The sequence below is a fragment of the Cryptomeria japonica genome, chromosome 11 (assembly GCF_030272615.1).
Source record: "Cryptomeria japonica chromosome 11, Sugi_1.0, whole genome shotgun sequence".
Classification (NCBI taxonomy): domain Eukaryota; kingdom Viridiplantae; phylum Streptophyta; class Pinopsida; order Cupressales; family Cupressaceae; genus Cryptomeria; species Cryptomeria japonica.
The window spans coordinates 290,807,776-290,951,954 of record NC_081415.1 but is presented as its reverse complement, the minus strand read 5'-3'; the positions used below and the strand labels follow the sequence as shown (position 1 = coordinate 290,951,954).

Sequence of the window (144,179 nt, the reverse complement as noted above, 5' to 3'; positions counted from 1 at the left end):
TTAGGAAAAACAAAACCTCTCTTTTGAAGGTTATCCAAGGTTAAAACCTTATTTTGGATAAAAATCTAGAAGAAGATATTAACCTTAGGAACTAACTTCTTGTTCCAAACTTTAGCCCAAATAGGATTTTCTTCCATAGGATCATTATGAATAGCCACAGCTGAGGAAACAAAATATTTCCCATTCGGGGTTTCCCTCCATATCAATCTGCCATCTTTGTTGTCTATAGGGATTTTAGCAAAAAGAGCAATCTGCAGGAACTTGAGCCTCAGGCACTGCTGGCTAAAATCAATCCATTTCCTATTTCTCCAGTAATCTCTGACCAACTCACCAAACTTGATTTTGAACTAGTCTTTCCAATCTTTAAGGATTGGAACTTCTTCTAGGGGTTTGTCCAAAATCCATCTATCTTCCCAAAATCTTATTCTCTTCCCATCCCCAATGTTCCAAGTTCGACCAACAACAGCCTAGCTTTTAGCAGATTGAATAGCATTCCATATAGTCGAACCTTCAACAATGAAAGAATTATCAAGGAATTCTTCCTCAGAAGATTGCATATAGAGATATTTGTTTTTTCAGATTGAGTTCCATTCTCTTTCCTCTCCTTTCAATCTCCATATTTGTTTGGCTAATAAAGCTTTATTCATAGTACCGATATTCCTTAAGCCCAACCCACCAGAGGCCTTAGGGGAACAAATTTTATTTTAGGCAATAAGGGGAATTCTATTTTTGACTTCCACTCCCAACCAAAGAAACTTTTTTTGGATTCTTTCAATGGCTTCTGCAAACTTAGTGGGGATTTTGAACAAGCTGAGAGCATAAACAAGAAGATTTTGGAGAGTGGCTTTAAGCAAAGTAATTTTGTCCGCTTGACTAAGGACAACCCCTTTCCAACTAGCAAGTTTTGAGTTAAGTCTGTCTATCAACTTATTCCAAAAGGAGTCCTTAGGCTTGAGACATAGAGGAAGCCCCAGATAAGTGGAGGGAAGCATAGAAATAGTGTAGCCAAGAATTCTTCCAATCCTTAGTTGCCTTTGGACTGGGGTAATGATGAAGAGCAGAGAACTTTTATCCCAGTTGATTTTTTGACCAGAGGCAGATTCATAAGTATTCAGGATATTCTTCATATTTTTATCTTCCAAGATGGTAGCTTCCCCCATGGTAATAGAATCGTCAATGAATTGTTCATGAGAACAAACAACATTGGAAGAATAAGGTTTTAGGCCCCTAAGATTGCCATCTTCCACATTTTTAAGAATAAATCTACCTAGGCATTCTACAAGAATAGTAAATAGGATAGGGGATATGGGGTTCCCTTGTGTAAGACCTCTAGAGGTTTTGAAGAAACTGGACAGGGAACCATTGACTATAAATGCAGAAGAGGAAGTTTCCATAAGTTGAGAACAAAGCTGAATAACTTTGCCACCAAAACCAAATGCTTTCATAATCCTAAGGAGAAACTGCTAGTTCACTCTATCAAAAGCTTTAGCCATGTCTAACTTCAGGAAGAAGCCCTGGTTATTCGCCACTTTTAGGGAGTGGATATTTTTATGAATGGATATAATGGAATCCAGAATCTGTCTACCAGGGACAAAGCCATTATGTTGGACAGAGATTATTCTTGGAAGAATATCCAACAACCTGGAAGTCAGAACCTTGGATAAAATCTTGTACACAGAGTTACATAGGCTAATGGGTCTAAACTTGTTGAGAGAATCAGCACCTGGGATTTTCAGGATAAGGACAATGAAGGTAGCATTCAATTCCTTAAGGAGCCTTCTAGAGCCAAATAATTCTTTAACACCATTGCAGATTTCAGCCTCCACAATGTGCCAAAAATTTTGGAAGAAAAACATTGGAAAACCATCCTGTCCAGGGGATTTATCACCCTGAAAAGAGAACTGCCTTTTTGATTTCCTAATTAGAGGGAATATGGGATAAAAGGTTGTTATCAACTTCAATGAGGATAGAAGGAATAGCTTGTAAAAGGGTGTTTTGATTGTTGATATCCAAGTTATCCACTTCTCCCAGCAAGGTGCTAAAATGCTCAAGAGCTTCCTTCCTAATATCATTATCCTCTGTTAGGATGCCTTTATTACAGGATAGTCTGGATATTCTATTAGCCGCCCTATGCTTGAGAGCAGTTAAGTGAAAAAATTGGGTATTTTAATCACCTTCCTTCAAGAACAAGGCTCTAGATCTTTGTCTCCAGAACGTCTCTTCATTGGAGATAATGGTGTGGTATTTAGACAAGAGAACATTTTCGGCCATCCTAAGATATTCAAATAGCCTAGCCTCTTGGATTCTATCCTGAACATCCTTTATTTTAGTTTTGACTTGAATTTTGCTCTTGAATATATCCCCAAAAATCTCTTTGTTCCAGATTTTAATTTTGGCCTTAAGGATATTGAGCTTTTTAGCTATTCTAAAAAGAGCCTTACCCTCCACTTTAGAATTCCACCATTCAACAATATGAGCTTCCAAAGAAGGATGGGAAAGCCACACTTTTTCAAATCTAAAAGGGAAGTTTCTCTTGGCTGAAAGAGAGTTGGCAGAAAAGGAGATGGGATAATGGTCTAGCCCAATTTTGATAACAGAAGCAAGGGAACAACTAAACTTGGTTAACCAATCAGGAGAAATTAAAGTTCTATCTAACTTTACTTGAATCAGGTCAGCTCTGATTCTTCTTTTGGTCCAGGTGTAATTAATGCCCTAGAGATCCATGTCAATGAGAGCTTGATCATTTATGAAATCCATAAGGTCTTGTTTCCCATCAAGTTGTAAAGGGAGACCTCCCATTTTCTCTTCCTCTTTGAGCAGAGTATTGAAATCTCCCATAATAATCTAGCTTTGGTCAACAAACTTGAGTCTGTCAACTGCAAGGCTTCTCCAATATTTAACTCTCCTGGTTTTAGTGTTAGGTGCGTAGACATTAGATAACACCCAGACAAAGTTGTCCTTAATATGCTCAAGCTGAATTGAGTTCCTATTTAAAGCAAAGATGATTTTCCTACCTTTTATGGTTTTTAGGTTCCAAAAAATCACAGTTCCTCCAGAAGCTCCCTCCGAGTTAGAATCTATAGCACCATTTTCCTTGAAAATTCTAATCTTTTCAACTTTTTCCTTAGACATCTTGGTTTCCTGAACGAGGACCACATCTAGTTTATGATCTCTAATGATGTTTTGTAACACATCCTGCTTATGAGGGGTGTTCAGCCCTCTGATATTCCAGGATATTATCTTCATACTTTAACTACGGATAGGGCTGACTCAATGGAACACTGTGTTCCATCAGCATGGTTCTTCCAGCTTTTCTGTTCCCTTTGATGTTTTAGGGATGGCCTTCATTGCTTTTTGTTCTTACTTCCAACATCTACCTTTTTTTAATTCCTGCTTCTAGTTGAGATCCCTCCATTGATTTCCTCCTTGTTCATTTTTCCTTCGCTCGGACCAAGAATCTGGAGATTCCCTTCCAGAATATCCATTACCACACTTTGAGAAGGGGTTTTACAGAGATGAGGCTTTGGGCTTCCATTGGTTAAAAGCAATAAGGGCTCGATGTCAGAAGGGTCTTGAGCTTCATTGAAGTTTTCCTCGTCCGATTTTGAGAATGAAGAGGCTAGAACGAATTCTTCCTTCTCCTGACTAATAGATCCAACCTCCTGGTCCTCTGGGTTATTTTTGTTTTTCAACTTGGTTCCTTGCTCTACTTCTATAGAATTCTCTGGTTGATTATTAGAGCACACACAATCTTGTTTTTCATTATTGTTATTCCCAACCTTCTTGACTTCATTAACTAATTCCGTAACATCCTTATTTTGGTCACACTCATCTGATGGGTCTCCTTTTTTATCAATCATTTGCCAAATCTTTTTGTTCTTAGTATTGTTATCAGTCTTGCTTTGCTTGCTCTTCTTGAGCGGACATGATTTTGCCCAATGCCCCAATTTTTTGCAATGGAAATAGGCAAACAGAAGTGATTCATATTCAATAGCTTGGGACCATTTTCCAAGTTTGGATATGATTTCTATGGATTGAGGCATATCTGTCATTTGATTAACATTAATATAGATGCAAGCAAAGACTAACCTTGATTTAGCCACCGTCATCGGATCAATTGTCAGAAGTTCTCCAAATGATTTCGCAATACCCTTGAATACTTCCTCGTTCCAATATTCTAGTGAGAGACTCGGGAGGCAAGTCCAAACTGGCACAGAAATGAAGAAGGACTCATCAAGGGTGAGGTTCGGGGCCCATTTCTAAAGAGCCAAGGATGACTTGCCAAGCATCCATGGGCCTTCATAGAGACCCTTATTCATGTCTTCTTCAGAGTTAAAAGCAAAGGGAAAAAACCCCCTAGGCAGCGCTGCCACATCCACTTGACCTTTAACAAGCCATTTTCTCCTTATGAAGCCTAAAGCCAGAAAATCATCCCACTAATGTCATGGATAAACCTGCTACAGTCATATCTACCACTTTATCTGTAACAGAGATAGCAACCAATCCAAAAATTGGATCTGAGATATTTGTAACTTCCGGGAGCCCAGTTTTAGCCAGTGGTTTCACTCAAAAGAGAGAAGACCATTTTTTACCTTTACCTCTATCGTGTGGGTCCCCAGATTTTGAATCTTTATCCTCCCCTAGATTGACTGTTTCCTTGTCCTCTTCTGACCCTTGAGATGCATGTCCTCCTACCTGTTTGCTAGTTCTGATCCCAAAGAAACTACCTTCCCCAGGAAATCCGCCTTCCCCAGGAATTCTGCCATTCCCCAATTTGAAATTTGGGGTTCCCACTCCTTTTCGCTCCACCATTGATAATAATGTTGTAGGTTGTAACCCAGTTGCTACCGGTTGGTTGTAATCAATTTTCATGATATAATTCAATCTATTCTGCATTACCTTCATTGTATCCTTGTGTTTCCATCATGTTTACTCTTTCTGACTGGTTAGGACTGATCTCTTTGAGGTCCTTCCTAACCAGTGATAGCACCACATTGGTGGCCCTCATCTTCATCATAATCAACGTGCAACGTGAGTGTAAACGCAATCAATAGGCCATGGCTCAAGATAGTGATGCCACTTTGTAGGTTGTTGTTGCATCTGCAACACCCAGCTCTATCACATCATCTCCTTCTTTGTTCGATGTTCCTATTTTTGCATCTTCTTCAGTTTTGCTTCCATCTACTTTAGGGCCTCTTGATGAACCTCCCTCTAAATGAGTGTAGGTTTTCATTGCTCCGTCATTGGAGCCACCCCTTATCACCTCTTTGTCAAACATGCCTCCATTATCTTGACCCATTAATATGTTGCATACACAAGTGGTGTCTAATGTGGCTCTTTCTGATCCCCCTATTTCATGACCACTCCAGCATCAAAGCTTTCGTGGAGTCCTTTATCCTGCTATGGTTGATAGAAGACTTGTTTCTCCTGTCTGCCCCAAATGCAATCTTGAACAAGGTCTCATTCTAGAGTTTTGATGATGTAAATCCTCGTAGGTATGTTCCTCACCCTCTTCTATGCTTGTTTCAATGTCTGTTAGTTTTCCTATTTATGTGTGTGTGATGGAGAAGGCCTTACCTTCTCCTAAGTTTGTCACTGCCCCTCTTTCGAAGGCCGACAATCTTGTTCTTATTTCATCTTCTCCAAGTGAGTCACATGCTTCTTCTATGAAGGCTTACATGTTTGACTCCTTGGAGGATATTCTAACCTTTTCCACGATCTCTTCATAATCATTGACCCTTACCTCCTCTGAACCTGTGGACACAAATGTTGTTGCTACTTTATCCATTGCTCTCGTTGCTAGTGAGGTGTCCAGTGAAGCTCTTGTTTTTTTCCCTCCTAGATTGTCCTCCTTCTCCCTATGATCTAGATTGGAAGGATGATGATCTCCTATGGGATGACCTTTACAATGTTTATCTCTTCCCACCATCTTTTTGTGTGTGTGTGATGACTATGTTCCCTCGCACTTGCTTTACATGTTTGTTCCCTCCAGAAGGACCCAGGTTACTCTGTAGGTACTTGGATATGGGAGGTTGATTGTCTTTATCTGTTGTTCTCTCCTGGAGGACCTGAGTTACTCTGTAGGTGTTCGTATATGGGAGATTTTCTATCATATATCTTCTTCTATTTGTCTCTCTACTTCCTCTATTTGTCGTATCTTGCTATTATGATATTTAGGGACGATGCAAAGTGTTGGGGGGCATCTTTATCCTTCTTCCATGTTGACTCAAATATTTATTGTTTTTAGTGTCTTCATGTGCTCTTCTTCAAATCCGATAACTTAGGCGCTATGATGATATACCCATCTCACAGTTGTATTGCATATCTCTTCTCACTGTTGTGGGTTTTGATGCCAAACTATTAGATCCCCATGTCTTCTTGCATTCATCATTGATGTTGTGGACATTTATGTGTCACAACCTAAAGGTGGAATTCCATGGAAACATCTCATTATCTTGATGTGCCACAATTGTTCTTCTCCTTAGAATGACATGCCTTTCATGCATATCATTTTAAGGGAGGGGCATCATATTTTCACTTCTACATAATCTTCTTTTGTCATTTAGTCTTTTGAATTAGTATTTCTTGTTGATCAATTTTCCATGTTTTCCTAGGTGGGGGCGAAACCACTTGATCTTTTGCTTTATCTTTTCTTCCTAGATGGAGGTCACCCCATTTGATCTATCTCTTTTATTTGCCTTGGAAGGGGCCAATCTACTACTTACCAAATCTATCTTTGATCGCCCAATCACATGGATATCTAGCGTATCACTACCCATGCCAACAAAACCTATCCATCTTATTTCCCTATCATATGGCCATTCATACAGGCATATATTTTGTCTTATCGTATGGTTATCCATACTGGCATATCCCATTGCCCTATTGTATGGCTATCTAACATAATGCACTTTTCTATCCATATCGGTGTATCTCATATCATGGTGGCCATTTATCTTGTAGCTTTTCATAACTAGGGGCTTTCCTCCAAAGTGAGGCTCGTTTCTATTACGCTATCTTATCTATCATTTATCTCTATCTTTAATCTTATCATCTGACATGTTAGTTTGCAGCTAGCATATTTGTGATGTATCAATTAGAAATATCTATTCCAAATCTCATATGTATCTCATTGGGGGAAAGCTCGTTTGATCAACAAAAATTTGCCTCCCTATCATGACTCTCTACCCTCCTCTACTTTAGCTTCACATCTCTCAACAAAGACATGCTCACTAAAGTGGGGGCAAATTGTAATATCAAAAATATTTCCCTTTGTGATTCAATGCAACAAATGGCACCTTCCTCCATGTCATTGGAGGTCTGTCATCACCACCTTTGTCCTTCTGTCCACTTGGATCACCCAATCAACTCCAAGCAATTATTTCACCAACACAGTCATCCTGTCACCTTCAAGGACTAGGATGCAACATGGAGACATCCGTGCGGTGTGCTAGCATCCCATGAATCTGATAGTTCACAAGTGACCATTTGAGTGTTACGCCTGTACCCAGAAGGAATCGTAACACCTATGCATGTGACCACCAACATCAGGTTTCCTTCCAGGGCCTTTATCTATCTTGTTTGAAGGCATTTTGGTGGATTCTTTTGGCAAGTTTATTACTTCTTGTAGGTTGGATCTCTTAGCAATCTCTTTGGATAACATTCATAGTCTCTCTTACGAAGATCACCATTGTTATAGCTCTCGGGATAGCTCATGAAACTATTTTCATAAGCATCTCAAAAAGGGGAGCTCACTCATTCCCTTCTCCTTTTTTTTCATATTACCTTTTTTCTATCTTGCATTGTCTTTCAATTATCTTTATCATTTATTTCACTGTGGCTTTATTCGGGTTGTCCGTGGAGGTGGAAACACCAAAACGGGGGTCTGACTTACAAAGACTCCAAAACAAAACCCCCAACATTTTATCTCTCGCATGTGTGTAGGTGAATAATCGTGGGAGTATAGTAACCTTGTGGGAGGCTTCAATCATGGATCGACTGTGAGTCTCTTTCTCACCTTCTCTCCTTCTACTCTATCCAGTTATTTCGCATTCCACATTTATTAGCATAGTTTCATCATTTTGTGTTTATCATATTGTAATTGCACTTGGAACTTTTTGTACGACTTTTATATATCGTCTGTATAGGGCGATGACACATCGTGCTAGTTCCATTGGCCTACGCGCTCATCCCGGGGACAGAGACTCAACAAAGTCGTATGAGATTCCTCTTTGTATCCTATTAGCTTAACTTGTTATTTTCATCTCCTGGTTCATCTTAGCACCAGTTCAAGTGAGGTATTGAAGGGTGGATTTGTTCTCAAGGATTCATCATCCCTGAGGTAGCAAATTTCCTCCATTACAAAAAAGTGTTAGCAATAAAGTGTCTCAATTTTTTATTTCCTAGCATTAATTATTTGATTATTAATGTTGATATTATGTTGCTAGTTTTCCCAAATTTAATTAATATAATGTGCATCTAATGATGTTATTTTTTGAAGTGGTGCTTTGAGTTAACATCTTACATGTGAAGTGGTGTGGATGAAATGGTTCCTATTTTTAGGAGATAGGTGTTCAACTTTGTATGAGTTGACTAAAGTCAATATTGTTAGTTAACTCATGTTATATTGTCAATTACTAGTGACAAATTCTATTTCAAAGAGTCAATTTTCAAAATTTCTAATAAAGTTGAAGTTCTATATGTAGGTGATTTTCTTGTGATGTTTGATTTTGCATGCATTTATATGCCTTGCATATTAAGTGTACACCTTGAATGTGTTTTTATAATTAACAGGTTGTAATTTTGCATGTGTGGGTTGAGATAGGCACCTTGCATGTCCATCTTTAGTGTTGCATGTATGCAGTTAAGAGGATGATGATAGGTGGCATTCTTGTATGTACCATTTTGTAAATATCTAATGTATGCATTGTAAACTTGTTAGAAATTGGGATCTTAGGATACTAATCATTATAAACAAGATATAAAATAAATACATTAAGAATCATATTGTAGTATCATAAATTTTACACCTTATTAGTATGTCCAATTTCACTCTTCTAGCACCTATTTTAGTATTTCCTTTTCCTCTGTGAATTATGGGACCTTTATTGATATTTAAATTAATATTATTATTTTTATTCTACTTTATTACATCATCACTCTTATTTGGGCCCTTAATTCTAGATGTGCCCTTTATCATTTTATCATGATTCATCCTTTATCATATCCCAATTTCAACTTCTAAGAAACATTATGCATATCTATACATTATGGTTTGAGCCACCGAGCTGCAATTGACTTTAGAACCTCATTATCTTACACTCCTAAAAAGTTAAAATTTTTTTGGCAAGACCAAGCTTGGTCCCACACTTTTTTTCTGAATTTCGAGATGATGATTTGGTAGTCCTAACTAGTTCAAATCCCGCTCCATGTGATTATATCACATCGAATTCATCCTAAAGGTGATTTAAATTATTAAATACCTATATATATTATCCCTCTCAATTCATTTTTATCATCTTACATTATGCTAACATGATCATGCAATTCAAGAGCAATTTTTCCTCAAGAGTAGATCCGGTGCAAGGAGTAGCAAACTACATCAAGGAATCTTCATATTATGTTTCAATTATGATTTTATGATGGATTTTATGTGATTTATCATGTTATTACATCAACACATGGAGAAATTATTCTAGGAGCATTGCATCACCTATTGAAGGTATAATCATCTATATTCAACCATTTTAGTTCCAGATCTATCCTTGCCCTCAAAAGTTAAGTTTTCCAATTCAATTCAAGCTCAATTTCAATTCAATTATAGGGTTAATATCAAACCTGGGGTTTGACCTAAGGTAAACCCCTATCCACAACCTCTCTCTCTCTCTCTCTCTCTCTCTCTCTCTCTCTCTCTCTCTCTCTATGCAGGAAATGGATTTTGGTGTTGTGATCAAAGATTCTGACACTATAGACAATGACAAATAGGTTCAACTTTTACAGGTACAAAAGTGGAGGACTATGGTGAAATTTTTCCTTGGAAGGAAATTTATTTTGGTGTTGTGATCAAAGATTCCGACATTAGAGACAATGATAGATAGGTTCAACTTTTACAAGTACAAAAGTGGAGGACTAGGGTGAAATTTTTCCCTGGTCTTGAGAAATTTTCCTGATCTTTCGATAGTGGATATTGTGCATCTCCTTGACGCGAAAAACATATCGCTTGCCCTTCCAAGATTTGTAGGACCAAGGTGAAATTTCACCCAGGTCTTGACAATTCGGCTCAGATTTTCAGCTACAAGTTCTAATTCACTTCCTCTTATCGGATCTTTATCTATGGCTCTTTTTGAAATAAAGAACGCTTTGTTATCATTGTTTTGGTACAATTATTCATTGAATATTTAACATTCAATTTGCATCCTTTCAATGCATTAGAATTTAATTTGCATTCAACCCTCTTCCTAATAGAATTGAGGTTGGATCTATTGATTTCATCCTCCTTTTAATGTAATTATATGTGAGATAGGTCATTTTCTTAGTTTACATAGCTAATCTTGTGAAACCCTATTTCCATCTATTGCACATACACCATAAATTAACATTACACAAGATATACATGGGGAAAACCCTTTCAGGTAAAAAACCCCATAAAGCATCATTTTATTAAAACACTTACAAATGTTTTCTATCATAAAATAGACTAGAAATTGGGCACACTCCTCCAATACTTCTGTATGGCCAATAATATCTCTTATGCATTGTGATTCAACTCCCCATAAAGCTTGAAATTCACTCACCTCTCAAATGGGAAAGAACCTCCTTAAATATATGAGGAAGGGTGGCTTCACTAGTCACACCTTTTCAATAACCCCCACTCACAAATATTTAATAATATAATAATTATTTCAAATGGGATATTCTTATAAAGCATACAATATATAAGGTTTCATAACCTTATATTAGAACAATATATATGAACGTTAAAGGATGTGTCTCCTACTAATATTATGGTCTAACAAAACTCCTATATATTGTACTATTGTATTTTGTCATTGCATGATGATTTATTTATAGGTAGATATGTTGTTGAAATTACTCCAAAATCTTGAACCTTTGTGAAGTCTCCTAAAATAGCATAGCTCTACCATTGTATTGTAATCTCAAAAGATTTTTTCCCATGTATATATGGTGTTATATATTTGTGCATGTTTATTTAGTTATCTGTATGTGCATTCAAATTTGTAATTGTAGAACGTTTTAGAAAATTTTGCACCATCTCCCTCCACTTAAATTAGTGTAGGAAGGTGCTTATGCAGACTTAATTTTCTTTCAAAAGGAAGAGATGGAAAAATCTATTAAGACACTCCTTGAAATGGGACACATTCATCCTATCAAAAGTCCATTTACATCTTCTGTAGTTCTAGTGAAGAAGAAGGATGAAACTATGTGCATGTACATATATTATCATGCTCTAAAGAAGACCATCAATAATCGACATTCTTCTTAGGATTGATGAACTCATCAATTAATTGCATCGTGCACTTTATTTTTTTCAAAAGAGACTTAAGATCTAGATATCACCAAATAATATTTAAAGAAGAAGGCATCCAAAAAGTTGCATTCTGGTGTCACTTTGGGCATTATGAGTTCTTAGTCATGAATTCGACTTGACTAACAAACATGCACGAACCAAGTCTTTAATCAACAACTTAGAAAAATAAAATACTATTCTTTGATGAAATCTTAATGTATAGTAAAACATGGGAAGAGCACATGAGCCACTTAATTGAATTTTTGGGAAATCTTGGAGCCCTAATCCTTGTTTGCCAAATACTCTAAGTGCAAACTTTCTATGAATTTTTTTTAATTTGGGACATGATCAACTCTAAGTGTTTGACAGTCGATCAATAGAAGAATTAGACCATCTTAGATTTTCCATTGCCAAAGACATTCTTATTTGAAGGTTTCTTTAGTTTATGCAGCTTCTATATAAGGTTTGTGAGAGGGGTTTGCACAGTTGGTTGTTCCTTTTATCGGTCTATTTAAAAGGAGGTTGTAATGGTGGAAATATTAGGGTTTCCACCATTAGATGTATGAAAACCACTAATATTTAGGTTTAGGGACCATTATATTAAAGAGGGAGGGTAAACCCAATGGATCAAGTCACAAACCAGCAAGGATAAGGGTCGACAATTCTATTGGATTTGCATGCCCTCTTTTAAGTTGAATTGTGAAAATGTTGAAATTAGGGTAAATGTGATAGAATTGATGTAAAAACACATAAACGGTAAGCTACAATTGTCAAATCGAGCCACAAACCTGGATTTGAGAAATGTAAATATATTTGGATATGTTCTTAGAAGGAGCTCCTGATTTGTTGGGACCAGGATGGTGGTCGCTCTAGTCCTCTACACTTTTTGCACTCCAATGGGGGATCAATTTGTCACTGTAAATAAAGCTTATTCTGAAGATCTCACCTCTGTACCTATTCCTACACATAATAGATAAGGGAAATAGGTTACAAATAGGGGTTTGCCTAAGTCAAACCCCATTTTATGAATTAACCTTGAAATAGAAATGAGATTTAATTGAATTGCAGTAATAAAAATGTTCTCCTTTTGAGGGAGATGCTGAATAATGACTGAAACATAAATATTATACCTCCTTGTGAAGTTTTGTTTGTCTCCACTTGGAATTAGGGTTTCATAAAGTATTCAATAACATAGAACATTAAAGTCAACACCAATGCTTGAATCTTGACTTTATCTCTACTCCAATGCTTGAAAGAAGATTGATTGCTTGCTCACTTGAACTTGAATTATTTATTTCTTGATGTCGAATTGAATTTCATGTGTGTGGCTATCAAAATGAGAGGGGTAGACATCCTTTTATACTTTCTCATTGAAAAACAACTTTTTTTTTTTACATGATCTGACATGAGGTCAAGATTCCCGCCCACATCACATGACCGTTAAGGGGCCCAAAATTGGGTCTTTATTGGGATTACCAAGGCATTGGGCACTTTGGTCTTTAGGGGACCAAGGAGCCAGCCTTGGTCATGGCTAATTAGAGACCAAAAATTAAGGGTAGGATGAAGTGTGAGGTGAAAATAGTGACAAATTGCATAGTATGAGAAAAATTGGGTCCCAGTCGGGCCTTGAGGCACAAACACCGAGGTAAGGGCCCAAATGCGAACAAAATTGTAAGGGAGTACAATTAAGGATGCTAAATTTAGCCCCTACAGTGGGAGTATGAGACTAATCATACTCTTGGTAAAGTACAAAGGTTCACATTGAAAGACTTTTTATCAAGATGCTAAGGAGGCAAGACACACCAAGCCCCCAATGGACTTTAGGTATCTTGCAACTTCAAGATCAACATAAAAGGGACATCATAAGAAAGAGAAACAAAAGAGAACCATGACTAAAATTCTAGTAAGGTTCACTAACTATGAGTCATGAAAATAAAAATACCAAAATTACCAAGCAAAAGGCTAAGTTTGCAAAGTAACTTGAGTATTGAGATATGCAAGAGAGAGAAACATCGATCGAAGTGTATGGCCCCATGTTAAATCGATTGTGTATGCCTTATTGGGAGTAATTTCTTTAAGGTGGTATGCATTCATCCAAAAGACAACGATGTTATCACGATGATATGCCCCCAAGAAATTGCAAGTCAAAGATAATGATCACAAAATAGAAAACGCATAAGGGTTCTACTTAACTCTAGGGTCAGTATGCTCTTATGATAAATAATGTATATCATTTACTTTATTTGCGTTGAATTGTCCTCATCTCCCAAAGAAAGTGGAACTACCATGGAAGAAGAGCACATGTGTGTTTTGAGTCAACATGGGAGAGACCAAAAGAGATCTCAATGCTTTGCATCATCCTCAAGTAGACAACACTAAGGAAAACAAATAGAAGAAATGAGAAACAAATAGAAGAAGGTTACAAACAAGCAAGAGAGGAGAGAGAATCTACGACACGAATGAAGCTAATCAAGAAAATCATCTGCCTCCCAATCTTTCTCAACATTGTCTTGGGAAGTTGGACAACATGCAAGAGGAGCAACTTCAAGCATGGTAGATGGAGCTACCACAAGTTTCAAACAAGGACCATGCTCTAATGATGGATCACTTTGTTTGTTACTAGAAGCTAGGATTAATGCTTGTGAAAATTATTTAGATAAATGATTGTCAACATTAACATATTCATATTCATCATCATTATCATCAACATTGTTAGTATAAACATCATTTTCATCCATCTCTTCATCAAGATGAATAAAAATAGGATCTTTAATAGGAATAGAACATGAACCATCATTTTCCTTAAGCATTTTACATCTTCGAGATTTAGGTTGAGCTTCCTCCCTAGGGTTAGGCAGAGGCTAGACAAATGGGATCATATCAGTATTTGGTGTATTCGGGGAGGAAATGGGTTGAGAATCAAGTTCGCGAGCCTTAGCACGATGTCTTTGTCAGAATTCTATAGCACAACGGTTTCTTTTAGTTTTAACTGAGGGTTGTGAAGGTTTAGGATCAACAGACATAGGCTTCTTTTCTTCCTTTCAAGAAGGATGCACAGGGGAAGGTGTTTTAGGCTGAAAGATAGGAGATGTTGGGCACTTCCCTTTGTAATATGTAGGAGGCGGAACCGCAACATATAAAGGAGGAATAGAGGGTGTAGGAAGGAGACTAGGTCCATCATTAAGAGGAGGAATAGGTCTATCACAAAAAAGAGGAATGGGGTTAGGATCTCTGGGATTTTACTCAAGGATAGAATCATATCATTCTTCCACCTTTGATAAGATTGAAAAAGAACATCACTTTGAAGCTTAAGAGGTTCAAATTGTTTACACCAAAAGTAATCAAGATTAACATCTCCACACCTACTCGTGGGTTGGTATATGTTATGATTAATTGTTATGATTTTATCATTAAGAGGAAATTTCAAACACTTATGGATAGAAAAAGCGATTGCTTTCATGGAAGAGGGCCAAGGATGTCCCAACTTCACACAAAATTGATCTGATGTATGAATGATAGAAAAAATGACATCTAAGAACTTAGGGTTAACTCATAATACTAGTTCCCACTTTTTAGCAACTTTGACACTTGATGAATATTTTGAAAAAATCCTTCACTTTCCGACACTTATAACTTTTAAACCATTAAGAATTTGAAGATGAAGTAAACTAATGATTTGTAATATCTTGTTTGCAAATTCTAAATATATTTTTTTCAAATTTTTTTGAAGAAAATTGTATTGATTTTTCCATCTCCCTTGAAAAGTAGTTTTTTACAGCAAACAACATTTTTTAAGAGTGATGTGCATCCCGAAATGCATAACTTTTTTTCTATAAATGATAAAAACTCAATTCTTTCAAATTTTGATTTGTAACATCAATATCCAATGCATGAAATTGGTTTGATAGTGATATGTTGAATATTTTTTATTTTATTAAGTTTTGAAGTTAGACTAATTATAATTTAGACATAGGTGTACATTTGAACACATAACTTGTTCTATATATATCAAAATTTATTTTTTATTTTTTTGTTAGAAAGAAGACATCAATACCTAGTGCATAAATTTTTTTATATTTTTTTTGAATTAGATTACTATTTTTACCAATGCGTTGAACAGAAGAAGTTCATGTTCAGCAAAAAACCTATGTTCGGTAAAATTAAAAAAAAAAGTTCATAATAAACTCAATATGTAATAAAATGATACTCATTGGAAAGCTTGCTTCGAGGACTACCATACTACGATTTGGGTTGTCAAGGTCATTCTATTTGAGACTTCAACCAGTGGTTTGAAGGCCAAAAATCTATAGAAATTTATAGAAAGTTTCAAAGAAGTGTAAAAAGGGGGGTTCGAATGAACCCCCCTAAATACATTCGAACAAAGGGGAGTTCGAATGAAGGGGGGTTTGAATGAATCCCCCCCCCCCCCCCCCGATATAATTAAAAATTGTCAAAAATAACCGTTAAAGGGGGTTTTCTCGAAAGAGGGGGTTTGAGCAAAGTGGGGGGTTCAAGAGAACCCCAACGAATAGTTCATTTGAACACCCCTAGTACGAACAAACACCCTCCAAAAAAAAATTCCCACCATCGCATTTTTCCTTCGTGGGTGAAAGTGGGAACCATTATTGTGAACTCACCCAGTACCAACCTCAATGGGAAGAGTAATAGAGTGTAGTACCCCTGCCCTAATCAGATTTGTAAAATCGGTTTGACCTTGGTTAACTTTTTATGTGGCATTCTTGGATGGTTGATTTACCATGATGAAATGTTATAGTCAAATATAAGGATTATTGTGCATACCTATAAATGTGCTTTCACATCGATTCTTATGTAAGTTTATTTGTTCTCTCGATTCATGTTATTAATCTCAGGCTAACATTTTAATTAAATATATATATATATATATATATATATATATATATATATATATATATATATATATATATATATATGCATGTGTGACTCATGGTTGCAAGAGATTGCAGGTACAATACCGCATAGGTACGAGGTTCGTCTCCACCTGGATTCGCAGGTTTGAGTGTACCTCTTTGGTCCTTAGAGATTGGATTAGGTGGTCGTAAGACCCTCATTCTACCCTAGTCGTTCTCAAGTGAGCGTCGTCAGTCGTCTGTCAGCTTCCCTTTGTTTGGATTTGTGAGTCGTGTATCTGATTGGCTTTCTTCGGTTGCATGTTTTGTGTGTGGTAAAATTGAGTATTTAATCCTAAGTATTTAATTTGATTAAATGTGTTTTTACACATTAGTAATTAAGGGACTAAATTAAATAGGACCCCTTTTTGTGTGATTAATCATTAATTAGAATTGCTCTATTCATGTTTGTAGCAAGTTCGATTAAATAGTTAATTTTAACTAATGAATTTATTCAGTTTATGCTTTTTAGAAAGGAAAGATTAAATTTTATTCGAAAATAGAAGTAGTTTACCCTCCTTGGCATTTTTGGAAATAGAAATGTTAGTTTCAATTAATTGAGAAAATCATTTTTTAGAAGAAAAGCAACTTGTTGCATATTTGATTTGTTTGGAAAGAATGATTTTCATTTTTATTTGGGAAAAAGTATTTTAAATTCAAAAAAATGAATTTTGGTCAAAACATTTTCCATTTAACCTAGGTTTGGAAAATATTTTTTGGAAGATGATTTTTGGGAATGAAAATTTTGGGATTTTGGAGGAGAAAGATTTTCTTGAGCTTGCAGGTTGGGCTATTCATCAAATCTTTCCAGGATTGTTGAATAAGGTAGGATTCACGTTTATCTCTTTGGTTTCTTTGCTAAATAGAGATTATATTGATTTTGAAAGTTTCTAGTTGTGTATGTTGAAAATCCCATATATTTGGGGGAAAATGGAAGAGATATAATTAAATCTCCAATTCAAACCCTCCTTGCCTTCTTTCCCAACCTCGAGATTAGATTTTGGTTGCTCAAATTGTTTTTAAAACCAAATATTGGGGTTGGCTATTCATGATGAATTTTTGATTAAAACTCCATTGAATGTTCCCAAATTTAAGTTTTAATTTGAGAAATTAGTTTGTTTTGGGCAAGATTGGTTGGATTAGTTGGATAAATGTGTGAGAAATGATTCTTTTTCCCAAATATGATATTGTTGGGAAAATTTGCCTATTTTAGTTTTAGTTCTGGTTATTCTAATTTTTTTATACATGTGAAAACCATGAATTCTGGAAATTCATTTTTATTGTTGCAGTCTCAGTCTGAGATTATGATTTTAAAACTAGGGTTTTATCCTTTTTAAAAGTTAAAAACAAAAATATTAAAATAAATAAAATAAAAAATTTGTTGGGGCGAGGGAGCCCAGGCTTGACCCACGCCCCCTTCCTTGGTTCACAGCCATTGGCGGTTTGCGACCACAGTGTGGTCGCAGAGGCCTACGACCACATTGTGGCCACAGAGGTCCGCGCCCACATTGTGGACACAGCTGCGTCCACTGTGTGGATGTCGCAGTCTGCATCCACATTGTGGTCGCAACCTCCGCGGAGAGGGCAACCTCCACTCCCGTGAATGGGATGTGGGCCCCCGTAGTTTGGTTTGTTTTTTTATTTAAAAAAAAAAGGTTTATCAAAGTTTATTAATTTTATTTTATTAAAAAGTTTTTAATAGTATTTTTAATTATTAATTATTAATTAGTATATATTTTATTAATTGTAGATTAATATATATATATATATTAATTAATATTTAATTTGTAATTTTATTATTAAGTATTAATTAGTATATATTTTATTAATTGTGGATATATATATATATATTAATATATATTAATTAATATTTAATTTGTATTTTTTTATATATATGTATGTAAGGAAGTATCATTTTATTTGGAAAATGATCATCAATTTTAATTTCCTTTTAATTGTATATTTCCATTTTTGGAAAGTATATATTTGTGTTGCAAGAGATGAGATTAGATTAATATTTTCGAACCAGTATGGAATGATATTTTATTTTGAAAAATGAATGTCATATTTTTAGTTGATTAATGAATAATTGATTTTATATCATTGTGTGTTCTGCATATATTATAATTATTTTAATGTGATTTTGGTTTGGAAACTCATGATGAAGTAGTTATATTATTTTATGATGCAAAATGAACTATAGTGAGTTAGTAAACCAAGAGCGACATGTACCTAGACAAGGTAGACAAATTGTAATCAAACTTAGATCCATTAGAAAACTGGATCGATTTTAATGTTTAAACAATATGGAAAAAGATTGTCTTTTCCGATTTATGCCTATGCATGTTTAATTTTCTATATTCACATTTGCTTAAGAAATGACAAGTCCTTGATTGTGATTGTTGGATATTGTCGTATGTTGATTTGGGTACCTGCTTATGTCCTTGATCTCGATTTTTGACTATTTTCTTGTGATGGTTTCGTATCCGGTCATGTCCTTTATGCGAGTGTTGAATGTTGGTATTGGTTGAGCATAGTTGGTCTTGTCTCTAGTTAGAGTACCATCAGTCAGTGCACCTCGTTTGAAGACTTGTTTGACCAAGTGGGTATTCCTACCATATTGAACTCTGTAATATTGTCCTGGTGTATTCCTTGGTTTAGGAGTTCATTTGATTATAGTATAGTGTCATATGGGAAAGTGGCTTTTGAGTGGGTGTCGTGCCCAAAGTCATTGTAGGGTAACCCATCGAAAGTGTGTCTAAATAAGTGATAACCTAATAGCATATTAGAGATTTTAGTTAATAAAAACACTAAGATAATTGTGCCTTGCGCACGGGATGAGTGCTAGTACAGACCCAACATGCAGTGAGAAGGCCTGAAATGGCAAATCAACAACCTTGTCTTCACGAAAGGATGTGTTGGGTCCACATGAGACTTGGATGGGTCGGAGGTTCGGGATAGGTTTCTAGGGTAACCCAGTAGATGGGGCCAGAACCTATGGAGACCTGGCATGGTAACCATACCAATTTATGTGATGACACTTGTCCCTTATGTTTGCTAGTGTGCAGTTTGTGTTGAAATTGATAGGAGCACTATTGTGGAGTCATATTTCATTGTTTATGCCCTTGTGAGAACTTGATATTCATGTTAGACCATGGGTTGCTTATGATGGGTTGCGAAGACCTAGTCTCATGGGTGCTCCAGTTGATCTTTTGTAATTGCTTCTTATCATGTTCAGTTGGATCCTTTTCCTATTCAAGGATCATTCATGTATCTATTGGACCAATGTGGTCATATGTATAATTGGTTTATGTGTGCCTTGATGGCAAGATGTAAATGATGTGACCTTATATATTCTTCACCCTATTATTTTATCACAAGGGTCTTGCAATTGAGCAGACCCAATGATGTAGCCCACTAGGGGTGAACTTCGATATCATTTCGGTGTTATGTGGTGTTTATGTTCTTTTGTTTCCTTTTTATTTAGCATGTATGGATGAAATTATGGTTAAAATGTATAATGAGAATTAGATGATGTTAATCTTAAATGCATGTATGTAGTCATCTTATTAAATGCAGTTTTTTGAATCATGAAGCATGTAGGTTTGAATAATGGAATGTATTCATTACTTTCTAATGCAATTAAAGTATGCATGGAAATTAGATGCATGAAATATGTTTTATTGTAAGTTTGAACGAAATGTATGGTTAAATTGTAATGGATGAACTTAATCATGTTATCTATGTTTTTAACCTACCGAATGAATTTATCTTTGTGTAAAGTATTATCATGTCTTTAAGTTAATCAACTTAATTGGATTAATTAGTGTGAGTTGATTTAAGTGTTGAATCAAGTAAACACGTTGGGAAACTCTTTAGGTGTTGTTTAAGTATTCCGTTGTGTAATCTGAACTTAATGATAACTCATTGTATCATTATGTTGTGTTTAGTTTTAATATATATATATATATATATATATATATATATATATATATATATATATATATATATATATATATATATATATATATATATATATATATATATATATATATATATATATATATTTGCACTCTATTCTTGTGTTTTAGCTTTATCCCTTTGGGGTTTCCTAGCGGGGCATTACATAGAGCCAATAGTGGGACAAGAGAAACCATCAAAGATCTTAATCATCACATCAAATTATCATATGTCAATTGATGCAATTGTAAGTTATAAAGATATTATTTAGTTATCACATTCACCATATGTTGGCAACTTGGAGGAATTGATTATGTGTTGCATTGATGTTTTGTCATTGATGGCAACACCGACTATTTTGGTTGTTTACCAGTTTTTGGTAGAGCGGTTGGATTGTGATATTGATCCGGTGTGGTTTGTTATGCTTCAGTTTGTGGAATTTGTTTAAATCTATCATTCATGCTATTCAGATGTGTATCACAATCAGTTGGTTCGGGATTTGATGACTCAGGAACTATCATTTATTCTAGTAAGCCTTTTGGTCACCGATAAGGGTTTTACTAGCAGAGCTTTGTTGAAGGTCTTTTGATGCACTTGATAAGTGGTGTTGATGCGGCTTCTAGATGGCTTTTGAGATGTTGTTGGTTTATCTTGTTCGTGTTCCTATTGATCGGTGGTGTTGCATTTCAGACCGGACCTAATGCTATATTATTCTGCTAGGTTATGGACCAACTTATGTAACGTGTTGGTGGATGATCTCGATGCGTTTCCGATTGGATCTATTGATTGGATTATGTTGTTTCAATCTTAGGCTGACTTGGTTGATCATTGGATTGCAGGTTTATGTTATAAATTTATTATATTATCTTTTAGGTGGCCAACCTAATTGTTTAGGTCTCGGGTTGGTATAAATATGATGTAAGATCTCTTTGTAGATCGTGGGTTTTTGGGATATAGGATTATCTATGTGTGAATAAGGTTGTAATCATATGCAGAGGTTTTGGTCGATCAAAGGTGATCGAATTGGGTTGGTGAAAGAGGTTTAAGACCTTTGGTACTGAGCTTAACTGGAACTGTAATGCCTCTACCCTAGTCGGACTTGTAAAAACCCGTTTGACCTTGATTGACTTCCTATGTGGCATTCTTGAATGGTAGGTTAACCATGATGCAATGTGTAGTTTAGATAATATAAATAATTGTGCATACTTATTATTGTGCTCTTGCATCGATTCTTGTGTAAATGTAATTGTTTCCTAACTCTTGTGATAAATCTCGAGCTAACGCCCTCATTGGATATGTATATGTATATGTATGCTTGCATGAATTCATGGGTGTAGGAGATTGCAGGTACAACACCGCCTAGGGCGAGGTTCATCTTCCTTGGGATTTGCAGGGTTGAGTATACCTCCTCCATCCTCAGAATTTGGATTTGGGGGTCATAAAACTCTCGTCTTGCCATAGCCATTGTCAGGTGAGCGTCGTGTGTGGTTTGTGGGCTTTCTTTTCGTTGGGTTGCATGATGTGTGATTTGGTGGACTTCCTCGATTTGTGTGCCATGCGCGAGGTAAGTGGAGTTTGTTATCCCAAATATTCAATTCAATTTAATGTGTGGATGTGCGCATTTGTAATTTAGAAATTTAAAATAGGTAGTTTTCTTTTATACAATTAATCGTTAATTTAAAGAGATTGCTTTAATTATTATTGTAGCAAGCTTAAGGTATTTAACTTGGATTAATGTACTCATTTACGCATTTGTGGTTGAGAAAATTAGAATAAATAGATCTCCTTCATGAGATTAGTCATTTATTTAAAAAGGTTGCTTTATTATGTTATAGCGAGTTAGTTTAATAGTTAATTTTAATAATAACGAAATTCAATTAGTTATGCGTTTTTAGAAAGGAAAGATTTAAAGTCATTTGGGAAATAGAAATAAATTTATCATTTTTGCATTTTGGAATAGAAAGGGTAGATTTTATTATTTAAAAGGAAATTATTCTTTTTACTTGCAAAATTGATATAGTATAAAGGATTGATTTTTGAAATTTAAATTAATTTAAATACCTCACCCTTGTTAACAGTTCAAAATATAAATGTAGGCCTAAATTGATAGTGAGAGATTAAAATTAGAATTAAATAAGAAATAGAAGCATGTTAATTTTAATTGGAATAAAACAAGTTAGATTTATTGAGTAGTGGAAAATAATGATTTCCATTTTCATGTTTCTTTTATTTTTTATTTTTTTTAAAATGCTTAAATTCGAAATTGAAAATTAGGGCAAAAAAGAGGTTTCTCATTTAACCTAGTTTTTGAATATTTTTTGGGGGGGTTCTTTCTTGAGAGTTTTTTTTGGGAAAAAAATGGAGATGGGGAAATTTTGGAAAAATGGGAGATTTGCTTTGAGTTGCAGGTGGAGCTCTTCATCAAAACTCTTACCAGGATGCGTTTGGAGGTAGGATTCCAAGCCACCCTTTTATTTATTGTTGAATAAAAAATAAATAAAAAAATACAAATTTGTGTTGAATGTTCTCCATGAAATGCTGGGAAAAAAAAAAAAGCAATGATAATGCCCATGGATGTCTTTAAGATTTAGCTTCAATTTTTGAATAGCTTGGTTGTTCTTGGATTCAAGGATTGTCATGGTTTCTTGGACATTTTGAAAGGAGAAAATCTTCCCCATTCTTGGTTTAAACATTCTAGAAAAAAAAAAAATAAAAGGGCAAAAATGGTTGTGCCTGTCATAAATGGATTAATGGAGGATTTATGTGAGTTTAGTTCTTTTTTCATTTTGTGATTTAAAAAAAAAATAAAAAAATAAAAAAATAAAGTTTTGTTTGGGGCGAGACTAGACTGTATAACAAAAAAATTTATACAAAAAAAAATGTATTTTGGGGTTAGGGTTTGGCGGGTGGAGGAGCTGAAGCTCGGCTCGCACCACCGCCCCCTCCCCCATTTCTCCCCTACTCCTGTGGCTCCGCAGGGAATCCCCTACGTCCACGGTGGCCGCAGGGAATCCCTACGTCCACTGTGGCCGCAGGGTAAAACCTGCGACCACAGTGTCCGCAAGGAAAACCCTGCATCCACGGCGGTCCGCAGGGAAATCCCTATGCGCAGCAAGGCAGCGAGGGACTGTGGGGTTTTCCGCCTCTTTTGGGTTGGAAGTTGGGCCCCGCAGTGCCCCTTCCTTTTTTTTTAAATTTTAGTTTTTTTTTTTAAGTTTTATTTGTTTTTCTTAGTTTTCTTTTAAAAAAAATAATAATAAAATAAAATAAAACACAATAATACTATACAATAAGAATATTAAAAAAAATGATATTTATGACAGTGATCTATTTCAATATAGTTTTTAGTTAATCAGTTAATTTGTTTTTATTAATGCATATATTTAATGTGAAGGTTCATATATGTGTTAATAAATATTGAAATTTGGGATTTGAACGTTATTAAACAACATGTTTAATACATATGATTTTTAAGGAAATTTATATAAATATATCGAATAGTAATTAATAACCGATGATCTTTAATTTAATATTGTATTTTAGAAAACACATAGTGATTTTATCTGAGCATTTTGAGAACTTAGAAATAGGAATCGAAAACGTTAAAGTATTTTAAGTTCGTCATGGAAATTTTGAAAACTCAACTGATATGCTAACAAGATAATCAGAAACTTAATAATGTGTCGATTTGAAGTTCAGAAGAAAATGATACCTCCTTTTAGTAAAACAAATAGTTTAGCTATTTCTTCCCCGATGATGTGAAATAGATAATGGAAAAGATGGCAAGATTATTTTATGTTTTCGCTTGTGTTAAGTACTGGTAAGACTTTGCTAGGTTTGTTTGGACTCTGTCATCTGTTTACTTGTGTTGGTTATGGCCAGTTACGTCCCTAGATAGAGTAGCGTCCATCATTTGAACCTGTAAATTGCTCGAAGTGTTCAGTTGGATCCACTTTCAAAAGGGATCATTATGTAAATTCCGACCGAGGTGTCTATTGTATATTGGTTGTGTTCACCTAAGAGGCAAAGATGTAAAAGACTTATAGTTTATGTATTCCTAACGATATAATACCAAAGGGGTCTTGCAGTTGAGCAAACCCGGAGATGTAGCCCTTTAGGGGTGAACTCCAAGATCATATCTGTGTTATGCGATGTTTTAGCTTCCTTTGTTTCATGCTTTAAGTTATCATGTATGGTTGTTATCTTGTAAATTGTACGATGGGAAATTAACGAATTTAAATCTAAGTGCATAAAATTATTCATCTTGGCAAATGTAGTAATCAGGTTCATAAAAGATTGTAATTAAGATTATGGAAAAGTATTTTGATAATGTTAATTAAAAGTAGTAATAGTGGAAAGAATCTTATTGGGTTACATCATTGGAATTAACTTGTTATTAAGCATGTAAATTGAATGAATGTGAATGGAAAACAAAGTTAGAATTAATGTTATAATTCCTAGATTGAAAATCTAAAGGATGAACATCATAAAGGTATTTACTTTATCATCTCAAATGAGTATCGTCATGATAATTATATTTCGCTTTATCAGATGAATGTACTTAGTCATTTATGTTTTAACCCTAACAAATAAACTTTATTAGATTAATTTTATAAATGGGTGAACTCAACTAGCCTTCCATAATTATAACCCAAATAAATGAATTTCTTTATGATTGCAAAAAAGAAAAAAAATGAACTGAAAAGGGAAGGATTCAATTAGTTGTTTATATCTTAATCTTAGTAAATGTATCTTTTCATATTAACTTCATTTAACTAAAAGGAGCGGCATGCAATAAGATAGTTATATTTTAATCCCAATGAAAGAACATCACTATGTACTTATATTTTAAATCTTGAAATGGTGAATATCATCTATCTAACTATATTCTAATTTAAAGGATGAACTCATGTGTCCTAATACATTTCCACCTTAATAAGTTGAGCTCCTTCTATTAGCATTATTAAAACTTCAATGAATGAATCCTAAGGCTACTCACATTTTATTCTCCATAAAAGAGCTATGACTCATTAGATGGTTATGCTTGGATTCAAAAGAAGGAACCTCACTCTAATTATGGAAGTTTAATTCCTTAATGAACGAATCTCATCTTATTAACCAAACCTTTAATATGTAAGAAAGATATCAAATGTGGGTGGTTATCTTAAAACCAAATGAATGAACTTCGGTATATTAATTGCATTGAACCTTAAGGGAGGCCTCTTAAATTAAATAGGTGTTAATGTGCATTGAGGAAATAATCTCACGTTGGCCTCCTAACCACCCAAAGTAAATGAGAGCTTTCTAAAATTATAAAATGTCAAATCATTGAACATATATATATAATCAAGTTTTATGCATTATCTCGTAATTAAGATATCCAGTTTAATGGATCAAATGATGCAAGTTGAGTTAGGTGTAAGGTTATGTAATCGCGTTGGGAAACTCCTTAGGATCGTTTATCCTTCCGCTGTGCTATCTAAGTTTATGTTAACTCTAGTTTATCTTGAGGTTGTAACTTATCAGTAATACTCTTAACTATTATTATAAAAAAAAAATATTTACACTCTATTGAGTGTTTTTAACTTAAACCCTTTAGGGGTTTCCTAGCGGGGCATTACAGGAACTGTATTCAAGCATAGGAGATGCTATTCTTGCAGTTCACTCTTCTTTCCGGATTGTAGTCTGGATTTATTTTGTAGTTAGTGAGGCTCCTTTTGTGATGAGCAGTGCATTGTAGGTTGTTGGCCTTCCTGCATGTGCACGCCCCTTTTTTTGTAATCACATACTTACTACAAAAGTATTATTTGACTATGGGTAGGCTTTCCACTGTGGTTTTTCCCTTTACCAGGTTTTCCACATACAAATATTGGAGTTATCTTTTGTGGATGGTTGGTAAATGTTTTGTGGTTTATATTTGTGCTTAACTATTATATCTTCTATTCCGGCAGTAATTTTTTAATGCTTAAAGTTCTATAATTTGTTAACAACTAATTCACCCCCCCCCCCCCTCTCAATTGTTCACCAGTTATCTGAGTTGTCTAACACCATACATGTTGGATCAATCAGCACCCCTCGTGAGATTGTCTTTGATCTTCGCAATGATATATAGTGGGCCATCAGGTGCTTCAATAGTCTCACTAGGATCAAAGGTAATACATAGGTCCTTAGGAGATGTAGATTTATCAATAAGATTTGCCACATTATTAGACTCAAGGCCAAGATCATTAGGAGAAAATGCAAGATACTCAGACTCAATCACATTAGTAGAATGAGAAGGCAAAGGATTAGTAAATATTTGGAGGTTTTGATTTCGAGGAGCTACGGATTTGTTTCCTTTGTCATTCACACCAACTAAAAATATGTTATTGTTATCAATAAGGTCTTGAATCTTACTCCTTAAAGAATAACACTTTTCAAAGTCATGAATGGGTTGACGATGATATTGGCAAAAAGATTTGGAATCATGATAAGGTGGAAAAGCTCTGGTTGTGTCAATTGGTTTGATGGGAGGAAGTTTCAACACATTCTTGTTCAACAATTGTGTCATAATGCTATGCAAAGATTCAAAAAGAGGAGTAAATTCTTTTATAAAGTACTTCGATAAAGGAGGCACACTTGTTGTCGCAACTTCTACCTGAGTATTGTTGTTGTCATTGAACTTGATGAACCCCTTGTTTGGTTTAAACTTCACAAAAGGTTATTGAGCACTTTCATTCTTATCAGTTGGAGCCATTGAAGGATATATTCAAATTGACTCATTTAAAAGTTGATAGATATGGAGTACTGCACACAATTGTGTAAAGGATGTAAACTCAAAAAAGAGAAGCTTATCCCTTATGTCTTTTTGCAAATCAGAAATGAAAATTCTTTGAACATCTTGATCAGGCATAGGATGAGAAATTTGAGAATACAAATGCTTCTATCTACCAATAAAATCAATCACTTTTTCTTTAACACCTTGCTTACAATGAATCAAATCAATCAAAGTAATCTTAAGACCAATATTATTATGAAATTGTTGAATGAAAGAATTATCCAAATGATGTAATAGAATAAGGAGGCAAGAACAATACCATTGCAAAGCCTTATCCCTACATGTTCTAGTAAACAGTTTAGCCAAAAGTCTTTGATCATGGGCAAAATCACTACACAAAGTTTGAAATGTTTTCACATGAGTCAAGGGATCACCTTTTCCATTATAAAGGTCCAATTGAGGGACTTCTACACATTTAGGAGGGGATGACACAGACAATTTCATTGGATAATGGGCTCGCTACATCAAATGTGGGCACATTAAACTTTGATTGGTTCATGGAAGCTATTTTTTGTTGCAAGGATGACACGGTTTGAGCTAGGCTATTAATGGTTGCTTTGATTGATGGGTTAAAATTAGACATGTTTGATTGGGATGGAGGAGTAACGTTGTTGAAGGAAGGAGGTGGTCGAAAATAAGGAGGTGGAACACTATGATAGGTAGGTATGGGAGATGATTGGCTGACAAATTGAAGACTCACAGAAGGAGGGATAAAAAAAAATATTAGCAATATTCCCCCCTTGACTAACATGTGTAGAAATAATGTTTTGTGTGGAAGTAGCCATGATGTTGGATGTGAAAGTAGGCACACTAGTGATAGAAGTGGTCATAGGAATAGAGTGATTAACTTGACTAGGAACTTGCGTATAACCAAGGACTTCGGCACAACTTTTCATAGACATAATATTAGTGTCAACAATATGAGCAAGTCCACACAACAAATCAACACCAACTTTATCACTTGGAACCATACTTTTTAATCCTTCAATCAATGGGATAGCCTCACTTTCCGAGTATTGTTGACTAATATATTGTTGAATATTTTCAAATCCATTGTCAATCTTCTCCAATTGGTTAACGAAAACCATAATTAGTGATTCACCCTCATCATGAGAATTATGTATAGAATGAGGATAAATGACATCAATTGTTGGAATAGAAGAACCACCCACATTCTCATGAAACAAGTTATCCAAATTAGGCTCCATATCCTTAGTAATTAAACCTTGGGAAACCTTAATTCTACATCTTCTCATAGGAATATTATAGGCAGGACTAATGGTAGTAAAACACATACACAAAGGAGGGAAATTTAAATTTGAATTTGAAATTTATAATTAAAAAATACAAAATTTTGTGAAAAATGATTGATTAACCAATTAATTAAGCAATAACATTCATAAAGAATAGATTTAAAAATTAGGGTTTATGTAAATTCAACTACTAAATTTATGTAATTCAATTTGAAAATGAGATCTAGGAGGGAAATTTTGAATTTTAAATTAAATGAATAATCAGATCTCAAATGATAAATCCAAATTAGACAACCCACAAGCTCAATTTTAGAATTAAAAATTAGGCTTTTTTTGTGAATTCAACCTCTAAATTTTTAAAATTCAATGAAAAATTGAATTTGAAATGCATAAACACTAAGATCTAAGAATAAATCAAAATTGCAAGTGTAAGGAGTCAGGTTCACCAAAATGTAATGGTGAAAATATTAGGGTTTCCACCATTAGATGTATGAAAACCGCTAATATTTAGGCTTAGGGACCATTGCATTAAAGAGGGAGGGTGAACCCAATAGATCTAGCCACAAACCAACAAGGATAAGGGCTGAGAATTCAATTGGATTTACTAGAGTTGAGATTGATCTACCCTCTTTTAAGTAAAATTGTGAAAATGCTAAAATTAGGGTAAATGTGTCGGAATTGATGTAAAAACGCATGAACAATAAGCTACAGTCATTGGATCGAGCCACAAACTTGGATCTGAGAAACATAAATGTATTTGGATTTGTTCTTGAAAGGAGCTCCTGATTTGTCCAGATCATGATGGTGGTTGCTCTGGTTCTCCGCACTTTTTGCACTCCAATGGGGGATTGATCTGTCATTGTAAATAAAGCTTTTTCTAAAGATCGCAACTTCGTACCTATTCCTACACACACTAGAGAAGGGAAATAGGTAAGGAATAAGGGTTTGCCTAAGTCAAACCCAAGCTTAAGAATTAACCATGAAATAGAAATGAGATATAATTGAATTGCAGTAATGGAAATTTTCTCCTTTTGAGGGAGATGTTGAATAATGACTGAAACACAAACTCCAATGCTTGAATCTTGACTTTGTATGTGCTCCAATGCTTGAAAGAAGACTGATTGCTTCTTCACTTGAACTCGAATGCTTCATTGCTTGATGTCGAATTGAATTTCATGTGTGTGGATGTCAAAATGAGAGGTGTAGACCTCCTTTTATACTTTCTTGTTGAAAAACAACTTAATTTTCTAACATGAGCCAACATGGGTTCAAGATTCCTACCCACATCTCATGACCATTAAGGGACCCAAAATTGGGTCCTAATTGGGAGGACCAAGGTGTTGGGAACTTTGGTCCTGAGGGGACTAGGGCGCCATCCCTTGGTCCTGCCCAATTAGAGACCAAAAATTAAGGGCGAGATGAGGTGTGAGGTGAAAATAGTGACAAAATTGCATACTATGAGCAAAATCGGGTCCTCGTCAGACCTCGGGGCACGAACACCAAGGTGAGAACCCAAATGTGGACAAAATTGTAAGGGAGTACAATTAGGACGCTACAAAGGCATTTTCTTGATCCACTTAAGAAGGTGATCTGAGTTTTTGTCTTGTTTTGGATATACCAAAATTCACAAAGCCTCTTGAGCTTGAATGTGATGCTTCGGGGGAAGGAATTGGTGTTGTATTGATGCAAAATAAGAATCCAAGTGCCTTTGAGATTAAGCAGTTGACAGGGGTAGAAAGAAGCTACTTCATTCATAAAAAAGAAAGGCTAGGCATTATGCATGCTTTGGCAAAGTTTAGACATACTTGATTAGAGGAAAATTTGTTATCAAAACTAATCATAATAGCCTAAAGTATTTTCTTAGCCAATAATATATAAATAGGAGGCAACAAAAATGGGTCTATAAGTTGCAAGATTATAATTTTGGCATAGAATATGTCAAGGGTAAGAACATAAGATTGATGCATTGTCAAGATGACCATATTTGACTTCCATGATAGAAATTACAATAGAATGAAAGGAACAAATTCTGGCAAAATAAACTAAAAATCAGTTTGCTACTAATATTTTGAATGGTACCTTACAAGATGATAAGTATGAAGTGGTGAATGAGTTGATATTATATAAGGGAAGAATCTTTTTGATACCCCAATCTAAGTTAAAAGAGAAAGTTTTGTGAGCTTTTCATGATGCTCCTGTGGCTGATCGCCAAGGATATTTCAAAACATACAGATAGATTTGAGAGAGGTTTTAATAGAAAGGGCTTAAGGATGATCTCCTTAAGAATATTAAAGTATGCGAAGTATGTCAACAAAACAAAAATAAACACACTTTTCCATCTAGTTTGTTGTAACCCCTACCTATTCCCAATCTAAAATGGGAATATATTTCTATGGATTTTCTCATTGTGTTGCCTAAGATAGGTAAAAATTGCATATATGTTGTTGATAGATTAACTAAGTTTGCACACTTCTTTGCTATTTCTTCATATTTCAAACATTCACAAGTTGCTAATTTATTTTGCCAAAAAATGTTTAATAGGGACAAGTAGTTTCTAAGTTTGCTTTGGTAGGAGTTGTTCAAATTGACTAGAACAAAAATCACTCCTAATATTATTTATTGCCCACAACATATGGACAAACTGAAATTGTCAACAAGCGGGTGGAAAGATATCTAAGGAATTGCATTTCAAGTAGCAGAAGGCTTAAATAAAATGACTTAATATTGGAGAGTATTGTTATAATACTTCTTATAATATCTCTATCAAAATGTCACCATTTATGGCATATGGATATGAAGTTGCTAGCTTCATTGACCTTTTGCTTTGTGAAAATAGAGTATCAAAAGCCAAATATTTTTTGCAATAGAAACAAGATTTCCTGAACTCTCTAAAAGACAACCTCTAGCATGCACAAAATTGCCAAAAAATGTATGATGATCAACATGGAGTTGAGTGCTCATTTAATATAAATGTAGTGCTCATTTGATATAAATGTTATGGTACATTTGAGGCTACACCCCTACAAGGAGTCTACTCTTAAAAAGAGTAGTGTTGAGAAGCTTGAGCCACGTTTTTATGGTCCATTCAAGGTCATAAGGAGAGTTGGAGAAGTGGCTTATGAATTTGAGCTACTAGAAAGCAGTAAGGTGCATAATGTATTTCATGTTTTCTCACCTTACGAAGGCACTAGGTCGCAATGTGGTTGCTTCCTTTGAGTTGTCTCATGTGGATGAAGAATGGAAGCTTGTTTTGATTCCTTAAACAGTGATTGAATTCAAAGAATGCAAGTTGAGGAATCTGAGCATTAAAGAATATTTGGTGAAATTGAGAAATCTTTTAGTTGAGGATGATGAATGGGAAGAAGAGCAAATTTTGGAGCATCCCTCTTTGCAACTACTTGGGGACAAGCAATTTTGGGGAGGGAGTATTATAATGTCCCCTTCTCACACACAAGCAATTATATAACCATTTCCTTGTTTTCCATAGTATCTCATTATCTAATTAACATTAAAATAATAATAATAATAATAAAGCTAACAAAAGATACTTTTTATATTTTATATTGACAACTTATATTAAGTATTTAAAAAGTGATTTTTAGTTGTGTTGAAAAGGAGATGTTAGGCTCAAGGGAAAAAAGGTAACTTTTTTGCACACTTCAAAATGTTTTAAAAATATAGTCTTCGGACATGTAGTGTCGCGGTTAGAAAACTTCGTTGGTGAAGCGGCCACCAAGGTTCAAATCTTTTGAGCCATTGAACTCGCGGATTTGAACAAGTGAAGTGTGGGGATGAGGTCCCCTGTTTGTGGCCTCACTAGTTCATAGCTCCAGGTCAAAAGTGTTTCTTGTGGAGCTAGAGGGCGTGTCATGCTAGTGTCACCGATCACATTAAAAAGTTTACCAGGAATAATTTAAAAAAAAAAAATGTTTTAAAAATATTAAATTGAATATAGAGAAAAAAGGAGATATTAATATCATTTACCCAAAAAAAAACTATAAGCAGAGAGAGTTGTGGATGGAAAAAAGGTTATCATCTTCTTATTTACTAGTTATTCTATGTGGGACTTGAGTTTCTCTAATTTCTTGACCCTCTAGAAGTTCCAGTTTGAGGGAAGTAAAAACCATCCTAGTTGGTAAGAATGATTTCACTTTGAAATCACCATTAAAGTGAAGTTATCCCAGTTTGCTGCTAAATATGAAGATTTTTGTTGTGTTTTGATTAGTTTGTTTTTCTAAGTTGTTGGTGTTAATAGAATAAGTTTTCAGAGGTTTTTTTGAAGGGTTTGTGAGTGTTGAAGAGGTCATACCATCTCCTTTGTGGTAGGTGGCAACATTCCAAGTTGGTTGCACTTCCTTTCGTAGGGAGTTCTACTTGCAAGAACATGTTTTATATCATTTTGAAAGATAAAAGCTACTCATTTCTTATTTGTATTATTTGTCGTTGACTATATAGATTCGTAAAGGCTATTGCAAGAGTTGTACCTCCTATGTTGCTAGAACATTCCTAAAAAGGGGCATGTGAACAAGTAACGTAAAGCAATTCATTTTCTAAGCCTTTATCACCTTGTTTGTGGGTGCCATAAGGTTTTTTGTTGATCCCAAGTCATTGCAAGGTGAACAAATGATGATTTAATGAGTTTTACTCATATACTTGTACCAATTCTACCAACAACAAATAAACTTTGCTCAATCCTACAATTGATCTGATATCTATTTCAATTTGAAAATAATTCATTCTAGTGTGCATTTGACTGAAGCAATTTAGAGTGCCTTATCATTTTTTGTTTCAGTTTTAGGTGTGTTTACTTGATTTTGGGGTGTTGGCATTTTAATAAAGATATTGAGAAGGTTGTTAATGATTATGAAAATGACTGATTAAGGATGTTTACTGTCTTAACAATATTATTTTGTCATTGATGTCAAGAAATTGATTTTCTGATTTAGTATGATGTTGTCATATCTTGAGAAATATGTTTTGAAGAGAATTAAGATGTCAGTAAAAGACACAGAAAGATTGTGATGAATAAGGGGAGGAATAAGTTATTCAATGGGCAACTATTACCGAGTTAGACAATGATGAGATCATGATGTTTAGATTGTTTTGATATCCTACATATGCTATTGTTTGTAAGGTTAATACTATACTATATTACCGAGCAAGGAACCTAGTCGGTAAACCCTAAGGTTATCACTATCGATTAATGAAGGCGGAATGTCTACCGAATGAAGTTTAGTATTTACTGAGTTGCAACCGAGTAATAACAGAATGCATTGGATGAATACATGCGTTATTTAATGAAGGAAGTTGATGAGCTGGATATGATTAAATGATTGATACAACATGTATGAAGTTTGTTAAGGATCTATGGCAATGAAAGATCTGCAGGAAGATCTACAGCTCAAATTGAACCGCAATACCCTAGCACAAGTTCCACGAAATGTATGCAAGTTCCAAGGCGAGGTAAAACATTTTCAGATCGAAGGATACATTGAACCTAGTCAAGATTGAAGATCTGATGGCTATGATTGATCATGGGAAATGTGATCAAAGAGATTACGCGGTTAGCAAATTGTTTATAAATAAGGAACTATTGATAAACAATGTATGCGGGCAAGTGTAAGCACAGGGATGCTACATAGTGATTACCAAGCACAAAAGCTTGAAGACCTGTTTGAATAACAGAGTAAGGAGCCCAACAAAGGGACAAGATAAGTCCTATGACTAGATTGTATTGAGAAAATAAGATAAAGCATTTTAGATGCAAAGATGCAGACATACTCATTACTATTGTTTATTTGTAAGTGACAGAAAATCTCTTAACCAAGTGGACTTAACAGTCTTATTTGTAAATCCTCTAGCAAGGTGACATTCTGATTGAGTGTTTGAAACCCTTTAACAAGGTCACCTCTAACAAGGTGAAGATCCTAACAAATCTGAGGGAAATCCCTTAACCGGGTCACATCTAGCAATGTGTTTGTAATCTTTAACAGGATTTTCTGTTAACCGAGCATACTCTAGAAGAGTATATTTCTTAGTGGGTCCGAAATCCCATAGTGGTTTTTCCCTATTTGCGTTTCCACATTAAATCTGGTGTTATATGTTTTGTGATGTTATCTGTTTATGAGTTTGCATGTTTTATAAGGTTACCGAGGTTGAATCTGTTGAATATATTGAAGATTAAGTTTGTATGATTCAACCCCCCCCCCCACCCTCTCATCTTATTAACAATTGGTATCAAAGCTTTGGACTCTGGAAGTAAAGTTTAAAAGCACTTGAGGAAAAGATCCAAATATGTATAAGAGGGATGCACCGAAGCTGAACAAGTCAAGTTTCTCCACATGGTAGAAAAGGATGAAGCTGCACCTATTAGGAATTGGAGAATATGTTGTATATTATCTGGAGAATGATTTCATTACACCTAGCACCTATACATTGCCAATGGAAGAGATAAAGGCAAAGCAAGAACATATTCAAGCAATGATTGAAATAACATCTCCATTGACCGACTCAAAGTTTAATGATTTAGAAGGCTGTAATGATGCAAAAGCAATGTGGACTAAGCTCATATCTGTGTATGGTGGTGATGAACATGTTCACAGAGCAAAAGTGGATAGTCTAAGAGGACAACTTGAATCTATGAGAATGAATGAAGGTGAGAACATAACCTAGTACAGTACAAGGTTAAAGGAGATTGTCAATCAAATCAAAGGAGCAGGAGGAACCATTGAAGAGAAGGATGTCACAAGTAAGTTATTAAGAACCCTTCTACCTGCTTATGCAATTCGAGTCTCTGCAATCAATGAATTGAGGTTTGTACCCAATATGTCAGTTTCTTTGGATGCTACTATTGGTAAGCTCCATGCATTTGAGTTAAGTAACTTTGATAGCAGTGGGTCTTCGGTAAATAAAGTTGAGTCTGCATTTAGTTATCTTCATCTTGATGAATCTGATGATTACAATGATAGAAAGTATAAGTTTTCTGAAGGGAATCATAGTGGAGCAAGTGAAAGATTTCGTAAAAACATGGAAGAGGTACACAAACTTTATGAAGAAATCAGAAAGCAAGAAGAGTTTGAAGCACTATTAGCTAGAAGGCTACCGAGAGGAAAAGGTAAGTACAAAGGAAAGTTGCGTTTGAAATGTTTTAATTGTGATAGAATATGACATATGACTTCTAACTATCCTGACAAAGAATCCAGTGAAAAGAGAGTTTACCGAGATGATAGACAGAAAGATAATCATTACAGAGGACACTGAGACTTCAGAGGAAGAGATAAAAATACATGCCTAATAGCTGATGAGGAATCTAATGATGATAAATCAAAAGAAACTAATACAGAGGAAGTTGTTTATGTGGCTATCAAAGATGGATCAGATGAAGAAAGGTATGAAGAAAAAACTTGAATATCTCACATAAATACTAATGATTCTTGGATCATAGATAGTGGATGCTCACATCACATGACAGGTGATAAACACAAGTTTGTTAGATTAGAAGATTATGATGGAGGTTATGTAAGATTTGGTAATGATGCACCATGTCCAGTAAGAGGGAAAGGATCTATAACACTTCTTGACAATGCTAAATGTAATGATGTTTATTGGGTTGAAGGTTTGAAATACAATTTGTTGAGTGTAGCACAGCTAAACAATATAGGATACTGAATAGAGTTTCAGAAAGGAATTGTCAAAGTTCATGACAAGCATGGAAAGTTAGCAGCTACCAGGACACAAACAAAAGGTAACACATTTCACCTTGACTCAACTTGGAATAAGTGTCTGTATGCAAAGATAGATGATACCTAGTTATGGCATAAAAGGTTTTGTCATGTAAATTTTGATAATCTGATCAAAATAAGCAAGAATCACCAAGTAAGAGGTCTACCAAGTCTTGAGAGACCTGAGAATGCTATGTGTCGAGGATGCCAGATGGGTAAGATGACAAGATCAAACTTTACAAGAAGACAACTGAAATGTCTTAGATCTAATAGAGGAGGAGAGATCACTTCTGATGAGTTCAATTTATTCTGCAACAATCATAGTATTAAAAGACAAGTCTCTGCACCGAGAACTCCACAACAAAATTGAATTGCTGAGAGAAGAAACAGATCTATTGTGGATTGTGCTAGAACCCAAATGATTGAAAAGAAAGTACCACAAAAATTTTGGAGAGAAGCAATAAGCACTGTTGTTTACACCCTGAACTAAGTACAACTGAAGAAAGGAACTTTGAAGACAACATATGAAATTTGGTATGACAAGAAACCTAATGTAAGTTATTTTAAAATCTTTGGAAGTAGATGCTATGTACACAAAGATGATAGAAATGGAAAGTTTGATCAGAAAAGTGAAGAAGGAACATTTCTTGGTTATTCTTCTAGAAGCAAATCATTTAAATGTCTGATCAAATCATCTAACAAAATAGTAGAAAGTGCAAATGTGAAAATTGATGAATTTGCAGAAAGAAATGATGAAGAAGACTCCAAAGAACCAAAAGATTATGAAGGACTTATATATGTTCAACCGAGAAGTCTTACCGAGAAAACTGCTGAAGGAAATGAAGAGAATATCCAGGTACCGAGTGATGAAGAAGATCATATAGAATCTATCGAGCCTATATTAGCCAAGTATGTCAGAAAGAATCATGCATCAAGTCAAATTATAGGAGATAAGAATGATCCAGTGATGACAAGGAACAAACTGAGACATAACACATGTCTAATATCTGAATTTGAACCGAGAATAGTGAAAGAGGCATTTAACAGTGAAGATTGGGTAAATGCTATGACAGAAGAGATTGATCAAATCAAGAAAAATGACACATGGACACTGGTCCCAAGACCGAAGGACAAAATGTAATTGGTACAAAGTGGATTTTCAGAAACAAGTTGAATGAAAAAGATGAGGTCATTCGAAATAAAGCAAGACTAGTTTGCAAAGGTTATGTTCAAGAAGAAGGAATAGATTATGGTGAGACTTTTGCACCTGTAGCAAGACTTGAAGGAGTAAGAACATTGTTGGCATACGCTGCTTTCAAAAATTTCAAGGTATATCAAATGGATGTCAAATCTGCACTTTTGAATGGTATATTAGAAGAACAAGTTTTTATTGAACAACCTGAAGGATTTGTTGAAGGAGAGAATAAAGATCAGGTATGTAAACTGAACAAAGCTTTATATGGTCTAAAGCAAGCACCAAGAGCATGGTATGAAAGATTGCATTCTTATTTAATCAAGATTGGTTTTATAAGAACTAGTGAAAACAATAATATGTACATGAAGAATGATGAAGACAATGGAATACTAATCTCAGCCATATTTGTTGATGATATTATCTTTTGTGGAAATAACTCCTTATGCAAGAATTTTGGAAATGAAATGTGCAAAAAATTTGAGATGTCATTAATCGGTGAAATAAAGTATTTTATAGGTCTACAGATACTCCAAATGAAAGATGGGATTTTCATTACTCAATCCAAGAACATAAAGGAAATCTTGAAGAAATTTGGAATGGAGGATTCAAAACCAATAAGTACTCCTATGACTACCAACTGTAAACTATCAAAGAATGATGAATCTGCATCTGTTGATGAGACACTTTACCGATCTATGATTGGAAAGTTGCAATATGTTGTTCACAGCAGGCCAGATATAGCACATGCAGTAGGTATAGTTGCAAGATTTTTTGCAAGTCCCAAGGAAACACATATGACAGCAATCAAGAGAACTTTCAGATACTTGAAAGACACCGAGGATTATGGCTTAGTATATCAGAAAGGAAATGTTTTTGATTTAAAAGTTTATATTGATGCTGATTGGGTAGGCAACATTGATGACAGGAAAAACACAAGCGGAGGAGCTTTCTTTTTAGGAGAAAGACTAGTGAGTTGGCTTAGCAAGAAACAAGGATGTATTTCACAGTCAACAGCAGAAGCTGAATATGTTGCTGCAGCATTGAATTGTACCAATATAGCATGGATCAAGCAACTGTTGGAAGGCATAAATGAGAAAGTTACTGAGCCAGTAACTATATTCTGTGACAATACTAGTGCCATAAACATTTCAAAGAATCTTGTTATGCACTCTAGGACAAAGCACATCTCTATCAAGTATCATTATCTTAGAGAAGAAGTCCAAGAGAAGAAAGTGGCGTTGAAATATGTTAGCTCAAAAGAACAAATAGCAGATATCTTCACCAAGCCACTGCCAAGGGACACTTTTGAGTATCTCAAAAGTAAGTTAGAGGTCCTACCCCTATCTTCTACTCACTGACCAAGTTCGGTGAAAACATCAATTCGATGACTCTAAATAATACCTTTTAGGAGTTGATGTTGATTTACACACTTTAGGAGGTTTCTCTAAAGGTGTGTAGGAAACAAAAACAAGGAACAGGAATTGAAGACAAAATGCTCTGACTAAGACTGAGTTGATATCGAACAGCAAAGGAATTACTTCACACAGGAAGAAATTATGTATTAGTTTTCTTTTGGCATTGTTGTCAATGGGGGAGAAGACTAATGTATGGGGGAGAAGACTAATGACAGGGGAGAGCATTTTAACATCTCACAACAATTTGAATTCGAATCATTTAGGTCAAATCAATTGAGATTGTTGGCATTATAACAGACAAGGGGAGATTGTTGGCATTTCAATAAGGATATTGAGAAGGTTGTTGATGATTATGGAAATAATTGATTAAGGATGTTTACTATCTTAACAATATTATTTTGTCATTGATGTCAAGAAATTGATTTTATGATTTAGTATGATGTTTCCATATCTTGAGAAGTATGTTTTGAAGAGAATTAAGATGTCGATAAAAGATACAGAAATATTGTGATGAATAAGAGGAGGAATAAGTTATTCAATAGGCAACTATTACCGAGTAAGACAATGATGAGATCATGATGTTTAGATTGTTTTGATATCCTACATATGCTATTGTTTGTAAGGTTAATACTATACTATATTACCAAGCAAGGAACCTAGTCGGTAAACCCTAAGGTTATTGCTATCGGTTAATGAAGGCGGAATGTCTACCGAGTGAAGTTTAGTATTTACCGAGTTGCAACCGAGTAATAACAAAATGCATTGGATGAATACATGCGTTATTTAATGAAGGAAGCTGATGAGCTGGATATGATTAAATGATTGATACGTGTATGAAGTTTGTTAAGGAACTATGGCAATGGAAGATCGATATGAAGATCTACAGCTCAGATTGAACCGCAATACCCTAGCACAAGTTCCAAGAAATGTATGCAAGTTCCAAGGCGCGGTAAAACGTTTTCAGATCGAAGGATACATTGAACTTGGTCAAGATTGAAGATCTAATGGCTATGATTGATCATGGGAAATGTGATCAAAGAGATTAAGTGGTTAGCAAATTGTTTATAAATAAGGAACTGTTGATAAACAATGTATGCGGGCAAGTGTAAGCACAGGGATGCTACATAGTGATTACCGAGCACAAAAGCTTGAAGACGTGTTTGAATAACAGAGTAAGGAGCCCAGCAGAGGGACAAGATAAATCCTATGACTAGATTGTATTGAGCAAATAAGAATCTGCTTTAGCATTTTAGATGCAAAGTTGCAGACATACTCATTACTGTTGTTTATTCGTAAGTGACAGAAAATCTCTTAACCGAGTGGACTTAACAGTCTTATTTGTAAATCCTCTAGCAAGGTGACATTCTGATTGAGTGTTTGAAACCCTTTAACAAGGTCACCTCTAACAAGGTGAAGATCCTAACAGATCTAAGGGAAATCCCTTTGTAGCGTCGTAAATTGTACGCACTTGCTAGGGTGGTACAATTTCACACCTAGTTTAGCACCCGCCTTGGCGCATTTTGCATTTTGCATTACATTTTCCCTTTAGCACTTAATTAATTAAATTAATTAGGTCTAAGGTTCTATTTTATCATCTCCCATATCATAAAGTTGGGCCCTTTTCATTAAAGTGTGCCCCTTTCATTTTATTCCTCTAATACATCATTTAATCAAAAACCCTAATTAGGTCCTATTTTGAACTTGGGGGCTTGATTTCGAGGGTCAAAACATCTCGAAATCAGCTGTAACTTCAGGATTCTCTCTAAAATCATCATATCTAACGGCCCTGAAAATTTGGTGAAAAGTTGTCGGGACCATGGCGCCCGGTGTGCACATGGTCCCGGACATTTTTCTCAAAATTTTAGGAGCGCGATCCAATCATAAAATAAAGCTTAACCCCAAGAAATTGGCAGGAGATTCAATCTCTAGGTCGGCCTAAAGTTGAAATTAAGACCTAGGGTTTCATACATAAGAGCTCTCTTTCTTCATTGGAAAGGATCCGAATTTTGATTTGAAGGACCTCATATGCAGCGAAAGAGCAGATCTTTAAAGACTTCAACAACACTCAACATCCATCTATCAAGCATCCATCAATTTCATTCATCCATTTTAGGGCTTTGAAGGCATTGAAGAGCAATAAGGGATCATCGACTGAAGATTGGCTTGTACCCCTCCCTTGGGGTTGGGTATGATTTCATGTTGTTTTCATGTCTTTACATAAGCTTCATTATATCATTTGTATTCATGCTTTAGATCACTTTGCATCTTGATTTGGAGCATTTACATTATCATTTACAAGCAATTAGGGTTTACTTTCTAGGTTGCTCTAGTTTGCTTACTTGCATTTTAGGATCTTGCACACACACAAGGTCTGCACACACAATACTTTTACAATACAACTTGGCTATTCGTGGAGGTGGAAATCACCAAAGCGGGGGTTTGACTAAGGCAAAACCCTATATAGCCGCCCAAAACACCTTTTCAGATATAAGTGCAGATTTTGGGATTCGGACGACGCCGCAAGTTGCAGATCCAGGAAAAGCAAGCCAAGACAGAACTTCACACCAAGTTTCAGAGCAAAAGACCAGGACAGGGGCGTGGGGCGCCCTGGTCCTGCCAGGTCCCTGGGACAGGGGCACTGGGCGCGCTGGTCCTTCTGTCAGACAGCAATTTTCAGCATTTTTGACAACTTTTCAGGTTGCAAAAGAGCAGTTTCAGGAGCAGAATCAGGACAGTGGCGCCCGCGCCCCCATCCCGAACATTTCCACTCAGATTTTAACCCCAGGTACACATCTGCATTCTCCTTTTATCCTTGTGTTTACAGCTTTTCATCACTTAATCTCAATCTTGCAATCTTGTTACTAGTTCATACTTACACTTTAGGGTTAATAGTTGAACTTGCATCATTTTATCTATCATTTACAACAAAGGAATAGAAATCCTAATAGGTAGCCCGTGGCTCTCTCTTCCACAGAAAGAAGTAGCCAATTGTGTGATACCTCTAGGCTCTTTCGTATTCCACAAATGTGTGATTGAAAGTGAGATTAGGGCATGTTTTCTTAGTGTCACTTTTTCCCCCACACATTTTGGTGAACCCGACGTGAACTCCAATCTTCTCTAATTCTGATCTATGTGAGGATCCTTTTGTGCAAGAAGATGACATGATCCCTACATTCCCTAGTGATGGCATTTCCTTTTCCAATGAAATTCCCACTAGAGATGATGAATTAATGATAAATGCTTACCCTTCTCCTAAAGTTTGTCTTACCCATAAGCATCCCTTAGAGAAAGAAGATGAAATAATAAGCAATTTCCTTAATTCTCTCTCCCCTAAAGATCATATTGAACATATTTTGAGGAAAGAGGATGAGTTTAACACATCTATTGATGCTCTCCCTCCTAAGGATGAGGAATTAATAAATAATGTTATCTCCTCTCCCGAAATTGACAATACTTCAAGCATTCCTTTCAACCACTTCACTATTTGGGATGAACCATTAGAAGAAGGTATAGATTATTCTCTACCCCTAGCCAAAGGGGATGAAATCAAGATTGAAAACTCCCTTGATAGTTTCTCACCTTCCTTGAATCTCAATCATTCTCCCTCTAAAAATAAAGCATCTCCCTCTCCTCAACTTGGTTCTACTCATAAGGAAACCCTAGTTCAAAGCAAGATGGTTAACATCTCTTTCAAAGATCTCCCTCTCAAAAGTGAGACTTTAGAGAGTAATGTTGATCCTTCTCCTAGAGAGTTTATTCCCCATGTAGATCCTTTGATGATAGAGGATGATATGACCTTTCCTAGTATTACTCTTCCTATTGGAACATCAATGCCTACCCCTTGTCTCTCTCCTAAAATTGATTTAATCCGTGATAAGATTTTAGTGCAAGAGAAGACTATCAATAATTCTTCCAACACTTTTGTTCATTCCTCTAAACCATCCTCAATTAATTTGATACATGTGAATGAAACACCTAACAAACCTCTCTTCACTATCCAAGGTGCCTGTCCTTCTCAAAATTCTCAACCTTTAAATAAGCCTATCTTAGTGGTCCAAGGTGGTTATGCTGATGATTCTTTTTGCACTCCTAAGAAACCTATTATTACTGTGCAAGGAGGTTATTCTACTAAGAGCCCTTATGAGTATGCTAAGCAACTGACTAGAGAGAGTTATCATGCGGTTGCTCATACCTATAACACAAGAAATAATAGGCAACCTAATCCTCCTCCAGTTATCCCAACTTCACTTCCTCCTTCCCAACCTATTCTTCCTCATTCCCAACCTATTCTTCCTCAAGCTCCTCGTATTTCACAAATGCTTAGTAAGGACTATGATCTCATAGAACAACTTAAAGCTACCCCTGCTAAGATATCCCTTTGGGATTTGATCCAAACTTCTTCCGCTCATCATGGAATGTTACAAGATGCCTTGAAAGATTTGAATGTTCCTCCACCTAATACATCTAGTAATATAGTGTCTTTGGTTAACTCTGTGATGAATCCTAAAGCTCAAATTGTGTTTACTCAAGATGAGTTGCCTACTAGTGAAATTCAACATCAATATGATCCCTTGATGATTGTGGTTATCATAAATGACACTGCTATAAGACGAACACTGGTAGATAATGGTTCTGGCCTTAATGTGTGTAGCATTAATCTATTGCATAAGATGAATGTGGATACATCCCTTATTGAGCCTGACTCTCGTCCCATTCGAGGCTTTGATAATGTGGCTAAGTCTTCATTAGGTATTATCACCTTACCCATCACAGTGGGACCTGTTACTTTGCCTACTCCTATCCATGTTATGTCGGGAAATCTAACTTACAACTTGTTATTAGGGAGACCTTGGATTCACAGTATGCAAGCTGTCCCCTCTACATTGCATAGACAAGTTAAATTTATTTATAATAATAAGACATATACCTTGATAGGTGATACTAATCTTCAGGCTTGTTTGCAAACATCTACTTCCAAGGGGAGTTCTTCTAAGCCTTCCTCTTCTAGTGATGACTCGTTAAACAAGATACCTTTGGATGAATCATCACCCTCTGATAATCAAAATTCTTTAGATGAGTCTGAAGTTCCTGAAGAAGATTCTTCTCAACTTGAATCTACACATGAAAAGGCTTTTTATCCTGAGAAGGTTCTCGCAGAAGACGATTGGGGATCCCTTGATTTCAATCCCACCTTTGTAGGTGAGTATAGGGTTCCTCCTAGAGAGCTTAAAGTTAAAAAGAAGGAAGAAACTAGAGATCAATCAGTCTTACTTGAACCTATGAGCAATAATTTTGTGGCCGCTTCTCAAACTTCTTCTCCTCACACCTCTAATTCTGAAAAATTTGATTCTTTGTCTTATGAAAAACCACCTTTTCTTTCTGAAATGGCTAATCGTTATGGTCGTGGTTTTCACATTTTGGCTAAGAGTGGCTATAGTGGAAATGGTTGTGGCGCAAATGAACAAGGAATTAAAGTTCCTTTAGAACATAACATGCATGAATATTCATTTGGACTTGGATATAATCTTTCTAAGCCCACCAAAGCATCTAAAAGACCATCTCTCAATGTGAATGCTATATTTAGTAGTGATGATGATCTCACTTCAACTAAATCATCTTCTACTTCTATCAACTCTCATTCCCCTCATAAGGAAATCTTGGCGATGAGCAAATCTCTTTATGACTCCCCTCAAATTTCTAAATCCACTTATGAATCTTTATCTCCTATTCATCATAAAGTCCTTTCCTCCAAGGATAAGGCTCTAATAAATTACACTCATCCTTCTTCTAAGATTTCTTGTGACTTTTCTTCCTCAATTTTTATCATTTTATACATGTTTTTGATCTCACTTATAGTTGAGCATTTAGCATGTCATATTCAAATACCTCATTCAATCTATCATGTCTTTAAATAACATTAATGGCTATTATGTTGCTCATCATTATGTGACATTGGTAGCTCATTTACTGGGGGCTCATTGTCATTCATGATGGTACAATTTCAAGTGCAATCATATTTTTGAAGCAACATAATAGCCTAATTTTTCTATGTTATCTCTTGTTCCTATGGGGTAATAATGTGGAAATATTGATCATCTTTTCTTTAGAATCCTCTTTTCCTAGATATGGGAGAAGATGTGTATTCTCTTTCTTATCCTACCCACTTCTTGTGAGGAGCATTTTACATACACTAATGTCTTGCTTGCATGAACTCATGTGAGTATGTAGTACATTTCGCTTATGTCTAAATCTCTCCCTAGAAGATTGTGTAAGTCCTTCTCAGGCAATGATCTTTCCTTATTTTTATCTAAGGATCCACTTTTTCCTATTTCATTTATGGTGTGAACTTTATTACTTGATGTTATTCCTTGTATGCATTTGTTGTTGTTTGTTCAAGGATTCTCTCTTACAAGAGGTGTAAGTCCTTGACTACAACCTCTTTTGCACTTGGTAAAATACATCCACAATGAATTCACTCTCCCAATTGGGTTAAAAAGAGCGTCATCCTTCATTAAGAATCACTTTCACCTCGCAAAAGAAGGAAGTATTGCATTCTTATTCTCTTCTTTGTATTATTCTAGAAGATGTTATATTTGTCTAAGACAATTCCTCTCGGGGATAGGTGTCTTTTGTACAAAGATCTCTTCTCCTCTAAGGATCTCCTTTACACATAATACAAGATATCCCTTTTCAACTATCTTATCCTTGCTTAAAGAGTGCAAAAACTCCCTTGCTTGGATCTATGACATTGTTGCACTTTTGGGGTATCTTCTTTTGTGATGAAGGTAGGTATCCTTGTTCTACTTTACTTATGACATAAACATTACACTTTTTGAGCAATGGGTCATTCTCGGAACCAGAGCACAGACTCTTAGAGCAAGATGTCACGCTTTTCTTACTATACATATACAGGTTGTAGCATACTCGGGCATAGACTCCTATGAGGTGCTTCTAACCTCACTTACACACACATGCACGAGGTTGAGTGGAACTAGCGGCATAAGGCTAGACTTTCTCACTCTCCTCCCTTACATGGATCACCTAGACAGACTCTAGGGGCTAGTTTTCCATGTCTTTTTTTCCATGGATCACCTAGACAAGGTCTAGGGGCGAGAAGTCTATGTTTTCTCTCTCACTATTCTTTTCATGGATCACCAATGTGTGTATTCATGCTTTTTTCCTTTCTTTTCTTCTCTTTGCATTTTGTTTCCATTTACATCCTTTATCTTGTGTTAGAGAACTCTCAAATCCTCACACTCTTTGTTGTATTGGAATTGAGATTTAGTGCTCTTTCTTACCAAATGATTCTCCATTAGTTTTTGATCTCATATCAAATCTTCTTGTGAGCATTTGTCATCAATATTCTTTAACAATTCGAAGTGGTAAACATGATACCCTGTTTCAACTCACTAAAATTAGCAAGCCGAAACAGGGGGGGGATATAGCTACCCTCGAATTTTCATCACCTTCCTTAGTAAGCATTAAGTGATTTTGTGATCTAACGTGTGTTTTGTAGGGTGCGGTTCCTAACTGTGTACTGCAGATACCGCTGGGGGCTTCGTTCGACAGACTTATGGATATATCATTTTTCAAATAATGTTTACTTTTCTGTACTTTAGCTTGCATATGCACGTAGTGTTCATATGACCGCTAAAGTGGGGGCTAAATGTAGCGTCGTAAATTGTACGCACTTGCTAGGGTGGTACAATTTCACACCTAGTTTAGCACCCGCCTTGGCTCATTTTGCATTTTGCATTGTATTTTCCCTTTAGCACTTAATTAATTAAATTAATTAGGTCTAAGGTTCTATTTTATCATCTCCCATATCATAAAGTTGGGCCCTTTTCATTAAAGTGTGCCCCTTTCATTTTATTCCTCTAATACATCATTTAATCAAAAACCCTAATTAGGTCCTATTTTGAACTTGGGGGCTTGATTTCGGGGGTCAAAACATCTCGAAATCAGCTGTAACTTCGGGATTCTCTCTAAAATCATCATATCTGACGGCCCTGAAAATTTGGTGAAAAGTTGTCGGGACCATGGCGCCCGGCGTGCACATGGTCCCGGACATTTTTCTCGAAATTTTAGGAGCACGATCCAATCATAAAATAAAGCTTAACCCCAAGAAATTGGCGGGAGATTCAATCTCTAGGTTGGCCTAAAGTTGAAATTAAGACCTAGGGTTTCATACATAAGAGCTCTCTTTCTTCATTGGAAAGGATCCGAATTTTGATTTGAATGACCTCATATGCAGCGAAAGAGCAGATCTTTGAAGACTTCAACAACACTCAACATCCATCTATCAAGCATCCATCAATTTCATTCATCCATTTTAGGGCTTTGAAGACATTGAAGAGCAATAAGGGATCACCGACTGAAGATTGGCTTGTACCCCTCCCTTGGGGTTGGGTATGATTTTATGTTGTTTTCATGTCTTTACATAAGCTTCATTATATCATTTGTATTCATGCTTTAGATCACTTTGCATCTTGATTTGGAGCATTTACATTATCATTTACAAGCAATTAGGGTTTACTTTCTAGGTTGCTCTAGTTTGCTTACTTGCATTTTAGGATCTTGCACACACACAAGGTCTGCACACACAATACTTTTACAATACAACTTGGCTATTCGTGGAGGTGGAAATCACCAAAGCGAGGGTTTGACTAAGGCAAAACCCTATATAGCCGCCCAAAACACCTTTTCAGATATAAGTGCAGATTTCGGGATTCAGACGACACCGCAAGTTGCAGATCCGGGAAAAGCAGGCCGAGACAAAACTTCACACCAAGTTTCAGAGCAAAAGACCAGGACAGGGGCGTGGGGCGCCCTGGTCCTGCCAGGATAGGGGTGCTGGGCGCTGGGCGCCTTGGTCCTTCTGTCAGACAGCAATTTTCAGCATTTTTGACAGCTTTTCAGGTTGCAAAACAGCAGTTTCAGGAGCAAAATCAGGACAGTGGCACCCGCGCCCCCGTCCCGAACATTTCCACTCAGATTTTAACCCCAGGTACACATCTACATTCTCCTTTTATCCTTGTGTTTACAGCTTTTCATCACTTAATCTCAATCTTGCAATCTTGTTACTAGTTCATACTTACACTTTATGGTTAATAGTTGAACTTGCATCATTTTATCTATCATTTACAACAAAGGAATAGAAATCCTAATAGGTAGCCCGTGGCTCTCTCTTCCACAAAAAGAAGTAGCCAATTGTGTGATACCTCTAGGCTCTTTCGTATTCCACAAATGTGTGATTGAAAGTGAGATTAGGGCATGTTTGCTTAGTGTCACTTTTTCCCCCACACACCCTTAACCAGGTCACATCTAGCAATGTGTTTGTAATCTTTAATAGGATTTGCTTTTAACCAAGCATACTCTAGAAGAGTATATTTCTTAGTGGGTCCGAAATCCCACAGTGGTTTTTCCCTATTTGGGTTTCCACATTAAATCTGGTGTTATATGTTTTGTGATATCTGTTTAGGAGTTTGCATGTTTGATAAGGTTACCGAGGTTGAATCTGTTGAATATATTGAAGATTAAGTTTGTATGATTCACCCCCCCACCCCCCACGCTCATCTTATTAACATGGGGTTGTTGTATAAGCAATTAGTGGTGTTTGCAATGTGTTCCAATTTGTATCAATTTTTATTTGATAATTTTATCGAAAATCCAATTTGTAACCAGATTTAAATTAGCTTCAAACATCATTTCTAAGGTATACTTCAGTTGGTTATGTGCTTGACTATTGTGGGAGTGTGATTCTATGCTTAATTTGCATTTTTTGAGCTAATTTGTGTTGTTATAGTAATATGTTCTTATAATCTGAATATTATATCAAGTTGCTTCAACAATGTATCTCATGTCATGTTAATTTCTAATGCACTCACATCTATCTTGTAAACCCCAAATGGTATTACTATCGGATGATCAATTTCTTGTATGTATTTCATATTGTAAGATTGGACAGTTTACCACCAATCACTATAACATATCATTCAGCCTGTTTTGGCATTGAACAAGCTAACATTATCCATCGTTTTGATCTGAGTCAAACTTGCACATTCTACTAGTGGCTTGTATTGCATTTATGCAATATGCCAAAGAAGTGTTGATAAATCCGGTTCTGCCACCTACATGTCATTTTATGGTTTGTCAAAGAGGATTTGATTAAGCCAACTCAATCATCTACATATTCTAGTCAGCTTGCTGCCATATCATTCTATAATTGCATTCATTTAGGTATGTTGTGTGGTTCAAAGTGCCATTTGCTTTCACCTTGCTCACTTCTAAATCTTGGTGATCAAAGTGTTGAAGACATTGCATATACATTTTCTATATAGCAAGAAAATAAAATAAAATAAAAAGTGGGGTGGTTTGTCACAGTTTTTCTTAAGCCTACTATATTATAACCAAGCTTATTATTTGATTTAACTCGTAACATTTTATCTACCATTAGAGCAGCTAAGTTAGGAAAAAAAGTTGCACAAACATACTTGAAAATATTTTGACCAATAATATCCATATTCTTTGCAAGTCCACATTATTCTCATCCATGACAACTTAACTAAGTCAAACTATGGGTTTCCCTCCAAAAAGCAAGGAGTACATATTATATTTATTGTTTGTCCACTCATATATCAACACCTCAAATGAATTGAGGAAGACCTATTGATTGGGAAGATGCAATCAAATCAATCCATAATTCTATAGATATCAATAAGCTTGAATCACATGGAAATCAAAAGTTTACCAAGGCCATCCTAAACTATATGACTTTTCATAATTAGATGAGCCCAACTCCCTAATGCATTGGGATATTTAATATGTTCGTTTCATGTTATTAATTAAAATCTCTTGCATGAGATCAAGTGAAACAAACATCTCAAAATGACAAACACCAACGTCCACATGGTACCACATCATTTGCTTCTATTGACCCAATCTTAACTTGGGCCTCATTTCTCCAATCTATAGATTCATTGAAGTGAATCACATTATCCTAGGTGTCTTTTGTGGACCATACCATCACTTCAAACCACATTGACAATTAAATGTATCTATAAGGATAGAAGTAAAATATATAATCAAACAAGCCACTCCAAACAACTTGGAATCATAGATTTTCCCCCAAAGAACCTTAGTGAAATAATATGCAATTATCATTACCCTGTTTTTCATTTGCTGGAGAGTCATAAGTGAGCTATTCAAGATACAAGTCCACTCCAAAGAACATGGAGCAAACAATAAAAGGTTACTTGTGCGAACTTGAGCATGCCCACAGTATTGAAACCTTTTCCTAATGAGAAAACTCCATGGTGCCATTCACTTGCAAAGGAACGATGGTTCATCTGGTCCACTGGTACAACTCCATCGGGAAAACCCATCTTTTCATATAAACTTCGGAAGATGGATGAAGATCAGACGCACTAGCATATGGATCATCTGAAATGATGAATAAGCCAAAATGACCTCAATATAACATGTAATCACTCAATTGAATTTGGATCCAAGCACTTAAAGAAAGACATAGGGGCAAAATAAAAAGGGGAATAACATCAAGGGCACAAGATCAATAAGAAATTGCTACGCCTAAACCCAAATCCCAACTGCAAGGATGAAACCGAAAAAAATGTATAATTAACTCTTGCAACAGGGAACATTAGCCAATGCAACGTTTGCAACTTGGGGATGTAAGACAATGCAATAACACCCAAAACAAAGAAACAGCACAAAATTTCAACAGGGCAGAAGCCATGCCAACAAGTCCTATCGTAGCTTCTCTTATGGAACATCCATTTGTTTGTTTCTTGTTAACCATCCTGCTCAGTTTTAAATTCAATTTTTTTTAAAATTCAAGTTCTATGTATTTCCAATCTCTATATTCATCAAATAAAACTGTGCATCTTAGATTGAACTATATTGGACCTTTCCATTCAGTTTACCAAGGTAGTCACTGAATTATATATTTGTTAGTCATAGGCAGTCGATGCAGGTTAAATGCTTTGCATCTCACATTCCCCAATTTGAATTTTTCTGAATTTTCACATTAGTGTTGTAGTCAACATCTTGGCAGTTTATAACCCTTCCTCTTCAACCAAGCACTTGCTTTTAGAGGCCAGACTGCTTAAATAAGTCATCTTCGAACAAATGAGATAAATCTCCACACATAAATTCAGTATGTCACAGAAAATTCCTTAAAATATCTCACGAATCATCCAACAAAACAAGTTCCTTAAAGTCTTCTCATCACACAAAATGATGAAAGAATGCAGAAGGCAATAAATAAATACATACACCAACAAAATTAATAAATAGCTTATGTATTTACCAAAAGAAAGTGAAAGCTTAGAACTGTACAATGGAAATTATATAAACAATCCCCTTTATGTTGTTTAGTTAACAGTAACGTGGCATATGTTGCGATGAAAATATTATATTAGTGAAGAGCTTGTACGATTTAGAAATGGAGACCATGAATGTGTTTACCTCACTGGGTAAACAGGAAGAATACAGAAATTGAACAGCAATGTACAATGCAAATATAAAAGTACCAGAATAAGCTTTCCATTAATGTCAAAGGATGTTCATATTATATCCGTCGTTAACAATACATGTCCTCAAACACCCGGAGGTGATACAATATATGACTACCGAAGGGGTGCGACACAACAGTCGCGACTCCAACTACCTACCCGTCGGCTAACTAACTGACCGCCGTAACTCATTATTACCGACGACAACATAAACATAACAACATAACATAATGATTATTCCCGACAACATCATCCCCCCCAAGAAAAGAAGTCGACTCCGACGACTTAATACAAAATAGAGATGAATGGCAGGAACTACTGACGCTAGTCGGGCCCAGATCTTATACACTTGCTGCGTCCTCGCCTGAAAACCCCTTTCTACCATCCGATGCTCAAGTGCGGATTTCACCAAGATGGCTTCCTTAGCCATCACAGTCCTCCTGTGCCTAGCCCAAACTTGTCTGCAAAACACGTTTTTCAGTCTCAGCTTCCACCAACTGCTACTCAAATGATACTGTCTCCCTAGCCAATTTGTCCTTGACAGCCACCCATGCCGCTCTCTTGGGTACGCTGAACTAAGTCTCACGCGACTATTGCCTCCAACCTGGTGGTCAGCTCCTCCCGAGCCCTCTGTGCATCCACCACGGCAATCTCACGTCCAACCGAGACATCCTCCGAGTTCCTCAAAGCGTACCAGTCATGCCTGGAGGTGGCCACAATCCACTGGCACAAATGCTAGGAGACACCTCAAATCCTCCATCACACTCCCCAAAGGCTAAAAACTGAACTGAATAACTCCCTGGTGTCATACAACTGTGCGGACCTGCAATGCCTTCCCTCAAACTCTGTTTGTTCCCAACCTCCAAATCCGTCTCCCTCTACGGCTTATGGCATTCCCGCCAATGCTTAGCTGCAGGCTTCCTTCTCACAGTACGGACAAGCACAACACTTCCCGTGGTATTCTGTAGCTCCAAAATAAACTGGGGGTCTGGGGGCAACGCCCCCAGCGGGGTCGAGGGGCAGCGCCCCCGCGGGGTCTGGGGCAGCGCCCCAGCGGGGTCGAGGGGCAGCGCCCCCGCGGGGTCGAGGGGCAGCGCCCCTCGCGGGGTCCTGGGGCAGCGCCCCCGCCGCCAACACCAATTTACAACCTTCAGAACCCCATGAAAGTCCATGGCGCACTGCATTTCTATGATATTTTATGATGTCAAAAACCCTTCTTCTACACTCCAATATTTTCAGTGTCCAGACTCCAGATGTCATCGAATCATTTTTCAATCCGTCGTCGTTTTTTTTTTTTTTTTTTAGGCACTGTAATGTCCCGCCATACCACCTCCAATCGTGCGGTGACTTCCCTACTTCGTGCGGTGTAATTGGTTCTTTCTGCATTTGTGCGGTGATTGTCTTCCCTTCGGCTTCTTTTCTTCCTTCGGCATGTGCGGCTTTCCCTTCGGTAGCTTTTTATCTCCTTCGGCATGTGCAGCTTTCCCTTCGGTAGCTTTTTATCTCCTTCGGCGGTTTTCCCTTCGGTAGGCGGCTTTATGCCCACGCGGCCCTTCGCGGCTTCCACCGCACGGTGGGCTCCACCTTCGGTGGTGCCACCGCACGGTGGCTTCCACCTTCGGTGGCTTCCACCTTCGGTGGTGTCCACTGTTGGTGGTGCCACCGTACGGTGGTCTCTTTTCCTTCGTTTTTCTTTCTTTCTTTCTTTTTTTTTTTTTTTTTTTTAAATTATTTTTTTGACCGTACGGTCGCCTGTCATACGACCGTACGGTTTTTTTTTTTTTTTTTTCCCTCTCCTAATTTAGATGTCTTAGAAAGTCGTCTGTTCGGGTCCCGTGTCTCTGGGATTGCCCTTCATCCTTCTCGGTTTTCCTCGCTCGACAGTCTCCTGTTTTGGTCCTATACCTGGCAAGTCGCCTGCCCGGCCTCTCGAGTCTCCTTCCATCCTCTCGGGTCCCCCTCCGGACTCTCGAGTGTCTGTCTGGCCTCTCGGGTCCCCTGCGCGCTTCGCGTGGTAAGGTTTCAATTTGTACCCATTGGTGGCCAATCTATTTTCATTGGTCATTGAAAGACCTGGAACCACAAATTCTACAGGGACCACGACCTCCTTCCCGTACATAAGAAGAAGAAGGATAATAAAGATTTTGAAGGCTGCGGCCTTCCACACAGGGTTCCAATCGGTGCCGACACTCTTCGGATTATTTACGTCGCCAGGGTTTGGAGCGTCTCCCTTCCAATATTCTTTGTATTCCGGCAGGTACACCTCTGTTGGTTGCTCTGGTTCCTCTACTTCGAGCCTGTAGCTTTGGAACATTTCGTAATCTTCCATCTGCCAATGGAAGAGCCCGTTAAGTGAGCATCTCTCATCTTCAGAACATCCCTCCAATTCTAGCACCCCTTCACTGTTCGGCTCCATCGCGTTCTTGCCCTTACTTTCATCGGGACCCCCTTCCCCTTTATTAGAGTCCTCCGAGTCGGAAGAGGCGAGCTCTTCGCCGACATTTTGGGTGTGTAGGTCAATGGTATATTTTCGCCCTCCCTTCTCCATGGAAAGTGTATTTTTCTTCCAGTTGTGGTTTACCCTTGCGTTGATCAACCACACTCTCCCCAGGATGGCGTCATAGCCTTTCTTCTTCGAGGGAATGACCACGAAATCTAACAAGAATGGTTGCGTACCAATTGTCACTTGTTGGGCCATCAACAGGCCGAGTGGCTTAATGCCGTGTTGGTCCGCTCCCACCAGGTTGAATGTGGGTGGCCACAGGGTGGGCTTCCCCAGCCGCTTCCATGTTTCTTCTGGTAGTACATTCACCCCAGATCCACCGTCCACAATGGTGTCCTTCAGAATGGTCCCACAGATACCCATTTCTACCACAGCTGGGTGTCTACCACTGCTCAAGGCTAGTAACATCGGGTCAGTCGAAGGGCTGACGGAAACCTCCACCTGTGGTGTACTCTTCGTAGCAGTGGCGAGAACCCCTACCTGTGGTGCACTCGACAATGCGGTGCTTTGCACATTGGTGAGGATGGCAGTCCTCAATTGTGGCATAGAGTCTAGAAGGTCTTTTACCTTTATCGGCACCTCCATCTGCAATATTTGCCCAATGATGTTTTTTTCCACTTCCGTACGGAATGATGTACTCGCCACCTCGTTGTCCCGTCGTTCAGTTGTCATCTCACGTTCAATATTGGCCTTTGCCTCCCGTAATCTCTCCTTCTCCGTACGGGGGTCGGGATAAGTGGCTTTTTTCGTCTGGGCGCGGGTGATCGCCAATACTTCTTTCTCACCAGTCTTCTCAGCCTTCTCAATGTTGAGGAGATTCACCCCTGCCTGCGGGCAATTTGCGTCCTCATGGTCACCTGGCCCACACCAACGGCAGAGGTGCTGAGGGGTGGCTTCCTTCGTGCAATCACGGGCGAAGTGCCCCCACTGATTACAGGCCCTACATTGGATAATTGGCCGGCCCTTGACGTCATACTGGATACGGCTTCCGTTATTGGTATTGTTGCTATTCCTTCCACCGCCGCGTCTGTTGTCCCGGTATCCTCCAGATGATGCATTATTGTTTGCCTCCGATGTGGATGGCTGCTCCTGCGCAAAGAGCACTTGCTGGTTACGTGCCTTCAGATTGTATGGGCATTCCTTCGTAGAATGACCCATAATCTGGCAGATGTCGCAAAATGCCTTCTTGGGACAGGCACCTTTCGTGTGGCCGCTCTCCTTACACTCCGTGCACCATAGTTCATCGTCCTTACTTGTAGTCCCCTTCATTGTCTTAAATTCTTTTAACATCCTTTCCATATCTTTTTGAAGGGCTGTGACTTTCTTCCTCGGCTTCTCGTCACTACTACTCTCTTCTTCCGATGTGTCATCATCTTCAGATGATGATGAAGATCTATTCTTCTTCTTTTTGGCCGTCTTATTTTCACTTTCCAGGTCCATGGCCCGGTTGTATGCGTCGTCGTAAGATGTTGGAGGCACAATTTTCATCTTCCGTCGTAGCTTAGGGTTCAAACCCTCGACAAACCACCTCTTCTTCAAGCCATCGGCCGGTTGGCTTTCCATTTTCCCGACTAACTCTTTTAGTCGGCGCCCGTACGCCCGTACAGTCTCCTTCTTTCCTTGCTTTGTTCCGTAGATTTCGGAAACTATCTCGTTATCATCCCGGAGAAGCCGGAATTCCTTTTCGAATGCCTTCTTCAATTCATCCCACGTAGTTACACTGGTTTTATCCAAGTCTGCGTACCAGTCAATAGCCACTCCTCTCAGTGTGGCGGGGAACTGCTTCATCCATTCATCCTGGTCAGTCACCCCGTTGGCTGTCCAGATGGTTTCGCATGTACGGCAATGCCGTGCGGGATCATCTTTGCTATCCCCGTTGAATTTGGGTAACTTCTGTTTGGTCGCCATTGATGGAAATCGTCTACTTGGAGGTGGTTGTGGCTGTGTCTGCCCTCCGGTGCTGCTCCCTCCGATGCCGCTGATGCCTCCTGTGGTGGTGACCAAAGGTACGGTGTTCTGCCTTGTACCTACCGTGCAGTTACTTCCTCCGATGCAGCTGATGTCTCCTGTGGTGGTGACCAAAGGTATAGTGTTCTGCCTTATACCTACCGTGCGGTTAACTTCCCCTTCGTCGTCACCCGTGCCAGGCTCCCTTCGGTGATCCTCCCTTTGTGGCACTTCGTCGTCACCCGTGCCCGGCTCCCTTCGGTGATCCTCCCTTTGTGGCGTGAGAGATAAGTTTTTGAACCGATCTCGAGTCTCTTCAACTAGTTCTCTCCGTAACCTAGTTTCCTCCAGAAACTCTTCAAGGCTTCTCGCTCTACCGTAGTCTGGCGACGCGTAGAAATTCCCCTCGGCTTCTGCACCTTCCGTGACACCTCCTTGGTTCCCTTCGGGCAACCCTTCGGCAGGTCGTCCTTCGGCAAGTTGCCTCAGCCTCCGTCTACGTTCTACACGTTGTTCCAGAATCAAAGCCTTCTGCGCAGCCTCCCACTCGTCGGTTTCTAATTTCTTATTTCTGTCTTTATTCAGTAAATTGGGCATTAATTGTGGTACAATTTCATGTTTCTCCACACATAAATCAAAACACAACACGTCTTTTGCTGTCGTCGGTTCTCCGGGTTTACTTCACCAACGGGTAGGCCCATTGTGTCTGTGCGCCATCCGTGTCTTCCGTTCCTGAGTTCGTGTCGGCAACGGCGCCAAATGTTTACCTCACTGGGTAAACAGGAAGAATACAGAAATTGAACAGCAATGTACAATGCAAATATAAAAGTACCAGAATAAGCTTTCCATTAATGTCAAAGGATGTTCATATTATATCCGTCGTTAACAATACATGTCCTCAAACACCCGGAGGTGATACAATATATGACTACCGAAGGGGTGCGACACAACCGTCGCGACTCCAACTACCTACCCGTCGGCTAACTAACTGACCGCCGTAACTCATTATTACCGACGACAACATAAACATAACAACATAACATAATGATTATTCCCGACAACAGAATGGCTGAGCATCACATATTTCACCTACAGATACATATGATGGACTAGATGCTTGTATGCAAACAATGAATTCATAATGGAATCACAAATGCTTAAATGTAGAAAGCATGCTTGCTGTCAGATCTATCAGATTAGTATGAGAACCCAGTTTCTTCCTCTCTTTATAATTACCCCTTAGAGCACAAAAACAATGATCCAAACACAATATTGAAAAGACTCAAAAAGTATGATCCCTAAATATTCTGTTGTTTTCATTGTTTTTGCTAGAAATAAGACAGTAATTGGATATCATGCAGACCTCTGAGAAGCAGGACCACTGAAGAGAATTACTCCATATAATCATGACACAGAATAGAACCCTTCAAAATCTAACCTGTTGCTATGTGATAACCGGCAACAATGAATAAAAAAATATTATGTATCATTAACTTGAAAAAGTGACATCAAAATCAAATCAACCTAAAGATTCAAAATGGATGATCTCTAAGTTCTAGCTAAAGTGTTTATTTGTTTGCTGTTTTCCCTTTGTACTCAGTTATCATGCGGTATAGAACCCTTCAAAATGTGACCTGTTGCTATTTGATAACTAGCAACAAAGAATAAATAAATATTACTCATCATAAATGAGCCTTGCAGCAGGGTTTATAAAGTCAAGCATTTGCGTTGGCTGGATAAGAACAATTTTAGCACTTGTATGGGAATATACTGCAGACATAGAAAATAGCAAACATAGTGTGTCAGAAGAGAAACCAAAATACATATAAAGCATAAACACCACCACAAAAGCTAACACAATTCAAGCATTCTTGTGAGTATATTATTTGTTTTGAATCTCAAAAACTAACCTGATATCTTCACGCAGTTAATCTTCCAAGCAAAAATCCAGTAAACACAATGGCTCCAAACCACTTATTGGCAACAAACCTGTTCAGACAAATGTAAAAATTATAGAAAAATTAGATTATTCTACTAAACTTTTGATTTGCCTTCCAATATCAACACTCTATTACCACAAGGTATCACTAGTCTTAATATAAATTAAAATTTATGCAAATTATGAAAGCCTTGGTGCCAAGGACCATAGTATGCAGCTCATCATTTTTGCAAGGTACTAAAAAATAACATTACAGAGAGCTCAGTGCCAAGGACCATAGCAAGGAGTTCATTCTTTGCAGAGTATTAAATGTACTATTACAGAGAGCTAACCCTCATTGGTATGTAGAGCAGGATACTAAAAGAATTGATGGGACCTGTGACGTTTAAGTTATTGCTTTGAACTCTTTCAATTTCAAACCTTCCAGCAGGGAAAAATTTATGTCTATCCTAAACCTTCTATCATAACATCAGAAGGGCAAGACATTAAATATCAATTGTCAATACATGATCATCAGAATTGATTAAGTTCAGATAAATCATATTCAAAAACATGTTTGCATGACCATGAGAACACTAAAGTGATGCCTCATATGTCATGAAAGGCTAACCATAAACACTTAATTAATGCCTGATATATCAAGAGAACCTAATTATACAGAGTTGTACTAAAAATTGTAAATTTAGGTCAAAACATGATGCAATCTCTGCCACTGCATAAAGCTCTATAATGACTTTCCATGCTTCAAACGGGACAAAAAAAAACAGAGCCCATGTGATGAGCTTATGGCCTTCAGAAGTTTGTATCTATAATCTAGCTAAAACTTGTCCCCTGTAACCAATGAAAGATTGAGAATGGAACAAACATGTACACCAGGCTTACATGATGGATTTGAATTGGACTCGGCCCATCCTTGCAACAGCTGAAAACAGAGACAGATTCAAGGTGGTCCAAACCTGTTACAAGGACATCTTCTTGATTTTGTTTGTTCTACACTTGCTCTATTGATCATTTCTAGTAAGCTGATTTAATTTCAACACAATAAAATATTTAAACTTCTCTTATAAGTTCTTTTTAAACATAGTTCTTGATTTACAGTAAATTTTCATCTTTGATAAAAGATAATTGCATTAATTTTAAAAGTATGTACAATAAACCTCGTGTGAATTTCAATTTCAACATTTTAAAAAGCATTCATAATTCTATGATGAGCTCTTTCTAAACATAGTTCTTGATTTACAGTATTTTCCTTTTGATAAAAGATTACCACAATAATATGAAAAGATAATTGAATTAATATTAAATATAAGTACAATAATCCTTAGTGGACAAGCAGAGAATAATACAACTGAAAAAAGCAAAACAATAGGAAAGGCCTATAGTAACAGTCACATATACAACAGTACAAAAAAAATTGTGCTGGCTATATAGTGTCCACAAAAGTGGTGAAAAATATTTGTGCTGGCTATATGGTATCCACGAAAGTAGTGACCATCTTAAACTTTATATGCCCAAAACTACAGCATTATATCATCAGGTCAGCCCTTGGGAATGCATGCACTACCTATTATTGTGAGTAGTGTGTACAATGCATGTCGGTAGAGTTCCATATTTTGTGATTGTGGTGGATCCACTCCTCTCCCCTCCTCACTAGTTTCTCTGGCTTAATTTTGAGGGTGCATAGGACATCAAGAGGAGTCCCCATGGTATTTGCAGCAAGCAAATAGTGAACTGTTCTCGGTTATGCTGCATCACCTGCCCTACCTGATACATTTGTTGTTAGGTCATGAGAATTCCTTCTATTCTCTGTGTGTAACTTTGAAGGCTCTAATAAAAATTTGTTTCGTCAATTCTAGGCACTAGATCTGCTTTAAGAGATAAACTTGCACCAACAAGTCATTTTTGTTTTCTAGGGTAATATGCACTAAGGACTTTTTGCTTGTTCACTTGCTCTTGAGCAGTCCACTGATGTCAGGGGGATCATTAAGGTTGATTGTTGGGTTCTCCGCTGCTTTATTTGCCAATCATCTTTTTGGATGTCATTAAATGGATGAGAGATAAGGGATCTTGTTCTTTGCATAGTCAATGGATAAGACCAGGTTGCTTGAGAAAATAGGAAGAGTAAGGGTTTTGGGTGACCCTTTAAAAGGTCAGCAGCATGCAGAGCAGATGTTGGCAGAGCAGGGACCATGTAGCTACTTGAACATGGGAAAGGTATTACTGATTTGGCAGCGTCATTTCCTTCAGTTTCGAAAAGACAAAAGTGTAGGAGAGGCAGTTAACAGATTCAGCTGCAGCATGATAATGTCACTTTCCAAGTTAATATGACTGCTGCTTCATACAAAAATTTAATCAGTATTCTGCTAAGTTGGAGAGAGAAGCTCAAAACTTTTCATAGCAGGAATGCTGGCAGTTCTGTTTCTCCATCATTTATAAGTTTTCAGTGGGTTGTTATCACATGTCAACATCATTTGCACCATTTCAACTCCCTTTATATAGATTTTTCAGGTAGTCTGTTACTGTTACTTTTCATTCTTCTCAGTAGCTAGCAGGGTACCTAACAAGAGGATATCAATGTAAAAAGACCCTTCGAATATTCTACAAGCTTTGCACTACTAGTTTGCAAGGCATTGGTCCTGTTGTGACCATTTCACACTATTGGTTGAAAATTTTGTACACTTGGGGAAATATACAAAATTGTGGTTTCAACCACAGCACACGAGTAAAAACTCTCCTAATTAAGGGAAGGCTCCCCCTATCTAACTACAACTTGGAAAATAAAATGGGATGGGACAGCAATCTTTCTTCTTTTTTTTCAAGAAAGACAATATCCTTTTCTCTTCACAGAAAAGGATAGCGATTGAATAACAACAGTAACCACTTTCAAGTGAAATAAGAGAAAGGAAATGAAGTTTCCTGAAAGCACAAAGACTTCCGTCACTTCCTTCGGGACGGGACAACAATATCAAGCTCAAAGACTTGACTATTGGAAGTCCTATCTACCCTTTGCTATACTAAATTTTACAACGAATAAAAGATAACAGCTCAAAGACTGAAATAATCTATTCTTACAACACAAAGACAAGAACTAATGCAAGCTCAAAGACTTGCTGCTATTTCTTATCACACAATAATTTTTTCTCAAAAACAGATGCAAGCTCAAAGACTTGCTGCTCCTTCAAGAGAGTTTCCTATTTTAATTAATCTTCTCTACTTGCAGCTCAAAGACTTCAAATCAGATTGGACTAAGCTCCTTTAGAAACACTTCACATAGAAGAAATAAAAGATTCAAACTCAAACACGTAGCTCAAAGACTCAAAACTTGAGTAATCCTTCTTTATTATTCTTCAAAACCTTCAATTCACATACATAAGCTCAAAGACTTCTTGCTGTAAATTTGGCAGAGTTTTTGCTTGCTTTCCAAAAGATGAAAATTACAATGGACCTCTCAAGTATTTATAGAATAGGAGCCTTGAGAAAAAGGTGGGAGGATCTTAACTAACTTGAGAGATTCTCTCAACCACCAAGACTCATCCAATAAATAACTAAGACTTCATTAACTAACTAAGAGTTACTCTAACTAACTAAGACTTATTCAGACTACAGTCCTAATCGGACACAACTTGTAGTTATCTTACATGTAATTACAAAAGTACAAGTAATGTGTAACTTGCATTTTACATAAACTGCTTTTACATGCATCTTGTTAAAACAAAATTACAACTAAGAAATTACAAAAAGAGAGAAGATTCAACTAAGTGCTGAAAAACACTTAAGTTGAATTTTGTGAAGACATGAATCCTTGAAACTTCCGGATGCTCGCTTGTAGTTCCTCGGGATTCGGTTCATGAGTGTTCTTAACAACTACCATAGTCTTCACAATAGTGTCGTGGCAGCGGAGAAGCGCGGAATTGTCTTTATCCAAGATGGACTGAATCTCATGCAAAAAGGCTTGGTGTTTCATCAATGTTTGAATTGAAACTGCCGAGAATTGTTCACTCCTCCATTCACCATGAATCCTCATCTGTAAATCCGCAAGAACCTCTTCTTCTGGAATTAGTTCTCCATCCTGACTTACTATATTGCAAGAGGCCCTTTCAAAATGTGAGACAATACCTTGCTAAACTTCATCCCGGAATTTCCTTGCATCGCTGATCTCTTCGATGAGGGATTTAAGAACAAGAGTTTTGTTTTCCATGAGTTCCTCGAATTCCAAGTACATGACACTGGAAGAAATGATGGCGTGATCCTGCAGGATATTGAGCTGTTGTTGGGGCATGGTACGCCAGATTGCCAGACTTTTCTCAACACTTTCCAGATTCTTTTTGAAAGTGTTAGAAGTCTGATCCAATTTCTCCTCAATGGTTTCCAGCTTAGACATTATTTGAAAAATGTCTTTTATCACTTGCACGCATTGATCATATAGAGTTACTCCCTTCAGCAGCAGGTTTTGTGATTTTATGGATGGCTGCCATGAGCTGTCGATTTTCTTCTTCTAGCTTGTTTTTCTTTGCAAGAAGATCGTCACATCTTTGCACTAGTGAAGCAACAGAAAACTGAGCATCATGTTTAATAACCTCATGTGTTTGCTTGCCCAATTCTACCTTTGTAACCTTATAATCAGCAGCTGACATTTCATCAAGTGGTTCATCTGCAATAGGTTCCACAATTTCAGCTACTTTCATCTTGTTGCTATCAACAGTTACCCTGGAAATAGTCTTCGCCTTCTTAGCAACTTTAGATCTGGACTGTTTGAGTTGCTGGTAGTCAAAGGCATCAGGTGAGATCTCTTGCTTCTTTCTTTTCGGGGTGAAAGAACTAAGCCATGGACGCAAAGTCATCAACTCACTTCCTGTAGCAGCTGTAGGCAAAGGAGAAGCAGTTTCTGTTTGAATCACCGTGGTCACCCTGGGAGGAATATCTGTTTGAATAGCGACTATGTTTTGCTCAGTTACCAACGGACATGAAGATTGCCTCATGAATTCTTCAAAACCAGAAGTGGAAGTGTCAATTTCTGATAACTGAATGCAAATGGGAATATCTTCAGGAACTTTCAACACACTTTCTCGCTGTCGATCAGGAGAAGGCTCGTATGCTGAAATGGGAACTGCATTCTGAGGAGACTCATCAATGAGCAAATCAGGAGGAGAAAGAGGCGTCTCAATGGAAACTGGAGGAATGACCTCGTGAGGCATGTCTAGAACTGGAGACTTAGGCGCATCATCAGATTGCTGCCCCTCTTCTGGATTATCCAGATCGACCACCTGAACATGGAACCGTGATTTCTCCTTCCCACGAGTAGTTGTTTCTTCAGGTGGAAGCACTACTGCACGACTAACTCGTAATTTGATCCTTGTGCTTGAAGATGAAGCACCCTCCTTATTATCAATCTGAATCTCAGACTTCCGTCCAAGAGGCCCTGTAGAATCATCTTCTTTACCAACCTTGATTTTGATAAGTCTAACAGCATTGCTTTTCAACCATGCGTTAGTGTTGGCCAAGATAGGCTGAAATCTGTCAAGAATGGAGACGCACTCTTTATGTGACCATTGGATCAAAGGAAGTGGAGCTTCCTCAACCCTCCGTGAAGTGTATTCAGGATCAAGTATACGCCCGTCATCAATCATCCCTTGTGGGATATCTGCCAAGTTCAAGTCAACAATTTGCTCAACAGTGAGCCTGCAGTAATCCATCTTCAGAACTTCAGCTTCTGTGCGGAGATCTGCCCAGATGTCTTCAATGCGATGAACATGCACAAAGGATTTCTTGATCTTTTCCTTCATACCTCTATAATCAAAATCAGCTCTAGGTTTGAACCTCTTAAGCTTGATTTCCTGCAATTCAACCTCCATGGCCTTAGCCTTCACAGATGTGACAAGGGAGTATCGACCAATTTTCAGTGGATTTGTGCTGGAGATCCCCATTCCAACCTTGTGTCTAGCAGACTGAAGAGTATGAACAGCCATAATCTGTCTTCCCAACTCCATAAGAATTATCCTATCGGTTGGGTATCTTGGAAGCATGTATGGTTGTCCATCATAGCACCCAATCCTCATGTAGGTGAAGGTGGGAAATTGCAGGAATAAGCACCCATACTCAGATACCTTGACCCATGCCTCATCTGATACTCGTTTATTTCTGAGATCCATGTCAAACTGACACATAAAATATCCAAAGAACGAGTCTTGAACTCTTCTGAAATGTAGTCTGCTAGGTTTCAAAGGCAGCTGGCCATAATATTCCCAAACTGGTATGAGCGAGCGATCACCCTTGGTAGAAAGACCTGGAAAGTGTCTAAGTGATGCTGCTAAATATACCAAATAAGAATTCATAAAGAAGGTCATAGTGGTAGGAGCAGCTGCAAGTTGTTCGCACAAAGCATCGCTGATGATTTCACCCCATGAAATGTGATGCGACTGCCGTATGAACATGATGAATTGATACATCCATGGCTCAAAGACATTAGAGTGCTCAAGGCCTAACATTCTGCTGAGAAGAGTGATGGTGTCTCCTATCTCCCACTTGAAATCACAACGGTACAACTTTGCCCATCTTGAGAAGGAAGGACATGGCTCATGAATCCACCTATTGATGTGGCGCTTGCAATCTTTTTCTCTTTTCACATAATACTCTGCTGCACTTTCTTTGGTGATTTCCATATAAACAGGTGCAGGAGGTATTTTGAAGACCTTCTCGATTGTATCCGCATCAAGACGAATTATGGCTTCACCATCATCATTTTTTATGACTCTTGACTCTTTGTCAAAATGATGGGCGCATGCAAGAACAAATTCAGGTTCTAGGGCAGCCACTGGGAAAGAAGACGCATGATGGATATGGCTGTCCAACAGCCGCTGCAAGTTGTTATCCTGTGGATCTTCTACCCTGTGAATGAATTCTGCCATATCAACATGCCCTATTTTTGTGTCCCTGATGCGATCCAATGGAGAAGATACCTGGGAAGGTGCAACCTCATTCTGGTATTTGTCATATTTGTATTTCATTTTCTTTGGAGTTGGCGATGCCGGCAAATCTGACATTGATTGCGAACCTGGAATGCTGTGATGAAGACTTAAAAGGGTTAAGGCCACATCATAATCAGCTGCAAATATCATTCTTTCTTTTTTCAAATGGGTAAAACTTTGATCTCTGAATTTCACGGTTTTGTGAGAAGAAGAGGGAAGACATGTAGAAATGGGAAAATCTTGACTTTGACCAATTTCGGATCTTGGGGGAATTTTCGCAAGTATACAAGTTGGAAAGTACATACATGCAATCAGGATTTTAAAACCCGAATACAAGTATACTTGTAAATTCGAAAATGGAGAAACGGATGAAAAATGGGATTTTGACTTGCGGGAAATGATGGAAATGGAAAGTGCGGATATGGGGAACGTGAATGGATAGAAATGGGAATATCCGGGATAGTCATTTTCATGAAAATGGGAAGATCTTTTCAACATGTAATCCGGTTTTCAAAACACGAATTTGCAAGAGAGGGGTATTTCACATTTTTCAAGTTTGGAAATTTAACCATAAATGATTAAATTCCTCAACCGTAGGGGAAGAACAAGAATTTCCAGCGAACTTGTAATCGAGATTAAAAATCCCGAATACAAGCTAAGATGGAATTTTGAGAAGAATAATGCAATTTAACAATTGCATTTCAAAGGGAAGATTTCTTTCATGAAAACCAATTTTAAGGGAAAAACAACACATGCGAAGAATGCAACAAATAACGAAAAATGAAGAAAACATGAAAATAATAAGAAGAAGAGAAGAAAAGAAGAACATACCTTGATTGGAAAATCAAAATGCTTCTCCAACAATGCAATACTTCTTGAGATGAAGAAGCAAAACTGGACTATTAAACCCTTATCACGTTTTTTTGTGAAAATGCCCCCAAAAATGGCAGCAATCTTAAACTTGGAGGAGTAAAATGCCAATGAAAGTGTTCATTTCAAGTTTGTTGAAGCAAAACGATCAAAGTATTTGCTGAAGCAATAACACCAAAGGTGTTTGAAGAGGAAACAATGCCAAAGGTTTAAAACGCAGCCAAAGAGAATCACGTTTTTGCCAAAAACGTGGTATTCAATATTCATTCAATGAACCATTAAATGATGCGAAACCAATCCCATGCTCCACGCCTTGGTAGAAAAGGGCAAAACGATTTAGGAGTATGCAAGATGTTAAAGATTCAACCCCTCAAAACGTGGCATTAATGATTCACGTTAGGAAAAAACGTGGTTGCTGTTTTTAGGGTAAAAACCAGCGAATTTGTCCTTGAAATGGCATGATAGATGTCCAAAAATGCAAGAAGATAGGATGCAAACCCAAAACGCCTCCTTCATCCAACGATTCCTCCACAAATTTCGCTTTGAAAAAGTCTAAAATCGCTTCCCTCTTGCATTTCGGGTTTTGAAAAACAAATGGCAAGTTCGTTTTCTTCAAAAGGGAGCAAATCGGGTTTTGAATACAAAATAACAAGTTCGATTTGCACTTTTCCCTCTTTCATGCTTAAAATCGGGTTTTGAATATAAAACAACAAGTTTAAAATCTCACTTTTTCACTCATTAAGCCAAAATCGGGTTTTTTTGGACAAATGACAAGTTTAAAATTGTCAAAAATGAACTTTTATGTTAAAATCGGGTTTTAAAAGACAAACTGCAAGTTTAAAAATACTTGTAAGGGGGAAATAAAATCCCTACAACAAGTATTAAACACTTGCACACATGTAATGGGGATTTAAAATCCCTATTTCATGTGAAAACCATTAAAGTAGGGGTTTTTGGACAAACTGCAAGTTTACTTGCAGTTGAGCTAAAAAACCCCTATTTTAACTAAAAATGACCAAAAAACAACAAAAAGATAAAAACATTAAATGGGAAACTTAAAATAAATTACAAGTGACATATTTGAAATAAAAGTGCACATGTAATTGGTCAAAAATTCCCCTACAAAGACCAAAACAATGAATATCATTAAAACTTGCAGTTTGAAGAAAATTCTCCACCTGCAGTCTGGGTTTTAAAACCCGAAATTGAAGGAAAGGCATAGCAAACGAAACCAGAATTGGACGAAATTTGAAACGTAGTTCGAGAATGGACTGAGGATTAAGCCAGTCCAAGGATTAGTCAAAATTCCACCTCGAGAAGCGTGCCATAGAGTAATAATTTTTATTTTTTCATAAAAATTTCATTGTAGTGGTCCTTCATTTTTGGAAACAAAAATGAGGACAACACACACATCACTCCATAAAATGGGGACCCCCCTCTTTTGCTTGCAGTCTTCGGTCTTAGATAGTTTGGTAGCAGTCCAATCCTTTAGTTTGAGTGGAGTTGAGTCAGTTAGCTCTCAAGGCCTGAGCAATGCGATTTATGATGATCATTTCATTTGATCATCAGCATCATGGGCCTTCAAAATCAGAGATGGAATGCTGAGTCTAAGTATGGGGAGTTGTGAAACGAAGTGAAATGCTTGAGGAGAGGTAGTCAAGGCATAAAACGATGATGGATAAACTATGTAAATTAAGGAAAAGCCCTTGAGATGAGTGAAGTAAGTCAATAAAACAGCAAGATGGAAGAAATCAGGTCACTTCCAGTGACTGTTCAAATCCTTGACCAGTTTCATTGCCACTTCCAGTGACAGCCTAAATTTCCGACCTGCCTCTACAAGCATTGCCAATTGATGGTCAAATCTCCGACCTGCTTGATGTCATTTCCAGTTGCTGGTCCAAAGTCCGATCAGGTTGAAAAGATTCATATATTTGGTGAGATCAACATTTCTTGAAGTCAATACCTTAATGTTTTAAAGTTAATGATGTTTGAGATGAGTGAAGTTGCTAAGGGTAAGTGGAAGCATATTGAAATGCTAAGTGAGCAAGTTGCACCCATACTTTGGTGTCACTTCCACTTGATCCCAAAATCTCCAATCTGCCTTATGCACTTCCAGTTGGAGGCAAAAACCCCGATCATTTGCTTCACTGCCAGTTGACCTTGAGATCCACAATCATTGCCAGTAGTGCTTCAAAAACCCAATCAGCTCATAAACACTTCCATTGGGAGATGAAAAGCCCAAACTTCTTGAAGATGACTGCCAGTTGGAGTCAAAAAGCTTGAACTTATTGCATGACTTCCAATTGAAGGCTAAATCCACGCCCACTTCCACTTGAAGGCAAAATCTACGACTTATAGAGAAGACTTCCAGTGAAGTGTAAAAATCATGACCACCATTCAGCGGACCCCCAAATCTCTGACCACTGTCAGTAGGACCTCAAAACTCCGACCATGCCAATAGTACTTCCAATTGGCCTTGAAAAGTCTGGCCTAGGGTGTAAACGAGAGCAATTTCAAGATATGATCAAATGAGTAATCAAGGATGTTAAAAGGATGTAGATGACAAAGGTTGGAAGCCTTCACTTCCACTCGAGGACTAAAACCACAAACAAGGCACTGTCAATGTCTATCCAAAAACTTGACCCTCTTGATAAGACTTTTAATGAGGGGTGAACAGTCCGATCACCTAAGGCCACTTCGCATGACCCCCAAGATCCACAAGGAGGAAAGATATGTGTTTGCCGCCAAGGTGAAGGAGGGAAAGACGGCCTTAAAACAAGAACAATCCAACTAAGCATTAACCGTTGAGAGTTCAAATTCAAGTGAAAAAATAAAAATATTAAAAGAAAACAAGTCGGCCTTGTGGACAAGATGAAATTGTAAAACATTAAAGGAAATCAAGTCGACTTTGTTAGCCCAAAAGGTGCCTCCCTTCAATGTCTACAAAGAATGGATTGACCATTGCATTTGATCAATTATCATTTGCAAGTTGATTCTAAGAGCAGCGATTTTGTTTCAATATCAGGCAGCGATCTTTTCTTCCAGCAATCACAGAAAATTCACCTTCAGATCAGTGAGCATGTGTCTTCATCTTCCAGCAATCAAAGTGTACTTGCCCTCCAAGACAGCGAATTTACCTAAAAGGATAACGATTCTGATCAAACAGGACATAGAAAACTTTGTTCCCATTCCAGCAAATCACAGCAAGCTTCTTTGATCATCACCAAGCAGCAGTGATACACCTCCAAAACACAGCAATTTGATAAAACAAGACAAGCAAAGATCCAGCAAATTCTCAAAACAGAACAGCAGACCCTTAATCAATTCGCAGAAAATAAGGATAATTTTGCCAGATTAAGGGCTGATCTGAGATAACCAGATAGATAAACATCCATTTGCAGGTCTGAATTGAGTTTTGTGGTCATTTTTATTAAGAATCAGACCTAAAGTTGTTGCTGATACAGCTACAGGCTAGGGTTTTGAAAGGGTTTCAGTCATGAAAATCTCTTTTACATCATGTTTCAAAGCCTTTGAATTGATTGATTACATGTTTTTAATGGAGAATTCATGACAATTGATGATTATGTCCAAGAAAAGTCTGATTTTACAAGGCCTAGGGTTTTAGCAATTTGAGAAGATTTTAATGAATTATCAGCCTTAGAGAAGGAAATTGCTAACCTAGTTGATTAATTTCGGCCTTGTAAACATTAATGTCATATTGAAAACCCTAACTTAGGTATTTCTTGCAGGTAGAGCATGGCAGCCCTAAAGGCAGGAGCAGTTCCAAGGCAAACCCTCATCAAAGAGGACCCTAAGGGAGTGATGCCTGAATCAAAGATCACATCATTGTGGAGCAATGTAGGAGACACCAACCTAGGTTAGATTGACATGAAGAAGTTTCAAGGTTCCCTATACACAAGCAAGGCTTCTGGATTTTTGAAGAAGATGATCAAGAGCGGGTTAGTGCAAGCAGCAGGATTCCTTCCAGCTATCCAATAATGAGTTGATAGTTGAGTGTGCCAGACACTATGATGCTAGTGCAAGAAAGATAGTGGCACCTGATGGAAAAGTAGTTGCCTACCTATCCGAGACAGCCATCAACAAAGCCTTCCACATACCTGATCACAAAGGCATGGTTTACAAGAGAAAGGAAGGAGCACAAGCGATCTTTGAAGACGATCCTGACAAATGCTTAAGCATAAGTAACAAGTATTGGATGTTGAAAAACAGGGCCGACATGTCCAAGATACCCAACACGCTTCATAGAATTGATTTTAAGGAAGAATTTGGTGATTTGATCACTTTGCTCAACTGAGTTATGGGAAGTTCTCAAGCATCTCAATTTGAGAATTGGATGTTCTACTTCATGGAAGTACTGCAACCGGTGGAGAAATGATCAATTGGGCAAGAATCATAAGTAACAACCTTGATCTATAATTGAAAAGGCTTGAGCACACTAAAACATTCTACATGAGTTCATACATCATATATTCACTTGCCAAAGCCCATGAATATGCGAGATTGATGTATAGAGGCCCAGTTGGAATTGGAGCAGGAGAGATGAGAGCATGTGAATCCTACACACAGCTGCATTACCCTATCAAAGCACATTTCAAGAGGGTGAACGATGCTTTCACCATGAACTTGACAAGAACACTATAAGGCAGCATCCACCAAAGATTATCCCCGTAGGCGAAGGAGTTAGTAAAGAAGTACAGTGCTTGGAATATCCAATTTCCCAAGTTCACCTATATAAGAGTTCAAGGATGCTCTTGTCCGCCACAATGTTACCATGCTACCCAACCGATAAGATGATACTATTGGAGTAAGTGAGATAGTTGATCACCTATGACGAAGCTCGAAAAAACCGACACAAGACAAGGATTGCTTTTCCCATCTCAATTGGACAATCAATAGAAGTGTGCCCTTCCCTATAGGCAGTGAAGTCAGAAGAAGAGTTGAGGTCCTACCCTCTCATCCCATATTCTTCTAGAGAAAACTTTGATCCTTATGGCAACATGAGAAGAGCTAATGGCAGAAGGAACAGGCATAAGCTGCAATTAGAGGACTATTGGATGAATGCCCAAGATGATTTTGAGATAAGGAAGAAGATGTGTTCTAGACTACCAATTGACATTGTCGGGAGTGTAGAGTTCTCAACATTCCAGATCAAGCACATTATGATGGAAAGCACCTCTAGCGCACTTATGATCGAGAGAAAGACAAGAAAGTAGAAGTCAATTGGATTGATGTTAAGATCACTAATTTGGGAGACTTGATGAAGCCAGTCTTAGCCTATGCACGAAGATGGGCAAACATTCAAACTCATAAGTTGAAGAGCCAAAATGCACAGTTGACATTTGATTTGATGGAGATTCAGACTCATCCGATGAAGAAATAGAAAGTATGAGCGTGAGTGAAAGTGCCACCTAGTCAACTCACTCTAGAGGTTCCAAGAGGAAAGGAAGTCATAAGGAAGGATCAAAACACAAAAGGCATAAATTAGTTCAAGTCGTCCTACTAGTGCCTCATCCATACATGAAGTTGAAATGAACCAGACAGCCACTAAAGAAAGTCAACCGCCCGAGGGAAGCATAGATCAAGGTGTGAACGAATCCATGGAGTCTACGATTCAAGATAATAGATGTAAGAAGACAAATAAAGGGAAGCAACCCCAAGTACAAGACAATCTATCAACATAGAAGCAAGCTAGCAACAAGGCAGTCGAGGATGACTATGTGGAAATCGAGAACAATGATGATGAGGTAATCTCTCCACCCTGAGAAGATCAACATCTCAAGGAGGTGCAAGTGGAAGAAGACCGATCCACTATCCCGGCATGGCTTAGGGAGAGATTAGCAAAGGAGATAATAATAGTAGACAAGGAGCCTATAGATGATTTAAACAACTTCCTGAATAGAGCTAGAGAGACAATTGAAAAGAAGGATACCAAGTTGTCCAAGATTACAAAGGATAATACAGAATCTCGAGTTATACAAATTGCCACTCCGAGAGTAGACAAGCCAGAAGATGAGATCACAATAGATGAGTATCAATTGACTTAGGTTCTCCCACCACCAAGCAGGCAATCGAAGATTTGAATGACATAGTGAAGACAATTCATGATATGTCATAGGTTGAGGTAGAGAAGAACAAGAAGCTTGAGAGAGAGATGAATGCCTTGAGAAACTATCTACAGCAACTCAGAGAACCAATAAGGTAAAATAATCCCTCAAACATGCCTCCACCACTGCTCCCTCCAGACTCAGTTGACAATCTAGAAGAAATGGGGATTTCAACACATGCGTTAATGAATTAGATGGAAATTTCCTTCAATAAGGTGAATGCATTTGTAGAAGAGCTAGTGAACATATTTGATAAAGTTTCAGGTGTTCTTGACAAAACTCATGTCCTCATGGCTGCTTATGATGTTTTCACTTACACCAAAGATTACACCATCCCGAGACTATAAGCATGGATGAGCTTACCCAAGTAGACTTTGTTGAATGTCAGTGTTGAAGGAAAGGCAATCATATGACTTCCAACGTTGTTATTGTTGATGTGTTTTTTATGACTACGTTGAACACAGAAAAAAGTTACCAACAGTCACCTTACTCTCTCTTGATCAAAGTGCCATTGTGTACTAAGATTACAAGAAGATCAGACAATCGACTCCAAGGTTCTTATGTGCAACGGATGTGACTCAGTTGGCTGATGTGATATATTGGTAATCTAAGGGACCTTACGTACTCTCAAAGAAGGTTAGACAATTTTGCAACTTCAAGGAATTAATTCACGAATGATTTAGCAATGAAGGGCTCGTTTTTTAAGATTTTAGGGTTTAAAATTTGCAAAAAGTAAAAAGGAAGGGTTGAGAGTGCTATGCTAAATCTAATCTAACCCTATGAACAAAGAGACAAGGATCACTTGTGTTAAATCAAACCACACTTCGCTTCACCAACACAATACAACTACACGAAGGTGGTGCAATCTTCCAAGGTTGTGCAATAGTTTTCACATCACCAATGAAAGTCATCAATTTGAACAACATTCACAAAATGATTTAAGTTAAGTTCACACATATAAAAGGCTCAGACTAACCTTGCAAAGTTGGCAACAATCAACTGCAAACAAAAGGTATGAGCACGGATTTCACAACAAGCAACCTCATCAAATCCCGTTCATCAAAATACTTGAAAGCAAATCTAATATAAATGAAGAGAGTGAGACAATGCAAGTCATAAAACAACACATGAATACACCAACAATTTGAGCAATGTATTAAGTTAACTGCTTCAAAACTTAGAGCAACAATCTCAGAATCAATCTCTCCTCCTTTACAAATGAGGGGGGTCACCCCTTTATATAGGCCTCAAACCATGAGGACATGCAAACCCTAATTAGGGTTTTCCCCCAAAAAATTCCCCACACATGATGAACAAGGTGGGAATCTACAATAAATGCCCATGAAACCCATATACAATTAATTCAAACATGCCTAAAATATCACCCATTTGTGCATTAAATGCACCACTTACATCAAGTTCGCCCTATATGCAATGAATATCCCATGCAAAAATCGTTCATGCTGCCATAAATGCCCATCATTCCTTCATGCGACAGCAACATGCGAGAGGAATCTGTCATAAAATCATAAATGTGGCGGTTGCATGCAAAAGATTCTTCGTAAATTCAACATGCATTGACTGGGCCGGCACTTAGTCAAAATATTCCAGCAATAAGTGTGCCACCACTACTCGGTCAAAAGATTCTCGTCTAGGAATGGACGATAGTTATCTTGTTCATTAATGGCATAAGTGATAAATTTGGCAATGACGGCCTCCAATTCTCCTACGGAGACACTTGGCACACTCTCAATCTTGAACTCCATCAAGATGATTTCCTCTTCGCTCTTGGAGAAGTTCTCCCATTCCACCATCATTTCCTGCGTCTTCTTCATTGTACTGGAAAATGAAGAAACATTCTCAAAATGTTCCTTGGAAAATGACCCTACAAAGAAGAAATCATGCAACTGGGCTCTTAGGAAGTTCACTGTTACTCTGCCTTCATTCAGCTTTTTCACGAACAATGCCTCAATTATGCTGATAATTTCTTCTTGCACCCGTCTAATTGAGTCTTTTAAGGCTAAAGATTCCATGTTGAACCTTTCAAAGATATCCTTTCCGAAGCAAACAGTGTAGAACCATCGTGGAAAATCATAAATCTCATTCCCCTGAATCACTTTCCCATCAATTAGTGCTTGCTTTGGAACTTTCATTAGGGCTCTAAGTCGCAGAATGGTCACATCCTGACCAATGTGAACATCCTCTCATAGACCATCCACCACTTCTAGCCTGTTTAGAAGGTCAACAAATCTAGGGTGAAGAAGAGCCAACTCTTCAATGAATTTTCCAGCTGCAGCGAAGACATCTTCCACCCATTCCCTAGAATACTAAGCTATTTCCCTGATGGTTTCAATATCATTAATGACTTCTTTAGGAAGAGAGGGAGGAGGAATGAAGGAGGGATCTGCCTCCCTAAGCGGATGTTTGAAACTTTTAATATACTCACACAAGGCCCTATTTTCACTTTTTAGCCTTCTACATTTTTCTTTCATTTTCTACATCTTCTCTTTCATAACCAAGGAAGATACTTCAAAGTCTTCCATAGCCTGTGTCGTGGAAGCGCGCCCCAAATCAATTTCCCTAATCACTTGGCGCAATTTCATTTCTATCCTTATCTGCCACGGGCTTAGCTAAATGTAGAGCCTTGGATCCAGACTCATCTTTCGTGATATTGGAAAACTTCCGGGAAGCCTTCTTCTTTGCTTGTTGATCCATTCTCTTCAAAAGTTCTTCCAATTCTCGTGCTGGATCAATTTCCTTTTCTGGTTCCTTCCTTAGTCTATCTCTTAGCCAATCAGGAGTGGAAACCGATTGATCTTGAATCTCCTTCTGCACATGTTCCTGTGAAGTGTCCTCCATTTCTTCAAGGATCATCTCTACGAAACTGTCCTAGTGTGGCCCTTCTGGATGAGAGGAAAGTTCTTGCATTTGCATCCTTGGCTGATTTGGCCTGTGTGAAGCGCTGATACTGAGAACATCTTGTGCTGAAGCGCTGTCAGGAAGATTGCCCTATGGCGGATTTGCAGGATTTTCTTGTGCAAATACTTCTACCTCCCGCACGCTAGAAGAGCTAGCCAATGATTGAATCTCTTCCAATCTTGCCCTTTTCTACGGTGGCTCTTCCTATTGGACTTCCTGTTGAATCTTCAGCCGGACTTCTTTCTTCCTTTTTGTTCTTGGCCTTTTTGGAGCATTCCTTTCTTTACTAGGCTCGACTTCTTTCTATCGAACTTCTCCTTCCTCAGCTTGAGCTTGTGAAGATCCTTCAGTGGCTTCACTATGGGAATCCAGACTTCCCATCAACTGGTAGCTTAGGCGGACATTTCCTTCTTTCAACTTTCTGAGATGTCGTTCAACCTAATGTCTGGTGAATTTCAAAACGAGTATAGCCAAAATGTCTATATCATCAATTTTAGGCTCTGACCAATCTAGAAGTTGAATGGGCTGATCTTTCACCTTTTCGAATTCTGGTTGCACTAAGTCCGAGTCCTCTTTGACCTAATCCGGAACTTGCATTATTTCACCCACCCTAATTGTGTCAAGGGGTAGCCTGGAAACCATTTTCTTCCTAACCTCAAGGTCATCCTTGGCGCCTGCCCAATGATCTTCTAGGTGAAGCTTGTGCACAAATTTTAATCCAACAACCTTCCTGATTTTACAATATGGATCATAATGAGATCTAAAGGTGTAAAATTCCAAGCGGTAGAATGCCAATTCCTTTGTTGCTTTCTCAATTGCTGCCAGGTTCGGGCACACTTTGTTGACGTGTATTTTGTACACTATCAAACACAAAATAAAATACCCAAGGGTACCTTATCCTCTCTTGAGTAAAGCCTCTAAATGCTGAAGATATCGCGAAAAGGATCAATCAGGGTGACTTCAAGGTTCTTTGCTGTAGGATCTCTACGTGTGGATAAGCTCTCTGTGGTATGATGTGATTTGCTGGAATCACAAGGGGACTTACACTTGATGACTGAACTTCTGATTTGCTTTGAATATTGCTGGAACACAGGATTTTACTGCCTTAGATTTGAAAAAAAGGGAAAAAGACGAGGGTGAGGAAAGGATCTAATCCTAACACTAAGAATGTAAGAGCAATGAATGATCTTTGATGGAATTCTAACTAAGTCTTGTTTTGACATCACAGGACCATCTCCACAAGGTTAGTGCGATCTTCGAAGGAAAGCTTTATGATGTTCAAATCATCACTGCAGGCATAGACACCATCAGGTTGATGCATATCAATGAAGAAACGACAATTGAAGTTAAGCTTAAGCTGAATGATTCCAGATGACTACACAAGGCAAGTCTGCAATCAACAAACTGCTAGTAGTATGGATATGCGGCTTTCACCATCAATCAAGCACATTTCTTCCACTCATCTAATAACACGAAATCAAATATGAGAAGTATAGAGACCATGCAAATTGTCGAATCGACCCATAAATTTCACCATTTCTTCAATGAAGTTACAAGTCTTTTACAACAACATCTTGGCAACAATCTTTGCCTTCTCTCTCTACTCTACTCTAATTGCTATTCTAATCACCTTCTAACTACTCTCTATCTGTCTTCTATTAACTGCTTGTAACTCTTTCTATTTCTTTCTATCTATTCTAACTCTCTAACTTACTACCTTTACAAAATGAAGAGTCCGGGCTTATATAGTGCCCTTAATACAATTCGATGGCTAAGATCAATTTGAGATCAATGGCCAAGATTCAATAATGAAAACCCTAATTAGGGTTTGTTACAACCATTACATAACATTTAATGCTCGACCAATGAAATAATTGTATTAATTGGACACGTCTTCTCTGGAAAATTCAACCAATGGATAGCTGGGGTAGGTACATCGAAGTTTGTGCCACCTTCCATGAGTTAGGTACATTGAATCTGGACATGCTGAGGTGGACCACACCGACTGGAGAAGTGATGACTAGGATGCCACCTCGTCTGACACTTGTATCTTGGTAGATATTCAACTTGATGTTGTTGAGAAGCTAGCTTTAATTAACTCTTCCGAAACTATCTGCTTCTTCAACGAACCCTTTGCTCTGACTTCTTGTGTCTTTGATGTGCAGGATGATTGATGTACCTCACCTTGTAATGTTGGATTAGAAGAGGTCGCCCTTGTTGATGTTTGATCAAAGAAAGCCATCCTTGTCGATGCTAGACTGGAGGAGGTCGCCCTTATCCTTGCTTGATCGTCCTTGATGAGAACCTGCCGACTTATAGATCCTCCGGGCTTTGAAGTCGCCATCTTGATACCTACACAACATTTCAAAATTAGTAATATATCTTGAAATCTAAAAATTAAACTTTAAAAGGAAGATTCAAGATTTTAATTAGGAAACTTCATGATAAATCTTGAGTTATCATTTCCTAATTAACCATGTAATACTTAGATTTTTCCAAAAAATGTCCAAAAAATCAAACCTTGAATAAGGGTGTCAAGATGATTTCGCCATACCTCCTCTTGAGAATTAACTCTAAGAATGATGCAAAAATAGGAGAATTCGCTAGGCAAAAATGTAGATCAAAGCTCTCCCTTTAGCAAAATGCGCCTCCTTTAGTCTTCACAAGCATCAACTCCACCACCTCTAGCTTCTCCAAAATCTGGAAATTCACCTTCAAACTTGCTTAATTTCACCTTCAATCGTCTGGATTTCACTCCTCAAAATATGCTCTTCAAGTTCACATGAGAGATAATGCAAGAATGATTTGAATTTGCTAAAGAACCTCTCCCATTATATAGAGCGCTTACCTTGATCCTTGTTGAGGCCGACCTAGCAATTAAGCCTTAAAATAAAATAAAAAACCACCAAGAAGAAGAAGGCCGACTTGATAAATAAAGACAAAATAATGCCTTGTGCGCTCAACCTTTAATCTTTTAATTATTTAAATCCAAAATTAATTTTAGATGCCTCCACAATAAAAGTTCGATTTTTTGAGGCTCAAAATTAATTTATTAAATGCCAATATGTTCTTTATTAAATGCCAATTTAATTAATTTTTTTCAAATATTTCGAAGTTGGCAAGTTTGGCATCTCATGCGATTTGGAGGATATTAATGTTTAAAATATGGTAAAAAATGAATGAATGCCACTAACTTCGCCCTAGTCCCTTGGAGAGCGACAGGAGCGAACTTTTAATTTAGGCCTTGCATTCCTTATTTTCCACGTTCAAAACTTCATCTAGGCTTTTAAAATGGCATTTTCAACTGGAGTCTTGAGTTTAATTCACTTGATTTTAAGAAGGGAAGTGTATTAGAATATTTTCGCTCTGGACCCTTGGAGAGGGACAGGAGCGATTTTCCATTTTTGGTCTTAATCCTTCACCTTTATTTGTCAATTCTCGTTGTGGGCTAAGCAATGATCCCTTTCATTCATTTCATGCATGCCTAACTCGTTTTTGCAAGGCAAAATTGATTCTCCAAAGATTTTCGCCCTGGTCCTCCAGTGAAGGACAGGAGCGACTTTTGCATTTTAGCCCAAGATTGTCAAGTTTTGGAGTCAAACCTTTGTTCACTATGCCTTAGAAGACCTTTTCATCCTTGCACAATCTTGCCTTAGCGTAACCTTGGAGGGAAGTTATTGGTTTTGTAAAAATCGCCCTGGTCCTTCAGTGAGGGACAAGAGCGCTTTTTAGTCCATTGCACAAATTCTTGATCACATCAATCTTCAAATTACCCTCCAGGCGTAGAATATCACACTTCACTACCTCTTGAGTCTTGGGAACAAAATTATCAATTCAAAATGTAAGGTAAATGGGCACATTTGGAAATTTCGCTCTGGACCCTTGGAGAGGGACAGGAGCGATTTTCTTTACTGTCATCAAAATTTGCAAATCTTGTATCTCAATTCCACTTCAAGGCATTTTAAACACTCTTTCAAACTTGCGCCTTGATTTAGATTTGTCCAAACTTGGAGAGAAAGGCTATATATTAGGTTTTTCGCCCTGGTCCCTTGGAGAGGGACAGAAACGATTTTGCAATTTCAAACTTATCCGTCCTTTGCTAGCCTTCTAAATTATCTTCCACAAGCTAAACATGCCTTATTCCATTCGTTTCAATCACAAACTTGCCTTGTCTTTTGCAAGAAATTTGCACTTTTGGAAAATCGCTCTAGACCCTTGGAGAGGGACAGGAGGGCCTTTTGCCCTCTAGGTATATTTCCTTGTTCTTCAAACCTTCAATCGCATCTAAGGCATAAAACATCATTTTTCCCTCCCATCCAAGTCAGGTTTTGCCTCAAAATCTCAAACTAAGAGGACAATCTTGAAAAAAACGCCATGGTCCTTCAGTGAGGGACAAGAGCGCCTATTGTCACTTGGGTTGATTTCCTCCTTTGTGGACCACTCAAATTATATTCAATGGACAAAACATGCCCTCCTTGATCTCTTCCAATCATAAAATTGTCCTGATCCTGCAAGAACAGTGCAAATTTGAAAATCAAGCTCCGTTCCTTCAGTGAGGGACAGGAGCGAACTTTGTCACCATGATCAAATTGTCTCATTTTTCATCTCGAAATTCCTTTGCTAGGGAAGATTTCATCTTACTTGATGCTATGAATAAGAGTTAATGTCCAAGAAAGGTCTAAAATTGTGCATATAAAGAATTTCGCCCTGGACCCTTGGTGAGGGACAGCAGCGAATTTACCCTTCTAGACAAAAACTCCATCATTTCATTGTTTTTAATCAAATCTGGATGCTTTATCACGTTTCTTTTCGTCCTCCACCATGCCTTTGATATCTTAATTGACCAAACAAGGTCAAAAATGACTCTAATAGGTTTTTTCGCCCTGGACCCTTGGTGAGGGACAGGAGCGATTTGCCTTAGACCTCCTGAGAGGGTCAGGAGCGAAATTCGCTCTGGATCCTCAGTGAAGGACAGGAGCGAAATTTGACTTTTTGAACTCTCTATCAGGATAATTTTTATGGAATATAACATTTAAGTATAAGTGACAAGTTGTATTCCATATATACTTTCAGGATGTTTGAGAGTGGTTTTAGACCTCCATGAGTTATATTGCAAAATCTAGTTTTTGGAGGTTTTTCAGTTTCCAGACTTAGTCAAATTTCAGGATCAGGACATTCTAGACTTAGCCAATTTTCAGGATCAGGACTTTCAGACTCAGCCAAAATTTCAGGATCAGGACATCACTCAAGCCGGACTTGCTATCCATGTGATCCCCTGGGCAACACTCAAAATGCAAAGGCTAACGGACAAAACCCTAAAAGACCTAGAAAACAAACCCTAGAAAGCAAAAAGCAGGGGTCCCCATTTGCAATGGGGCGATGTGTGAAAACATCACAACACACTTCTACATAACCACCGAGAACAACTGGGAATTCAATAGACAACTTTCTTTTCTTCTTCTAAATTTGGTCATAGGTCGTCGATTGCCTCATAAGCTCCAACAACACGAGTTTATCGGATGGATACCTCGGTAATTTATATGGCTAGTGCGAGAATCCCTGCGTCCTAATATAAGTGAACTTTGGAAACTGCAGGAATATAGCCCCAAACTTTTGTACCAAAGCCCTGGCTTCTGGCGACACTCTCTTGTGACGTTTGTTCTGCATAAATCTAGTCAAGTACATGGTAAAAGTGTCATTCGCCAGTTTGAAAGAATTAGTGTTGTAGAGGTGTAGCTGAGGATAACATTCATGAACTTTCAGCTATGCTAGTCCGTAGCCCATGACCCCTTTTCCCTGCAAACCATCAAAGCCGCCCATCCTTGCAAGTGAATAAATCACATAGGAACTCATATAGAAAAATTGGGTCTTCTCCGTCAAATCTTTCAGCTGTTCATACACATAATGGCTGATTAACCGAGCTCAATCCACTATTCCATTGGCATTCATGACTTCGCCAATATAGAAAAACATCCATGATTCGAAATTTATGGCATGTGGACACCCCATTATCTTGCTTAACATCATTATCAAATCCACATACTCATGCTTGAATTCAAAAATGGTGAGCGCCTTGGGCATTTTGGAGATGTGAGGCCTAGGCCTCTGCAACCAACTCTTGTTGATGATCTCTGCACATCTGTCAGGACCTGCATCGTATACTGCCTTAGCTCCATTCATAGTCCTGTAGGTCATGGAATGATGTGAAGGAATTCCAAAGGTTTCACCAATAGCTTCCAGAGTCAAGTTGGCCAATAGCTTGCCACTTGTTAAAATAGCCCTTCTCTCCAGATTGTAGTGTTTTGCGCATTCCAAGATCAACTCCGAACATTGAATAGATGGAGGAAAACCTGGTGCCGCAACAATCCCACTTTTGACAATCCTAGCAGTGCTAGGTGATGGATTATGCTCTGCTGTCCCAAACATCCTAATTCGAAAAGCAGCCATGTTGAATGTCCCCAGGTTTGTGTCACTGATTTCCTTCCATCTAGACACCATCTTGGATTCCAGAAGGAATCCCTTCATTTCAGCTTTTATCTATGCCTACCCAGTGATGGTTGCCACCTTCCTTGATTCTGCCATTCTAGGAATAAACTAACACCTCTTGCGAACAAAGCTTCTTGAAAGGAATGAAAATTCTCAAATCTGACTTTTTGCACTTTCTCTCCAACTTTTCTTTCTCCAAATTCGCATGAGAAATGAATTGTACTTGCACGTTTATATAGAATTTCTCCAACATGCTGCTAAGTTGGCAAAGGTCATTTTGGGCAGTTGTTTTAATGATGCGTCATAGTTTCCTTTCCAACATGTCATGCAAATGAGCTCCACCATTGTAGTTGAACTCCAAAAAGGAAATTTCTTTTAATGCCTTGAGTTGTGCGTCATGATTTGGAATATTCTCTTGCCAACTCGCCAACCTTCCATTTTTTGAATTTTGGAGGGATTTTGAAAGATTCACTTGAGATTCACTTTATCCATCCATTTGGCAAAAACAAACCCTAGGAAAGAGAAAACTTCGGGAGAGAGAAACTTTGACTCAGGAAGACTTTTCTTGAAGTTTTTTGAGCTTTCCTTGTTCTGGAGCATATTTTCAATGATTTTCCACCATCTCCTATTTTTTAGGAACTTTCCAAAAATAGGGTTCCAGGGCTGAGGAGAGAGTAAATTCTCTCATGAATCCAAATTTGAAAGAATTTTGAAATTTGGATGTGATTTGATGCCTAAAAATGGATTTTTTTAAATTTATCCCGAGGGGATTTTTTGTTTCCTATCCATCCTTGGCCCTCAATTTGCTCTTTGCCTTGGAGAATTTTCACCTTCTTGAATTGGGCATGGAATCCACTTGATGAAGGAATTTGATTTCTCTTTGATTTTCCTTGACCCCTTCATTTTGGCACCCTTATATCTACTTGGGCACTATTTCCCTTTGAGCAAGGAATTCTCAATTTTCCAAGTTTTCCATGTGAACCCCCATCTAGCGCCCTGCTTCTTCCCTGGACGCTAATTTGCCTAGGTGATGGAATTTCATCACTTTGAAGTTTTCCATGCTATGCACTATTTGGTGCCCCACCTGTTTCTTGGGCACTAAATTCACATTGTCAAGGAATTTTCATATTCTTTCATTTTTCATGCCATCCTTGTTTGAGCACTCCTATTTGTGCATGGGCGCCATTTTACCTATGCCAAGGGAATCTCCACTTTTCTCATTTTCGATGTCTTCTTGATTTTGGCGCATGTGACCTGACTAGGGCGCTAAATCACTTTGCTGAAGGAATTTAATCATTTCTTGATTTTCCAAGGCAAACCAATTTTGGCGACCCTCTCCACACTTGGGCGCTAAATTCACATTGTCGAGGAATTTATGATTTTTTTGCATTTTCCATGAGCACCTTGATTTGGTGCCATTCTCTATGCATAGGCGTTGATTCACCTTGGTGAGGGAAATTTGTGATTTTGAAGTTTTCCACAAGCAATCCACTTTGGCGCCCTACTACTCCCCTTGGGCGTTGAATCCTTTATGCCATGGAATTTCATCATTTTCAAGTTTTTCCATGCCCACCTTGTTTTGGCGCCCTTGACCTTCCTTGGGTGCCAATTTGATTTGATGGAGGAATTTTGATTTCTTCAAGTTTTTCCTTGACTCCCCCAATTTGGCGCCCATACCTAGGCTTGGGCGTGGAAATCATTATGTGATGGAATTTTAGCATTTTAAGTGCTTTTCCAGACTTAGCCATTGTTGCACATCTTCCAGATTTCAAGATGCCATATTGAGGAATTGAAGTGGATTTTGCCAGACTTTGAATATTTTCGTGCTTTCCACTTCTGGAAAGGATGTCCACACTCGGCCATTTTTAATCCTTTGAGCCTGCTTTTTAACTTTTCTGGATTTAGATATGTTCAAGAATACTCAGTCTTCAGTGTCTTCCTGTGAGGAACCTTTTAGAATAGACTTTCCAAAAATAGAAAGTGTTTCAAAATGTCAGAGATAGGGCAAAACAGGACGTAGGGACACTAAAAAATGAAACTTACTAAAAATAGAAATTACTAAAAATAGTAGGTTTGACTTTCGGCAAAACAAAGACATCCGGGGAGGCAGTGAAATCCCTAAAAAATAGGAATATTCTAAAAATAGAAAGTTGCTCAGAATTTTCTCAAATTTCACTGGGAGGTTCCTCAAAGAGTCCTAATTCCATTGCAACATTCAGTTTTTTCGAAACCCTAAAAGAAAACCCTAAAATCTAGGCCTGAAGGGAAAAACCCTAAAACAACAATAACAAGCCCTAGACTTAGCCAAATTTGCTCAAACGAGCTGCAGACTTGATCAAATTGACCCCCAAACACTTGCAAAAATGAGAGATCAAAGAGACTGCTGCGAACAAACCCCGAAAACCAAGACCAAAAGACCGAGAGGGCCTAAAAAGTAGGGGGTCCCCATTTGGGATGGGGTGATGTGTGATTAGGTCACAACAGGTATAACTTGCTCTGAATGAGGAAGATCGTGTTTGAAGATATCAGCAATGGTTGCACTCAAGTGGAAAATGCAACAAGTGTGATACATGATAAAATCGTGGCAATGGCTGAAATCATACTTGGAAGGGAATGAAAGAGGAAGTTCACATAGTTGTTGATCAGCTAGTAGAGTAAGATACCTCCTCTTTGGGACAACCGATCCACCTTCGAAGAGACGGTTGGAGGAAATACAATCATTCATGACACTTGCGGGTAAGACTCAAGATTTCGAACCAAAATGGGAGAAGATCTTTGTTATTGCCTTGGCCGAGTTGAGCTTCATGAAGGATCAATTGAAAGTCATGCCTAATGCTCCAGTTAGCGAAATTGAATGAATAGTGTCTAGATTCGTTAAATTTGTATCAAAGGAAAGAGATAAAGGGAATAAGCTTATAAAAGAAAGTTTGTTATGATCACATGTGGCATCTTTTTTTCTCATTGGAGATTTTTTCCTCGAAGTTTGTGCCAAATGGATGTCATATTCCCATTGGTTGATTTTTAATAATTTGCAATAAATTAGGTTTTTTGTTGTAACAAACCCTAATTAGGGTTTAGATGGCATGATCTTGGCCCTTGATTTCAATTCAATCTTGGCCATTCATTGTATTTGAGAGCACTATATAAGCTCCACTCGTTTCATTTGCAAAGGATCGATTAGAAGAATTTAAAGAATTGTTGCTTTGATGGTGCCAAGAATAATAAAATCATTGAAGTGTCGGTGACTTATTGTGTTTTGGACCATTTGCTTGTTTCTTCATCCTTTTAAGAGAGAACTTAAAACTTCAAAAAACAAAAAAAAAAGATAGAGCAAATTTGCTTAAGTATTTAGATGAATGGAAGACTTATGTGCATGATTGATGGTGAAGTTCCTTTGTTCACACTACTAGTATTTCATTGATTGTGAAGTATCTTGCATAGTCAACTGAACTTATTTTAGCCAAGCTTAACTTCAATTGCTACTTCTTCATTGATATGCATCGTCTTGATGGTGTCTATGTTCGTGGTAGTGATTTGAATATCATTAGCTATCCCTAGAAGATCGCACTAGCTTTATGGAGTTGTTCTTCACATGTCAAAACAAAGCTTAGTTGAGTTTCACTTGAAATCGTCCATCATTATTGCATGCCTAGTGTTAGTCTAGCATTCCTAAACCCTCAACCTTTGTACATTTTTTTTTATCAAGCGATCATTAGTAGTAGGAAAAGAACTTCATTGCAATATGATTCGTAAGAATAGCATTCCATGTGATCAAGAACTTTATCTCCTAGGAGAACAATTATGTAAGTCCCCTTGGAAGAGAAGCAAACACATCAACCACTGAAGCTATCCACACCTCAAGACCTCACATTATTAACCTTGGAGTCGTCTCAAGTGATCCTAGCACTCAACACTAGAGAGGTCTTTGTTCAAGAGAGGATAGAATATTCAATACTTTATTCTATGTTCGAGGTGTCATAAACCACACGTCAATAGGTCCACTATGTGTTAGGAATGTAATAAATTATGTTTCACCCTCTTGCTTGTGTTCTGAGTTCGAGTTACTTCTATGGCTGGTCTGAAGTATTGTAGCTGCATTTTGATAATTTTAATAACACTACTGGACAATGAAAATGAAAAAATAATCATCATTTCAAAACAATTGATTCCCTAGACTTACAAAACCACCAAGTGTTTCTGATCCATAATCCCTACAAATATCTGAGAGTGTGGTTACAAATACATTCAATGACTGTAATTTCAATTAATATTTAAGTTAATAGTTCAAGGTTTGGGTTCGATGGTTCGTTTTGCAGGTTCAAGCAAAAAGAAATTTGGGGTTAAGTTCATTTTGGGTTCATCGATACAAAAACATATAAAAATCAGAAATATATACATATGCAGCAGTAATTAAGTTCAAAATACACCACCATAGCAATAGTCAAAAAACATAGCAAAATACACCATCATATTAATAGTAAAATATTACTCAAGTTTTGACTGTCATGATATATATTAAAGTTCAAAAATAATAATGTCAAATATCAGCCATCATTGATCAAATATCATATGGGTCATCAAAAATATCATCATCCTCCATATTAGATGATCTATATTTTGGTAAATTAGAAGAACCACAAATAGTTGCACTGGCACTGGAACTAGCATTGGCATTAGTACTCTCATGCTCACTAGGTGGCTCATAGTCATCATCAACTTCAAGTGCAGCAAAGTGGTACGTGGAAGCATCAAATCAATAACACTTTGGCTCAATATCCCACTTCTTTGTCTCCCCTTCTTCGTAGGCACTTTGTTTCTATGTAAGGAGCTGCAAGTTTGAATGCACAAACACCAAGTCCTCTACCTTTTTCGAGTGTTCTCTATTGTGCTTTATTGAGTGGATGGAGTACGTGCACCAAATGAAGATGAACTAGCAACCATCAAGACAAATTTAGAGAGTAGGAGTTACAAAATTTAAAAATTTAAATGATAAAATTAAAATATAAAAATTAACTTACAAGATTATTTTATAAATTTACTTGCAATAAAATTTTGATCGCAAGAGGTTGTAAGTGCATGTATGATTCTCTGTCAAAGTATCACCAACTATAGATGGACTACTCATCGAGTACTTGGCAAGTAGTCAAAACTCGCGAGCTTTTGGCTTGATGAGTAAATTCGCCGTTTGATTGCTGAGTTTTTGCCAAAAACTCGCAAAAACTTAACGAGTCTGTGCCAAAAACTCACAGTCGCAGAAACATGAGTCAATAAAAAAAAGTGATTCGTTTTTTTCATTTTCTGTGTTCTAATTTGCTGCTAAGAGGGAAAACACCCTCCCAAGCATTTCCAACCTGATTTCCATCAATTTATCAATTATAAGCGGATTTGAAGTGGTTTTCAAGGCAAAATCAGATTCCCGAAAAGGTTTTCTAATTTATTTTTCTCTGTTTTTTTAAAACATTTAATTTCTTTTTTGTTGCATCTAGGTTAATAGAAAATCAACAATGGCCTTTCCTAAGTAGTCTAAATTGATTTAGAGTCCAACGAACAAGATTTAACACCATTTTTTGACAATTTTTACTGATTTTTTTACTGTTTTTTCAAGAATCTCTAGTTTTTCAAAAAAAATCAAAACCTAATAGTTTTATTTTTAATTTTTTCAACTTTCAATGATGTCTAAAAATTAATTAAACTAATTTAGTTAGTTTGCTAAATTTTTTAACTAAAAATTAACTTTGTGTTTTCACTTTGTATGTGTAGGTTAACCATTAATTTATAATGGCAAATACAGCTAGTTCAGCTTCAAGGTCTACCCCGTCAATAGATGCATGCCCATTTGGATATGAAGGCCCTTGTCCTAAAGGTGCTAGAGACAAGGCTTGGAAGTATACCTTTGAAGGACCAAAACCTGGGTCGGTAATATGCATTAAATGAGAAAGATTATTTCATGGAGGCATAAAACGCCTCAAATACCACCTTGCAAGCATCAGTAAGCATGATGCTAGGGGATGTCTTGGGCCCATAGAGGAAATAAAAAGAGAAATGAATGTCATACTTGCCGCTGGGAAAGAGAAAAAGTTGCAAAGAATAAGGCAAAACTAGCCATGAGAACATCCATAGCTGAATCTCAAGGTGCTTCAATCGATCTTGAAGAAGTAGCACTTCAACACATAGCAGACTCTCTTCATGGCCCACATATCCACAAATCCAGCACCACCTCGACCACCACTTCAGCTACTTCTAGTAGAGCACCTGTTGCATCACCACTAATGCCACAGTCTATAAGTGATTATTTTGTGCCCAAGAACACAACTAGAGCACAACCATCATTAGAGGCAACTGGGTGGAATAGGGAGGTGCATGAGAAAACAAGCATTGCATGTGCCGATTTTTGGTACTTCAACAACATCCAATTCAATGTGGCAGACAATCCTTATTGGCTTAATTTGGTTACCACATTGACAATTTCGGGAAAAGGATACAAGGCCACTTCTCGCAAGAACTTGGGTGGGAGGTTAGTAACTTAGTCCACTTGTTTTCATTTTTAAATGTTTTTCTTGTTTTTTTAATTAAAATTGCATACTAACAGAAAATTTCACTTTGTACTTGTAGGTTGCTCACAAATGCAGTTTATAGAGCAAGAGAAGTGGTGGAAGACCAAAGAAAATGTAATATTCCCACTATTTTTATTTTTTTTCAAAGCAATATCACAATCACACCAATCACCCGTTAGGGTTAGAATAATGAAATCCAAACAACTAGAAGGAACCCTACACTTTCTGATCACCGAGAGCTCAGACTGGGAGGGTGAGAGCATACGGTAGCAGGGGATTGTTAGAGATGATTTGTTGAACTGTTGAAATACAATATCAGGTGGCAAGCCAGCCCCTTCCGCTTATCCAATAGGAAAACAAGGAACTTGGCGATAAACCAGCCAAGAGAACAATACTTCAAACACAAATCACTCTACCGCAATATTTCAGCGGGAGGACTGAATACACCGAACAAACTCAACTCGACCGCTTATGCAGCGGGAGGATCATTACAACCAATATCACTCAACCACTTATGCACCGAGAGGACTGAGTTACAAAGTATCAGATATAGGCGGCAAGCCAGCCTCTTCCACTTTTCAGCGAGATATGAAGAATACAATCCAGAAACGGTTAGTAGTACTACTACTTAACCTTACAATAGAGAGGAAAGATAGAGTAGAAGTATAATGTTGAACACATGAGATAATTATCATCAAACTAACTCAACACCCAAAAACAGCAAGCCGGAAATGCATAACCAACAATACATAAACTCACTAAATTGCCCATATCTCACTCATATCTCCTCCAATTCATCCCAAATCACTCCCAAACAATCACTAGACAATAAACAATTAAAAACACACCAAAACGAAGCTACCAAACACCCCAAAACACCCTACACGCATCCCAATGCACTCACCAAAACCCATGCCTAGCTAGATAATTTTGATTTGCATTATAAAATCTGAATCTCCAAATAAGGGGCCTAGCTAGTACCCAAAATGACAAGTTGCCCAAGCAGGGAGGTATGATCGAAAACTTGCTTCAGCCACAGCAAACCACCAACTCCAAAAAACACACCACACTTTGAAAATACTGAAAATGTCACAAGAATACACCACTCAACTAGGTACTATATCTCAAGTACGAAACTGGTCATACTAGGGAGCCTCACTCCGAAGCTTCAAGTTCATACGCCAATCCAGCAGCATAACGATGCAATTTTTCAAGATGCCTAAAATGAGAGCCCAAGGCTCATATTTATAACTTCAAGCTCCCCCAAATTCAAATGCAAATGGCGCCCAAACTCAACTCAAACTTCTTTCATTTCATTTCAAGTCTTCACCCAACATGGTGCCCACTTCCCTTCTTCCTAGGCAAAGTTTGAACTTTACCTTTGGTGACAATTTTGCAACATAAAATAATATAACATGAGATGTTTTATCATCCCCAATCGCAACCAAAAATTATGCCATTGACTTAGGAAAATAACACATTGATATCAGATAATTATTTTTCCCTAAATCATCCTCAATACATTTAATCAGTAAATACAAATATTTAAATATTAAACCTTCGAACAAGGAAATAATATTTAATTAAATCACTTATGACTACCATACTGATCATCAACAAAACCAGGATGAAGCAGAGTAAAGAAGACCATAGAACTGTTGCAGGATCAGGACCCTGTCCACTGCCAAAAATAGAAATGCTCCATACTGTCACTTACTAAAAATAGTAAGTCATGAATTACTCCTCCGAAAAGCATGATCTTCGCACCCAGAGACAAAGCTTGGAAAGCTCAGTAAGACAGCTCAATCCAAACAGCCAAACCCTAACTTACTAAAAATAGTAAGTTCTCGCTTCACCAACGTTTGAAACCCTACTTCTCCATTCCACATAGCCTACGGGTCTCTAGAATAGGCCAATGGACCACTGAAAGCACATCATTGAGAAGGGGACATTATAAAAATGAATGGAAAAAAAATGGCTGCACTATTCTTTCTGATAGGGTGGACAGATGGCAAAAACCGCACCATAATTAATTTTTTGGTTGCTTGCAAGAACAATGTGGTGTTCTTGAAATGGGTGGATGCCTCCAACAAGGTTAAAAATGCTAGAACTTTGGCTCTAATGTTGGAGCAAATTGTCATGGAAGTGGGAGTTGACAATGTGGTACAAATAATAATGGATAATGCAGCAACATATGTGGCAGCAGGTAAAATCCTCCAAGAGAGACACCCCACTCTTTTTTGGACAACTTGTGTAGCACATGTTTTTCCTTGACCTTCTTTTGGAGGACAAGGGAAAACTTGATTGGGTGACACCAGTTGTAGAAGATGCAAGGAGGATCACAAAATACATCTACAATCACCCTTGGGTTCTTCACTTGATAAGATAACACACCCAAGAGAAAGAGTTGGTAAGAGCGGGTGTTACAAGGTTTGCAACGATTTTCTTAACGTTGCAAAACATTCTTGGTGCATTGATGACTTTGAAACAAATGTTTGTGAGTCTATAACGGCTAGACTCGTCTTATTCAAAGAAGCCTAAAGGAGAGGGTGTTGCATAGTCTTCAACAACCTATTTGCACAAAGAGTTGCAGAGATTGTGAAGGTAACTTAAAAACTTGAATATTTAATTATTCTTGATTCAAGTCTCTCATTATTAATTTGTAACTTTAATGATTAATCTTTTTGTAATTTGTATTTTTCAATTGTAGGTGTCGAAGCCCCTTGGTTAGAGTTCTTCACTTGGTAAATGGGGATCAAACCCCAATGGGGTATGTTTATGAGGTAATGGATAGGGCCAAGGAGGCTATCAAAAATTACAAGGGGGATAGACTCAAATTTGATCCCATTTGGGAAATTATTGATAAGAGGTGGAACAATCGGCTCCACCAACCCACTCATGCAACGAGGTACTTCCTCAACCCTCGTTTTAAGTTTGAGGATTCTTACTCTAATCCCAATGGAGAGGTCATGGAGGGCCTCACTACATGCATTCAGAGGATGATACGGTTGAGGTGAGAGACCTCATTGTGGCCAAACTCCAAAATTACGAAGAAGCGAGGGGTAAGCTATTCTCTCCAGAACTGGCCAAAAGAGGAAGAACCACTCAAACCCCAGGTACAATATTTGGAGTCTTTCACATGTATCTTACAAGCTAGAAATTCCAAATTTACAAGTTACAAGTTGCAAGTCGTAACTTACAACTATTGATAATTTGATAAAATATGTTTTCACTTTGCTTTCTAACTCTTCAATATTTTATTTTGCAGATGCTTGGTGGCAAAGTTGGAGTGGAGACTCTTGTCTACCTTTAACAGCACGGACCAGCCAAAAAATGAATCAACTAATGAGAATTCTTTTGGCACTAATAGCTTGGGATAAAATTTGTCAACTGAGATATGCAAGAGGTTGTGGGATCAACAAACCAATTATTACAAAACAATTAAGGCAAAAAAAGCAAGAATTGGAAAAAAATAGCTTCTAATTCTACAAAAGCTAAGATCATTACTATGAATGAGATAGCTAGTGCACAAGAGTGTTTCAAGGAATCTAGATCAACAACTTCTTCTACAACATGTGGCCCAAACACAAGTGAAGGAAACATTAATTTTTTCTTCACAGCTCATACTACACCAAGATAGCAAACCACCTTGGAAAGCATAGGATGGAGGAAGAATATCCAAGAACAAGCAAAGAAGGCAATTGCAATTTGTCATGCCCCCGCCTAATACCTCCTAAAATCATTCTTAAAAGATAGAATATATATAAAATTAAGATCAATCAAACAGAAAATTGTTTTATTTATAGACCATCAAAATTTTCTAGTCTTTAGCCGGTAGTTATTAATAATCTCATATCAAACTCCATATTGCCCTTTTCAGCCTTCCCATTCTCATATTCATTTGCGGTATATGTGTGTGTGCTTGTGTTGCTTATGCCTAATATAAAATGCTAAGTGTATGTTCATATCATATAATACAAGATATGCATGATTGTTTAAAAGCCACCTTGTAGGAAGGGCATTGGGGTGTAAGCAAAAGAGGTATAAGAGGACTAAGTAAGTAGGTTGTCCTAGAGTTGACCATAATGGCTCCTAGGACCAGAGGGCACTTACATAAAAGAGCCATGCAACCCCCTTACGACCTCCGCCCAACTCCGCAAGATAGCATTTGTCTTTAGGGAGATGAGACATTGATGGGGAAAGCAAGTAAAAGACACTAAGAAAGCAAAGAGGGCTCTGATAGTGAAGCAGTCACTGGTGAGGAGGGACCTCAAAGAGATCAATCTGGACCGGTCAGCAAGATTAACACAACAAAAACACAAAGATATGATGCAGGCAATGTAGAACAGATTGTTTTATTTCATGGAAATTGATTACAACCAACCAGTAACAACCAGGTTACAGCATAACCGGCTCACAGGCCTAGTAGAACATACAGAATAGGTCACAACCGGGACCTTGAATCTTAAGATCTATCTTCTACGCATAGTCTCGCTACTTGATTCTTCTAGTGATTACATTATAATACTCAAGTACAATTATATATATTGATCCAAAGGATCCAGTCGGCCCAAAAGGGATCAAAACCCAAAGAACAAGATTCCTCTGGAAAATCCAAAGGATGAAACGTAGATCGCGGGAAAAGGTCGGCCACACGCCAAGGAACATCGGAATCAACGCCCAAAGCTCTGCAAGCTTCGGAAGGGGTTTTGGTAGATCACCAAAATAGGTCCAAGCAACCAGTAACAAGAACTTTCAATCAGTAACAGGGAACTATCAAGGAAACCGATAGTGATATCTTGCTGAAAAATTATCCAAATGTGATGCAGTCAGGAAATAAGAAAGATGATCAAGTCTTCAAGTAGAATCCAATTCCACAGGATCCGGTGAGCCAAAACCGGGACACAGAAAGAAAAGCTGAAATTGTAAACAGAAAGAAAAAAAATTTGGTTGATGCAAGATTGCTATGAACTAGGGATGCTCCTGCATCAGATAAACATCCACTCTTGGGCTTAGTGTAGAAATGGCTTCAGGCGGACCTATTGGTGGATGTTTTATCATCTACCGAACACTTAGAATAAAATACCACAAGGATACTCTATCCTCTCCTAAACAAAATCACTACTTGTGCCAAAATTGCGAGAAAGACCACAAGGCGACTCCAAGGTCTATATGTGCGAACAAGCGACTTTAGTGGGATAGCTTCTTAGGTAGTGTATGCTGAAAATATCAAGGGGGACTTACGCTTGAGAACTAATATCATTCACAAGTTGAACTTTGCCAGATTTAACAATTTATACTCTATGTTTTTGGATTTTTTGGTTTAGGACTCCCAAAAAGATAAAAAAAAGGATGAGGGTTTAGGAATTCTAACTACTTCTAAGCTATTCCTAGAATTCAAGAGACGGTAAAGATTAGGTGAAACTGCTAACAACGCTTTGTTTCGCCACACTCGAACAACTACGCAAAGCGGTGCAATCTTCTAAGGTTATGCTTAAGATTTTCACACCTAGGAAGGATAACAACAATTGAACAATATCATTCCAAGTAGAAGTTAAACATCCATATTAAAAGCTCAGGCTAACTTTACACATTGAAAGGAAATCATCCATCCAACAAAAGTCTGAGCAAGATTTCACCGACCAATACTATCAAATCTATCATTCATCTAACAACTTGAAAACAAATTAATTAAGCAAATCTAATCTAAATGTTGAAGGGAATATGCAACCATGCAACCATTTAGCAATAAAAAGATTTCAAAACAATACTGATAATGAATTTTTTATTACTCAAATAGCTCTATGCAACAATTTCATAAATCTCTCCACAACAATGAAATGGGAGAATGAGAGTTTATATAGAGTTTTTGAAAGCAAAATAAATGGTCGAGATCAATCTAAGATCGACGGCTAAGATGTAGACAACCTAACCCTAGATAAAGTTTCCAAAATAAACTTCAAGATCAACTTCAAACAAGACAAGTAGCCGAAGATGCTATTTTTTAGGATTGTATCCCTTTCTTCTGACATTCAATGAATTTGGACACAATTTGGTCCACTTCCTCCATGGTGGCATGTGGCAACATCTTGACCCTGAACTCTAACCCTTCCAAATTGTCTGCACACAGAGCAAAAGTGATCTCCCAGTACAATTCTTGTTTGTGAAAGGCATCTTTGATGGACATGAGGCTTGACGCCTTGGCCAAATTATCCTTCAAGATTGGTCCTGTGGTGGCCAAGAAGATGTCCTAAACTTTGACCTTCAAATTCTCCAACTGCATATCACTCTCTCAGAGGGTATCCTTCCCAATCATTTCTGTAACTACAAGGGAGATCTTGTCTTGAATCGCCTTTGTTTGTCCTTCTATTCTATCAGCATCATCTTTCACTTTCTCCAAGACTTCATTCTATGCAACCAGTGTCCAGTGCCAACTGTTGAAATCATAAGCAGCCCCTGCTTCAATTATCTTTTGATTAACCAACTCTTGAGATGAGATTCCTTTCAACTCTCTAGGGGATGGAATGATTCTATCCTGGACATCCTGGAATTCAGCCCATATTTCTATCATATTCTCAATCCTGGAAAGCAAAGAAGAAGTTTCATCATATGTTGATGCAATTCCTTCTATGAACTTGGCTACTTCTTCTTTTATACTTTCTATCCAATCTTTAGTTTCTCTAGTTGTTGCTGCATCTTCCTCGGAACTTTTAACTACTTGCTAGGAATCCAAAAGTGGGAGAACCTCTGGATTAGTTTGATTTAGTGGCTTAGTAGTCAACTGCCGAATATACTCTTTCAAGTGCTCCACTTCTCTCTTATGCTCATTCTTCTTTTCTGTCTCCTCATCCATTTTTGCTTTATGAAAGCAGCTGAATTATCTAAGTCATCTTTTGCTTGGGTCTTTGTGCTTGGGCCTAAGTCAAAAGTGGTGATCTCATACTCATGAGGAGCAATGTATCCCTTTGCTTTGTTCACCTTGGGCATAGTTATCGACACTGTGCAGTTACCTGCCTCATCTCTCTGAGTGGTAGAAAATCTCTTGGTTGGTTTCTTCACAACAGTTTGCTCTAATCTGGCCAAGAAATCTGCCATGTCATCCTCTTCTTCTTCTTCTACTACTGGTGTGTTCATCTTCAATCTCTTCTTCAGCCATTCAGGAACAGTGGGTTGCTCGATGCCTACTACCTCTGGGTCATCCTTTGTTTCTATGTCACGTGCAATACCCTGGAGAGCAAAAATCATCCCTTCTTGAAACTCTTCCTCTTCAATTTTTGTGTCATGCTCTGATTCTAGGATTTTTGTGCCAGTAGGAGATGGTGGTTGTTCATCTTCCTGATGGACTGATTCTGGATTTTCCTCATGAACTGAAGAAGAAATTTCTATTTCAGCCAACAATTCATCAACATTTAATATGTATTTCTCATTCCTTGATGTGGCAGAATGAGACGGTTCTATTCTTTGCTTCTTCTGAGCAGGTTCTTCGTTCTCAACTGCCTTCCCCTTCCTTTAAGCACTCTCGCTTGGTCTGGCATTTTGTGTTGCTTCTTCATTTGAAGAATATCCTTCTGCTACTCCCATCAGATTATAAGTCAACGTTATATTCTTCTGCTTCAACCTGTGACACTGTTGATTAACCCACCACTTTGTATATGTCATGACTGGCCGCATCAAGGTGGTCAATTTTGTATGCTCTAGTGCTCACCATTTGATAGGAGGAAGAGGTGCATGCACATCAAAACCAAGTGGACTATGCTCTCCGCTATCTTCTAACTAATATGGTACGAGAAAAGGTTGAGTCTCTTTGATGAAATTCATGGATAGCCTGGAATATAACCTTATCCTGATTTCATACTCATCAACAGCATTTGCCTAGAAATCTTCTATATCTACTTTATGTCTGAATCTTTCCTCCTTTGCTGATGTTATTGTGAGGGTCATAATTGCATCTGGATTGGTAGAATGTGAAAGGATACCACTACATCTCTAGCCTGGCACTCTCACCTGCCTGTGCAGTTGAACAAGATTCTTCCATATTTCCAATTAAGAATCGGAAAGATAAGGCTACCTTCTGCCTTACTCTCTTGAAGCTCTGATATATTTTCAACTGTCTGAGAACTTCTAATAGGACCATCTTATTGGTTGGGTAGATTGGCAATCGGTAAGGACGACACGTGAAACCTTGGATTCTGACATATGTAAACTTTGGAAACTGGATAAACCAAGATCCGTACCTGCTGATTAGACTTTTGATTCATGAGAAAGTCTGTTGTGGGTACCTCCTTGCAATGTTCTTGTGACATACATCAGGAATGCATCATGGGCTCAGAAACTTTTGTCCTTAAGCTGCAGTTGAGGATAACAATCATATGATCAAAATTCATTCTCACCACCTCCTACTATGCCTTTGTAAATCAGTCCTGAATATCTGTAAGTTGCAGCCAGCAAATAAATTATGTAAGAACTCATGTGGAATGTCTTTATCCTTTCCAAGTTTATCAACTGTTCATGAAGGTTATCACTGATTATGCGAGACCAGTCAAATAACTTGGTTCTTGAGGTGATTTCATCCATGAAATAATACATCCATGTTTCAAATAGCTGACCCTTAGAGCTACCCATTACTCTATTCAACAGTAGGATGATATCACCATACTCTTCCTTGAAGAATGGATGCCACAAATACTTCGGCACTTTTCCTTGTGGTCTTTTCTTCTGAAGCCAAGACTTGTTTACATTCGCAGCACAAAGTTCAGACTGACTATCATAGACCCTTTGGGCCTGCTCCTTAATCTTATAGGTGGTTTTACTGTGCTTTGGTATACCAAATGTCTCTTGGATGGACAATTCTGAAAGATTAGCTAGGACTCTTCCATCTGGTGCAATGATTTCTCTCGATTGTGCTTTATAGTGCAATTCAACTATTAGCTCAACACACTCTTTAGCTGGTGGGAATCCAGCTGCCTGGACAATTCCATTGTGCATCATTTTGCGAGCAATAGGTGTAGGAATGTTTCCATCACGTCCATACATTCTTTTCATGAATTCCTCCATATCAACATGTCCAAGGTCTATGTCAATGATATTCTTCCATTTGGATTTGATTTTGGACTTCAACTATACTCCTTTGCTGGCGAACTTCATTGCTACCTGTAAAAACACATGAAAACTTCATGTTATTTTCAGAATTTAATTCTGATTTTAAATTCTTTTTCTGAAAATTTCACTTTTAGCTTGTTGAAGGGTTTGGTCAAAAAATTGATGAAAATTTGAGAAAATAAGACAGAAAGGTGAGGAAATTCAGTCAAATTGAGTTTTGAATCCTCTTTATGACTGAAATTTACCTCTAATTCTGAAAATCTGCCTTAAAATCAAACAAAAGTGCTTAATTTCTAGACCTTTAACACTTGGAAGAATCTTCTTCTGGACAATTCTTCTTCAAAAATCCAAAACTTATAAAATTTGAGAGAACTTCTCTTCAATGCTCTCCAAAATTTTCAACCTGAATAATGAATTGTGAAAGTGAATTGGTTGAAAATATATAGAGTTTAGGGTTCTTAAATTTAGAAATTTTTGATTTGTTTTATTTTATTTTTATTTTTTTAAATAATTTTTATTGTTTTTTTGTTTTTTTTGTTTTAATCTTTTCCAGAATGGAAAGTTTTATTTTCTCTCTCAAAAATTCAATCTTATCAAGGAATCTTCTAGAACTTTCTAGAAATTTTGAATTCTCGAAGTGTTGAAAATTATTTTGAATTTTGGAAAATAATTAAAATTTATTTCTTGTGACAAATTTATTTTCCAATATGCTGGTCTGATTTTATGTGAATTGTGATCAGAATTTTAACTTTCTGGCGTGGCAAATTCATTCTCAATTTTAGGTCTCTGGCTAGGTATCTTCACATATTCCATTTATGCCTGGATGAATCAATGTGTCAGTGTATGATTAACTTGCAAGGGTTTGGACAATTTCCTTATGCCTAGGGTTTGTGATTTTGGAAGGAATTTAGACAGTCATACGTCCTCTTATCATGAGTAGATTTAGGACTATGATCAGATCATTTGATCTTGCTTGGACAGAATTTGGACAACCCTTCTCTTGTACTTAGCAAATTAGAAGAGTTTGGAAGTGCTTGTTGTTCATGGTGAATTCCAAGGTTGATCAAATAATTTGTCTTGCTTATTGTCATGTCTTTATCAAGATTTATTTCATTTTTGTGTGATGCTTCATTTGTCCAACCCTAGGCAGACTTGGATGAGAATATGTTAAGCCATGTTTTGTGAGACAAATTTCCAACTTGAATGCCTTCATTCTTGGCGGAATTTACATGTTATGGACAGGTTCGTATTATGCTTGGAAGGTCATGTGGATCAAACTTGAGTAATCTTTCCTTTCCAAGGCGAATTTGGATGGCTTTTAAAGCTTCAATCTGCTATCTTCAACCTTGCTAATCGTGGCAAATTGGGATTGCAGCAGTTAGACGATTTTATTTGGCTTTCGAACCCTTGAATATGTGAATTCAGATTACTTTCTCCTTGACAGGGCAAAGTTTACCCTTCCTTAGACAAGTTCGTTTTATACTTGGAAGATCATCAAGGAATCTGTCATAAGTTTTTCTTTATAGCAGACAAGGCGAATCTTGAATATGATAAGTTATGAGAGCTTTATCTTTAGCAAACTTTCAATTTGCTGTGTTTGGATGAATCTTAGGTATGCATCTTCCTCCAAATTTGTCTTTCTTTCTCATCAAGGGCAGATTTGATAGTCTTCTGAACAAGGTGAAATGCAGATTTGGAAGATTTCTAAGGAGACTGTGCAGATTTGATTGATTTTCTCTACTTAGGCGGATTCAAGGATGAGCAATGGTGAATTTTTCTGAATATGATAAGATATGAAGAGCTTTATTGTCTTATCATCAAACCTTCAATCTGCAATGGCGAATTTGGAGGATATGCTGCACTTCTTGAATGCTTCTTTCAAACCCTTGGTCTTGCTTTTATCCCTTAAGGCGAATTTTGCTAACTCTGCTGCAAATTTGATAACCCGATCAAACTTTGGAGCTTCTCCTTTGGCGAATTTTAGGAAGAATTCAATCTTGCTTTGAAGAAAGAAGTGTTAATGAGATTAAACCTTCTTTTATAGCTTCTTGGATGCCCTCTGGAAGCTTTATTCTATCTTCTAGAAATTTGAACATCATTGCTTGGCACACAAGAAAGTAATTTTAAGAAAGTTTTATTGCTTTATTCATCCTTTAGGAAGTTCTAACTCTTCATTGCTTTCTTCTAGAAGGGAGTTTGCAAATTCAGAAAGTTTTATTGTTTTATTCTTCCCCTAAGAAATTCAAACTTCATCCTTAGAAGCTTCCATCATGTTTTAGAAAGTTTTATTTGCCTTATTCTCCTTCTAGAAGTTCGAACTTGAGGAAGGTCTTTGACATGCCATATATTTTATTGCTTTAAATACTTTTGAATGCCAAGTCATCACACTTGCTATATTTCTTTCATTGGAGTGCCATGTCGCCATTTTATTGCCGACTTGGCAATTCATGTCATCTTTATTTTATGCCATCTTCCACCTCGTCTAAGTAGGCCCTTCATTGCCTACATTCTTTCTCAAGCTTTGGCGAACTTTGTCCATATTCCTTGTGTCATGGTAAACCTTCCCTAGGCGTACTTTGAAGGCATGATGGACAAGGCGGACTTTGAAAATTCTTTGACATACCTTATCAAGGCGAACTTCATGTTTTTGTTTTTTTTTGTGCCATGTTTTTTCAAGACGGACTTGGATCAACTTTAGGACTAATGCACACTTTCTTAGGCAGACTTCGCAAAGTGTTAGGCTTGAGCTTGACCACATGTAGGAGTTTGCTTGACTTTTGCCATGAGTTAGTTGACCCTTGGTAGGAGTTTGCCATCTGTTGAATGTTTACCTCACTGGGTAAACAGGAAGAATACAGAAATCGAACAGCAATGCACAATGCAATTACAAAGGAAGTACCAGAATAAGCTTGCCATTGATGTCAAAAGATGTTCATATTATAATCTATCGTCAACATTACATGTCCTCCAACACCCGGAGGTGGTACAATATATGACAGCCGAAGGGGTGCGACACAACCGTCGCAACTCCAACTACCTACCCGTCGGCTAACTAACTGACCGCCGTAACTCATTATTACCGACGACAACATAAACATAATATACCAACATAACATAATGATTATTCCCGTCAACATCATCCCCCCCAAGAAAAGAAGTCGACTCCGACGACTTAATACAAAATAGAGATGAACGGCAGGAACTACTAACGCCAGTCGATCCCGGATCTTATACACTTGCTGCGTCCTCGCCTAAAAACCCTTTTCTGCTACCATCCGATGCTCAAGTGCGGATTTCACCAATATTGCTTCCTTTGCCATCACAGTCCTCCTGTGCCTAACCCAAACTTGTCTGCAAAACACGTTTTCCAGTCTCAGCTTCCACCAACTGCTACTCAAATGATACTGTCTCCCTAGCCAATTTGTCCTCAATAGCCATCCGTGCTGCTCTCCCGGCATCCAACTCCTGGGTACGCTGAACTAAGTCTCACGCAACTATTGCCTCCAACCTGGTGGTCAGCTCCTCCCGAGCCCTCTATGCATCCACCAAGGCAACCTCACATCCAGCCGAGACATACTCCGAGTTCCTCAAAGCGCACCAGTCATGCCTGGAGGTGGCCACAACCTGTTGGCACAAATGCTAGGCGACACCTGAAATCCTCCATCACACTCCCCAAAGGCTAAAAACTGAACTGAATAACTCCCTGGTGTCATACAACTGCACGGACTTGCAATGCCTTCCGTCAAACTCTGTTTGTTCCCAACCTTCAAATCCGTCTCCCTCTACGGCTTATGGCTTCCCTGCCAATGCTTAGCTGCGGGCACAACACTTCCTGTGGTTTTCTGTAGCTCAAAATAAACTGGGGGTCTGGGGGCAACGCCCCCAGCGGGGTCGAGGGGCAGCGCCCCTCGCGAGGTCTGGGGCAGCGCCCCCGCGGGGTCGAGGGGCAGTGCCCTCGCCGCCAACACCAATTTACAACCTTCAGAACCCCACGAAAGTCCATGGCGCGCATCATTTCTGTGATATTTTATGATGTCAAAACCCTTCTTCTACACTCCAATATTTTCAGTGTCTAGGCTCCAGACTCCAGCAAATCATTTTAAATCTGGCCGTCATCGCTTTTTTTTTTTTTTTTTTTTTATTGTTTGGGCACTGTAATGTCCCCGATGGCACCCCGGCCATACAACCTCCCTATACGGTCTACCTGTGGCGGTTGACCCGTGCTTTACCCTTCGCATCACGTGGTGGCGTGGTGGTGCGATGTTCGGCGTCTTCTTCCCTTTACCCCTTGCTGTGCGGTGATGGCGGTGTGCGGGGTTGTTTTGTTCTTCGTCGCGGTGGTGTTGTGCAGCGTCTTTGATGTTTGGCGGCGTTTTATTCTTCCGCGGGCTGCTTGGTGACCGCCTTCGGTGGCTCCCACCGCACGATGGTGCCACCGTTGGTGTTTCCACCGCACGGTGGTGCCACCGCACGGTGGTTCCACCACACGATGGTGCCACCGTCGGTGCTTCCACCGCACGGTGGTGCACCGTCCACCGCACGGTGGTTCCACCGTCGGTGATGCCACCGCACGATGGTGCCACCGTCGGTGCTTCCACCGCACGGTGGTGCACCATCCACCGCACGGTGGTGTCACCTTGTCACCTTGTCACCTTGGTCCCACCGTACGGTGGCCATTTTCCACTCCTTTTTCTTTTTTTTTTGACCGTACGGTCGTTGTCGTACGACCGTGTGATTTTTTTTTCAAATTTTATTTTTAAAGTTGTCTAGAGAGTCTTCGGCTCAGGTCCCCTGTCTCTGGGATTGCCCTTCATCCTTCTCGGTTTTTCTCGCCCAAAAGTCTCCTGCTTTTGTCCCATGCCTCTCGAGTTGCTTGCCCGGCCTCTTAGGTCCCCTTCCATCCTCTCGGGTCCCCCTTCGGCCTCTCGGGTGTCCTTCCGGCCTCTCGGGTCCCCTATGCGCCTCTCATGGTAGGGTTTCAATTTGAACCTATTGGTGGCAAGTTTATTTTCCATGGCCATCCGAAGACCTGGAACCACAAATTCTATAGGGACCATGGTCTCCTTCCCGTACATAAGAAGAAGAAGAATAATAAGGATTTTGAAGATTGCGGTCTTCCACACAGGGTTCCAATCGTTGCCAACACTCTTCGGATTATTTACGTCGCCAGGGTTTGGGGCGTCTCCCTTCCAATATTCTTTGTATTCCGGCAGGTACACCTCTGTTGGTTGCTCTGGTTCCTCTACTTCGAGCCTGTAGCTTTGGAACATTTCGTAATCCTCCATTTGCCAGTGGAAGAGCCCGTTAGTCGAGCATACCTCATCTTCAGAACATCCCTCCAATTCTAGCACCCCTTCACTGTTCGGCTCCATCGCGTTCTTGCCCTTGCTTTCATCGGGACCCCCTTCCCTTTTATTAGAGTCCTCTGAGTCTGAGTCTGAAGAGGCGAGCTCTTCGCCGACATCTTGGGTGTGTAGGTCAATGGTATATTTCCGCCCTCCCTTCTCCATGGAAAGTGTATTTTTCTTCCAGTTGTGGTTTACCCTTGCGTTGATCAACCACGCTCTCCCCAGGATGGCGTCATAGCCTTTCTTCTTCGAGGGAATAACCACGAAATCTAACAAGAATGGTTGTGTACCAATTGTCACTTGCTGGGCCATCAACAGGCCGAGTGGCTTAATGCCGTGTTGGTCCGCTCCCACCAGGTTGAATGTGGGTGGCCACAGGGTGGGCTTCCCCAGCCGCTTCCATGTTTCTTCTGGTAGTACATTCACCCCAGATCCACCATCCACAATGGTGTCCTTCAGAATGGTCCCACGGATACCCATTTCTACCACAGCTGGGTGTCTACCACTGCTCAAGGCTAGTAACATCGGGTCAGTCGAAGGGCTGACGAAAACCTCCACCTGTGGTGTACTCTTCGAAGCGGTGGCGGGAACCCCTACCTGTGGTGCACTCAACGATGCGGTGGCGGGAACCCGTACCTGTGGTGCACTCGATGCTGCGGTGCTTTGCACATTGGTGAGGATGGCAGCCCTCAATTGTGGCATAGAGTCTAGAAGGTCTTTTACCTTTATCGGCACCTCCATCTGCAAGATTTGCCCAATGATGTTATTTTCCATTTCCGTACGGGATGATGTACTCGCCACCTCGTTGTCCCGTCGTTCGGTCGTCATCTCACGTTCAATATTGGCCTTTGCCTCCCGTAATCTCTCCTTCTCCATACGGGGGTCGGGATAAGTGGCTTTTTTCATCTGGGCGCGGGTGATCGCCAGTACTTCTTTCTCACCAGTCTTCTCAGCCTTCTCAATGTTGAGGAGATTAACCCCTGCCTGTGGGCAATTTGCGTCCTCATGGTCGCCTGGCCCACACCAACGGCAGAGGTGCTGAGGGGTGGCTTCCTTCGTGCAATCACGGGTGAAGTGCCCCCACTGATTACAGGCCCTACATTGGATAATCGGGCGTCCCTTCGCATCGTATTGGACCCTGTTTCTAGTGGAATTATTATTATTCCCCCGTCCGCCTTGTCGGTTTCCTCGGTAGCCTTCGGAAGATGCATTATTGTTTGAATCCGATGTGGAGGGCTGCTCCTGGGCAAAGAGCACTTGCTGATTACGTTGCTTCAGATTGTATGGGCATTCCTTCGTAGAATGTCCCATGATCTGGCAGATGTCACAGAATGCCTTCTTGGGACAGACACCCTTTGTGTGGCTGCTCTCCTTACAATCCGTGCACCACAGTTCATCATCCTTGCTTGTGGTCCCCTTCATTGTCTTAAACTCTTTTAACATCCGTTCCATATCCTTCTAAAGGGCCGTGACTTTCTTCTTCGGCTTCTCATCACTGCTACTCTCTTCTTCTGACGTATCATCTTCAGAGGATGACGAAGATCTATTCTTCTTCTTTTTGGCCGTCTTATTTTCACTTTCCAAGTCCATGGCCCGGTTGTATGCATCATCGTAGGATGTCGGAGGCACAATTTTCATCTTTCGTCGTAGCTTAGGGTTCAGACCCTCGACAAACCACCGCTTCTTCAAGCCATCAGCCGGTTGGCTTTCCATCTTTCCGACTAATTCCTTCAGCCGGCGGCCATATGCCCGTACGGTCTCCTTCTTTCCTTGCTTTGTTCCATAGATTTCCGAGACTATCTCATTATCATCTCGGAGAAGCCGAAATTCCTTCTCGAATGCTTTCTTCAATTCATCCCACGTAGTTACCCCGGTTTTATCCAAGTCTGAATACCACGGTTTTATCCAAGTCTGAATACCAGTCAATAGCCACTCCTCTCAGTGTGGCGGGGAACTGCTTCATCCATTCATCCTGGTCAGTCACCCCGTTGGCTGTCCAGATGGTTTCGCAGATACGGCAATGCCGTGCGGGATCATCTTTGCTATCCCCGTTGAATTTGGGCAACTTCTGTTTGGTCGCCATTGATGGAAGTTGTCCACTTGGAGGTGCTTGTGGCCGTGTCTGCCCTCCGGCGCTGCTCCCTCCGATGCCGCTGATGTCTTTAGTGGTGGTGACCAAAGGTACGGTGTTCTGCCTTGTACCTACCATGCGGTTAGCTTCCCCTTTGCCGTCGTCACCCGTGCCTGGCTCCCTTCGGTGATCCTCCCTTTGTGGCGTGAGAGCGACTACCGTGCAGTTAGCTTCCCCTTCGCCGTCACCCGTGCCCGGCTCCCTTCGGTGATCCTCCCTTTGTGGCGTGAGAGATAAGTTTTTGAACCGATCTCGAGTCTCTTCAACTAGTTCTCTCCGTAACCTAGTTTCCTCCAGAAACTCTTCAAGGCTTCTCGCTCTACAGTAGTCTGGCGACGCGTAGAAATTCCCCTCGGCTTCTGCACCTTCCGTGACACCTCCTTGGTTCCCTTCGGGCAACCCTTCGGCAGGTCGTCCTTCGGCAAGTTGCCTCAGCCTCCGTCTACGTTCTACACGTTGTTCCAGAATCAAAGCCTTCTGCGCAGCCTCCCACTCGTCGGTTTCTAATTTCTTATTTCTGTCTTTATTCAGTAAATTGGGCATTAATTGTGGTACAATTTCATGTTTCACAACACATAAACCAAAACACAACACGTCTTTATTAATTCATTCTTTTGTATACAATCAACATATTTCTTCTGCTTCTAACAGTGTTCTTTATTTCTCTCCCTTCACAATTTAAGGATTATTTGTCCTTCGTCGGTCTTCCCTACGTCCGTCATCCTGGCGCTCATGAAATTCTCGTAAGATTTGCTGTTGTCGGTTCTCACGGTAGGTGTCTTCTCCTACGTAGAGTTCTGTTTGGGCATCATCGACTTCTGGGTTTATTTCAGCAACGGGTAGGCCCATTGGGTCTGTGCGCCATCCGTGTCTTCCGTTTCGAGTTCGTCTAGGCAGCGGCGCCAAATGTTTACCTCACTGGGTAAACAGGGAGAATACAGAAATCGAACAGTAATGCACAATGCCAATACAAAAGAAGTACCAGAATAAGCTTGCCATTAATGTCAAAGGATGTTCATATTATAATCTATCGTCAACATTACATGTCCTCCAACACCCGGAGGTGGTACAATATATGACAGCCGAAGGGGTGCGACACAACCGTCGCAACTCCAACTACCTACCCGTCGGCTAACTAACTGTCCGCCGTAACTCATTATTACCGACGACAACATAAACATAATATACCAACATAACATAATGATTATTCCCGTCAACATTGAACAATCTTAGCTTGGACATGAGGTGTACTTAGAAGATTGTCAGACATTCTTGTGTATATTTAAGCTAAACCCTAGGAAGGAGTTTGAGTAACCCTTGCCATGGATTAGTTAATCCTCGATAGGAGTTTAACATTTTTCGGACAATTTTACTTGGACAACTCTCTTATGCCTTGACAAACATTGATCTTGCTTAAACATCTTCTAAGCTTGACATCGTTGGACGATTTTGACTGATCATCTGCCATTCCAATTGCCTAACCTTGAACCTTGTCGAACTTGTCTAAGCATTTCCCATTTTTACTTCTTCAACTTAGGCGAAATTTTCAATGTGCCATTTCCAATCCCTTCCTTTATACTTGATCAATAGTATTCATGCCATGTTCATACCTTCCTAGTTCATTTGGAATAGAAAACCTAATCTGGATTTCCATTTTGCTTTTTGCACTTGGAGACCTAATTTTCAAAATCTAAGAACATGGGTACTGATAAAATGGCTGATCTTTTGGAACAAAACCCTAATTAGGGTTTGCATTTTGCTTTTTACCCTTAAAGACTAATTTTCAAAATCTGAGAACATAGGTAGTAATAATTTGGCATGGGGATCAAAACCCTAATCTCAGAAAATGAAAAAAAAATCAATCCCTTGCTTTTTACACTTAGAAGCAAAAAATTTCAAATTTGAAGACATGGGAAGGATCAATATGACCTAAAGAACAAAACCCTAATCTCAGAAAAAAGCAAAAATTTCGAAGCCCTGCCTTTTATACCTAGAGGCACAGATTTTCAAACTTCGGCAAAATGGATAGTACTAAAATGACTTGAGGAACAAAACCCATATGCCACTTTCAAAAAAGCACAAAAAACAAAAATTTCTTAAAATAGCAAGTTGTCAAAAATGACCCAAAGCAATTGCGATTCTCGTCCTTTGGACCTCCTGAACTCTTTGACAACACTTAAATGCAATTCTGAGTGAGATTTCTCAATAGGATGACCTCAAAACTCTAACTCTTAAACTCTCTCAAAATGAAGATTTATGAAAATGCAAAGCTAAGACAAGACCCTAAAAAGCAAAAACAGGGGGTCCCCATCTACGATGAGGCGATGTGTGAATTAGGTCACAACAGGACCCATCATGTCTCTTCCTCCAAACCCTAATATGTTTGTATAATATCATTGATAGTACATGAATGTGGTGTGATCTTGTCTAACCCCAATGATTGAATACATATATATATATATTTGTATATGTTTCTTATATTATGATTGCATGATTCAAATCTCGAGTCTCATTATTATGGGATATTTACTTGGTAAGATGTAACCCTAACTATAATTTGTTGCAATTATGATTCTAGGGCAAATTAGGCAAGTGACATTACACAATCATGGTTATAATTGTATTCATTATGATTTTAAATTTGTCACTTTCAATATTGCCAAGACTAATTTCTACGTGGACAAAATCAGGTACTGATGAGGATGACAAGCCAAACGACCTTGATTTTGATCTAGAGTATGAGTGGATTGCCAATGATCACTTTCTCGAACCTAAGGATTTTGATATGCTAACGAGAACCAACATTGGTAGTGATATGATTGAAGAACTTAAGAGAGGCTATGACCTAGGAGTTTCATCGTCAAGGCTTACAACCCTCTAGTATAGCTCTCTTTGTAGTAGCAAGAGTTATTGGCTATATCTAATTTTTTGGAGCTTTGTACTTAGTTTGTAGTTTTATTTTGTACAAACTCGGTTGTAATTAAAAATTTGCAAAATGTCAATGTCTAGTTATTCTTCATGCACTATGAAGTATGTTTTGTGCAATGCAATGTAATCAGCAATATGAATATAAACAATAATCTATGTTCTACAATTCGTGGGCTAAACTCTCAATTGTATTTTCTCTGTATGTGTCTATGATATGGCAATGCCTTTACATTTCAAAAACAAGTACTTTTAAGTCCCTTTTCCTTTTTTTTTTTTTTTTTTTTTAAATCTGATTTTCTCTATATTTTTTCAATTAAACCACTTTTTTTTTTTAAAATAATATACTTTTAGTTTGCCAATTTTTCCCCAAAATATTTTTGCTGATATGGTTATATGTACTGGCTTGTTTACTTCAATGAAGGACAAGGGGCACACACACAACCCCAATTTGCATGAAACAAAAACATGGGTGTTGAAGATAACGAACAGATAGCCCAAAACTTAAAAGAAGATAAAAACAGCATTATTGAACAGCCAAAATTAGTAAGAAAAAACAATTGTATGGCATCTATAAAGCTATCATATTAGTGAATTTTAGGAAAACATTTGACATTCGAGGACTTAGATCAAAAAATAAACAGTCAAATAGAGAATGGGCAAGCATGAAGAATTACTTTTACACATTTTGAACTGACATAAAGGACAAATGATGGTATGACCGCATGATGAGACAAAGGGCGATTGTAGAATGAAAAGACACAAATCAGGGATAGTAGGATAAGAATGTACAGAACTTATTTCAGAAGAATACAAATTTAGAATTCAGTTGCTACAAGGATATATTACAATTATTAAAATTGAATGCCATAAAACAACATCTATTTCCAGTCTAAAATGAAAGCACTTACTCGAATGGCAGCACAAAGCTACTGTAGAATCAATGAAATAGCTTCGTAGAGAACATTGAAAAAATATGTACTAATGTGCAAAATAGAAAAGAGCAACCTAAAGTCAAACTCATTTGATGAGGGGGTATAGTTCTTAATTATCATTACTATTATCATGACACATAACAAGACAATTCAACAATACTCACTTTCTGTTACAGTCAGCACGGGACAAGGTATCAAGTGTCATAATTTGCCATGCAAGATGTCCAGCTGCTGTTGTCATAACTACATAAAATGGCCATCCTGTACATATGACCAACCATTCAATATGTATTTTATCCTTTTCAAAAACAAATATGTGACTGCTCTCTGTGTTATAAAGCAAATGAACTTGAAAACTCAAAAAAAAAAAAAAAAAACACCCAAGCACCTACCAAGACCAGCATTGAACCCGCTAAGTATAAGCCCACTTATGCATGCAACACTAAAGCCAGTAATCCAAGTTTTTGTCTGGTCTCCAAATCTCAACGCAGTTGATTTGACACCGACTTTCAAATCATCTTCTTTGTCCTGTAAAATAATTACAAATAGTACAAACGTAAGCACAAACTTACAGTAAGATTCTGTATAACAAAATCAACTTGAAATAATGATTTTTCAACTCTGTGAATACAAACCAAGAGACTATACATTATACCTGGTGAGCATAGATAGTGTCATACACAAGGGTCCAGCATATTCCAGATGCATAGAGAGGCAAGACAACATCCAGGTCTAGGCTACCCTTTATTGCTGCCCATCCTAGTAAAGCACCCCAATTGAACGTTAACCCCAGATATGCCTGAGGCTACAAACAAAAACAGGAAATTATCCTCTTAGTTGTATCATGACACTAGTTTCACAATGCATCAAAGAAGCAATGATCCCAAATAGGTGCATAGTCTACACCTAAGCAAAATGTTTTGACCCAAGCCTATCTGATTAAAATATATAAATCCATCATAATCCCATACGCATGAATTGAAAATAAAAATGCAGCTATTTATGTAAAGCTGTAAATTGATTAAAAAAAGAAAAAAGAAAAAGTTATTTGCCACAGGCACCCATTTGGACAGTAGAAGAATATATTAACTGGATATTTCTTACCCAAAATGTGAATCTTTTCATGAGAGGATATGAGAAAACTAGCAACAGTGATGATGCTCCCAAGATGCGACTGTCAATGCAAAGAAAATAAAATGAATACAACAGCAGAAAGTAAGTGTCTGCAAAAATGTCTTGTGGAAGTGAATCATTTAGGCAGATCTGCATCTCCAATAATAGTCCAAGTGCTGAAGAATCATGTTTACAATATGCAGAAATCTTGCAAGTTATATTGTTTACTCAAAATTCATAAAGCTGGAGAATTAGCTTGAATTACAAATATGCTTATCAAACATATATTACTTTGAAAATGTCCATGAGAAACAATAAATAGACAACCAAAGTGTCCTTCCCGACAATAAATATGGTCCCCCAGAGGGAAAAAAATTCATCCTACAGCATCATGAAACAAGATAAAATAAAATATTGGATTTTCGTTCAGTGACAATAGTTTTATGATCTATTCTGAAAAGCCAAAATAATGATTAAGATGCAATGTTTTCTAGGATCATGGGAAAGACAAATGGTTTCTGATTGTCAGTAGGTTGCATTTCATACTGTTATTTTTGCATCATCAATCTACCACCACAAATGACTTGTGACCTGATAATGTTTCAATATAAATTATCATATGGAATACTAGGAAAAGACCCCAACAATGTGGATGATAAGAAGGTGAATATAAGTGTGGAATGGGAACCCCATAACAGGCCAATGCAAGCTAAACACCAATTATGCATTGAAGGGCAACCCTGTCTCTTCAGAGGCAGGATGAATATGTAGGGACAATCCTGGACCATACAAATTTTTGGATACTCCTAAAACCTAGGGACATTCGCAAGAAATATTGCATGTGTTTAGAAGTTGGCACATAAATCAATAGGCTAGCAACCATAAGATGAAACTTAGCCAATACCCAAATACTCACCAACCTCCTGAAAAAATAAAAGAAAATAGTAGAAACCAAGGTAATTGGCAATTGCAACTGGTTGTCAAAGGCATTCATGATCTTTCACAGGATTCATGAGTCTGATGATCTCCACTTTTATCTTTACCACTCAAGGAACAGAGTGATGGATTTCATTGCTAAATTGCCCTTTTGAGGTCATGTCCACCTCTCTTAGCATTGCCATAATTCACATAAGGTGGATGACAAGGTTAGAGAAGCCCATGAAGATTTTATAAACAACAAAAGTCCTGTGCAATTCAAGTAATTAGGATAGCCATGCAAATATATAAGGTGGCATCAACCAATCACACAACATGGAATTGGGCCACCTGTTGTGACCTAATCACACATCACCCCATTCCAAATGGGGACCCCCTACTTTTTAGGCCCTCTCGGTCTTTTGGTTTTGGTTTTTGGGTCTTTTCGCAGCAGTCTTGTCAATCCTTTCAATTTGCAAGTGTTTGGGGGTCAGTTTAATCAAATCTGCAGGGGCCTGTTTTGTCCATTTTAGGGTTTTGCCCTTCAGACTTGAATTTGAGGCATTTCCTTTAGATTTTTGGAAAAATTGAACGTTGCATTGGAATCAGGACTCTTTAAGGAACCTACCCATGAAATTTGAGTGAATTCTAAGCAACTTTCTATTTTTATAAAGTTCCTATTTTTTAGGGATTTCACTGCCTCCCAGATTGGTCTGATTTTGCCAAAAATAAAACTTACTATTTTTAGTAAGTTTCTATTTTTAATAAGTGCTTTTCTAGCCTGTTTTGCCCTGATACTAACATTTTGAAACACTTTCTATTTTTGGAAAGTCTATTATGGCGGGCTCTTCACAGGCAGACATTGAAGACTGGGCATTCCTGAGCATTTCTAAATCCGAAAAATTCAAAAAGCGGGCAATTTGGTCGACAAATGGCTAAGTATGGACGCCCATTCCAAAAGTGGAAAACGTGGAAAATCTTCTAAGTCTGGCACAATGCACTTCAATTCCAAATGCATGGTTGAAAATCGACCAAGTATGGATGAAGAACCAAGCATGAATCCTCGCCAAGGCAAAAATGTGCAAGTATGGTCGAATTCCTTGGCATAGGGGATTTGGCGCTCTAGGAAGAGCAAGGGCGCTAAAGAGGGGTGGTGGAAGAATTTTCCTCCACCCCCATTTTCCTTGACCATGCCCAAATAGCGCCCAAGGAGGATGGAGGGTGCTAAAACAAGGGTGTGGAGGACTTTTCCTCCACACCAAGAATTCCTTCATGATGCCAAATTTGTGCCCAAGGAGATAATCAAACACCAAAACCAAGAGGTCAAGGAAAACATGAAAATCTCAAAGTTCCTCCACATTGGCAAATTCAGCACCCAAGGTTTGGAATAGGCACCAATTTCAAGGTGACAAGGAAAATCACCATGCATTCAGAATTCCTCCATCAGGATCAAGTAGCACCCAAGTCAGATAAAGGGCACCAAAACTAAGGCATCATGAAAAAAACCAAAAGAGATGAAAATTCTTCCATGGGAGTAATTCAGCGCCCAAGGTTAGGTATGGGGCACTCAGTAGGAGGTTACAAGGAAAAGTTAAAGAAGTCAAATTTCCTCCACAATAGCAAAATAGCGCCCAAGTGTGCATCATAGCGCTAGACAAAGGGTGCCATGGAAAGTCAAGGATAAGTCAAATTCCCTCAAGGTATGGAATTAGCGCCCAGTTTGGAGGTGGGGCACTGTTAATTCACGTTTTATCATTTACCAAACATTAAAATAAAATATCCAAGGATACTCTACCCTCGAACAAAATCACTATGTGCCAAGATTGTGAGAAAGACCACGGGGCGACTCCAAGGTTTATATGTGCGAACGTGTGACTTTGTGTTGGATAGCTTCCTTGGTTATGTATGCTGAAATACAAGTAGGAGTTATGCTTGGCTTGTTCAATTCACAATGAAGGTCTAGACAATGAAGCTCTATCGATTGGGTCTTGAATCATGGACTTAAAGAAAATTAAAAAGGAGATAAGGGTTAAGAGGTTCTAATCTATTCCTAAGAATTCAAGAGACAGTATTGATTAGGTGAACCCAATAACAACACTTTGCTTTGCCACGCTAGGACAACTACACAAAGTGGGTGCAATCTTCAAGGGATGTGCTTATGATTTTCACGTCATGAATAACTACCATCAAAGCGAACAATTTTTATCCAGACAAAAGTTAAGCATCCACAAAGTAAGCTCAGACTAACTTTACACAATGAACAAAAATCATCTGTTCATCAAAAGTATGAGCGGAAGATTCACCATAAATCAATCCTTATCAAATCTTGCATTCGTCTAACATACATGAAATAAAATCTAAACTATGATGAGGGATAAGAACCATGCAAACTCCAAAATAAGAGAAGTAATCACCATCAATTTGAACAATGCATTACTTATTACTTTGGCAGTTGTAAACAACAATTTACTTATCTCAACATGTTTTGCAACATGCTCCCATGATTTACAAATGAGGGGTGAGCTCAATTTATAGGCTCCCCAATTACAATTCAATGGCCAGGATTGATTTCAAATCAACGGCCGAGATTGCAAAATAAAACCCTTATTAGGGTTTGTTACAACTAACTACCCCTCGACCAATGAGAAAATTACATTTGAGGACACTTGTCCTCCTTGCTAAATATAAACCAATAATATAATAAAAGGTTGTTGCATTGTGAAGTGTTCCTTCTAGAAGCTTATGGATAAGTCAGTTCATTGAACCTAGACATGTTGACTTGGAACAATCTGATTGGTTGGAAGATGACGAGGCACCACCTCAGCGTGTTGGATGTCCTCCTTAGTCACTTTGTTATTCTTCCACGTACTTACCTTAGAATATCTTTCCTTGCTGACAACTTTGTCCTTTGCACTTGCTTCTTCCTAGCTTTGATCTGGGATTCCTTTCAAGATTTTGATCTCTTCTTCTCACCTACATTTGAATCTTTGAGGTCTGGAAGTCTCCCCTTGGAGCAAATGTCTAGTCTTGAAGTTATTAAAAATTTCTTTCTTGATTGCTAGTTTACCATCAAGGGTTTGAAAAATACTTGTTGCAGATTGAAGACTTAAAAAAGAGGTATTCACTTTACAAAGAATATTGCTGCTGCTGTGCCTTAATTCCTTTGGCACGTGGGACTCATGCTGCTCATTAGTATGGTGCTTTTACTTCAAGAAGAGTCAAGGGTATGAAGTTATATCATTGAGGAGGGTTCTATTTGCTGTGTGTGCCTCACTACATAGCCACATGGGCTCACAAAGTGCAGATTGCAACTTACAGCAGTCTGTAGCAAAGTTCTGGGCAGGGACATGTAAGCTTGAGGCAAAATGCCTAAGCTTTGGTGCATATTTCATCACTTTTGAGGATGCCATGGACTTTGGAGCCCTTTGAATGTTTGATATGGTTTAGAACAGAGTTCCCAAACTCGCCGTGAGTCAGGCGAGTTCGCCGAGTTGGCAAGTCGATCCAAGCTCGGCAAGTTTTGCTGACTCGGGACTCGGACTTGGTGAATTTTCACCATAACTCGCCTGACTCGCGAGTCAGGGGAGTTATGGCAAAACTCGCCGAGTCCAGGCTCCAAGACTCGAGTGGTTTCGGACCTCCATGAGTTATAATGCAAAATCTAGTTTTTGGAGGATCCTTCAAATTTCCAGACTTAGTCAAATTTCAGGCCATTTTAGGATCAGGATGACATTCCAGACCTTTAAGGCAAGTTCACTCTGACCTTGATGTAAGGGACGGGACCTAAGAGGACACTTCACCGAGTCCGAGTCCCGAGTCAGCAAAACTCGCCGAGCTTGGATCGACTCGCCAACTCGGCGAACTCGCCTGACTCGCGAGTCAGGGGAGTTATGGCAAAACTCGCCGAGTCCAGGCTCCAAGACTCGAGTGGTTTCGGACCTCCATGAGTTATAATGCAAAATCTAGTTTTTGGAGGATCCTTCAAATTTCCAGACTTAGTCAAATTTCAGGTCATTTCAGGATCAGGATGACATTCCAGACTTTTAAGGCAAGTTCACTCTGACCTTGATGTAAGGGACGGGACCTAAGAGGACACTTCATCGAGTCCAAGTCCCGAGTCAGCAAAACTCGCCGAGCTTGGATCGACTCGCCAACTCGGCGAACTCGCCTGACTCGCGAGTCGGGGGAGTTATGGCAAAACTCGCCGAGTCCAGGCTCCAAGACTCGAGTGGTTTCGGACCTCCATGAGTTATAATGCAAAATCTAGTTTTTGGAGGATCCTTCAAATTTCCAGACTTAGTCAAATTTCAGGCCATTTCAGGATCAGGATGACATTCCAGACTTTTAAGGCAAGTTCACTCTGACCTTGATGCAAGGGACGGGACCTAAGAGGACACTATGCATTCAACCAAGGTTTGATTTAGCAACATGAAGCGTGACCAAATGGTACACAAAAACCCTAGGAATGATCTAAATAACCCCTAATCACTCAAGTGACCTAACCTCCTTCACTCCACCTTGAGGAGATCCACTTGATTTGATGACCTTTGAGAAACTCAATCCCTTCAATGCAAAGGCTAAGACACTAAAACGAACAACAACAAAACTAAAAGAGCTAACCCTAGAAAGCAAAAAGTGGGGGTCTTCATTTGCAATGGGCGATGTGTGAGTACCTCACAACAGGATGTTTCTTAAAATTTTGAAAAAAGGGGGTGAGTTGGGGACATTTCCTACTTGACCCCACATCCCAAAAAATCCCCCCATGGGGCACAAGGTTATTTTTGGCAAGGGACATGTCTCTGAGGAGCATATTTTCAAACCCTTCTAGCCTCACAATTCTCCCTTCCATCCAACATATATATAGCCTAAAATCTAAGAGGTCCAGGAAAGACCAAGGTCAACTATAGTCCCAAGGTAAAACCTAAGTTCAACAAGCACACTATTTAATGCTACCATACACAAGCACTTGTTACAGTTTCCAAGTGAAGATGTTCATGATGTCTCATGTTGGTGCTCCCAAAATTTCAATTTGGCCAAAGAAAATACTAAACAGAAGCCCCAAACAAGTAGATACTCTACCAGCATGCCTTTCATGGCATAACAAGCTAGCACACATTATAATTGGGCTTTATTCAATAATGGGTGCATGAAACAAGTTTTAAATTGTTAAAAATCTCTTGATTTCAAGGGTTTTTTTATTTTGCCGAGTCGTTGCTGAGTCATAGCCGAGTCACGAGTCGAGTCGGCCTTGTCGAGTCCGAGTCTGGGAACTTTGGTTTAGAACATTTATCACTAAAGCAGATCGATCACTTTCAGCTGTCACATTCATAGATAAATGAGCATTTCCAGATTTCAATAAAAGTGAACAGCTTGTCTTTCCGGGTATGTTTTGGCATAAATGAGTTGGTATATATAATCTATTCAAAATAACAATCATTTCCAGCTCTCTAAAATTGCATTTAGTACTCAAACTTACATTGTAATGCCAAGAGTCCTAGCTCATCATTTTATACTAGCATTGTAATGAGATAGAACATCAATAAAAGGAAGGAGAGGTTGCATGATAACTGTTTGATGAAATGCCTTGGCTGTAGTTATTGATTCAATTTATATTGAATCACTAGTATGCATGCCAAGTGTTTGTAGAAATGTTTATTGGCTGTAAGAATCAATTACAGTCATTTTCAATCTTCATAAGCCATTGGATATCTAAAAGAGAAGTCTTGCATTCCATCTCTGTTATTTGTTAAGCTTATTTATATTCCTTTTAAGCTTTCGGTCATCATTAGCAATCATCAAAACAAACCCAAACAAACTGAAACAAGAACAGCAAGTACAGACTTTGCAAGACAAGTGTTTGACAATATTCCTTGGAGCTCAAATCATCACAACAGGGTCAGATTTAGACAAGGGATATTACAGATTACTTCAATAGGTCTAGGATTGTAAATGAAATCCTCCAAGAAGTCCAAAAAAAATTTTATATTTTCTCCAAGTCTGAAGACTTCCCTTTCTTGATGCCTAGAAATTCTTTCATGTTCCCTGAATTTGGAGAAGAAATCCCCTATGCCTTTGCCACAATGGAGGAAATTGGAAATTTCTCTGTGAACTATTTCCCATACTTAGCCAAATTTTGGCTATTCAATTTCATTTTGTAACACCATCATGCGGACCTTTCAACACTTAGCCAATATTTTGGCCGTCTCTATGCTCGAATGAACTTTGCCTATGGATTTGCCCTCAATTCTGAATTTGGCATGTGCTAAGTAAGGTAGACTCCATCCTTTGGACAAGGATTTTATTCATTTCCTCTTTACTTTTCCTCTTTATTCTTCTTCATTCTTCGTGTTTTCTTTCCAACACTTAGTCAAAATTTGATTCTTTATTGTGGAAAATTCCACACTTAGCCATTTTTTGTTTTTTCTTGACAAATTCCAACACTTGGGTCGAACTTTGGTAGTTCCTCATCCTCGGATCCCTTCGTCGTTGGGCTCCCTGCAGCCCCATCCTTCGTTCCTTAGGTCGCCTTCTCCTTCACCCTCTGATTCTAAAGATGATGCCAGTTCCTCACTAACCAACTGTGTCCCAGGGTCTATGATAAACTTCCTTCCTCCATTCTCCATAGACAGAGTGTTCTTCTTCCAATTGTGGGTGGCCTTGGCTGCCACCAGCCACCCTCTCCCTAAGATCGCATCATACCCTTTTTTCTTTAGTGGGATTACCACTAAGTCCAATATGAAGGGTTGTGTCCCAATGGTAACTTGTTGGCCCATCAGTGTCCCGATGGGTTTGATTCCATGTTGATCTGCTCCCAATAGATTGAATGTAGATGGCCACAGCGTCGGCTTCCCCAGCTTCCACCAGGTTTCTTCTGGAAGAACATTCACTCCTAGTCCACCATCGATGATGGTATCACTTAGAATGGTGCCAAGGATACCCATCTCCACAATGGTCAGGTTCCTTCCAGTGTTAACTGCCAGCAGCATGGGGTCTATTGCAGACCCCCCAGGAACATCTGTGCGGTGGTTGGTATTGGTGCGTGGTTGGGAGAGATTATTCAGCAACGCCGTTCGTAATTGAGGCATCGTCTGGAGGAGGTCGTGTACCTTCACAGGCAACTCCAGTTTTAATTTTAAAATTTGATTTAATATAGCATCCTCCAGCTCCAGTCAGCTGGAAGTACCCGTCATACCCTTCGCCTTCGCCCTTTCTCGTATCTCTTTCTCAATTTCTTCTCATGCTTCCCATACCCTTTGCTTCTCCGTCTCCAGGTCTGGGCACATTGCATGTCTGGCTTGGGCGTGGGTTACGGCCAACACTTCCTCTTCTTTGCCTTCCTCGATATTGAGCAAGTTGACGCCGAACTTCGGGCAGGTGGTGTCTTCGTGGTCTCCCGGTCCACACCATTTGCACAAATATTGTGTGGCCTCTCCCTTCAAGAAGTATCGGGTGAAGTGCCCCCACTGGTTGCACGCTTTGCATTGTACCATCGGTTGACCTTTGGAATCGTATTGGATCCGGCTCCCTGTATTTTTATTGTTGTTTCGTCCTCCCCACCGGTTATCTCGGTAGCCTCCCGATGTTGGATTGTTGTTCACCTGAGAGCTGTCGGTACTGCCCGATGTAGTTGGTTGTTCCTGCGTAAGCAATACTTGTTGGTTCTGTGTTTTCATGTTGTAGGGGCATTCCCTGGTGGGATGCCCCATCAACTGGGATGCCCCATCAACTAGCATATATCACAATAGGCCTTCTTTTGGCAGGAGCCTTTCGTGTGGCCGTCCGTCTTACATTCCGTGCACCAAAGCTCCCCTTCGTCGGTCTTGCTCGGACCGACCTCCATAACCTTCAACTCTTTCATCATCCTCAGCATGTCCTTCTGCAAGGCTTGCACCTTTTAGCCGGACTCGCCATCGTTGCTGCTTCCCTCGGAAGAGTCATCATCCTCGGACGAGCTATCCTTCTTTTTCTTCTTGGATGTCTTGGTCTCGCTCTCGAGATCCATCACTCTATTATATGCATCTTCGTACGAGGTTGGTGGAACAATTTTCATCTTCTTCCGGATGGAGTGTTTCAGTCCCTCCACGAACCATCTCTTTTTCAACCCATCCGCTGGTTGACTCTCCATTTTCCGCAACAATTCCTTGAGCCGCCGACTATAGGCTTGAACCGTCTCATTCTTGTTCTGATTTGTGCCATAGATTTCGGCGACTATTTCATTGTTGTCTCTGAGGAGGCGAAACTCTATCCCGAACTCCTTCAAGTCGGGCCATGTGCCGACTTTGGTCTTATCCATATCGGAGTACCAGTCGATGGCCACTCCCCTTAAGGTTGCTGGAAATTGTGTTACCCATTCGTCCTGGTCGGTAACACCGTTTGCTGACCATATGGTTTCGCAAGTGCGGCAATGGCGGACGGGATCGTCCTTCCCCTCGCCGTTGAACTTCGGCAACTCTGTTTACTAGCCATCCCACCACTGGGTCTCGCTCCTCTGATGCCTTGTGTGCTTGTACCTAGTGATCCTCCGCCTCCACCTCCGCCTCCTGCACCTGACCCTCCACTCGTGGGTCCTTCGGAGAAGGTTGTTGACCCCGAACCGAACAAATTGCCTCCCGTACGGTACCCTTGTGCTCCCTCGGCACCGTCAGTCATCTCCCTCCGGTTGTCCTCCGAAATGGACAAGTTCTTTAGTAGGTCTCTGGTAGCTTCAATCAGGTTTAGATTTTGCCTTGTTTGTTCCACCAATTCTTCGCGACTTCTTACCCTACGGTGGTATTCTGGCGAACTGTAGAGTTTTCCTTCGGCACCCTCCGTGACTCCTTTGTTCCCTTCGGGCAAACCTACGACAGTGTAGAGAGTGTATTGCTCTCCGTCTATCTCTGCCTCCACAACCCCCGTGACACCTCTTGGGTTCCCTTCGAGCAACCCCTCGGCCGGTCGTCCCTCGGCAAGCTGCCTTAGCCTACGCCTTCGTTCTATTTGTTGTCTGAGATTCAACGCTCTTTGTGCCACTTCCCATTCGTCACTTTGTATCTTTTTATTTTTGTTCTTATTTAGTATATTTGGTATAAATCACTTCCGTACATAGCAAGCACACACCATGTACACAAAAAAAACCTTTTTTTATTTTTTTTATTTTACCTTTCGGCCACGATTTATATCAACAATGTGCCCTTCGCCTCTTTCCATCACGCTCTGCGTCCCACGACGATTGTTCCGTTTGCGCGTCGTTGGCCTCTGGGTTTATCTCACCAACGGGTAGGCCCATCGTGTCCGTGCACCATCCACTCCCTCCGTTCCCGAGTATGTCTAGGCAACGGCGCCAAATGTTTGCCACATACAGGTAAACGATTAAATGCAAAAAGTAAATGCACAGAACATAATGGAAATATATTAAATAACTAGTCTCTGTATTAATTCAACAGTCCATGTACATCAAGTGCTTATAACATTAAACCCCAAAATACCACTATCATGTGATACTAAGAAGGAACGGTATGCAATATATAATACCTGAAGGGGTGCGACCAACCGTCACGTCCAGCTGCCCTTCAGGACAACTAACTAACTGACTGTCATAACTCATTATTACCGACGACAACATAAACATAATATGACAACATAACATAATGATTATTCCCGGCAACAGTGGAGGAATTCTATTTAAGCAAGCAAATGCAATTCATTTTTCACGTGAGAATTTGGAGAAAAGGTTAAAGTTGGAGAGAGGTGATGAAAGTCAGGCTTGAAGAATTTCTTATTCTTTTTTTCAGAAGTTGATCACGGAGGAATGGCAGAGTCAAGTAAGGCAGGAGCTATTTCCAGACAAGCACAAATCAAGGTTGAGATGAAAGGATTCCTTCCAGAATCCAAGATGGTGTCCAGGTGGAAAGAAATCAGCGACACAAATCTGGGGACTTTCAACTTGGATTCTTTCTGAATTAGGTTGCTTGGGACAACCGGACATAATCCATCACCTATCGCTGCCAGGATTGTTTAAAGCAAAATTGTTGCAGCAGCAGGTTTCCCTCCTATTCAATGTCCGGAGTTGATCCTAGAATGCGCAAAACACTAAAACCCGGAGAGAAGAACTATTTCAGCAGAGAATGACAAGCTTTTGGCCAACCTGACTCCAAAAGCTATTGGTGAAACATTTGGGATTCCATCACATCATTCCATGACTTACGGAACTATGGAGAGAGCTAAGGCAGTATATGCTGCAGGTCTTGATAGATGTGCCGAAATCATCAACAAGAGCTAGTTGGAGAAGCCGAGGCCACACATCTCCAAAATGCCCAAACAACTCACTATTTTTTAATTCAAGCAAGAGTATGTGGACTTGTTGATGATGCTGAGTAGAATTATGGGGTGTTCATATACCATCAATTTTGAGACCTAGATGTTTTTCTTCATTAGCGAAGTCATGAATGCCAATGGATTAGTGGATTGGGCCAGGTTAATCAGCCATTATGTGCACGAACAACTTAAAAATCTAAAGGAAAAGAAGACCCAATCCTTCTATATGAGCTCTTATGTGATTTATTCACTCGCAAGGATGGGTGGCTTTGATGGTTTGCCAGGAAATGGGCCTATGAGGTGCGGACCAACATAGTTGAAGGTCCATGAATGCTATCCCCAGCTGCACCTACACGATACTAGTTATTCAAATGGTGAATGACACTTTTACCATGTACTTAACCAGGTTGATGCAAAATCAGCTTCATCCAAGAGTATCACCTAAAGCCAGGGCATTGGTGTAGAAGTTTGGGGTTGTGTTCTTGCAGTTTCCAAAGTTTACTTATATCAAGACAAGGGGATTTTCCTACCAGCCATATAAGCTGCCAAGATATCCATCAGATAAGTTGGTGTTGTTGGAATTTATGAGACAGTTGACAAACTGTTGTCCTCTTTTTTTAATTTTCAAAAATGTGACAACCCCTACAATTTTTTAATTAAAATGCATCAGTTTTGTCTGTAAGGCACATTTTACGAGGTGCAAAACTCACATTTGTTAGTGTCTGAAATATCCCTGCTGTTATAAGACTGAGATGTCCAAGGGATATTGTCGAACAATAGACTGATAACCTGCTATTCTAGTTTTCTGTCTGTATAACCTGTGTGTTATGCAGTCTGGACAGCTAGTATAACTTGTGTGTTATGCAGTTTTTACTTGACATATGACTGATGAAAAACTTCAGATTTATTTAAGAGTATTAACCTGTATTATTCCTCACTAATATAGGTGTGAAAATGATGGAATCCAACTCAAGGAATAATGTCAAACACTTCACATACAAACACTCAGTTTGCTGGTCTGAGTTTTAGTCTCATATAATATTGTTTTGGTGACTACACAGCATCAAAAATTGATTGCAAATGATCCCTGTGACGTCTAGGCTTGAAGTATAATGCATGAATAACTTCTATTTAACGCCTCCAATGCATATACATGACTTTCAAAGGTGAAATGTGCAGTTAAAGCCAGCAGACATAAAGACAAACATTTGGCATGCAAACTACAAACATAATGAATATAGATACAAGATCATATAGAGAGTCGCAACATCAATCTCCTTATTATTTGCAATCATCAATTACAATGAACAAGTAGTTACTTGGACTCTTATCATTCAATAATATTTTCAGATTAATGGCATCTTCAACAGCAACATATATATAAGACCAATGCATTACAGATCCATTAAGACCAATGTGCAGTTATAGAGAGCCGCGACATCAATCTCCTTATTATTTGCAATCATCAATTACAATGAACAAGTAGTTACTTGGACTCTTATCATTCAATAATATTTTCAGATTAATGGCATCTTCAACAGCAACATATATATAAGACCAATGCATTACAAATCCATTAAGAACCTGGTAGGAGAAGTCGCCCTATGCTGAAGATGAAGTAGCAAGCAATATCCACTGAAATCGAGGCCTCAAAAGTGCCAGATAGATTTCCTCTCAAAATCGCCCCTGTTTCAGATTGGTTTCAGACTACTAGTTTATAACTATTGATTGCCATCACTTAAGCTTCCATTCAATCACCAAGCATCATCATTGACCTTCCCCAAGAAGAGCGCCTCAATCATGTGAAGGTTTCGATGCCACAACAAGGAAATATGAGCAAAATCGTGGGTAAAGGAATGGTTCAAACTAGCTTCAGACCTGATTTATGACTGAAACCTCCTCCACAATCACCTGCAAAAAGATCCTAAGGAATCACCTTTCTTCTTTTGATATGTAGATGCAAGTGTGGATCAAAATGATCCCTTGAGATACAAATCGTGGCATCACACAAGCTGATTGTAATCTGAAGTTATCTGAGAATAAACTAAGAAATGAGCAAGTGCTATCAGCTCCTTGAATGTATTGGAATCCTTAAGCTTCCACAATGTCCTCAACCACTTCTCAAATCGAACTTAAGCAAGGTTGGCCCTTGGCCACAATTCAAACACAAATGAGATGTGTTTTTTATTTTTCTGGATTTGACTGTGTGAGGTTTTACGTTGCCAACGTTTCGGATCCAACACCATGATCCATCCTCAGGGCAAAAGAGCAAGTAAGAGAGCAAGAGAGCAGAAAAATAGAGAGGATAGCAAACCTAGAAGATTAAAAAGATGAGAAAAGGAGGGGACACGAAAACCAAGGGAGGGAGCTAATAAGAAATATTAATAAACTAAAAAAGATAAGAAACAAAAATCAAACTAAAGGACAATAAAGAGCAAACACAAAAGCACAAAAAACAACCAATAAAAGAATAGCAAAATAAGGAAGAAAATAAGATTAAAATAAAAAAGAACAATGAAAAAATAAAACAAGAGCATACATAAGACAACACAAAATATATATATATATATATAACAAAAAAGAGCAAAAACATAAAAGTCCCCCAAGTGGTACATAATTACGAAAAAGCAATCAGCATGCACACCAAAGAATAAGAAAACCAAGGGGGTATATATATATATATATGCGCAACCAAATATATAAATAAATAAACGGAAGCAAAAACATAGGCAAGCACGTATATATGCAACTATATACATATATGCACTGAACCCACCAATAAATAAATGTATGTGTATATATACATGCATATGTATATATGTGCATACATATATGTGTGAGTATATATATGTATGCATGTATATATATATATATATATATGTACATGTATGTATGTATTGTATACATATGTGTATATGTATATATATGTATGTATACATATACATATACATGTATACATATATGTATATATGTGTGTGTGTGTAAGTGTATGTGTATGTGTGTGCGAAAGTGTGTGTATGTTTATGTATATACACCTACATATGCGTACGCATGTACATATACATATACATTTGGCTCTTCTCTCTTGCTCCCCTCCACCCTTCCTCTCCACGAGGGGGCCCCGAGTCCTCCCTGTCCTCGTGTTCCCCCTATGCCCACGCATCCCTCTCTACATGCACGCGGGGCTCTCCCGCTATCGCGCCTATCTTGCGCTCTCCAAGTCTTTCCTCACAGTGCGCCATTGTGCCCTTGTCTTCCTTCACCAATTTTTCCTCCTCGCTGAATCTAGTGAACGGTGCCATGGTCCAGCAACTCTCTGGGTCCAACAGTCGGCTGCAAGTCTCTCCTGGTACGTTACCTCTCTCTCTCTCTCCTTCCTTGCAACGTTTTGCTTGCATTTATGACGATTTGATTTCTCTTTCTGATCCGATCTCTCCTCGAGCCTCAAATCACCTTTTTGTCACCTCCCTCCTCCCCACGGTCCCCTCTATGGCTGACTTTCACATTAATTATTCTCTCTCCAATCCCAACCATGATCATGGCCTCCTTCCGATTGTTGACCCCTCTCTCGTGGACTTGTCCCTTTCAAAACCTGTGCCTTCCTCGCTTCTCCCACCGATCATTTCTCAAGCCTGCTCTCAGTTCAATCATCTTCCCACCCCCAATCTTACCCCTTCCTTGGTCCATGATTGGGAGAGCAAGCTTGTTGTGAACCTTTCTAGCGCTTATCTGGATCTGCTTTCTTTCAATTTTTTAAAGAGAGGCCTGGGTTTCAAGATCTCCCCCTCCATCCCCGTGTCTGATATTCTCATTGAAATTGAGAAGGTTGTCAGATCTCTTCCTGATGATGTGGCTGAACAGGTGAGACAAGATTGCGCTATTGCTCTTTGCCACGCTAGAGCCCCTAAGAGCAATGTTCCCAAGGCTGAACTTTCTGCCTTCAAGAGCTTGTTATGCAATAATGACCTCATCATTTCTAAAGCTGATAAAGGCAATGCGACAATTATCATGAACAAAGATGACTGTGTGACCAAACTGCTTGCCCTCCTATCGGATAGCAATAGCTACAAAAGATTGGTTCCCGACCCCATCTCTAAATTGTTCAAGAAAGTTAAATTGGCTATTGCTAACTCCTCTCTTGATGAGGCCATTAAAAAGAGCTTACTCCCATTCAAGGAGGTAACCCCTCCCATTTATGGAGTTCCGAAGATCCATAAAGCGAGTGTACCCCTTAGACCTATTGTGGACACCATTGGCTCCCCTACCTACAAGTTGGCTGCCCACTTGGCTAAGCTCTTGTCTCCACTTTCTGGCCAGTCCTTCTCTTTCATCAAAAATTAAGTCCACTTTGTTGATTTCATCCGCAACCAGAAACTTGATAGCAATGATCTCTTAGTCAGCTTTGATGTGGTTTCTCTTTTCACTAAGGTGCCCATCCCTGACTCCATTGAGTTGGTCAAAAGGAAGAACAACCATGAGATTGCTAGCTTGGTTGAATTATGCCTTAGACCGACCTTCTTTTCGTTCCAAGGTGTAAATTATGAACAAGTTGATGGGGTTTCTATGGGCTCTCCTCTTTCCCCGATTGTGGCCAACCTTTAAATGGACCACTTTGAAAACATCGCTCTCCACTCTTTCCCTCTTAAACCCAAGTGGTGGAAGCATTATGTTGATGACACCAATGTTTGTTGGCCCCATGGTCGTGAAAAATTGGAGGATTCCCATTCTCATTTGAACAACATTGCCAAATGTATGTCCTTCACGAAAGAGATTGAAACCAATGGTGAGCTTCCTTTTCTGGACATCCTTCTCCTCTTTCCCCGATTGTGGCCAACCTTTAAATGGACCACTTTGAAAACATCGCTCTCCACTCTTTCCCTCTTAAACCCAAGTGGTGGAAGCATTATGTTGACGACACCAATGTTTGTTGGCCCCATGGTCGTGAAAAATTGGAGGATTCCCATTCTCATTTGAACAACATTGCCAAATGTATGTCCTTCATGAAAGAGATTGAAACCAATGGCAAGCTTCCTTTTCTGGACATCCTTCTCACCAAAAAACCTGATGGTTCTTTGGCTCGTTGTGTTTACCGTAAAGCCACCCATACCGATTCTTATCTTCATTCTTCCTCTCATCACAACCCTAGCCAAAAAGCAGGTGTTCTCAAGACTTTGGTGTCTCATGCTTTTCTTATGTGATGCTGAAAATATTGACCAAGAGATCACTCACCTTGTCAATGTTTTCACATTAAACGGTTACAAGAGGAAGCACATCTTTAGGGCCATTAAGCAAGCCAAATCTTGGAGCGCTCCCATTTCCAATCCCTCCCCTCCTCCTTCTCCTCCCTTTTCTTGTGCTTCTCTTTCGTTTGTGGAAGGCCTCTCCAACAAACTCGCTAAGATTCTCAAAAAAAGAGGCCTTCGTTGCTCTTTCAAACCCTTCAAAACCCTTAGACATCACATCCCTCCTTCCAAAGACCCCAAAGTCCTCTTTCTCAGCTTAGGTGTCTATAAAGTTACTTGTTCTTGTGGTACTCCGTATATCGGTGAGTCTGGTCGCGCAATTAGCACGAGAATCAAACAGCATTGGGCTGACATTAGACATGAAAGGATCCTCAAATCAGCCCTTGCAAAGCACTCTTCCAAGACTATACACCACATCCCCTTAGAGCACACCCAAATTGTTGCAATTGAGTACAACTACTTTAGAAGGAAGGTAAGAGAAGCCATTGAAATCCACAATCACCCCTCTAACCTCAATCGAGATGGAGGTTGGAATTTGAGTTTCTCTTGGCTCCCCCTTCTAAACCATCGCAAGATGCCTAGTTCTCCCTCTCCTCCGTGTTCTACTTCCTCCCACCTCTTGTCCCCCCCTTTCCCTTCCTCTTGATCTCGACCCTTCCTTTCCATCTCCTCTTTCCTCTTCCTCCCTTGTCCTCTTGCCATCCCCATTCCTTGACCCCTTTCCTTCCTATCCTATGGAGCTCTTCTTGGTGAATGTGTTGGCTCTGGTCGCTTGAATTTTCTCGTTTTCTTGCCCCTCTTTTTTGTCTTTTTTGATCTTTTGTCAATTTGACTTCTTTTTACCTTTGTTGTTTTGTTTTTCTTATATATATATACACATGTATATGTGTATGTACATGCATACGCATATGTAGGTGTATATACATAAACATACACACATTTTCGCACACACATACACATACACTTACACACACACACACACACACATACACTTACACACACACACACACACACACACACACACTCACACACAAATATATATACATATATTTATATACATAAATATATATATATGTATGTATGTATATATATATATATATATATATATATATGTATGTATACAATATACATATATGTATACATATATATATATGTATACATTCACACATATATACATATGCATGTATATATACACATACATTTATTTACTGGTGGGTTCAGTGTGTATACGTATATAGTTGCATATATACGTGCTTGCCTATGTTTTTGCTTCCATTTATTTAGTTATATATTTGGTTGCGCATATATATACCCCCTTGGTTTTCTTATTCTTTGGTGTGCATGCTGTTTGCTTTTTCGTAATTGTGTACCACTTGGGGGGCTTTTATGTTTTTGCCCTTTTTTGTTATATATATATATATATATTTTGTTTTGTTTTTTTTGTGCTGTCTTATGTATGCTCTTGTTTTATTTTTTCATTGTTCTTTTTTATTTTATTCTTATTTTTTTCCTTATTTTGGTATTCTTTTAGTGGTTGCTTTTTGTGCTTTTGTGTTTGCTCTTTATTGTCCTTTAGTTTGATTTTTGTTTCTTATCTTTTTTAGTTTATTATTTTTTCTTATAAGCTCCCTCCTTTGGTTTTCATGTCCCCTCCTTTTTTCATCTTTTTAATCTTCTAGGTCTGCTATCCTCTCTATTTTTCTGCTCTCTTGCTCTCTTACTTGCTCTTTTGCCTTGAGGATGGATCTGTTGTGAGGTATTCACACATTGCCCCATTGCAAATGGGGACCCCCACTTTTTTTTCCTTCTTAGTTGGTACTGTCGAGTCTTTTGCTATTAGCCTTTGCATTCAAAGGGTGTAAGTCATCAAGAATGGCTAAGGAGTCAGGTAGATAGACTTGCATATGAAGTAAGTTTGTAAGCTCTAGATGTCAAAAGTACAATCATAAGTAAGGAAGAATTGTCAATTTGAAGGTCACTTCAAGTGCTACTCTTGATGAGCGAACTTCACTTCATGAACACTCCTTGTGTAGTGAATTTCTTACATTTCTCCCACAAACCGAAGACTCACTCTAAGATCTCATGTTGAGTAAGTTTCAGGGTATTGAAGTTGAGAGTGCAAGCAGGAGTTTGGTCTTGGTTTGAAATCCACTTCATGAACTTAACCTCAGAAGCGAACTTCATCTTCAAAGACTCAAGAGTGAATTTCACCTTCAAAACTTCATAAACTCGGGGTTTGGAGCGAACTTCATGCTTGAGAGGATTGGAGTGAATTTTACATAAAATGAACTTCATGACTGGCTGACTTGAAGCGAACTTCATGCTTGGGAGATTTGGAGTGAGCTTCTTCATGTTGGAAGTGGAAGAATGAGGGAGATTTGAAAACAATTATTTCATGTTCAAACGACCAAGGGCAAACTTCACAAGTTGGGAGATCAAAGCGAATTCCATGAATGAGCACACATGAATGAATTTCAACTTCAGGAGTTCATACTTTGGAGCGAACTTCATGCGTTAGGGAAGTGAAACGAACTTCAGGTTGGAGCGAACTTCATGTTGGAGATATTCAGAGCGAACTTCATCCTTGAAGGATTTGGAGTGAACTTCTTCATGGTGAAGATGGAAGAACGGAGAAAGATGTGAACACTCACTTCATGTTGGGGAAATCAAGAATCAACTTCATGAGTTGCACATTTGAGGCGAATTTTACAATTCCATCAAGATGCAAGATGATCATAACAAACTTCATGCTTGAGTCTACTTCATAAGTCAATAACTTGAAGCGAACTTCAAGAGTGACATATTTGAAGCGAATTCCGTGATTTCATGAAGATGCAAGGAGATCAAAAGGAATTTCATGCTTGAGGCCTGTAAGGGAATGTCAAGTTCGTGTTTGAGCAAATTGGAGCGAAATCCTCTACTTCATGACTTGACCAAAAGGAGCGAACTTCCAACTTCACGAGTTTGGGTTTTGGAGCGAAGTTTGCTACTTCATGAGTTTGGGTTTTGGAGCGAAGTTGATAACTTCATGAATTGGTGTTTTGGAGAGAAGTTCATGATCCTATGAAGTGGAGCGATTTTAAGAGTGATGTTGGGTATAAATAGGTGAAATGAATTAGAAGTTGATGACTTCACGAGTTTGGGTTTTGGAGCGAACTTGATAACTTCAAGAGTTTGCTTTTAGGAGCGAACTTCATGATTCCACCAAGAGGAGCGAACTTGAACTTCGGGAGTTGTCGTCTAGGAGCGAACTTCATGACTTTACTTCTTGGAGCGAATTTCATCAATGACCATGCATAAGCAATCAAAACATGAGCGAAGTTGAGGGAGAGATGAAGGATGATCGCCTTGAGTAGATACAATGCCAAATGAACTTCATGAGCTGTTGGTTAAAGCAATGTTCCAACTTCATAACTTGAAGGATTGGAGCGAACTTTGGGTTCAAAGGTTTTGGAGCAATAATTGCTTCATGAGTTGCACTTCTCAAGCAAACTTCACAAATTGACTTAGAGAGCAAACTTGAACTTCACAAGCTGATGGATAGCAGCAAGATTCATGAATAGAGAAGATTGAAACAGATTACATCTTCAAGCCTTTGTTGATAAAAAGAGAATCAAAGAGATGAAGCAAATTTACAGAATATCAACTTCATGAATTGAAGGATTGGAGTGAAGTTCTTGATAAAAAGAGAATCAAAGAGATGAAGCAAATTTACAGAATATCAACTTCATGAATTGAAGGATTGGAGTGAAGTTCTTACTTCATGAATTGAAGGATTGAAGCGAAGTTGAACTTCAGGTTTGAAGCTTTTGGAGCGAACTTCAGGTTCAAGGTGTTTGGAGCGAAATTCACATATAAAGCTTCATGACTTGTTGTTTTGGAGCGAATCTCCTACTTCCGCAGTTCAAGTTTTGGAGCGAAATCACAACTTCATGAATTGAAGGATTGGAGCGAAGTTGAACTTCAGGTTTGACTGTTTTGGAGCGAACTTCAGGTTTGAACAGTTTGGAGCAGATTTAATGTTTGGAGAAGACAAGCAAACTTAGCAAACAGGGCAATGGAAATAAGACATCATGAGTACAACCCTTCGGATGAGATATTACAACTTCATGACTTGCTGATTTGGAGCGAATTTGCAACTTCATGAGTTGACAGTTTAGAGCGAACTTCAGGTTTGGGAGAGTTGGAGTGAAGTTCATGACAAACATACTTCATGAATCAACGAAATGGAACGAACTTCATATTAAATACACTTCATGAGTTGAGCTTTTGAAGCGAACTTCATAAGTTGGGGATTTGGGGCGAATTTTGCCTTCAAACCTTCATGAATGAAAATTGGAAATAAAAGAATGAGTTGATGAGATGAATGAATTTCAGGAGTCGATGAGATGAATGTCAGCTTCATGAGTTGACCATTTGGAGCGAACTTCATGTTTGGGAGATTTAGAGCAAATGTTCATAACAAGTACACTTCATAACTCAAGGATTTGGAACGAGTTTCATGCAAGCAAGCTTCACCCAAACGAACTTCGTGAGTTAGAAATCATGAGCGAACCTCATAAGTTGGAAGGGAAAGACAAACCTAATGAGCAAGATGAGAGAAACAACTTCATGAGCACACCAACTAGAGCGATCTTCATCTTCAAAAGCTTCATGAGCGAATATCAACTTCATGAATCAAGCTTCATGAGCGAGTTTCATGTTAAACCTTATGATTTGATCTACATTAACAACTTCATGATCTCAATGAAGTGAGTGACTTCAAAGACAAGGGCAATTTAATGAACATCACGAATGGAATACACATCAGAAGCTCCTCTTCACGAGCAAAAAGCAACTTCAAGTGTTACTTCAGGATGGCGAATCCTCTCTATATGCTTTAATTAAACCTATATATATATCAAGTATGTTTGATACTTGCTTGTTTGTTTTGTAGGAGATGAAGAAAGAAATCAAGGAGGAAGGAGAAGGGCAGTGCTGATATCAAGAGGTCGTTTCAAGGCAATATCAATACTTCAAAACTAAGATCTACACCTTGCACTTCCATGATCAAGGCATTCGATAGGACAATTTTAGAAGAGTTAATCAAAGTTAGAAGATCATCGTCATCATCGTTGAAGCTAGATAATGTTGAGTATCAAGAGATATTCCTTCATGATGCATCAAGTAGAATCTACGACATGCAAGATCAAGGTGGCATCCCAGTCACTATCTCTACCAATCGAAGAGGTTCCACATCAACATGTCTAGATGCAATGTACCTGAGTCACCAGTGATGGCACAAACTCCGAGGCACCTACCCCTGATATCTATTGGTCCACACTTACTAAATGTAATTTTCTCATTGGCCAAATTGAGTTTGTTGTAACAAACCCTAATTAGGGTTTTCATTGTAAAATCTTGGCCATTGAAGGAGATTCAATCCTGGCCATTCATTGTAAATGAGCTCTCTATAAAAGCTCAGGTTCTTCATTTGTAAAGGTTAATAGTGGGTTAATAGCTAATAGTGAGTAGAATAGAATAATAGAAGAATAGCAATTAGAATAGCAATTAGAGTAGATTAGGATAGGGAAGAATTGTTGGTATGACTTGTAAATGAGATACTCTTTTCATTGAAGTTATGGTGAAATTTGTTATTTCAACAAGCCTCGTGGTTCTACTTCTCAATTTATTTTCATGTTGATTAGATTGAATGGAAGAAGTGTTGTCCTCATTTTTGTTTTCAAAAATGAAGGACCATTACATGAAATTTTTGTGAAAAAATGAAAAAAATTACTCTATGGCAAGCTTCCCGAGGAAGAATTTCGACTAATCCTTGGACTGGCTTAATCCTTAGTCCACCCTCGAATTACGTTTCGAATTTCATCAAATTCTGGGTTCGTTTGCTATGTCTTTCCTTCGGTCGGGTTTTAAAACCCCAACTGCAGGTGGAGAATTTTCTTCAAACTGCAAGTTTTAATGATATTCATTGTTTTGGTCTTTGTAGGGGAATTTTTGACCAATTACATGTGCACTTTTATTTCAAATATGTTACTTGTAATTTATTTTAAATTTCCCCTTTGTTGTTTTTATCTTTTTATTGTTTTTTGGTCATTTTTAGTTAAAATAGGGATTTTTTGGCTCAACTGCAAGTAAACTTGCAGTTTGGTCAAAAAACCCCTATTTTAATGGTTTTCACATGTAATAGGGATTTTAAATCCCCATTACATATGTGCAAGTAAACTTGCAGTTTGGTGAAAAAACCCCTACTTTAATGGTTTTTGCATGTAATAGGGATTTTAAATCCCCATTACATATGTGCAAGCATGTATAACTTGTTGTAGGGATTTTATTTCCCATTTACAAGTATTTAAAACTTGCAGTTTGCTCCAAAAAACCCGATTTTGCCTTGTAAGTGAAAAAGTGACAATTTAAAACTTGCACTTTGGTCAAAAAAACCCGATTTTGCTCATAAAGTGCATTTTTGACATTTTAAACTTGCTATTTGGCCAAAAAATCCCGATTTTGCCTAACATGTTGAAAAAGTGAAATTTTAAACTTGTCATATCCTCCAAAAAACCCGATTTTCATTGTTTCATACATTTTAAACTTGCTATTTGTTCCAAAAAACCCGAATTGCAAGGAAAAACATGTTTTTTGAAGATTTTTAGCAAATTTTTGTGGAGATTTTTTGGGAGATAGAAGGCGTTTTGGATTCCTTCCTATTTCCATGCATTTTTAGACACCTTTCACGCCACATGGAGGTTAAGTTTGCTGGTTTTTAGGTTTATAACAGCAAACACGTTTTTGCTAAAAAACCACGTTTTTCTTCATTAAAAATGCCACGAATCAGCAATGTTATGAATCGTTTTGGCTTGGTATGCTAAGGTATTGAGGTTAGAAAGAGTCTTGGCCATTTTCCATGCCATTTCTCATGCATTTGCTGCCACGTTTTTGAGTTTTTGCCATTTTTTCAAAAACGTGGCTAGGGTTTTGGAATACGGTTAATTTCTTTTTAAGAGATATTCTTCTTTATTTCAAAGATTGATTATCTTTTGGAGAGGCATTTTCACATTGGAGCAAGGTAAGATTTATTTTCTTCTTGTTTCTTTTTTCTTGTTTTCTTGTTTTTTTTCTTTCTAGTTGTAAATTTGTAAATGGTTGGTTCTTCCCCAAAAATCAGATTTTGTGAGAGAGATTTTCCCTTTTGTAAAGCAATTTTAGAATTGCATTGTTCTTCCCCATTTTCCCTCTTTACTTGTATTCGGGATTTTAAATTCCGATTACAAGTTGGATGAAAATCATTGTTCTTCCCTTACGGATAAAAGATTTAACCATCTTTTTTTTGAAATCCGGGTTGCAAGTTGAAAGTTCTTCCCATTTTTGCATTGGCAAAGTTCCAAGTGATCTTCTTGAAATTCATTTTTACCTATCCGCTTCCAATTCCCTCATCCGTACATACCAATTCATCCACTCATTTCACACCTTCATTCATTTTCCCCATTTAAAGTCTACTTGCAGTCAGCCATCCAGAACCCGAAATTGGTCCAAAATGCACTCAAAAAACACTTGAAAATGAGTTTTAAAGGACCAATTACAAGTGCAAACTTGTAGTTACCCATTACACATATGAAGTTGCATGTTTGTTCCCACATTTGCAAGTTAATGCTCTTGTTTTTCCCACACATGTAATGCAGCTTCCAAAACCCGAAATTCACTTGTGAGCCCATTTTCGCATCAATTTATCCCTTCCCTTGTCAGTCCGGTTTGCACACACGATCTACCAAATCAATGGATTAAGGCATGGGCCTTATTTTGCAAGAAGATTTCAAGAATGAAGGATGATACAAAGAAGAGATACAACAACAATTCATGGTTGAGAGCATAGAATGCTTTCAAGACAAAGATGGTCATGACATGAAAAGAGGAAGGCAGCCCGTTCCCTCTTGAAAAGCTAGTATTACCCCAAGCAAGAAGACAAGGATGCAAGTTCCCGTTCCGGTTCAAGATGTCTTTACCAATCTAGAATACTTCAAGTTCTAGCATCCTGAAGCGACATGAAGATCATCAAAGACAAAGGATGATGCAGTTAGAGTCGTGTCTTTAGACACATGGAATAGTTTTAGTTATGCATTTGTAATTTCGTTTTGACAAGTTACATGTAAAAATATTTTTTGTAAAATGCAAGTTACACATTACTTGCACTTTTGTAATTACATGTAAGACAACTACAAGTTGTGTCCGATTAGGACTGTAGTTGGAATAAGTCTTAGTTAGTTGGAGTAACTCTTAGTTAGTTAATGAAGTCTCAGTTAGTTATTGAATGAGTCTTGGTGGTTGAGAGAATCTCTCAAGTTAGTTAGGATCCTCCCACCTTTTTCTCAAGGCTCCTCTTCTATAAATACTGGAGGAGTCTATTGTAATATTTATCTTTTTGAAAGCAAGCAAAAACTCTGCCAAATTTACAGCAAGAAGTCTTTGAGCTTATGTATGTGAATTGAAGGTTTGGAAGAATAAGAAAGAAGGATTACTCAAGTTTTGAGTCTTTGAGCTACATGTTTGGGTTTGAATCTTTTATTTCTTCTATGCAAAGTGTTTCTAAAGGAACTTAGTCCAATCTGATTTGAAGTCTTTGAGCTGCAAGTAGAGAAGATTAATTAAAATAGGAAACTCTCTTGAAGGAGCAGCAAGTCTTTGAGCTTGCGTCTATTCTTGAGGAAAATTACTGTTTGATAAGAAATAGCAGCAAGTCTTTGAGCTGTTATCTTTTATCCGTTGTAAAATTTAGTATAGCAAAGGGTAGATAGGACTTCCAATAGTCAAGTCTTTGAACTTGATATTGCTGTCCTGTCCCGAAGGAAGTGACGGAAGTCTTTGCGCTTTCAGGAAACTTCATTTCCTTTCTCTCATTTCACTTGAAAGTAGTTACTGTTGTTCGTTTTCAATCGCTATCCTTTTCTGTGAAGAGAAAAGGATATTGTCTTTCTTGAAGAAAGAAGGAAGACTGCTGTCCCATCCTGTTTTTATTTCAGTTTTAGTTAGATAGGGGGAGCCTTCCCTTAATTAGGAGAGTTTTTACTCATGTGCTGTGGTTGAAACCACAATTTTGTATATTTCCCCCAAGTGTACAAAATTTTCAACCAACAAGAAGTTGTTGAATGTATTCATGTGGAAACCGCCTAGTCCATACCACTAGCCTCTTACTTATCGTAAGTGTGCCTTGTGTGGTCAACTGGAATGATATGAGCTTAACTTCGAATCATTCTACACTCATTGTTTATGCATTAACTTGAATGGTAATCGATGTTTGGTGGTATCGATTTGAATATCCTTGAAACGTCCTTTGAAGATTGCATTGAGCTTGTGTCAAATTCTTCAGCTTGATGGTGAGACCTTGCTCAGTAAGATTCCATCTAATCATTCATCCATCTTCTTACATTTTAAGATTTAGAATAGACTCTCTTAACCCTTCATCTTTTGCCATTTTTTCAAACTCCATCTAGTTTAGGATCAAAAGCATCACCATATTGTAACATCAGATGATCTAAGTTCCAGCGAATCAAACATTCAGGCATTCTAATGTAAGTTCCCTTGTGAAACAAGCAATCACACCAACCAACAGAGCTTATCCACACGTAGTGACCCTACATTCATGAACCTTGGAGTCTTCTCAAGTGTTCCTTAAGCTAATCTTCAGCATCCGAGAGATTTTGTTCAAGAGAGGATAAGATACTTTTGGATATTTTATTATGTGTTCGCATGTGCATAAAAACACATCAACGGGATCATGGTGTTTGATCTGAAACGTTGGCAACGTAAAAACTCACACACTCGAATCCAAATAAATAAAAAACATATCAATATGGACTGTGGAAACTTCATGCATACAAGTGAGTTGACTGAAGTATCACCTCCTTAACGCAACCCCTCGAGAGATCTTTCACTCCCTCAGTTATGCTATCGATGGGAGTTTTCGTTCCCAAAGACAATATTCTGCAGAAACCCCTTGGCTCTACAAAACTCAATCAATATCAAGATTCAATTCCCAAGCTGCCTTGAAGCTCAACTAGATCTCCTTTTATACTTTTTTCAGCTCATCTCTAGAAGCTTCTAGAAATAATATTATTTCATTTAAGTGACTTTATGATATTAAATTAAATTAAGTCACTTTATTAAATTAATTAAATATAAAGTCATCTTTAAATTTTTATAAATAATTAACTTAATACTATTAATTAAAATAATTAATTAAGCTATCAATAAAAAAAAAGTAACAATTTGGACAGCTTAACTAATTAAATTAATTAATTATTCTTACTCCAAAATTGGGGACATTACAATCCACCCCTCTTGAAATTGTTTGTCCCCAAGCAATCTCAGCTGCAAGAAAAACTGTACTCCACCTGGATCCCAAGGGAAAATATGTGTAATGTCCCTGCTATCACCAAAGAGCTCCTGTAACACCAACTGAATCTGCTGAATCAATTCAATCACCTCATCACATGCCACAGGAGTATAAGCCTCAAAAGGAAGCAAGTCAAGTAACTGACCATACTTGATCCCAACCTCTACACAAAGTGAGTCATCAAATAAACCTTCCATCACATACTCACTACCCATCAAGTAGGTCTGAATAGCTGATGTAGACCATGCCAAATCTGAAAGTGCATTGGAAATCAAAATAAGACAGCCACTAACCCATGCAGAATCAAGGGAAATTGAGTCACCAATCAACAAGTGGATAGCTGACATATCATAAGAAATAGGTGCCCACATCAAATTTGTAATGTAGGTGCCTTCCTTAACATCCCAAAGTAATTCATGTGTGGCTAATTCCCTAAAAATGAAAACCCATGAAGTCACTATGCTCATCCATGATTCCATATTCTTCAACTTCTTGATCATCATGAAAACCCAATGAAGCAACATGTGATTCCTCTAAAGTTGATTTGTAATCATTCTTACCTTGCTCATGCTCCATCTCTATGTCTTCTTTCATTGGAAGAAAGAGTGATCGAAGATATGCTTCTCTTTGTTTGTAATGTTCCCAGTTGGGGATTGGATTATTTGGCGTTCAAGTCCTGCAAACAAACGTTAGTATACAAACAATATGAAAGATAATTAAACATATATATTTATTTGTGCAATTATAAAAGAAAGAATGCTATACGTTATTCTACATATTTAACAAATAATGTTAACTAATTTATTGTTATCTATATAAAAAAAGGATACAATACTCAATTGGACCTTACCTGGATTGACCCAACCCTCTATTGAGAAACATTTCTCAGTTAGGAGCAACCCAGGATGTCGTCCTCCTAAGAACTCTATTTGGGATCTCTATTAATGAGTGAAATCATTAATGTTCTCAAAGCTTGGCGGAGATCCCACCCCTGCTCAAGCTTCTCTATCTCTAACATATGCATATGGTTAACCTCTACAATATATATATTGTCTCTAAGAGATTCCCTATGAATCTCTCTCTGGATTCCTCTGTAATATCCCCTACTTCGTTCAAGACAGTTTAACCGTAATTAATTGATTTCCAATATATTTATAACTTAACTAAATCGATTAAGAGACAAAACTATCTTAACATGAATCCAACCTAGGATGTTCTACCTTTTTTGTAGTCTATCAAGTACTAGCTATCTTACCATACTAAATAATTAATCCTATTTTTGATTTATAAATCATTTACGCATTTTAAATACTTATTATTATCAACTAATTAATAAATACTTTGTTCTGGTGATTTAATAATATTTATTAATTTACTAATTAATTTGTAATGTCCCCTACCTAATTAACATAATTAATCTATCTCAATATACTAATATTGGTTGATTGAGAGACTAAACATAAAGTCTTTCAATTTATTGGTTATTAACAAGTACTTATGTATTTTCCTCATTAGACGATCCTCATTAGACAATTAATCTTGTTATTCCTCTTATTGACTATTTACTAAGAGTTCTTTCTATCTTATTGATCTTATATTATTATTTCTTTCTTTTGATCAAACATCTTTATATATATATAAATATATATTTATATTAACAATTATTATGTATTAGCTTATTACCCTTTGTATAAATCCTTAATACTACCATTGCTTATTAATCATTAATATATATATATTGTGCTAGTAAAGGCAAACAAATCTGACACATGTCAGATCTGGTCTACCACTGTTTGCTGTCCATATTAATATTGTTATTGAATTCTGCCTAAAGACATTGTCGGACTCCTATATTAAGAAAATTCATATGAATGTAAATCATTATTCTTGTTCACTGTTATTAATATTAAACGGGTCATTATGTTTAGTCCAGATTTATCAATAACCTGTAGCAATGTATCAATTCATAATTTACTTTATCCTTATGTTTTATGATTATCATTTCAGTTTGACTGAATACGAATTCATTAGAAATTGCTTGCCAAATCTATGCTGCGATTTATTTCATATTATCTAATCCTAGACATGTTGTATCTTATTGTATATTTAATAACAGATTATCATCAGATTTATATGCTTGAGAAATCTGTATGTGTGTGCATATATATATATCGTATTATGTCTGTTCTAGTTACTGATTCAAAATATGGATCTTACTGCATTGTGATACAGTAGTTTCTATATTTTCCTTGAGGCGGGTGAGACATACCTGTGACGTCTCCTCTCTATATAGAGTTTGAATGCTTAATGTTGGTGATTCCGTATTTCCCCAATGGCTTTGCAATGACGACTATACTTATATCTGGTCAAGATTCCCTATCATAATGATAACGCCAGGCACCGGGTATGTTTTGAAGTCACTCTCATTATTCATCTAAGTCATCAGGAGGCAAAGGGCATTCTGAATAGGATATAATAAAGATATCCCCCCACAAACAATGAGAAGAAGCCAACAAGAACTCCCGAAATCCACCAAGTCTCCTGCCTAGAAGTATCTCTCCTCCTTTATTAATTGTTCCCCCCTATCTCCCCTTTGACTCCCACGCAAGCTTACCTTTTATGGTGAGTGAAAGGCACGAACAATGGGAGAGTCGTGATTTATTCTTGAATCACGTCCTCCCATCTTAATATATGATTCACTTTAATTAATCTTTTCATTTGGTTTAATACACACTCAGCCCAAATGAATACTTAATTATTAACACTTTCTTTAATTATTCACACATTCTTTAATTATTAGTTTAATTAATTCAATGAATCTTTAATTATTAAATAAATGGATAATGAATCAGTACCAAATAAGTGTATTAATTATATTTAATTTTTATTTGTATTCTTTTGTATCTTAATTTTATTATTATTTATTATTAAATTATTTTTCAATTAATTACATAACAAATGATAGTTTATTATTATGATGAAGAATCACAAAATCTATTATTAATTACATCACCCGGATGTGGGGTTATGACAACCCTCTCACTTAAGAGGAAAATCGTGAAGTCTCGTAAATGAGACGATTTTCTAATATTATTAGATGTTAATTAATAAATGTTTTAATTATCGTATTTATTTAATCACAATAATCCAATGTCCAAAGAGGGGTTATGACATTGTTGTATTGCTTGATCTATATGATTGCATCACTCCTTGACCTTTTGTAAGTGTTGTCTTGTTTGGGCAGCTAGCAACTTAGCTTGCCTAGCTTTCCTTAACCACTCGTCACACATGCTTTGAGCCCTCTTTACATCTTCTATGTTATGAGGCATAAAATCAGACCTTTTACTAGATGCATCCTCAACCAATGACTTGTGTTCATCTTCCAAAACATGAATGCCAACATTAGGTGACTCCATAACATTGTCTTCTCCATGATTAAAGGTTGCATCACCTTGAGGATGAAGAGGTGTATCACTGCTGTTATAACAATCAGCACCACCGTCATGCATTTGTGTCACATCTTCAATTCTTACATGCACCTCCTTATTGGAAACTTCATTCTCAACACTTTCACTATGAATGTCAGCATTTGTAGACTTCTCTTCATTTGTCATTCCATGAGTAAAAGTTGCAAACTCGTGAGAATGAGGAGGTAAACAGCTGCTGCCCAAAAACAAATCAGTGATAATATCATGCCATTGCAAAATGTTACCTTCATCATGAGTAATCAAAACATTAGCGACTACTTCATCTTTCACATCCACCAAGTCTGATGTGAACAATTAGAATGCTCATGATTTGAATTCATCCCTACAAGCTCATCTTTAATACCCAATTCTTGAGTGTCATCTAGAGATGATTCCAAAGTATCATCATTCTCATGATGAAGTGAAGAAATGTGTCTACTGTCATCAATATACTTGTCATATTCCTCAAGCTTCACAAGTGCGTCTCTATTGGAATTTCCATCCCCAAACTATCACTAGGTGAACCAACACTTGGAGTCTCGTCTTCACAAGTTCTCCCATGTATAAGAGTAGCAATATCATAAGAATGAGGAGGAATATCACTGTCGCAATTCAGATCTTTGGAATCTTCTTTTCATCAATTACTATCAAGTCTTGATTTGTCTCATCTCCTTCTCTCGGAGTAGCTGCTACAAAGGACTGATTTTCCAACTGTCATTGGTTTCCATAGTTTGATTTTTCATCATGTGAAGGTGAAGAAGCAATATGATCATCCATGCCATTGCCACCCACATCATTAACATGCTCTATGCTAGCCTCCAATGTAGAAGTCTCAAGTGAAATTTCTTGCAAAGATGATGTAGACAACTCATTCCCCATGGTTGTCCTTGAATCAGCATGTCTAACAAAGTCTTCATATAAATTTTTGCCTATCATGGGTGAAGTAACTCTATTCCTTTTTGATTTCCCAAACATTCTTCGAATTCCCTATTGTGTTTCCAGATCACTCAATAATTCATACAAGTTCTGCATCAAATCAATAGTGGATTTGTTGAAGCCCATCTTTCCCTCTATTCTGATTGTAAACGACTTCCCCAACAGGATGGCAAGATCTTGGCTCTGATACCACTGAAATATCCCTGCTGTTATAAGACAGAGATGTCTAAGGGATATTATCGAACAATAGAGAGAAAACCTGATGTTCTAGTTTTCTGTCAGTAAAACCTGCGTGTTATGCAGTCTGGACAGCTAGTATAACTTGTGTGTTATGCAATTTTTACTTGACATATGACTAATGAAAAACTTCAGACTTCTTTAAGAGTATTAACCTTTATTATTCCTCGCTAATATAGGTGTGAAAATGACGGAATCCAACTCAAGAAATAATGTCAAACACTTCACATACAAACACTCAGTTTGCTGGTCTGAGTATTAGTCTCGTATAATATCGTTTTGGTGACTACACAGCATCAAAAATTGATTGCCAATGATCCCTGCAATGTCTAGGCTTGAACTATAATGCATGAATAACTTTTATTTAACCCCTCCAATGCATATACATGACTTTAAAAGGTGAAATGCGCAGTTACAGCCAGCAAAAATAAAGACAAACATTTGGCATGCGAACTACAAACATAATGAATATAGATACAAGATCATGTAGAGAGTTGCAATATCAATCTCCTTATTATTTGCAATCATCAATTACAATGAACAAGTAGTTACTTGGACTCTTATCATTCAATAATATTTTCAGATTAATGGCATCTTCAACAGCAACATATATATAAGATCAATGCATTACAAATCCATTAAGACCCTAGCAAGAGAAGTCGCCCTATGTTGGAGATGACGTAGCAAGCGATATCCACTGAAATGGAGGCCTCAAAAATGCCAAATAGATTTCCTCTCAAAATCGCCCCTGTTTCAGATTGGTTTCAGATTGCTAGTTTATAACTATTGATTGCCATCACTTAAGCCTCCATTCAATCACCAAGCATCATCGTTGACCTTCCCCAAGAAGAGTGCCTCAATCATATGAAGGTTTCGATGCCACAACCAAAATGTCTTCAACCACTTCTCAAATCGAACTTAAGCAAGGTTGGCCCTTGGCCACAATTCAAACACAAATGAGATGACTGAAGTATCACCTCCTTAACGCAACCCCTCGAGAGATCTTTCACTCCCTCAGTTATGCTATCAATGGGAGTTTTTGTTCCCAAAGACAATACTCTGCAGAAACCCCTTGGCTCTACAAAACTCAATCAATAACAAGATTCAATTCCCAAACTACCTTGAAGCTCAACTAGATCTCCTTTTATACTTTTTTCAGCTCATCTCTAGAAACTTCTAGAAATAGTATTATTCCATTAAAGTGACTTTATGATATAAAATTAAATTGTCACTTTATTAAATTAATTAAATATAAAGTCATCTTTTAATTTTTAATTTATTTGATAACTTTATAAATAATTAACTTAATACTATTAATTAAAATAATTAATTAAGCTATCCATTAAAAAATAATAATAATTTGGACAACTTAACTAGTTAAATTAATTAATTACTCTTACTCCAAAATTGGGGACATTACACTGTCAAATCATCAGGAGTTGTCTTTGCCATCGTTGTCCAAGTTTTGGTGAGTTTTGGCTTTCATTTTCCTAGCTTTCTGTGCAATTTTGGGTTTCAGAGCAGCAACTGCAAGTTGGAGATTTTTCTCTACGACACACTTTTTGAGGCAAAATTCTTGCTCCTTTATGAACTAGACTAATCTTCGGTTCATCCTTGATCCATGTTTCAAATTTCATCGCGTTCTGAGTTCATTTGCTTGGTCTTTTCTTCAAAATCGGGTTTTGATCTCTGGACTGCGAGTGGGAAATTTTCCTACTTTTGCAAGTAAAAGAGACTTTTGTTTTTAAGTTATAGGAGCTTTTTCAAACAATTACAAATGAAAGTTTATAAAAGATGTGTAATTCATAACTTGTTATTTCTTTTCCATTTCCCTTTTGTCTTTTAAGTTGTTTTGAAGGAACTTTTTAGTCAAACTACAAGTGAATTTAAAAATACAAGTTTATGAGAACTTGTAAGTTCTCTTAAAAGTTCCTACTTTCTTTATTTTAAATAGGGATTTTAAAACCCGATTACAAGTCTTTAAGTGTTTTTATGTTTTATGCTTTTGTTTCTTTAAAACCCAGTTTTGGAAGATTGAAGGAAGGAGAGTTTTTAATAAAACTTGTAATAGGGTTTTTATAACCCGATTGCATCTTTTTTGCTCCAAGTTTTAGCTTATGCCCATTGCTTGCTATAAACTTTTCAAAACCCGATAGCGTTTTTCCTTTCCAAGGGCATCGATTTTGTGGCTTTCAATCTGAAATCCGACCCAAGTAGAAGTATTCTTGGTTAAATCTGTTTTCAGTTTGCCACGTGTTTGGTGGATTTAACCGCAACTTTGCCACGTTCTGCATATTAACGTGGGGGTGTTTTGCTTCCATATGCGTTGTTTTGGCTTTGCATTTTTGGCGCTTTGACCACGTATTCCACCATGTTGTGATCCGTTTTGCATCCAACATTCAATGTGAAGTGTTTGGTGCCAAATGGGATTCTTCTACCTTTCCGTTTTTCGTGCTTTGAGTTGAATGCAAAGCCGTTCTTTCCTGCTACAAGAAATGTAACATGGTGGGAGTCTATATTGCTTGTGGTGTGCTTGAAACCCGATTACAAGTGCAAGTTATAATGTTCTCTTACTTGCAGTCAGCCTTCTAGAACCCGAAATTGGTCCAAAATGCACTTAAAAAAACTTGAAAATGAGTCTTAAAGGATGCAATTACAAATACAGACTTGTGCTTTCCCATTACACATGAAGTTGCATGTTTGTTCTCCACAATTGCAAGTCAATGCTCTTGTTTTTCCCCACATGTAATGCAGTCCTCAAAACCCGAAATTCACTTGTGAGCCCATTTTTGCATCAATTTATCCCTTCCCTTAACAATCTTGTTTGCACACACGATCTATCAAACCAACAAGTAAAGGCATGGGCCTTATTCTGCAAACAGATTTCAAGATTGGAGGATGATACAAAGAAAGAAAGAACAACAACATGACGGAGCCACAAAAGGAGATGGATAAGTGATATGAATGATTGAGAGCATAAAATGCTTTTAAGATAGAGATAGACTTCTTACTTCAGCCCTGCAAAGAACTTCCCTCCTGAAAAGCTAGTACTACCCCAAGCATGTGAAAGGTTGAAGTCTGTTAGTTAAAGACACAAAGACTATCAAGGGTGCAAGTTCTTGTTCCAGTTCAAGATGTCATTTACCTCGATCACAGAGTGTCTTGTAGCAGCATGAAGATTTTCAAAACAGAGGATGATGTAGTTAAAGTCGTGTTTTCAAACACATAGAATAGTTTCAATTATGCATTTGTAATTTTGTTTTGACAAGTTACATGTAAAAACAAGTTTTGTAATTGCAAGTGTTGCTTTCACTTGCATTTTTGTAAAATGTAATTACATGTAAGGCAACTACAAGTTGAGTTAGATTAGGACTATAGTTGAAATAAGTCATAGTGGTTGAGAGAATTTCTCAAGTTAGTTGGGATTCTCCCACCTTTTTCTCAAGGCTCCTCTCCTATAAATACTTGAGGGGGTCTATTGTAATCGATATCTTTT

The 144,179-nt window shown here is 38.2% G+C and overlaps 1 protein-coding gene across 1 annotated transcript; it reads right to left on the bottom strand.

The window, feature by feature from the left end:
* Window positions 1–57,091: 57,091 nt before the first annotated feature.
* On the bottom strand, window positions 57,092–136,619 carry LOC131061198 (uncharacterized). Its single transcript, XM_059214562.1, has 8 exons — window positions 136,490–136,619; window positions 135,977–136,296; window positions 109,200–109,415; window positions 108,751–108,900; window positions 108,488–108,623; window positions 108,260–108,356; window positions 57,710–57,788; window positions 57,092–57,569 (listed from the first exon to the last, which is right to left on the bottom strand). The coding sequence occupies exons 1-7, from the start codon at window positions 136,617–136,619 to the stop codon at window positions 57,719–57,721; spliced, it is 1,119 nt and encodes a 372-aa protein (XP_059070545.1). The 3' UTR covers window positions 57,092–57,569; window positions 57,710–57,718.
* Between the last annotated feature and the right edge of the window lie 7,560 nt (window positions 136,620–144,179).

What these genes read in the sequence shown, in the direction of transcription:
- LOC131061198 (XM_059214562.1), bottom strand. Translation starts at nt 136,619, where the DNA reads ATGGAGCATGAGCAAGGTAAGAATGATTACAAATCAACTTTAGAGGAA. An exon ending in CGGGTTCAATGCTGGTCTTG is followed by an intron (nt 108,357 to 108,487) that starts GTAGGTGCTTGG and finishes TCATATGTACAG; the next exon opens with GATGGCCATTTTATGTAGTT. An exon ending in CGTGCTGACTGTAACAGAAA is followed by an intron (nt 57,789 to 108,259) that starts GTGAGTATTGTT and finishes TTGTCTGAACAG; the next exon opens with GTTTGTTGCCAATAAGTGGT.